Below are 144,179 nucleotides of genomic sequence, written 5' to 3'. Positions count from 1 at the left end.
ATCTTTCAGCACAATAATGGAAATTCCTACAACTTTATTACTTAGTCTATAGATTGATAACTATCTTTTTTCATTAGCTGTGACTTTGAGAATGGTGATGGTCTTGCCAATGCAGTCGAAAGTAAATAATAGGGTCATCTATAATTCTGGCTAGGTGGTATGTGATAATTTTATTGAAGAATAAACAGGGAGTTAGCCTATGGCACTAAAGTGGAGTATTTTCTATCACCAACCATTTACATTACAGTGAATCAAACATTGAATTTTTATGTAAGAAGTAAGTGGTAGCTTGCCATGACTACAGAAAGTAAATTATGCATTACAGTATGAATCTTTAGAGCCTTTATTTGGTTTTTTTTGTTTTTGTTTGTTTTTAGCTTATTGGCAGATTAACATACTAAAAGCTGTTTGTTTAGTTGGCTGGCACTTTACATCAGTGGGTGACCAGGTGACCACAGGCCACATGGCCAGAGTGCAGCAGGCTGTGTTTGAGTCTGACCCAAAGCCCTTTGCTGCATGTCATCAACCGCTCTCTCTCTCGCTCGTTCTCTCTCTCCACACTTTCCTGTCTATCTTCACTGCTCCACTATCCAATAAAAGCAAAAGTCTTTCCCAAACTTTGCCAAGAGCTGCAGGATTCAAACGCAATTTCAAACTCCTCACTTAAGCATCGCTTTCTGAATCTTATTTTGGTTCCATTCAGAGATTCGGCTTTTTGCAGCTCATTCTCTGCACCGACTAGGTTGGTCCCATTGTCAGACTGAATCTGTGTGACTTGATCACTCCTACACACAAACCTCCACAAGGCTTTAATACAAGAGGCGATGTCTACAGAGTGAAACATTTCATTGTATGGTCCCACACGAAGCGTATGTAAAAATAACTCAATCTTTTTACTTGACTTCCTTTTTTCTACTCCAACATTGTTGGATAAGCTAACAAATAAAAAAAAAATAAAAATAAAAATACTGTTTATAAAATTAAATGATGTTTGTAATTCTAATTTCTTTGATCTTACCTGTATGGCATTTTAGTTTTTGTATTTTTGGGGCTTTTTTTTAACAAAGTGGGACCACCGAAAATTCTGGGTATCATAATGGTAAAAAAAACAAAAAAAACAAGTGTTTTTGTGTGTGTCCTCTACATTGCCATCATTGCTTTAACTTGTCATGATCCAGTGAAATGGTGTGTCACCTGAAAGCCTCACAACTCTGCACCAAATAAGCAGCACATGTGTGAGGCTGAGGACTGTAATATCTGGAAAAATGGGAATAACTTTTATTTTCTAGGAGAAAATACAGCTGATAGAAAACCTACACTGTTTATGATTCTACCGATAAAGTATCAGATTTCTTTATTTATTGCTAAGTAAAGAGGGGGCTGTCTTCAGTAGATTGTGTAGATTATTAATACATTTTCACCAAGTACAGAATGTCTTAGGAAATACGCATTAAGGTAAGCAGGTCGTTTTTCTATCTGAATTTTAAAGTAATTTGATTTATACATCTGATTCTCTTGCAGCACTGAAATCCCTCAAGACTAAAATGTGGGGGCAGAAGATTCTTTTGATGCTGCTCTTTGTGAATATTGCACAATTCCCCAGGGTTTCTATTGTCCATGTACCATACCGTATCTGTCCAGGCTCTACCTTCCCCACTCTTTTGCTCTCGTTCAGAGACAGATGAGAAGAAAAATGTGCAGGTGTGTTAAACTATTTTCTTTCTTTTTTTTCTTTTTTCTTTTGCTGTGTCATCTATTTTGTAGTTTTATTTTACATGAAAAAGAAGCACACTGAGAAATATGAAAGTAGTTTTGTTGGCAGTGTCATCCTTCCGTATATTGGTCAATAAGTCTTAATCGTTAGCTTCCAACTTTTTGTTTTGACAGTATATAATTTGGCATTCGTTCTTTACTGTCATCAGTGTAGTTTTTCTTTTTCTTTTTTCTGGAACCTGTACATGTCTTTGAGTTGACATTCAATGCTCTCTATGCCCCAGAGCTGTGATGACCCCATGCTGAGGCTCCCAGGCCCCACCAGAAGGGCCTGAAGTGCTTCGCCAGGGTGACTTATAGCTGCTCTGATGAGAGACACATTCATTTACACTGACACTCACATACACTCTCATGGAGACTCAGAAACAATGCAGAGGAAGTGAATCAGGCTCATGGATACAGATGCGTGCATAAATGTTTTCTTGTTGGCAACTCATTAATTTTTTGTAGACAGATATGATACCCTTTGTGAACCAGTGCAACTAAATTAAAATATATTTAACTAGTTTTGTTAGCGTGACACATTTTGAACATAAAAAAACATGTGGCAGATTTCAAATGCAATCATCAGAACCTTGAAAAAAATGCAATAGGTACATAGCAGCAAACTCAAGTACTAATGGCATACTCCCTTAATAAATCACTCTCTGCACAATAGCAAGCACACACACCTGCGTACACACACCTGGCCACCCGTTTACTCACTCTATTCTTGCTGCTCCAAAGCCCCACCCAGTGTAGAACAAGAAGTGCATGACGGTGCTCTCTTGGACATGAGGATTTAATAGGTGACCCTGGGCTGCATGCTGGGTCCCCCACTGCCTGGGCTCATCCAGCCGTAAAATGAGGCACAGGCAGGACCCGGCTGGTAATGAGAACTGGCATTTTGCTCAGGATAACCTCGGGAAAATCGCTTCTATAAATACCTTCTATAAATAAAAGTGTACCTTGGCCCAAGACTGCGTAAGGGGCTTTCTCTGAAAAGGTCATTTATTGCCCTGGCTCTGGCACAACTCACCATGCTCTTGTTTTCCTCCTCACTAATACCTCTGTGTCTGTCTCGTGGTCCCTGCATCTTTTTTTTTTCTTTTTCTTTTATAAGGTCTTTGTGTTTTAACTCTAAAGAATATGGCACTTTATTATTCATGTCATGTGACTTTTGGTGAGTGATTGTAAAACAATCACTTCAAGACAAATATAAAGCTCATAGAATTTGCTAAAGCATGTTGTGTAGGAACAGGTTTTAGTTAGAGTCACTAACCCTGTGTTAATTACCCCCCCGAAGGCTTGTGTGTGTCTCTGTGTGTGTCGACACCATGGCCATGTCTCATTCATCAGTGCCACATCTAATCTGTTAGCCTGACTATAGCCGCTGTGTTCTGTTATACACATCAGGTTTTAAATGTGTGTCAGATTCCTCCAAATGCGAGTGTTGTGCTTTTAAGTATGAATCTTTTACTAATATAATCAGGCAGGAAGAATGTGAGGGCCAAAGCCCTCTAGAGGCCAAAGTAGTCAACTAAAGCAAACAAAGGAGCCAGCTTATGTTGTCATAGAAAATGGATGAATGGGTTAGAAAATAAAAGCTTCAGTGTTTTGGTAGCTAATTAATATGCGCTTTACCAATAGATAAAAAGTACGTTAGATTTTGTCAGGGTGACAACTGCGTTACCTAAACACTAATGAAAGTGCTGTCTGTTTTTAGAATCTGACAAGCTGATGTTTTGTTTTTTAAAAGAAGTAATCTAGGTGGTTTATACAGACAGGGACAACAGCTATTTAAGCACAGGTGAGAGTAAAAGTGGCACCATGCATAAATAATCTGACATATTACATTAAAGTCTTTTCATTTGATTCATATATCCTCCCTCATTCTCCTGCTTTCATGACACAGAAGGAGCCAGGGACCCTCTCTGCAGGCCAGGTCACTACTTAAACTTCGCTTAGCCCTCGTTTTCTGCCTGTGGGTAACTTAAACTGATTAGCCTCGACCCCACTTGGAATGGCTGACCTCCCAGTGCATCCAGTACCACTTATTGATCAATATTTATATTGATCCCAGCCCCCTATGCTGATCAAGGGTGGATGTTTCCATTGATTTGACCAGATTAGGGAAGACAAAAGGTTGCCAAATCAGTTTAGATGCAACCTGTCAATGGTATATGACAGCAAGTTGCACAGGGATTTCCAGCCTGGATTAGATTTGATGAGTGTTAACTGTGGAATTGATATAGCTGTAGGACTCTACCGATCGGTAGCTAATCAAGTAACATAGTATGTTAATGCCGTCACGCTTGGCCTTTGAATAGATGAGGTTTTACGCACTGATTTGACTCACTAAACCCAGTGATGGATCAAATTTTTAAAAATTCTGCTTTTCAATTTTTAAAGTTTGTACTGGAAGATAACCAGTGGAGGTAAATATTTATTTATAGGTGTTTCATATACATAATATGAATTTTAAAAGAGTCCCCATGCTGAAAAGTGTTCACATACACAGTTACAGGACAGGTTAGTTCAAGGTTCAAGGTTCTTTATTTGTCACATGCATAGTTATACAAGTATAACACACAGTGAAATGTAGCCTGACACGCTCCTCGACATGTGCAAAAATTGGGGGGGGGGGGGGTTAGAGGAAGGACATTATATATATATATATATATTAAAAAAAAAAAAAAAACACCCAGCACGCCCCTGCGGGCGGTTTATCCTTCAAGCTCGGGTCCTCTACCAGAGGCCTGGGAGCTTGAGGGTCCTGCGCAGTATCTTAGCTGTTCCCAGGACTGCGCTCTTCTGGACAGAGATCTCCAATGTTATTCCCGGGATCTGCTGGAGCCACTCGCCTAGCTTGGGAGTCACCGCACCTAGTGCTCCGATTACCACGGGGACCACCGTTACCTTCACCCTCCACATCCTCTCGAGCTCTTCTCTGAGCCCTTGGTATTTCTCCAGCTTCTCGTGTTCCTTCTTCCTGATATTGCTGTCATTCGGAACCGCTACATCGATCACTACGGCCGTCTTCTTCTGTTTGTCTACCACCACTATGTCCGGTTGGTTAGCCACCACCATTTTGTCCGTCTGTATCGGGAAGTCCCACAGGATCTTAGCTCGGTCATTCTCCACCACCCTTGGGGGCATCTCCCATTTTGACCTCGGGACTTCTAGGTTATACTCGGCACAGATGTTCCTGTACACTATGCCGGCCACTTGGTTATGGCGTTCCATGTATGCCTTGCCTGCTAGCATCTTGCACCCTGCTGTTATGTGCTGGATTGTCTCTGGGGCATCTTTACACAGCCTGCACCTGGGGTCTTGCCTGGTGTGATAGACCCCAGCCTCTATGGATCTTGTACTCAGAGCTTGTTCTTGTGCTGCCATGATTAGTGCCTCTGTGCTGTCTTTCAGTCCAGCTTTGTCCAGCCACTGGTAGGATTTCTGGATATCAGCCACCTCCTCTATCTGCCGGTGGTACATACCGTGCAGGGGCCTGTCCTTCCATGATGGTTCCTCGTCTCCCTCCTCTTTCTTGGGTTTCTGCTGCCTGAGGTATTCACTGAGCACTCGGTCAGTTGGGGCCATCTTCCCAATGTATTCTTGGATGTTCCTTGTCTCATCCTGGACTGTGGTGCTGACACTCACCAGTCCCCGGCCCCCTTCCTTCCGCTTAGCGTACAGCCTCAGGGTGCTGGACTTGGGGTGAAACCCTCCATGCATGGTCAGGAGCTTTCTTGTCTTTATGTCAGTGGCTTCTATCTCCTCCTTTGGCCAGCCTATTACCCCAGCAGGGTACCTGATCACGGGCAGGGCGTATGTGTTGATGGCCCGGATCTTGTTCTTACCATTCAGCTGACTCCTCAGGACTTGCCTGACCCTCTGCAGGTACTTGGTGGTTGCAGCCTTTCTAGCGGCCTCTTCATGGTTCCCATTTGCCTGCGGGATCCCCAGGTACTTGTAACTGTCCTCTATGTCTGCAATGTTGCCTTCTGGTAGTTCAATCCCCTCAGTTCTGACTACCTTCCCTCTCTTTGTTACCATCCGACTACACTTCTCCAGTCCGAACGACATTCCAATGTCATTGCTGTATAGCCTGGTAGTGTGGATCAGTGAATCGATGTCTCGTTCACTCTTGGCATACAGCTTGATGTCATCCATGTACAGGAGGTGGCTGACAACTGCTCCGTTCCGTAGTCGGTATCCGTAGCCAGTCTTGTTAATGATCTCACTGAGGGGGTTCAGGCCTATGCAGAACAGCAGTGGGGACAGAGCATCTCCTTGGTAGATCCCGCACTTGATGGTGACTTGTGCTATGGGCTTGGAGTTGGCCTCTAGTGTTGTACGCCACATCCCCATTGAGTTATATATATATATATATATATATATATATATATATATATATATATATATATAGTATATACATTGGGTGAATGTGCAGTAGTAGCAGCAAGCAGGTGAATTCTGTACTTTAATATGAATAGACATCTGACTATTTTACAGGATAGACAATATAAACATATTTAAAATTAAAGGAATTTGAAATGTACATTGTGCCTTGGTTTAGTGTCTGGAAGAGAGTCCTGTCTCAGTCAATTATAGATGATGTGAGAGGGCGGGTGTGTGTGTTTAGGGCCCGGATGGCTTGGGGATAGAAGCTCCTCTTGAGTCTCTCTGTCCTTGCCCGGAAGATGCGGAACCTTCTACCAGATTGCAGAAGTTGGAACAGTTTGTTGCCAGGATGGGACGGGTCCTTCAGTATCTGCGCTGCTCTAGTCCGGCATCTCCTGGTGTAGGTGTCCTGAAGCGGGGGGGAGAGCAATCCTGCAGCAGCGTTCTGCTGTACGGATCACTCTCTGGAGAGCTTTTTGGTCCTTCACACAGCTGTTCCCAAACCACGATGTCATGTTCTGTGTGAGGATGCTCTCCACAGCGCCTGTATAGAAAATCCTGAGGATCTTTGGAGAGACCCTGAACTTCCTCAGTTGTCGTAGGTGATACAGGCGCTGCCTAGCCTTTTTGGTCTGGACCTGAATGTGGGCAGCCCATGTCAGGTCTGAGGAGATGTGGACAATGTAGTAATTATAGTTTCACAATTTCTTTAGTTAGCAATCATTTTGGAATTAAAATATTAGTTTCTGTTTGTGTTCCTTGAAATAACCACTATTTAAGGGCATTGCTAAAAATAAAAATAGTAATAATTAGAAGTTATTTTGATATTCAAGTACAGGAAAGAAAACCTCTGTTTCCATTTTGCAATAGGCATTTCCTGGGTCTATCACAGTAATAATACCTAAATACTTATATATGCTGAGCAGTTTTTTTCTCAGAAAGATTCAAAATAACCATATAATTAGTGTGGATTAGTCTTCATTTAACAATACTTAAGTCAACTTAAAATAGATGAAAAGCTATCAAAGCAAACTCAAGGGGTTATGCTACAAAAGAGGATGAACAATATATAAATATGCCTTTAAAATACCCCCCAAAATTAACCAAAAACCTGCATATAGAGCAGTGGCCCTAATACAGAACCCTGAGGCACACCTTCATATACATGATCAAAGGGGAAGAAAACAGAGCAAAGTGGATACACTGTTCTAGTTAACAGGTAATTTGAAAAATCAGTATTGTGTGGTCTGGCCACCAAAATGAAATGGGCAGCTGTGTCAAATCCTCTGAATAAATGAAGAAATAAAAAACACAGGATGTGAAATGTGACATAAGTGTCTAATAATTGAGGTTAGATTTTGCCCTTAGTTTACTGTGATAGGCTGGTAACCGGTCCAGATGTAACTTGCATTTTTACCCCACCTCTATGACAGCTAGAATAGACTTCATCCCCCATGCAACCCTGAATTGAATAAGAGGTCCAATTGGTTGATATGTAATGTGTCAAAATCCACATCTAATAGCAAATAAAGTTACCAATTTATATAAATTTGGATTATTACTTTTTATGCTTTTTGTGTTGTCTTCCCACAGACTGAAATATTGTATCCTGAAGAAAACATAGACAATATTTGTTCTTCACCACAGGAAGACAGCAGAGAACATAAGCAGTTTTGCCCCAGCAGACAACATACTCACATATGCATTCACATACTGTGCGTGCTTTTGTTGTGCATGCACACCGAATCTTTTAGTAAGCCAAGGGAATACTTGCTTCCATCCCCTATTAAATATTGATGTTCTGCGTGGGACAAAATGAGTGAATAAGTCATGAAACACTGACAACACCACACTCAATGAAACAAAAAGCATGTGGACATTCGCAATGTGTGATGTGTGAATGTTACCGCAGAGAAAAGAGAGGAGAGAGAGATACAGCAAGAGAAAAAGAGAAAGGGTTTCCATTGTAACATCAGTGGTGGTCTAAATAAAAAATGAAAAATAAAATGAAAATGAAAACTATTTAGGATAAAGATTGGAACATTATATTTAGGGATTTGTTCATTTTGCTTGAATAAAGATGGTTTATCCATACCTTTGCCTTGGCAAGCTATATGTATGATTTGGCAGCTTCTTGCTAGACAAACAATCCCTGGTGGATCTCTTCTCTTTGAGTTGAGTTGAGCTAAACGACAGTAATTGAAAGATCATGGTTCATTGGCTGACATTGGCTCTAACAGGTGTAGAAATGGCTACTTCTTTTCCCCTGTCCCTGGTGAGCCCATTTTGCAGACATCACTTTTTTGGGGTCAGTGAGTTGATCCCAAAAATATGTCCTGCCAGAACCTTGCCATTTATCTGTGGGGGTACTCTGTGTCGAGCTCAGCATGGCTAATTCTCTCTGGGACTCCCCTCTGCTATGGAAGACAGACTTGACTGGCAAACTTACATATTATCGCCACAGTCCCCTTGTTCTGCCAGTGGAGAGCTCTCTGAATGGTCAGAGATGGTACGTTAGGCAAAGATGATTAGGTCTTCATGTTAACTACAGGCATAACTTCACAAAGAGTGTAATTAATTAAAGAAGCTGCCTAGAATCACACATTTCATTTGTATCAGGTCATTTATGAGCACTGAAATCCAGTTTTCATCCACTGGATGTTTCAGGAGTGTGCCATAATGTTTTGGCAACTTTGCACTTGCCCCCCCCCCCCACCCCGCCCTAATAATTTCCAATTTAACAATTTTTCAACTCTTTGACATCCAAAGAAGAACTTACTATCAAGATGAAAACCCTTTAAGTTGTTCACACAAAGTCTAAACGCACTTACAGAATGCCCCAACCCACGCCCTCAAAGCAATGTGTATTTTTTGGAACCAGTCCTTTCTGGAAGAAGAATTCATAGGGCTGTCAAGAGCCATACAGGGGTTGAATGTGGTCATTTATAAGAAGCCGACTGGAGCACAAAAAAAGCAAGAGAGGCCATTTTGGTGCTGTCAGTGGGTTTTGTGGCTCTAAAAGGCTGTGGTGATGTGCTCTGACACTTGGGGTCTTGTATGGTGCTTTTAAGAGCTCTGCGTGGGCAATCTCTGCATCACACGCTGCCAAGCAAGACAAAAACATACCTGTCACTAGCAAACACTACGGCTGCACTTAAAGCGATTCCTGCATGCCAGCAGAGGTCTTGGGGTGACTTTGTGACAATTTTGTTGTACAGTAAACCTTTTTTTGTTCTCTTTGGCTGAACATGACTGAAGCTATAGCTCTTTCTGTGCCACAAAGTTTGTTTTTGTGACTCTGAAAAAGAAGTGAATTTGCTGAATATTCTTGCAAAGTGTTGGAATGTATTCCATTTTTCCTTTTGGTCAACAGGACACAAAATAACATTTTGTTCACCTCGAAATTGCGAAATTTTTATTAAGCTCAGCATATATTTTTGGTGAGGTTTTCTTAACCTTATTGTAATAAACAGTTTTTTGTGGAATCCAATGCCATACAGGAAGGTCACAGTGTGCAAAACAAGCAAGATAAAGGACAAAAGAGAGACAATCCTCTAGTAGACCCCCCTCGTTTCCCTTCCTCTTGCTTTCTCTTTCCCCTCATCCTCTGCTACCTTTACTGGCTGCCCTATTAACAACTGGTACTGCGGCTTTAATTACGCCCCTGTGATCTCCAGGAGTGGCGGGCACGTGTCATCTCCTTCCCAGGGGAGCCTGGGTAATTACCAGCATCCATCCAAGGGCCGCTGCTCCTGTTCCTCGGTCGCCGTGGTGATAATCACACTGCCGCCACTAACATCTGTTCCTCGGGCGAGAAGTCCAAGTGGCCTAAGCCTGTCACACCCTGCCTTCGTGTCAGGCCTGACCTCTGACCCCACCCATGGCTCCACAGGGCTAATTTGTTTACTTTTAGAGACAGGAAGAGGCAAACTAAAATCCCTTTAGAATTTAAATTAGTGCGGGCTTGAATATGGGCACTCTGTGCATGATAATATATCGCACGGTAGGTTATCCATCCGTGATCAATGGTCTGTTCTTTTAGGCTTCATGTTTGGTTGATCATTACTTGAATCAACCAAGCTTCATGACACATTTGCCATAAATCCCAAAGGAAGTCTTAAATTTGCACATTTTCAAACAATTGATATGTTGTTGTTTACAAATGCTTAATATCCGGTTGTTCAGTGATGACGCGACGAATCCTACTTCCGGGTCTAAAGTAGTCTGCGTTTAATATGGCTTTTGTGTTGTTAACATGTTTAATGTTTTGTATTTTCTTCTATTTGATCTCAAAAAGCTCCTAAAACAGTCAGTGATCCCTGTTGACCTCCCTTGGCTTTTATTACCACTAATCATTTATTTAAGCTCAGTTTTTAAAACCTTAGGATGTAACTACAGCCCAGCCCATGCAGCAGTATATGAATGACTAACCTCGTATTGTGGATAGATTATCTCAGTTGTTCTCCTGGCTGAAGTTTGGTCCTTTTACAGCATCCTGCCATGCGATTACATTTGTTCCTGACCACCAAGAGCACTCACGTTAACTTTTATCGAGTGGAAAAAAAGTTAGCTTGTTTATATTATGCTAACATGGCTGTGTCGCTAGCGGTCACGTAGCACATCATTATATACCAGCTAGCCCAACTTCAGTAACCCTACAAACGTCACTGCTGTTTAGTTTTCTGTCTTCATTTATGCTGGAAGTGATAACAGAGCTGTACGTTTGAATTTGTTTCCAAAACCCCGCAGCCAGGACATGCTATATTGTATTTAGATAGAAGCTAGCGAGCTAACTCCCTGCTAACTTCTAACTCCGTTAAATGTCATAAATTCCGTTTTCATGGATGCCTGGATGTTAAACTCAATTGTTACACCTGGTAGAGCAGAACGCTGATCATTTTATTAAAGATGAAAGACTTTAGACAGTTTTTCAACTCTCAGTAATGCCACAGTGATCGTTTGATATATGGACCTGCAGCGGAGTTTAGACCCAGACACGGCTAGTGACGTCAGACTGAACAATCGGATTGCTTATTAAGTGTTCTGGTTAAAAGAGGACCGCAGATTTTAATTGGGCAATTTGAATCCACCCCAGCTAGATTAAAAATGTGCCATAGGATTTACAGAGCCGAGTTCTGTCCATGTTGTCTGGGTGTCAGAGCTGGTGATGTTATTATGCTACTGTATTGTCACTGGTTAACTGCTAACAGGAGGTCCTCATGAGGGCCAGTGGTTGTGGGGTGATCTTTCATATTTCTTCATTGGTTATGTGATGCAAAGAAGAAGTACCAGGCTGTTGGTATGGCTGCTTCATCTATCCTTTGTTTAGTAATCTTGGCAAAACTTGAAAGACTGTTCTTGAACACCCACTCTGGATAACAATGGGAGAGACAAAAAAGTTCACAATTCAAGCAAATGCTTGGAACTCGGCAAACAGCCAATCACCTGGAAAGGTAATAGACATCAAATGTATCCATTTTATTGCCAGAATGCACATAGTAACATCCCATACTTGACATTGCGAGCATGTCCCCACATAGCAGTCTTAAAAGCACCATTAAAAACTTCTAACAAGCCATTGACTGAAATTGTAAAATAATGGTCTTTAACGACATCCGAACAGGATTTTTATGTCATACATTAATCCAGAATTAAAATATTAAATTTACATTTTTGATGCTTTTAAAAGAACACACCTTTCTGCTGCAAGAAAAGGCTTTTTAGTGGGTTATAATGGGTATAGGTGAATTTCTCCATACAGAGTTTCTAGTCAAGACTTTTGTTTGAACCCCAAAGAAGTTGTAATAGGAAGATGAAATTCAGATCCTTTTTTTTGGGTTGGATTAGGATTTCACAGCAAAGCAGTAACTTGTCCAGTTTAGTAGACATCTCGTCAAAGCGCTTCCTGCCATTCGCAGCACGTTGCATTTCTTGGCCAAGTTTTCATGGGAATAGAAAGGCCTGCTTATGGAGCAAGAGCAATCAGCATACAAATCCTCAGAGACCAAAAAGCCATTTCCCTCTTTCTCACTGATGAGACCCAGCAGCAAGTTCTGCCCCTCTTGCAAACTTTTCCCATAATGAGAGCACTTAGACGTCTCTGACCACACTTATACGCAGCGAAAAGAGGGAGGATTAAATGTGGGTACGTTAGATGAAGGGATAGATACCCACTCTAAATGAAGATATATTGCATATTTGCAGCAGATGAAGTGGCAAAACTATAAAGCAGCACAGAGGTTTAAATAATGAAAAGCTTACTGATCAAAGGGAGAGGAAAAGTGATGTATTTAAGCAGGTCAGAATCTTTAAAAGCTGTTTTATTTATGCGCTTTTTAAAAGAAAGTCATAGTCAATATTTGGCAGCTGTGACATTAACGAGCAAGTATTATAAGGGAGGGGGATTCATAAATATGCATAAAGATATTAGTGGGGTGTTAACAGTAAGCACCTGTCTACTTAACCGTGACAGGAGCTGTGTGAGTGACTTTACAGAGACCCCTCCTCCTGACGGAGCCACATGTGTCCTTCTTTACTTAACGTCGCTTCTCCCTGCCAGTGACAGTGCTACTGACAACCCACACTTGGAAAAAAAGAGAACATGTTTTCAGAGATGTCAAACAGTGATGGTGAAAGCTCAAGGTTAGAGTTGCTCGTTCACTCGTTGGCTGGCACATTCGGCAGCCTGCCTGCCTGCCTGCCTACTCTTCCTTTGCACTCTGTGTATACTGGCTATTCGCATTGTGGAATTAATAATGCATTTTCATATTTTTTTCCCCATCTCAATATGTGGGGAATAGCATAGCATCTGTCAAGTCGAATTCTAAATCCAACTGTCGAAAGTCAAAGGGTTATTCTTTTTTTTTTCTTCTATTTTGTCATTGAGAGCTGAGAAGCTGTCAGGGGTATTAACTTTGACAGTGCATTCTTCTTTACCTCTGGCATGCGCATGATTATGTCAGACATTTTATTAAAGAGGGTTAATCATCCTTCTTTGTCCCCTCTGTTGAAGCACAGGTTTTTATCTTCCTCCATGCAGTCATAAAATGCCAAAAAACATTATTTGGAATTTCTGCAATAACCAGTTATGCTACCCAAAGCAAAACTCAAAATCACACCTCAGTGGCTGTCCCTTGTTGACAGTAGGTGGTAAAAGCAATGTTGAGGTAGAGGAAGAGAAAGAGAAGCAAGTAGAGTGGAGGAAAAAAGTGATGGCCATCTGGGATGACTCAACATCTATGCCAGGGATTGTTGAATGTAACACGTGCATCTCTAACTGTCACACACTGTAGGATGCCAGGCTCAGACAGATGCAGGACCAAAGGTGCTGTTGTTTACCGCTATGTTCCTTCTCTCCTGCCCTCCCTTCATCCTCCATCCTCCCATTCTCTGTTTATCTCTACGGGAGACAGGCCCCCTCGTGCTTCAGTAACGCAGGTGCTGTGTGGCTGATCTGAATGTGATGGCAGCAAAGAAAAAAAATGTTCTGGCGAGGAGATTGAGAGTTGTAGTGGGTCAAAACCCAACAAGCTGTGCTGGAAGGCCGTGCTCTTTCTCACCTCTCCATTTTTCCTAGCACCAGGTGGTGCATTGCCCGCTTCCACCTGCTCAGCTGAAATGCCACTCTGCCTCCCCTGGACGATCAACATGTGCCATGCAGATTACTTACTAAGGCAAAGAGGCAGACAAAGAGGACAAGGAGGTTGGTAAACATGCTGACCTTGTCACGGCTGACTTGTGCTTCCAGTGTGCCTTTAAAATAACTTTGAAAACTTCAAATGTAAACACAGTGTAAACACAGAGTCGGTGAATGATTTCAAATCATATGCACTAATGAATTTTGGGATACTTTCTGAAATACTTTTTAAAACAATAACTATTCTTTATGTGCTTCATCAAAACACACATTCTCAGACTTGAGAGTGTGTTATATTGTTCTCCCCTTCCTCTCACCCATCCGCTGTATTTGTTCTTTTCTATGTTTTGTGCACTTAAAGACAGAGAGATTTGGGCCTCTTGCACCACTTGGGACCACTGAGAGCCAACCTTCTCAGACTTCTGGCTAACCTTCATGTTCGATCAATAATTCTCCATAGAGGCTCCATCTTTGGAGTTTGTTTGATTCTGTTCTCCTGCTTGCCTTGCTACTTACATCACAGCTAAGATGATGAAATTTATCAAACTTGATGCTTTTAACCCAATATGAACTTGAGCAAATTCAGAAACGGGAGCAGAAAAGCACAGCAAACTTGTGTATTTTTGTCACAAATGCAGCCAGTTGTGGAGCTAAGACTAAGTCTTTATGCAAGAGGGAAGGTTTCCCACTCACCATCAGCTATTTGATACCCAACAAAAAAATACCTTTAGCCTGGAAGATGGATGGACTTTGGTTGATCTGACAGAGGTCAATGATTTCCCTTCCCATGTCAGCTGAGAAGTAAACACCGGGACACAGGCAGCTATTTCAGCTCTGGACCCATGAGCTCTGCTGTGAAGCTTAAGATCCCTATCTCTGAGAAAAGAAAAAGAGCCTGCCCGCCGTTCTTTCCCCCTCCCCTTCATCTCTGCCCCACACCACACCACCCCGTCCCCTGTCCTCTTACTTTCATTACGCATTTTTTGTTTATGCTTGGGCGCAACCGTGGCTGTTCCTGATGGTTTGAGGTCAGGCGTGACTGGCCACGGGTTACTCTAAATAAATACACACGGACTAGCCAGGAAGGAGCGGGTAGGCTGTACTTGCTGCCGAATCACCCTTGATTAATCAGCTGGCAGATTCAGGGTGACTTTTTGTGTACACTCTCCACCATCGCCATTCCTTCCCCCCCTCCAATCGACTCCCCACTCTCTCCAACCCACAAACCCACTGAAGGTGATGGAATCAGAGCAGCACAGACAGGGCAATCCAGGCAGCCAAGCAGATGGAGCGTTGCAACACAGTCCTGCATCTGCAATACGCATGATTATAAAACAAAGGCGCGCGTGTGCGCTCCTAAAGATGTACACAAAGGCACAAATAGGATTGCACACAAAACCTTCTGACCAGCTACTTCAGCTTGTGGTCTCTAACTAAAGTGACATAGTACTATTTTCAAGACCATAGTGGAAGCAGACTCATGACCTGCTGTCTTATCCTGTGGAGCCAGCTAAGTGAATAAAAACGCATTATTACTCTGTGGATGGAGAATCTAATCACTAGAGACCGTCTAGTGATTTGATTAGATTTTTGTAACTCCAGGACTAGATTTTGCAGTTTTTTCAAATAAAAAAATGTGAATGCGTGCGCATTCGCACATACGCTCATAAAGGGATTGTAATGCCAGCAGTTAGTAATAATTATACGGTGCTTTTACAGCGCAGTAACTTCACTGCAAAAACAGCTAGGTTGAAGTGTCCAATTGATCTGATTTGAAGCAACATCAATATAAACAAAAGCTTTACACACAGCAGGCTATAAGCTATAAAGTGTCATTCTCCACAGTATCCAGCTCTCACTTCACCTTCTTTCACCTCTTGCCTCTACCAGCCCATCAAGTTCACCTCACAGTGGAGTGCACACCAACCGGCACCTTGACTGGCATCATTAGGGGTGGTGCTGTTCTCTCACCTGTCAGCTCCGCTCGACCATGCCTCAGTAGTGCTTCAGATAGACCACGCAAACTCCTGTCACTAACGCTGACCCTTTCCTCTTGTCCAGGCTCTATAGCTCTACCCCTCACCCCTCTTTGCATTCCCTTTCGCCTGCCCTGGCCTTCAGGCTCCTGCAGCTGCCATCCCAGCATCCAGCCCACTTCCCCCCTGCTCCTGCTTCACTTCAAGTTCTCAACCCCGACTTTAGACCTAGCCCCCGGCCTTAGCCCCCCGGCCCCCGTGCCTATGTTGCCCCCAGCATGGATGGACCTATCCTCGGGCAAGGTGTGGCCCCATGTGGCCCGCCTGTCCAGAATACAGGTTATCAGCTGTGATCGCCGCAATAGACTTCTACCCGAACCTGCTGCCCTGAGGGGATGAAGAGAGTGAGAAACAGAGAAGAAAAGAGAGAGTGAGAGTAGACTGAGCAAAAGAGGAAGCTGATGAGTGAGGGGAGAAGTAGAATAGAAAAACAGAAAAGAGAGGAGGTAGTGATAAGGACGAAGTTTTGCCTGGAGGCAGGGATGAGGCAATCAGTACCCCTCAAAACCTAGCAGGCAGTTGGAGACCACCACAGGCATTTCTACAGAAGGAGAACATGAGGGGCTTTCAGGTGTGTGTCAAACACTAAGCAGCATGCTCTCTGTTCTCCGGTTCCTCTCCACAGCAGTGTGTTTTAACCACCCTACAGACAGCCTCCACAAAATCCAAACCAGACAGATCTACTGTTTTTTTGATGAATGCCTGCTCCTAGAAATTCCTATAATCCTTTTCTTTTAATTTATCTTCCTTTCATTCATTTTATTTTCTTCTTCTTAACTTTTTATTCATTTGTGCAACTGCTGTGTTTGTTTATCCAGTTACCCTAAATTAACTTGAATGGATCTGATTATTGGGTGCTGTAACATTCTCAGTCCAACAGATTTCATATCTGTTGCTGGACAATTGTAAAACCAAACCATATGCCACCAATTGTTTCAAATTACCCTGGATCCAGATTATCAGCACTAAAAAACCTGTCCGAGTTTGAAGCATCATTAATTCTCCAGCCGTTTTGTTTGGCAATGAGATTGCCAAGAACTCAGTGAGTGTTGGTTTGTTATCGTGGTCGCAGACATTGTAATCAGGCCTCAATAATCACACTTCCAGAAGCGGAATGTGCCTGGGGCCCACGCCAACAGACTCTAATGTGGGGCACCGCGGACCGCTACCCTGCAGACACACGGGGCTGGCAGATGGAGGCTGCCATTAAACATGGACAATCAAAGAACACAATCGCTGAGCAATATGTCAGACACTGCCAACACAGAGAGGAAAGGGAGTAAAAGATGCAAGGGCTTAGTACAAATTTAGTATCATTATGGGAATCTGCATAATTCCTGATTACGGTGAATGCTGTGCATAAGATCCAACACATGGAACTTGTGCACGAAAAACGTGTCTTTACAAATACATTGTAAGTGGTCACTAAAAAAAATATGACTGAAATCCAACCAGTCTCAACTAAAATCACAAGGCCAAAGGCTGCTACTGTCCATAAGTTCTTGACATCATGTCTTGTATGATACTGCTGGACGACTTGCTGAATTTTATGTGGCCTTTTTCTATTTTGCACAACAGGAAGCTCATCGACTTTAGCAGGCTTTCACTAGTTGGCATCAGTTCAACCATTGGTAAATTGCCTTTTGGTATGTGATAGATAAGGTATATAGAATAAAGCATTGTATGAATACTGTTAAATGTGGCTTGTAGCCAACAATGCTATATAAATGCTATTCCCAATGTTCTAGTGGCATGTCTACAGTCTAGGAGCATAAGCAATGACTAATACATGCTCTTTGATGTTGTCTACCAAAAAGGACAACATACTGTGGATTTAATCTTGAATCTATAATTTTATTCACAAAAACTTCTTTCATTTCCTCTTTTTTCCCCTTCACTTCAGACCCTCCGTGTTACGTGGTCTTATGTCCCTTCTCTGTGTTTCAGGACTTCAGGTTCCTGGTGTCTTGGAGGATGACTACAAGTATATCCTGTTTCACTTCCTGAGTGGACAGACATGCGGAGGCCCCAGTTGAACTGTTCGTGGGGTGGTAACCTCTGTAACAAACATGTTCTGCCATAATGCCATATATCTCGAAGTGACACAATTATTAGATATGTCAGCGTTAATGGCAGATAAACAAAGGTGAGCAAACAAAAAAGGACATGTCAGTCACAGCATACAACCACAGACTAGGAAAAGATGTAATGAGGCAACCTGTTAAATGACACCTGAATGAACCTGGCATTGTACGTGCAACCGAGTCATCTAATGAATAAGACCATCAGCAGTTTCAAATCAGACTTTCAGTTTCAAAAATGGTATTTCTGTAAGTTTAAACCTTTCTTTGGAGAGCTACAAATGTTTGTATTTCCTTTTCTCTAATTGTTCTTTATCTGTGGATCATAAATCTCTCAGGGAAGGGCCATTAGGAAGAAAATGGCTGGCAGGGACTTTGCCACAGGGACATTGCCAGTCTATTCCCACACAGAGGATGTCCAGGCACTAACTATAGACACAAGTGTTACAAGTTGCAGTCCATTCACCAGAGTCAGATGACAGCATGTCCCTGGCAGCCCAGGACTTTGATGCCAGCAACAAACTAGCTAGTATTTGGGATTTCTGTAGTTAGCATGGTTTCATTTCCAAATAGCAAAAGAATTGAATCTTAACATAATATCCTTGAATATCATTGTGTTGTGAATATTTTACGGTGTGGCCTGTTTACTGAACCCCGATGCAATGTGCCTTAATGCACTAGGTATAGCACATGATTCAGTACACTGCTGGAAAAAAAAACCCCAAAAAACAATGGCATTATGCTACATCAGAGCTGTTTCTCATGACTAGCAGGTTTTTATGATTAACATTTAAATTTATTATTTTTTATTGAACTATGCAAGCAGTTCTGTAAGTTGTGTTTTTTTAAGTGTTTAGGTCTTAACCCATGGTGACGGGCAGGTCTGGGAAAACAGCACGGAAAAGTCTACTCACAATCAAATATCCTGCCTTAAGTGTTTCGGGGGAGTTTGTGTAAATAGGACTCTGTGAGTGGAGCTGTAAAATGATTTCCTGTTACAAGCACAGTGGTTTGTTGATGAACATCAAGAAGAACATGACAGGAACTGGCATCATGCAACAGACACGCAAGCAGCATGGAAGAAATTGCAAGGCATTTTTGCACATGCTGCTTGCAATAAAAATGCTTTATTCCCACGTGGCGGTGATTGTGGTGCTTTTCAGCAAGTTCCCTTTGTATTAACTTCATCGATTTAAGAAATACCTTTAAAAGAAATTCCCCATCATCTTTGAAGTAGGCAATAATATTATCTTTAAAAAGACTCTTAACACACTAGAGTAAAAGTTGGAAATTTATGACTAATCGATATAAGTGTACCTTATTATTCAAATAAATGATCTAAGAACCAGGAACAGAGCTATAAAGACCTTAACTATTTCATTAAATCTAATTAAATTGAATTGACATTAAAAGTCATTATTTAAGGCTATTTTTTCATAAGTGATTAGATGAGCCATACTGGATCTCCTTAGTATTAAACACATACTGCTTACAGTATTACAGAGTTAATGGGACAGATAATTGACAGTGAACCATAGGAGGTTAATAATAGATGTTTAATTGACTCATATCAATTTGTTACAATGAACATCATTGTCTAAAGATCCTATTCATACTGGGAGCAGACACATTTCCAGCAATGACCATATTACTTTTTTATGATCATCACTTTTGGGATTCACAAAGACAATGAAGTAGCGTATGAACAAGTAGTATGCAAAACGATTTAAGGATAAAACAGTGAACGCACATACACACATACCCTGTAGTTTTAAAATTAAAAATCCTCAGTGAGGGGATCTGGTGGCTTTGTTGTTCTGTGGGGACTAATTTACTGGCGTGGTTTGGGTTCACTTATCTCCTTAGAGGAGATGCTCACTGCAAATCAATACAAAGTTGCCCTGAGGGATCGCCTTTTATCCCGATAAAACATATCTTGATGTAAGTGGTCTTTTCCAAAATGACAATGCCTCCCATCTATGGGGAATGAGAGGTCAGTGAATCATTGGTTGGGTGTCATATGTGGCCCTGGAAATCACCAATTTGACACTTATGGAGAAGTTCAGGCCAAGATGTTTTGTTTTGACGGGAGCAAAATGCACAAGAATAAATGTACTACAAAGCATGTCAACGCAAAACAACAAACAAAAAGTAGTAATGATCATTTCCGAGGCTCATAGACTCTAAGCCAAAGTATATAGAAGCAGTTTTCTGGCAGCTAGTATATCTTACTGAGACACTTTAAGTCGGGCTTTCCTTTAATTTGGCAGTTGACAGTGTATTCTCTGGACGACCAGAGATGTTCAAAGCCAGTATCTACAGGAAGTGTTTCCCAGTTGAGTACAAATTTGTCCGTCACCAATGAGGAAGCAAAAGTTTATTTTTTTCTGACGCCACCAGACAGAATAAGGCAGACCTGACTCCTCAGTGTATATAGTGAATATTACAGGTCAGCTACTGTCCCAGGCCCTCTAGGCCTCTCCCAACTCCCTGGAAGCCCTACACTGTTTATACATATCTCTTTCACCTTTTTCCTCCTAAACAATTAGTGAGCCGGCCAAAAGGAAACCCGTCCTGTTTGTTTTCCACACTTATTCTTGCTAGTGCCAGCTGCATGATGTTACGCAACTGTATCCAGTATACAGACAAAATAAGTGTTGGCAAACGTTCACCTATCTATGCAATTTACACGTTTTTAAGCAAAAGAATAATAGGGGACGTGAAACCTGAAGAGAAGAAGGGAAATTTTCCTTTTACAAATGTTTTTAAAAACAATTAAATGGTAAATATTTTACTTTGCTACCTTTAACCATTGACAATTTTGCACACAAGAGCATCATCAATTCATAATTTGAATAAATGTAAACAGAGGTGCACTGGAACATAGAATTTACACTATGCTATGCATCACTCAGAGGACTTAAACAGATTGAGAGCAGACTGATAGATGAACCTTAGTGGAGATATGTGGCTGGATGGAAAAGGGAAGGTGTTGGAAGGTTGAGAATATTAATCATAGCAATTATTGAAAGTGTTTTTCGCTGACATCATCTTGTGGACCCATATATCAGCCAGGAGCAGCAGGCTTATGACTTAGTGACACAAGCTGAGTGGAGGACATTGAGCAGTAAAAATTAGCACGTTATCCTGAGTGAAAAATGAAGCCATCAGAGAGCCATAAGCAGCCAACATTTGTTATTCCAAAGATTTCATTTTGGCAAGAAGGCTTTGTGGATGTTATTGTTTGTACTGTCATCATCTTTACTTTTGAAGACATTCCTTTACTGATTTACATCTATTACGGTAGTCCATTGTGCAATAGTTACTTAGGAAACAAGTGGGTTACAAGTACAAACAACAGCAGGGCTATATTTCATATCCAGAGGAACCAAAAGAAATGTAAATATGAATTGAAAATGTCAAAGATTCACACGCACGTAATGCTAAAAGTGTTAGATGACTAAGTGTGCGTATTTGTGTTCCCTTTGTCCTGCATTAGAAAGCAACAGAAACCAGACTTCTAAGCTGGTGCTCTCAAGGCCAGAAGAGACTTCCTTAAGTGGAAATGAGTAAAAGCAGAGTGTTCATAGTCTGCTATGGAGTTAGCACAACACTTAGATTCATAAGAATAACTATGCCCTGATTTAGTTGCTTCCTGAAAATAATCTGCCCACCTTGCCAGGAATTTTGAAGAACAGTCACCTCTTTGTTTATCTTTGGTGTCCATTTCTAGACGTTTAGCTCCAAATAAAGATGTGACAGCAATGAAGAGCAAGACAATGCACGCACAAAAGAACCTTTGCTGAACTACATCAAGGAAACCATTACTGTGTGTCATTCTTCTGTCTGCCTTCATTCAGATGTCTGACTGCAACAAGAGTCACATTCTTCTTTTTACATGACATTTATTTATACACTGCGCTGCGCTTTCGTCATTCTCTGTCTAAGCCTGTGCAGCGTTCCTTCCCTCCCTAACTTTAAGATGTCGTAAACACACTGCAGCCGCTCCCTCTTGGAAACTCTCAGGAACATCAGAGGGGTCCCTGGGTCTCTTACGTCTCTCTTGCTGCTCACGGCTACATCAGCTCCTCTGGGCAACCGCCCAGTTGGCTGGGAGTCTGCTGCCCTGACCCTGAACCCTGAATATAAGAGGTTAGCCAAGGGCCAGAGCAGAGGCTGAGGGTGGGTGTGGTGGCGGAGGTCAGGATGGAGGAGGAGGGGGAGAGAGACAGCTATTAAACACAACAGAGGAAGGCCCATCAGGATGTGTCTTTTATAGCTGGCTGGTACTTGAAGGAATCAAACGTCACTCCCAGAGGCAGGCAGTCCAGCTAGCAGATGAATCCTGTAAGGGTGGAAATGACGGGGTCAGGGTTTTTACAAGGTCAGGATGAGGTTAGCGAAAGGTCAGAAACTCAGTAATCTCTTCTTTTCAGTCTACGATGTTAGAATTGTGTTAACACCATTGTACGGGTGAGATACCACATTGTGTATTAACACTGGTTGAGGCCTAAATGACACAAAGATGGAGGTAGACCTTTTTTTATTATTATTCACTATCTCGCCAAGGCTGCTGGCTGCAGCTGTATGAATACTGTATTATGCAGTGCCCAGAGCTTTTCCTTTAAAGGTCCTTAGATTCAATTCTGTATTGCATGCCAAATCACAGCATAAGGTTTAAAATACACTTTTGTAGACATGTATTGGCTATATAAAGACTTGTATTCAGTCAAAAATGTTTATCAGTGTCATATCTCAGCTATACACTAATTACATTAATACAAAATTATGCCAAAAATCCAACACTGAGTACAAACGTAAGCCAACTAAGAAAAGAAACTAATGTGGTCATATGTCAACAACACTGGTCAACATTATTTTCTTTAAAACAGCTGGTGTAGTTTCATAGGATGATGACACTAGTTTGTTGATGTTTATACCACAGTAAAATAGATAGAGCTGGTAAATCAGTGAAAATGTTGCAAAAATATATATATATATTTGATCCTATCGTAAACTTTAACTATGTTACTGAAGTTAACCTGCATACGCAAGTATTCATTGTTGCTCAGGAGTAGCCTCCAGATGGCCGCATGTCTCCTACCAACACCTCAGACTCCTTAACCCTTCAACCCTCGAGCCATTCAACCTCTCCCCTCTAACACTGTCTCATTCCTTGTTTCATTTTCATTACAACCCTCCTGCGAGGATTTGAACTTGTTGCCCCATCTGAACTGGGGTGACAGCTCACTAAATCACTGCCTTTTAGTGGGCCTGCCCCCTTTTTTATACACTTTAATCACCAGACTCCAGTAACCAGGAATATTGGGCCCAGTGTATGGAATTCTCCTCGTAAAAGAAAAGGCACAGGCCACTGATGTGCCTCTCATGGCAGAATCGCTGCTAGAATTCATCTTGTTCCTGCTGAGATGGTGGTTGATGGAGGCGCTGGCTCTTGCTTACGGGTGACAATCAATCGCTCAGGATCAACAGGTTTTAGGCTGTAAACTTGAGGTCATCTCCTATCTAGCCGACAGTTTCTCATCTGGTGATGCTGGCGTTAATGCTGGAGGGAGGCCTTGGATTTTGTTTGTTATTTATGGTTAGTCGCAGGTTTAGAAATGGTTCTGAATGATCGGAGGCTATTTTTTACACTCAGTCTGTCATGGCTTTAAATTGGTTAACCCCCTGTGTACACAGGGTGTCTGAGAAATGGAGAAAAAACAAAGAAAATTCAAGCTACTACTATATAACAGGTTTTGTTTTTATTCAGAAACTTTTTTATCTGCAGATTGATTGAGTGGTATGGCTCTTCTTGTCATCTGCCATACATTTCAGTCCTTGCTTTGATGAGCCTCTTTTCTCAGTAGTAGTCCTCTCTGTCTTCTTTTCTCTTCTTCTTCCCTCTCAATTTCATCTCCAACCAAACATTAATCCTTATCCTCCCTAAGGAAGTCCACTTCATGCAGCAGTGAGGGTATTTAGAGTGAGTGTTGACATTGGACAGCAGGTTAGACAAATATCCTAGACTCAAAACCACAAGACAAATGGCAGATCAGAGCTCGCTGTGTTCTGGCAGCGAGTTTCCTGGTCTGACTTAGCTGAGGCCAGCCATTCAGCACGAATGACATCTTACTGCAAGGAAGAAAGGTGGGTGGTGGATGAATGAAAATGTGGGAACAGTTTAAAGAATGGGAGCAGGACAGAGGGAAATGGAAGGAGAGCAGAGAGAAATTTGCTGAAAGGTAAGACAACAAAATGTAAAGGAAAGGCAACCGGCAAGCATGAGGGGTGTTTTTAAACACATTCATTTATGAACACACACATTTTTCATATTTTTATGTCTTTATTGAATACATTTAGCTACTCTTCATAGTGCAGAAAAGCTAAGTGAACACTTGAATTTAATAACATATAGAGGTAAAAGCCTCCATCATTTGTAGCTTTTTATGAGAGCTTGAGCAACAATGTGCAGAAATATTAAACCATCTATTCCAATGAAACTGTTTTGGTTCATCTGTATTTCTGGGATGTATTGACTGAACAGCCCTCGTGAGGTCCCACCACAACATTTGAGTTTAGGTGAGGTCGGGACTCTGACGTGGCCTTTTCAAAATATTAGTTTTGTCCTTTTTAAATCCCTTTGTTGTTGATTTAGTTGTGTGTCTTAGGTCATTGTCATGTTACATCACCCATCATCTCCTAAGCGTCAGGTAAGTATTTGAGCCACAGTGAATATATCAGGGGGAAACAATATTTAGTACCCCTGTAATTTAAGCCCAAGTCATTTTTACTTTATCTTTTATTTATTTTAAACGCCTGCCACTCCGATGGAAACTTTTTGTATTTTTTCTCGCTTCTTCCTCAGACAACATTATTAAAGTTTCTCCAGTCTAACTTTCTTTCTTTCTGCCTCCAACAGTGTAGGTTTTTTTTTATCGTCACCACTCTATGCACCTCACCTCCAGGAAAGGGTATTTCCATATAAAGAAATGGCAGTGTGGCTGTATGCAGATTTTATGCAGATTTTAAACAAATGTGTGGCAGTAAGAACAAACTTGGCCAGTGTACAGGTGTCAAAACTTTGATGGTGATTTTGAGTGTACACTCATTTTTGTAAAAGGTAAGATCATTCCTGAGCACATATTAAATAAGGGCTATCATTCCTAAGGCCCTGAGGTAGCAAAGCAGCTCAAGCTAAACTATGATGCTCCCTACACGTGCTTCAAGGTGGGGATGTTTTGGTGTTGATGTACAGTGCCTTTTATTCTTAGATTGTATTCCACAGTTTTCAGAGATAATTTGGAGTATCCTGTTAATTTCTATAATTTTTCCCAATTTTTTTAAAGATGTTTTCTCCATGATGCCTTCCACTAACACCATTCTTATTCTATGCCAAACATTTTCTTCCAACATTAAACAATAGAATATTATTTTGAGATAAAAATGAACCGCTTAATATTTTGTCTGTGTATTTTTTTGTAGTTATATTTGATTTTTCTAATGTAAGAAAAGCCAAAAGAAAATTTGCCTTCAAGGACTAGTCTTATGGAGTTATTTGGAAAACCAGCAACTCCCACTGCAATCCTAGAGGTGGTTTTGATTGCACATTACATCATTTCAAGGTGGAAGCAAACACGCATAACCACACACAGACATGCAAACTAGGCCCTGCCACTGTGACAAGCTATCTACTCACACTCAACACATAACCACACGCATACATGCAGACAGCACAAGGCACCACGCACACTCCACAGAGATATGAGGCCAGTTTTGACAACCGCCAAGTTGACTTGGCATTGGTCTGACTGGAGTGATCCAAGAAAAGCAAAGCAGACCCACGAGAGGGCTGGGGCTTTTGTGTTTGTGGAGTGTCACACTTCATCACGAGGGAAACCCATAACAGGCCCAGGAAGACCTTTGAAGCTATGGGAGGAGTGTGTGGGAATCGCCTCTGTGGCTACCTCTGATGTCAACTCCAATACTCTGATTGCAGGATATTTCCTGGATTAGGATTATGTTTGTCGACTGAGATGGAAACTGTCTGAGGATTGTATATCAGAGAGCAGACTAGCTAATTATAGCATCCCATCCACAGTTTAGTATTTAAGTAACACACCGGCCAGCAACAAAAACAGAATTTATATGTTTTGCTCACCTCGATATATAACATAAGGACAGAAAAACAGTATATTTATCTGTTTGGTTTGATGTCCCCTGGTTTTGATTTCTAGGAGGAGATAGTTTCTGTGAACCATTAGGCTGAAGATCCCATATGCAGACCATTGCCAGGCAGCATTAGAGTCAGGTGATAGCAGCATGTGCAGTTTGCTTTGACTGCTTCAAAATTAGTTGAATGGTGGTATACTTAAATGGGCCACATCCTTTTGGCTGAAGCTTCACAAGTTTCAACCACTGAAGCCATAATTTGACTCTAGGATGCTATAAGTAGGGCAAGACGATTTCAAATCAAGGAGAAATATTCAGGAAATTACATTTGTACTTAGGGATGGTTGGCTGGTTTGGCTATTGGAAAGTTTCCATTTCTACAGGGCTGCATGGATCAGGGGATAGTGATTTTTTTTTCATCTACTTTTAACCCTTGATTAATACAAAAATACATCCAGACTCAAGTATAATGTCTATTTTTAAATAGCCTACCCAGATCAATAATGATGATAAATGTAGAGGCCTAACAAGAGAGCTGTGATTTCAGGGTTCACTATTTATTAGTCTTTAACAATGCTCCTTTGGTATGTATTCAGTGCTAATTAGGAATTCATGTTTCAAGAAGCTAGACTAACACGCTGAACAAGGTAAACATTACTAAAAATCACCATGCCATTACAAAACATTACCATCTAACTGAAAGCATCATTATGCCCCAAATAAAGGCCACATTAGCCATGTTGTCTTGTTTAATAATAATAATAAAAATATAAACTGTGAAGATATAACAGCAAATTTCTGAACTTGCAGTTCTGTTGCTGCTAAATGATCCTTAAAAACGCAGTAAAGGTTCTTAGGAGTATAACTGTCATTATTTTTTATTTATTTATTTTTGTTCTGTGAAGCATTATATACATATTACTGCATTCAGGTTGAGTTGAGATATGAGATAAAAGCACCACTTTAAACGCCTGTGAAAGCCACTTTTCTGCGCAAAGATGTTTATTATTTTGAAGACCGAATAACAGCTCTAAGCAAAATGATCTTGGATCACTCACAAAAGTGCAGCATCTTATTGGGCAAAACATGTTTCAACCATTTTAATGCTTTATGTCATGTAGAAACCAAATGGAACAGGGGTAACAGCTAAATTTTCATTGGGAGACTTGGGGGAAAAACTCAATTAGCGTTTGCAGACTGGAGGAGGGGGGTTGTTCAGGACAATGTCATGATCAAACACGATTTGGATCAAACCGTGACTTTTTTTTTTCACATTCTCTCGCATTTCCAATCAAGGACCGATTAGCCTCAGACATTAATGAGCCTACTAATCCATTTGGGCCCCTCGTGATAACAGTTAATTGTCTGTAAAAATGTGTACAGATCCCCGTTTGGGTTGTTTACTAACTGATTTGGATGTGGTTAGGCCCTAAAGAGGTATCATTATGTTGATAGTTCTTTGGAAAATGAGCCCCTGATGGAGACAACACCAGAGTGGTGTAGAGTTAAGAATACACAGGACTGCTTTCAACCATTGCTCACTTGAGAGCAAATTTACCAGTACTTTAAAACGTTTGGCGGCCACCGGTGCTTGTTAAACTTCACCTATAATTAACAGGAGTTTTCTATAGAGAAGAATGACTTAAATAAATCTCTGACATTTGGGTAGTTGTTAATTCACAAAAGTTTAGAATAACGTGAGGAAACTGCATGTTTCAAGCAAATAGCTTCATTTGTGCCCTACTTTGTTTGTGGCTTAGTTGAAACTTAATTCCAAATTACAGTAACATTCACATCCAATTTATGTTTGGTGTAGAGTCAGAACAGAGAAGTCGATTTTCTTGAGCTGAAACAGAAAGTTGTCTTTGAGAAGAACGATGCCAAACATTGCTCACACGGTTTTATTTTATTAAAGGCCTCTAAAAAAATGAACCTAAAATTAAGGCTGTTTTAAGGTCATTAGTACAGGTTTTGTTAATTGTCCCAATATTTAATTTCTCTTTAAAAAGAGTCAACCCTGATATAAAACCAACTGAACAAAACAAAACAAAACATGGCCCTCAGATGAATGTACTTTGGATGTGTTGTAAATACTTGTTCACATAACAGAATTTATATGTCATTTTAAAATTAATTTTAGATGTCAACAGCATGTGAATCCAGTATTTTTGCGCTACATCTGAAAAATACAGAGTATAAATGATTACAATAACTGTTATATTGTGTGATAAATTATTATTATTTTTTTAGGTATTTTATTGCATCTTATTGTTTCCTTTTATTGCTATCATGGCACTTACATGCACATTTATTCACAAGTTGTACAACCTTGTGTTTTTTGTCAGCAGTAAAACCAATTTTCTCTTTAGAGTTAACATTTACTGGTAAGATCTAATCTTACATTACATTTACTTACATTTTTACCTTTCAACTTAATATTTTATCGATAAATATAATGTACTACTATTTACTATGTACAATTTATTTATTTTCTTTATTTTCAATGTAATGCATAAATATCCTGCAAGCATTACAGCAACTGTTATTCAAAAAAAAGAAAAAGCATTCTCTGCTTCCATACATGATGTGGTGCACAAGTGTGTTTGTGTGTTTGTATTCTGGCCACTCAGCCTGCAACCTTGGCTGGCCTGTTCTGACACTCAATTTATTGTCCTGTGATTTGAGGCCTTAGTTTCTCATTACACCCAAAGTTTTTGTGTCCTTGTGCGACAAAAATTAGTTTGTGTGTCTGTGTAAATCACCTGTCATATGCACATGCTCCTTTAAGAAAAGGCCAAGGGTGTCATTTGATTCCTGCTGCCTTGCTTTCATATTTATGCGTCTCATATTCACGTCCATTGGCTGTGTCTCAGTTGGGCCATCCATCAACACTTTTTATCCCCATCACACCAACAATATGGACATAAAACGCTCTTTTACGTCAGCAAAATGCTGCCACAAATAAAACATGAACAACACACCTCTTTATTTGTCTAGGTAATAAACGACATAAATTAAAAGTGATAAGCGACAAAATTTGCATTAGTCCTATGTTATGGGCTTTAATGGAAATTACCACAGGCTGAGAACTTTTAATATTAAATATAACCCGCACAATTGGAAAACACAGGTGATGTATTAATGAGTTTACAAAACTGAAGGACAACCAGACTCAGAAGGATGTGACTGGCTCTCCAGGAGGCCAGGAGGAGGACATTTTTCAAACAAACATGTCAAAGGAACATTTTTTAAAACCATATCACTCATCCTTTCAACTGAAATTTCCTATAAGATCAAAATATTGAAATATTAATTCTACAGATATACAGGCACTTGTTTGTTGTGCATATTTTTGGTACACTAGACTGGGGACTGAGTAACTTGCTCAGCTATATTATATCTTGAATACAACTCAATTCTTTTTATTGTTATAAATAAATAAAGGACAAGGAAAGAAATTACAAAAAATTAAGTGACCAAATATTACATCTTTTATCATCTTATGTAATATAGAGGGAAAAAACCAAAACAATCGAATGAACATATCATAAGAAAATATTACTCCATTAGAAAACAAATCCTTCCATTCAGCCTATACTGTCTGCACCCCAACATAAACGAAGCTCATCTGCAGGTTGTAGATTTTGCTATATATTCAGGATGAATACAGCCAAACAAAAACAAAAACAAAAGAGGGAACCTAGTAAAAAAAAAAGCAAGGGGATGAAGAGACGTCTCTCTCAATTTTGTACACTCAGACAGAATCAGTTGCCTTTGGCCTGCTTAAGGGTAGAAGGTGAGGGAAGCACACAAAAGCAGTGCAATTATTCTGCTCTGGCACAACAACAGAGAGCAAAAGGAGCATCAAAGGCTTTCCTCTGAGCAAAATAGGGCTCCCTCAGAGGAAAGCGCAACCTGTGTGTGAATACCAGTGCATGGACTTTAGGCCCTCTCTTGAGACACAAGAGGCAAAGGATGCGTGTCAATAGAGTTGCAGTGCCTATCCACTTTGATTACGTTATAATACAGCAAGCAGTAGCAACAGTGTAAATAAACCTTTTTTTAATGTTTTTTCAGCTATATCTTTAAAAAAGTAGACGTGTCAAACTCGTTTTTTTATATATATATAATATGCCATTGCACATATGTTTAAAAAACACACACACTCTTTCTTTGTAACTTATGTACACCCTGGAAGCACCTAACACAGTGAAACAGTAAGTCTTTGCTGCATGTCTTTGCACTGTGATGGGAATATGCAGCACTAACTGAACATACAGAGTATAAACCTTTGACCAACAGGCTTGGTAATATCCCTCAGCACTACCCTCTTTTAAGCACTTTAAGCACATAAATAACATCTATTTATTTATTTATTTATTTATTTATTTATTTATTTTTTCTTTTCTTGGTGTCTTTCAGTGTAATATCTTTTATCCACTATTGGTTGAACAACTACCGTTATACTTCCTTTTCCTTTTAAAGATTTGAATTATTAAGGAGCAACTGTTAACAAACCTTACATTTCAATAATGTAAGTAAGAAAGAGAGCGGTGTTACGGATTTTCTGTCAGGCACATTAGAGGGCACCTCAGTCGAATGACGAGGGTCCTTTAACAACCCGGAAGTCTGGCTTCCACATGTTTTTGTGTACGCTCGCCGGTTGCTAAGCGGTGTTATCACATTGTAGTCAATACTTGTGGTGCTTTTAGGCTCAAAAACGAAATCTAACAGGATGAAAGTGGTTGCGTTAATAAGGTAATCGCAGCTTGCCGCTTTAACCGTCACACAGGTCTGTCACTGATGATTTGTGCTTGCAGAGCAGTAAGCTACGGATGCTGATGTATCTATATGAGTTAATTCAAACCAAGAATATGACACCCATGCAGGTGTAGAATTATTGCCTAAGGGTTTGAAGACGAATGAAAGAGTGGCATAGAGTGGCTGTAACATGCTGTGAGAGTAGTGCACCAGAACTCACCCGGTACATCCACAACCTTGTGTTCCAACCCTGGATATTAAATATGGTGCACCACATTCCCACATTGCTAAACTTTGCACCCATGATAATGTGTGTGTCAGCTTAGCCTCTGTGTCTGTTTATTATGTTGTGTTCCAGTGGGGGCAAAGACAGCTGCTACAACATGATGCAGTGTGTTGCTGCTGGGCACCGGATCGTAGCTCTGGCCAACCTGCGCCCTGCTCACACAGGTGAGTAAAACGTGCTCCTGGGATTAACCTGTAAGCCCCAGCAGCTGGCTGGAGCTGGCTTTGCTATATGGGCCAACCAGCTGCACTTCCGTTCCCAATAACTGTACATAAATTAAATATTTGATCATTTCACTTTTGAACTGCATGTTTGTGTGCTGTGTCCTTACATATATTTGATCTGATTTGATGTTTTAACAAATGAAATATTCAAATATTAGTGTTTAAAATAACCAGAGTCATTTATGGAATGCTAAGTAGGCCAAAAATATTTGAATAGTTTCAAAAGTAAGTTAATGATTAAATACATTTAAAACATTTACCCACAATATACTAGAAGAAGTTTACAAGAATTCCCTATTCACACTATAGTGTATGCCCATATAATATGTATTTTGTGTCTAATGCCAACACATTAATCTGTATAACTGAAAGAAATGTGAAGAGAAACAACATGTCCAATTGCAGATTAACAGGTTCTATTTATCTAATGCAACAGCAAAGCTCTCTCTAGTACTTAACTAAAATTCTTCTCAATAATGGGACTTAATTTTCTTTGTTGTAAACTTACTTAAAATTATGTATCTCTAATTAAACTTCTCCCCTGTGTTTTACAGTTATTCTTCCTTGTCCAGTATAGCCTACACTACAGCATTATTGTCTAAAATTGATACTTCCTGTATTTTTGAACACGTTAATCCTGAGGAATTAAAATTTACTGAGGAAGAACTTTTCATGAGGAAGAACAACTTCATGAACTTTACTTTTATTGATATTTGCTAATATCACTAAATAGGGCTCTGGAAAAGTATTCTCTATTTTTAGTGATTGAAATACTGGAGCGGGTGCTCTGTATGGTTTGGAGTTGCCCAGATCTTGCAGTTGGTTCGCATAGATGCCTGCCCTCCCTAAGTCTGCCGGAGGTCTCTTGAGGTTAAAAAGGAGTTTTTCCTCCATACTCACACTGAGTGCTTTCCCAAAGGAAATCTTTGGTTTCTATCTGTCTGGTATAATTTAAGATGTTGGCCTAACTATGATAAGTGGCCTGAGTTGTTGGGATTGTTTTCCAGTTTAGTTCAGTTCAGTTGTATTCATACACTAAGCTATAGTGCCATTTCCCAACTATCCAAGTCTGCTTCACCTTTTAAGCTAAAATGGAAGAGTTTGTTATAACTGTAACTAACTTGAACTTTGATTATAAACTATAGTACGTGTCACTCTCTTGCCTATGTGCATGTGTGAGGAGCCACACTTGTATATATGTAGCAACACGGAACTAAAAATCAGTTGCTTAGTTACTGAATTTTGCGCATTTCTAGTTTTTGCTTTTCACTCTCCAGTCTCATGCATCCCTAGTGCATGTTTTCATAGTTTCTTATTAACACCTGGAAGCGGCCCAGTACAAGCCTGACCGAGTGGCACAGGATTATATTGGCTGCTGAGCAGCTCCTCTGGAGCAGTTAGGGTTTAAGGGCCTTTTTGAAGTGCATATAAGTGGTGTTAATGAGGAAGGTGCAAGTGCTGCTCTTTCACTTCACCAATCCAAATTTACTGTGTCCATCTGGAAGTTGCACCTGTGACCTCTGAGGCACCGGGACAAGTTTTTAGGTCACTGCTGCAAAAATGATGAAACTTGAAACTTTCAGTTAAGTTTGTTCAGACTTTTGTTTTAAATTACTTTCATTTAAAAAATTATTTCTTTAACGTGTGGTATCTTGAATATACAATGCATTGTATTAATAAAAACATATAGTCAGATCATTTTTAATATAGTATTCATTAATTGTAGAGCTGTAGAGGTAGATATTTAATGTCAGTTATTTCTCAGGGAATTGCACCATCACTTCTTGTGCATAATCCAGTGAAATCCCTTTTGTCAGACACGATTAAGGCTCTCATCAGGCACAGGTTGTAACTCATTTTCCTTCGTGCATTAGATGAATTGGACAGCTACATGTACCAGACGGTGGGCCACCAGGCTATAGAACTGTATGCCGATGCCATGGACTTACCTCTATATAGACGCACCATCCAGGGATCCAGCCTGGACACTAGCAGAAACTACAGAGAGACAGAGGGAGATGAGGTAGAGGACCTTTATCAGCTGCTGCACCTTGTGAAGGTAGGCATCTGTGCCAGAAGAGTTTATTACCCCGGATGTGCATTTTCAATCCATGTCCTCCGGCCAAGAGGCCTTAATACTTTAGGAGCCCATGACATTTTATTTCCACACACAAAAATATTGTTTCATTTTCTTGATTTATCTGTAGAGTGCAACTTCCAAAGACATTAAGGTAACTGTGTAAAATGCTTACTTGCTTGAAGTAAGATTTCTACTGCTTGACAGTTTTGGTTGTAGTTTAGTGTTTTATAATCTGCTGAGTGTTTTCAGTGGATGACAGGTCTACACTGCAGGCACCCAAACTCTTTTACAGTGGAGTCATATTGTTGTAATACATGATGATTATGTGGTTTGTTATTGTCTTGCTACAATATGAAAGTCCTTTTCCTAAAAAGGCTTTTTTAATGTTTCCTTTTCATGCCGGGTGTACTAAAGCACTCTATACTGTAATGAGTGCTGACTTTTCAGCTGTTTTCTAATAAAAATCCACATAGTGTTGCTTTTGCGCTTCCTTAATTCCCAAAGAGAAATTGAAGTTGAACTTTCTAGTCGGTTCTTAGTTCCTATTGCAAACTGCCAGGGAGACTAAAAAGCCCATATAGTGCTTTTAGCCTGCCTGATTTAGCATATTTTAATTTTTCCTTTGAAAATAAGGTATGTTTTCCTTTTATTTTACTCTGGAATAATAGTGTGGCTGTTGGATCACTTAATCAATGTTTTATGGGCAAAGTTGGAGAGAGGTGCCCTTGAACAATGGCTTCACAGGAAAAATTCCATTCTTTTTTTTATCTCACTTGACAGAAGATCAGATGCAAAAATTAATCACCAAATTAATATTTCATCAAATACCACTTTTGACAGGACTCTGAGAAAATATTCATTTGATGGCAAATTATGTATGAGGCCTTGGTGGTCCAACCAGGTACGGGGTGGCTGACTGACAGGTTTGAGATAACTGCATGTGTGTTTAGAACACTGCTGGCACTGCTTGCCTACCTGACCGCCTGCAGCCATGAGGAGGCTACATGGACACATGCTTCAACAGGAGCAAAGGCTCTCCCTGCTGTCAGCACAAACACCGTGTGGGATTGATCCTGTGTAACACTTTATCCCCACACAACCTCTTATTTTAGCTGGCAGCATCAACATTTAAGCACTTCTTATGGGATGCTGGATGGGACTTTGTTGTTGAAATGGGATTCTGCTTTATGTGGTGTATATGACAGAGGTATGCGTGAATCGTTGTGCAGGTATGTGTGGAGACATGTTCATCTGACTCCTTTAAGGCCCTACACTGCCTTAGTGGCAGGGGCCAGTCCGCCTGAAGGCATTTTCACCTTACTTCCTTACTTCCTTTGCCGTGTCCAGTAGAAATCTTTTCACATGCAGCTACATGGGCAAGTTCTTGATTTTTGGAGCTTTTGATCTTATTAGTACAACCACATCCACACAGCTCAGTATTTACCTCTTTTGTGAGTCAAGTAGTGGACAGCGTTGTGGAATGTGATGCAGTATGCCCACTCTGCCTGTGGTCAGGGCTCTAATTGCATAGGGCTGCTAATTTCCCATTTCCAGGGTTTTTTCGTCTGACCTCGCCAGTCCGACAGGCCATAGATCAGGGCAGTTTTACTCCAATGAGGCCCTCCCAGGCTGGGAGACCTCCACTGGTCACCCAGCGCACCCCTCACACTCCTCTGTCATCAGCAGACCTGGACCATAAACAACAGGTTTCCTCTCATCCGTAAAGTTATGGCAACCATAAGAATACAATCTTTTAATCTCAAATTTCAAGTTAGTGCTCTCGAAAGTTAATTTTTCAATGAGTGACTAACTTGTACCACAGTTCCACATTATGTACTGTATTGAAATAGTAAGTTATTTAACTTGAAGTGTATTTTTAAACTTCCCAAACTCTCTCGTGTCATCTCAAATATCGTCTTAGAAATTCTGTTACGTTCCATCAAGTTGAGTAGATCTTCAGTTTGTTTCTTTTTTCTTTATTTCTAAAAAAATAGACAAAAAAAACATATTTCTTTGACCATAAACTTTTTAGTGTTGTTGATTAGTGAAGGAATTGATGGAGGGGGGAGTAAAAGGAGGGGGGAAAAAAACACAGCTTTTGATAATGAGCTGTTAAATCACTATTGCTGGAAAAGAACAGTTTTAGCATGAAAAAATGTGTTCTGTTTTGGAAAGTGTGATATTTTGAAAGATTCTTTCTCACAGTTTGAATTAATTAGAAGTTACAAGATTATATTTGGCAAATGACACTTGAGCATAGATGAAAGATTTTTTTTCCTCAGATCCAAAGTTGATGAGTTTTAAGTGGATTCTCTTCTCTTCCTCCTCCCCGTTTTGCAGTGCTAGTGTCTGACTCGTAGCATGAGCCAACAGTGCCATCTATGGATCGTTCCCGTTTGCTGACAAACCAAACATAATCTATACAGACTGGCCTCTAAGAATGTTTGAAGCCATTCGAAAGATTCAAAGGAAGAGATCATATTCTTCAGAACCTTTGTTGACAGAGGGGGAAAAAAGCCCGATTGTAATAGAAAAAATGAGCTATCCATTCCCTGGCAGTACTGATAATAGCAGAATGACAATGTGGCCCTATCCTTGGCCCCCTTTGCTCTCATCGCTGGCTGTGTATAGCTGTGCTTCTTTGAAGTGTGTAACCCGATCAACATGCATGCAAGCCCATCCTGCTAGGTGCTGATCTTTGAACCTGCTCTTTGAGGGGGAGAAATAAGTTTTGGTGGAGCACTTTTACGTATATACAGCTGAGAATGCATTTTCACAGAAATGACATCTTTTCATTCTCAACAATGCTTTCAAACGACACTAGAATATAAAGTTTACATAAAGATGTTTTTCTGTAAGCGCAACATTTGTATTTATTGCTAAGAATTAAAATCCAACTCCTGTAAAAGTGTGCTTTTTTGTGGATTTCATAGGTAGTGTGTCCATACTTCATTGTGTGGCTACTCTGCTCCCCTCTGCTGTGATCCGCTCTCATGTGTGATACAGATCAACAGTGTCAGTCACCCCTGGCTGTAAAGCCAGTTCCCCCAAAGGCCTGCAAAACCCCTCATATTAGTCATATCACATCCCTCAATTCCTTTATCCTTCTCTCTGTGCTCTGTGACCTGACACAGTGGCTCTTTATTCCCTGTGACCCAGCTTGTGTGTGTGTGTGTGTGTGTGTGTTTGTGTGTGTGTGCGTACGTGCTTGTGTGTTCAAGGTCAGGTCAAAACAGGCCTGTGCTACATGATAACAGGTCTATCGCTGTCATCCGTGCACACCTCTGCCTCTCTTTCAGCACTGTAGTCCTTTCACTACAATCCATATGCACTTTATTTGTCACCCTCAGCCACAAGTAGATGTTTTGAATTATGAGTAGTTAATTCCATTTTACAACACAAAGATCCTTCAGAAATAGAACAACCTATATGGCACTGAGTTTTGGAAAGGCGTAATTGTAGCTTCAGTCACTTGATATGGTAATAGATACTTTATAAAAAGAAAATGACTCTATTGCAGCAACTCTGCAACCTTTGAGCTGATGAATAAAGACAAAGACATTTAAGCTCATTAGAGTGATGAGGAACAATAGATGATATCTATGCACATGTTCTATTCTGCCAGCTCTAATTAGCAGCGCTGTGACATCTCTGTCATACTGAGACCCTGCTTTGAGAACGATGGAAATGTTACTTTCAAATCCAATTTCCTGTCCTCTAATGCATTCGACTTTTCAGAAACATGTTTTTAATTAATTAATTATTTTTATAAGACAGTTCAGTTAAGATCCAGCTTTCCCCCTTTTTTTTTTTAACAAGCCAGTATATGTGTGTGTGTGTGTGTGTGTGTGTGTGTGTGTGTGTGTGTGTGTGTGTGTGTGTGTGTATTTTTTGTTGTTGTTGTTTTGTTTTTTTTTAAGATGTCTGAGAAAAGTCCTGGGAAGGCGCATTGAGACCTTTGGCCTTTGTAGATGAAACATTCTGTTCCATTGGTGTGTGTTAGAACACCTTGTTTTTAGTGAGCTAATCTTTCTCCTAAACTTGCGCACACTCTCCCCCTATTCCCCGTTTCTCCTGACCATTGTTACATAGACATTCCCCCCTCGTCCTCAGTAACTACTGCCGCGCCATTATCGACATCAGCAGACAAGAGTGGGGCCCTCTGGGATCGCAGAAGCAGCCTGTCCACAAGTCCAAACAATCTGTCTCATTCCTCTTTCCCGCTCCCTCACTCCTTCCTTCTCTCTTCTACATCTCTGTCTCCATTGTGCTGTCGTCGCACTTTCAGAAGCCTGGCACTGCCTTGTTGCAAGTTCCCTGATGGAGGTGCATCCTGCTGTGAGGAAAGAAGGGAAAAGGACTGAGACATAATAGAAAGAATGGAGCAGAAAGGAAGAGGAGGGCAGACTGGCTGGTAGGCAGGCGGAGGAATCTCTGTATCTTTGTAGTATTGATTAGGCAGCTGAGGTGTTGTGAGACAAGATGTTCAGGAGGAGTGTGAACTATGAAAGGGGGGGGGGCCCAAAATCAAACACACAGCCCTTCTCTGATTACTGGCATGGTGCCGCATTAGACGTACATTGGGGGCTCAACAGGAAAATGGATTTCTTTAAAAAGCTGCTTAATACATAAATCATGACCTCTGGGGTCACAGCGAGGGTTTAGGAGATCAGATCAATAACAAAGCTAATGCAAGCTTGTTGAAGCTTGTTTGTGGTGCTGAGAGACCTCTAAATGGTGTTACTGGAAGTAGCTCGCAAGCAGCCTCAAACCAAAGGATAATCACTTTGGTGACCGTTTTGTTTTCTTACGTTTCAGCAAAGTTTGCAGTTCCTAACTTTAAGATGCAGCACAGCATGTTAAAGTGTGGATTTCAGACAGATTTCAAACAGCTGTCTCTCGGTGTTGCCTCTTTTTGCGATAACCATTGTTATCTTTTCCTTTGGTCCTGAGATGCTTGTATTTGTGTTGGTCGGCTCAGTGGCAGTGAGGTTGAGATTGCAGACTTGTTTTGCACATGAGGAAGGATAGCATTAGCTCTGGGATAATGGCACTGTGTATTGTTCGCGGGCCGTGTGGAAGTGGTGGGACAGGATCTATTAGATGCAGGCCCATTTCCCACCAACTGACGCTAGCAGTCCCCACAAACATTAGATAAAGAGTCAAGCCTCAAGCCTTTGTAATTTGTTTGTATTTTTCTGCTTAATGTACTTTGCTCAATCTTGTTTAGCGATGATGGAAGCTGATAGCCTTATCTCGACTTGCCGAGGGCACAAACCACTACATTGTTGAACATTGTTCAATGAGAAACGTGCGTGTTTTTTTTTGTTTTTGTTTTATTTTGATACTGGATGAATTGTAGCTGTATCGGAAGGTTATTGCATTTGAGCTGTTGCTTCAATGTTATGCGCTGATGTAAAGGATTATACAAAGTGTGTTCATATGATTCCTTGTTTCAGTTTTTTATTAAGAAAAAAGTTGTGATAATTTTCTAGTCCTGGCAAACAATATTTTTTATCTCTTTTTTGTCACTGTGATTGTTTGGCATGCCTTCTTCAAAATGCCTTTGAATGACTTTTGCAAATCAATTTCTGCTTCATCATCAGAGATCTATTGTTACATCTTCAACAATTTCTTCTCTGCTTTAAAAACCTCAAATTTTTAGCTTTGTCTGAAAATCTAATCTAAGCTTTACATGCCTTCCTCAGACTCAGTCGAGTTGTTTTTACTCTCCAGATATCATAAAATATGAAGGATCCAACCTTGTAAGAAAAACGCAAGTTGTGGAGGAGATTCAATAAAACCTTTTAAATGCACCAGTATCAACAGTTAGTCAGGCCCAACTCTGTCTGCCTCAGAACTGACAGCTGAGGAATTGTGTCAAGTCTTTCAACTCCCTGCCATTCATCTACTCAGAAATTAAGAGGGCTTTTATGTTTTGTTTTGTGAACCATTCCCCTCAAGAAATATTTGTGGCAGGCCCCATCACCTCCCGCAGCTAAAGTCATAACCAGCCGTAGAAAAACACTGTCTGGAGTCTGGAGAGTGGGTTAAACCAGCATCACAGCAATATTTTTCTCTGGTCTCTCTCTGGGGAGTGTGTGTGCGTGCGTGTGTTTGTGCGTGCGCGCGTGTGTTGGGGGAGCATGACGTCTGTTGGAACTATGTAAGACGGAGGGCAGAAGAGCCAAAATGCCAAGAGCCTGGATTCTGACCTCACCAGAAAAACATTTACATTTTAGGCTGTGTGTGTGTGTGTGTGTGTGTGTCTTCTTGTCTTCTTGTCTCCGTGGGCCAGTGTGGATACATCGACATTACGTATGTATGGATACACCTTATGGACTTCACTCATGATATAAGTGAGAATATCTTATATGTTTAATATTTAGTTTAGTTCAATTTAATTTTTGCATGAAATCACAGTGGTTTTATTTAAAAATCCTAAAAAATCATGAATCAACTTAAAGTTAAAGGCTGACAGTTTATTTAATGTGGTCTACAAAAAATAAAGTATTGCATTTTAAGTACTAACGACTAAACTTGTTTTCTTGAATTGCAAGTATTCATGGTTATACCATACATCGATAAACAACCTGTCTCACTGGTGCTTCCCGACATTTAGTTTTCCATGTGTGTTGATATGGAAAGCCTCCTTGTCCTTGGCCTGCTGAAACCAGGGCTTTGTGCTTGCTTTGGCGAAGGCCCTCTCCCTCCCTGCCTGATGACTGGCGGGGCCTGTGTTTACGTAACCGTATATATCTTAGAGGAAACTCGTGAAACGTTAATCTCTCTACTTTTTAACCCTGATGAATTTCTACATTTTCCAGCTGTGCGGCATGGCATATTTATGCTCAGGCTCTATTGCTGAAAACAGCTCTGTCATTGTAAATGAATCACTATCCAAGACTAAAGACTGTGCATGTGTGTGTGTGTGTGTGTGTGTGTGTGTGTGTGTGTGTCCGTGTGTGTGTGTGTGTCCGTGTGGGTATGTGTAAACTTAAGGCTGGGAAACTGAAAAAATTCATGCTCAGCCATAAAAAGCAGCATTAGTACCTTCGTGGATAAAAACAGCTTCTTTTTCATTCTTCCCCATACCCTAATCAGTGCACACTTCGCTGTCACTCATCACATTTCTTTGGCTTTCGACTGATAAGCGTCCTTCACTCATCGTGCTAAATAGACAATGCCTCATGTCATATCCTCTGTTGCCTGGTCACACCTGCACAGTGGCCTCAGCAGAGGATAATACTCTCCCCTCGTCTGCTTCCTCTCCACACTTCTCGTAACTATGACCTGCATCATCTCAGGAACCGTTCAGGGCATTTGGCTTTGCGAACAGCTGGCTTTGTGAGAACTTTGTTTTTCTTATTCCACCACTCTATATGGTTGAAGACTGACACGTGTTGAGTCATCTTGCCAGACCGTCCTCAAACACAAAGGAAGAGCCTGTCTTTCAACAGCTGTTTTAGATGCAGAGCTCCGCCAATTTACCGAAGGGAATGTCTCTGAAAGCCTTTCAGAACGAGATTTTGCCGATGTTTGTTTTACAAAAACATTCGCTAAGCCTGCGTGTCCGTTTTGTTTGTTTTGATGGATCAGACACCATACCTGTTGTTTGAGACTCAGTATGTACTGTATAAGCAGAATATGATTTTGTGAACGTTGGGTGTACCTTAATTTAAACGATCATTAAGAATATCCTGTGCCTTGTGTGCACCATTCAGCATCCCATTTCTCCTTTACCAACTCTTGGAGTCACCTTGGAGTTTAACAGTCTCGTTGGAATGACAATGAGGAAGCTGATTTACAACAAATAAGCAGTGTCTCCTCCTACTAAGCTCACACTAAGCTTCCTGTCAGTTTGGCATGTCTACGCTGTCAGGACAGCCCAACACGCCCCAAGACTGTGTCTACATTACATTAAACACAACCGCTTGACCCTAGCGAGCCCCATCTCCTGTATGACATCTATTTGAGCTACTACAACAGGGTCCAACCCCTCCCCATGTTCCTTCCATGCAGGTGAACAAGGGAGAACAATCCCATTACGCTGGAACAGGCCCAGAGCTAATGCAGAGAACATTAAAACCATGTCGCATCCAGTCACTTACTTGATGGATCCAGGAAGAGAGGGGTGAAGAGAAGACACAGAGAGGGGAAAGAAATGTTGAAGAGGAGGGGTGGGATTGGAGGTCTTGGGGTCAGGCACGGTGACGATGTGACAGTGTGATTGCAGCAATGGAGAGCATGTAATGGCACCTTGGTGCCCTTGAGCAAACTGTCATTCGAACCACTTTAATTAATTTCCCCACTTTGTCGACTTCCCCACCTTCCTGCTATCACAGACAGGAATGCTGCATACACCAGGCAGTAATATTATACAGTGAGCGTGTCAACAGGTTTAGACTTGATAAAAAGCGGATATTTTAAGGAAACGTGTGGCCTGGTGTCAATAATAGTTGAGATCTGCCTGCTCTGGACTCCTGGCTGTCAGAACAGACTCAATCGGGCATTTTGGAAACCTACCATTTTGCAAAATGGAGCTTTGTATTGTTAGGGTGTATAATTAAGACCTCATTGTGACAGCCATTGAGAGCGAGTTAATGAGGGTTCTGATGTATTCCATATGAATATGATTATTGAATTTTTAATATTTTATGGCTTTCTAATTGCTTTAGTTGCTGTTAATGGCTTTGAATGTTGAATATTACCCTGAATGAAAATGTGGAATGGGTTAGTACCTTTAATGCTGAGATCATAGCTGAATTCTGTAGTTGATTTTTTTTGTCTTTGAGGCAGATACATATCTTTACCAAAGGCATGTCTGTGACTGTGAATACATTTGAAGCAGTCTTTCACTCCCTTACTAAGATGAATGTATATATAATTACAAAGTATATCACGCACACTACCTTGATATAGAGTTTAATGGCCGTATCGTTTCTTTGTGGAGCATGTCTGCTGGCCTTAATCTTCTCCACAGCTGACATCTTAATAACTCAGCCCTCTCCATCCATTTCCACGGGAGACATCCGGATGTGGGGGAAGGATTAGTTTAATGAATTTGACAATTAGTAACAGAAGTTAATGACTGCATGGGGCTAAGTACCCTGATGGACATGGCTGGGGGGACTAAGGACTTCCACTGCTTTGGGCCATAGATCCTCATTAATAGCTTTTCTGCCTGCCGGAGAGGACAGGGGAAGCCAGGCCAGGCTTTTGTTTAGTCTGCCTCTGACGGAGCTGCTGAGGGGTTGCACTGTTGCACAGCACCATGCGAGAATTAGTCCTGCTCTGGGCATGAGATAACACAGGGCCTCAGGTCCTGGATCAGGTGAGGCTTCCTTTTATGAACAAGGGTCATTAAATGCTGAAAAAAGAAGAGTGACATTGAATCAGGGCAGCGAGGGAGTTCTTTCTTTAGATCTTGTGCCAACAATCACTGAGGAAGAGAAGTGGTTTGTAGGTCACAGGCCTCTTCATGACCTTTGCCTTGATTTATCATTATGTTACCCAGATCCCACCTCTAATATAGTCAAAACATCGTTTAGCCAGATAGCTCTCATAAAGATTTTATTATTATTTATTATTATACTGTGCTTCATGAGCTACCTAGTCGCTTTGTCAAATATTTCCACTATAAACCATTTTGATAAATTTTTCAGCTACTATAAAATCAAAAGTTTGGATTTTTTTATGGCGTCATGAATAGACATAGAACAATTCCCATAATATCCATCAGTTTAGATTTATATGTACATATACCCCCTCTTCACAATAATTTATCCTACCTCCTCCCACAGAGGATGAGAAAATATGTCTAGAATTTATAAAATCACATCCAGAGCAGCATTAGCTGCCCCCTCATTCCTGCCTGTCTCCTGGCGGTGGCTATAATAGCGACAAAAACATTACCACTTCCAAAAATAATCATTTCCCAAAGCCGTTGCCAAATGGTCTAGTAGTTAGAATCTCCACTGAAAACAAGGGGATGTGTGAGAATTTTTTTTTTGTGTTGTCATTAGTGGCGAGTGTGCCTGGTTGTAAGGCTGAATGGAAAAGAAAAGTGAAGCCATTTAATTAGTCAGGTTGACCCTCAGAGGTCCAAGTACCTACAACAGTTTGCTCCTGAGAGAAACAAGATAGAGGGAGACAGAGAGACAGAAATGCGAGACGAAGCTGTTTGTTGTTGCTCTGATGCTCTGATAGTCTGTCAGGTCCTGGCAAGTTTAAAGTCAAGGGACCAAATTGGTGTTGATGTAGCACACTTCTTCAACACTCTCATTTGGATATCTTTTCGTCTTTCTTTGTGTCTCTTCTTATCCCACTCTGTACCTCCTAATTTGCCTCTTTAGGGAGTGACAGTTGCATTTAGGGAAAAGGTTATCATTGCATTAGAATAGAGTGCTGGCCTTGAGGCTTACCTAGAATTACATGGCACTGCCTGCAGCCCCCTTCGTTCTGTGCTGGGCTGAAATGTTATCAGTCTGACTTAATTACTGTCACCGGGCAATGGGATTGACTATAAATGTACATTACAGTGCGGGACAGATTGGCGAGATAAAAAAAGAAAACAATACTGGAGTGCTGAATGCCTTCTTAAGATCGCTTTGTGTTTAACTTTAGGTCAAAGGATTATTTGTGGTATGTGTTTAGCATCACTTTTATTCCTCACATTCTCTGCTAAACACATTCGCAAAGCCACACACACACACACACAGAGCACATCCTTTATCTGATTAGCTGGCACGCCTTTGTGGAGCTGTGTGTGTGTTTGCGTGTGTGAGGTACAGTGCGTTTCAGCTCAGCATCAGGCCCCAGGCAGGGCATGGATTTCATTTAGGAAAGTATCAAAGGTTTACACGCTGTTCGCTTTAATCAGCATGTTTATCAGGCAGAGAAAAATTGCAGGAAGGGACCACAGGGAGAAGGAGGGGTGTGTGTTTTTGTGTCTTTGTGTGTGTGTGGTGGTGGTGGTGGGGGGGTTTATCTTAAGGACCAGTAGCCAGGGAAATTGATAACGGCTACAAGGTAATTTAGTGGAGACTTGTGCATCCCTCCACTGCTTCTACCCCTGCCTCTTATTCTAATTACAGCCCATGTAATGTTCTAATGAATCTGCAGGTGGGTTTGAGTAGGGGAGGGGCATTTAGGTGGAGACGGAGGTTGTGCCTTTATTTCGTTGTATGTATGCACGTCAGCATGTAGCCCTTGCTTGCGTGCATGTGTAAGTGTGTGTGTGTGCTTGTATTTGTCACTCCAGATCAAGCTTGTTTTTCTGTAAGAAGATTGAATGCATCTCAAGGCTGTGTCAGTATCTCTCGAGTGCATAGTTGTCTCACTGTTTCTGAAATATGAATATGATATGAAAAGCAATTAGATTAGCCCTTAGCAGTATTAAAGATACATGCCACTCACAGACACAAAGTTCCGCTGATACTTCAAGTTGTCACTGTGGTTCCATCTTCCAGCTGTGGGTGTACAGGATGCAGGCTGCAGCCAGACACTCTCATCTCCTGCTTATACTAGACTACTGATAAGGTCCAGCAATTGCCTTTGGTGGTGCTGGTGCCTCCAGTCACACATACGTACACACACACACACACACACACACAAACCTAAGCATAAACATGCAAGTTCAGTCACAGAGCCATGTGCGCAAACCTCCAGGGGATATGGGCTGGACCGTAAAGGCCTTGATACGACCAGAGTGTAAACATCCCCACAGGATTGCGGTCCAATGAAAGGAGTGAGCTGTCAGGAATCTGCTTTCTTTGTGTCTTTCAGTCTCTGTGTGTCTGTGTTTACATCTGTGTGTGTGTGTGGTTTTGTTCAGATAACACTTTGGGATACCGTTATAGTTTGAGAAAGGGGTATTTGGCCTCGAGAGACTGGTGACATCAAATTGCTGTTACATTATGCACATCGCACATGCTTTATAATGGAAAAGTCAAGAAATGTTTGTTGTTAAGTTTCCTCCATCTTTTGCTCCACACAGGAAAAGGAGGGCGTCGAAGCGGTGTCAGTAGGGGCCATTCTCTCTGATTACCAGAGGGTCCGGGTGGAGAATGTGTAAGTTGACCACGTGCACACTCACGATCCAGAACACACTGTTAGTTCAACATGCACGTGCACCCCTGAACTTATATGAGACACACTGTTATGTCCACTGAAGAAAAGAGCACATCGCCTGCATTCTTACTTCCCTGCGCTCCAAATTCGGGGGCGAGTTTTGCTTAAACACACACACATACATGCACTGCATTATATTTATGTCAAGTTATTTAGACTAGCTTTGAAGTGGTTCTGTTTTTATGGAGCAAAATTAAATGAAATGATGGTTGAAACTGATGGTTACCTAATTGCCAAGTGACTTTGATCATTTTAAAAGTGCATTTTCCTTTCGGGGTAGACGCACGGCTCTTACTCGAGAAAGAAAAAATAGTTCCCTCGTGTGAGAGACACCTACAAGTATTACTTTTACTCTTATCTTATCTTTTCTTTTATCCTACTTTTCTTGTTTTTTTTTATTTTCATAAACTGGACATAGCAGAACACAAAGGCTCTCTTCACATTAACAAATCCTGCTGTCAGTCAGCTATTGTTTTCCCACACAAATATATAGGTAAGCAGCTCAGGCATTTCTTGAGCAGTAGACGTTTGTCTGCAGACAGTTTGGCTCCAGTTACCTGCTGTGGATATGTGTGTTTCACCTGAGTTTATGTGAAAGACAAGCCACAGCTTAAGATGAAGTTTTTTGGGGGGATTTTTGTGTGCGTGTATATGTGCGTGTGTGTGTTTTCTCCTTGAATAAAACCGCTGGCTGCGGTGGCAGGTGGCAGCATGTGCTGTGGGCCCATCAGGGTGGCAGCTTTCCCGTAAATGAAGAGTTGCCCAGCCAAGTAGGCTTTGAAGTTGTTCTAACATTGGCTAATATTCAGTATTAACCAGTTTGCATCCCTTCACCTGTTTCCCAGATGTTTGCGGCTTGGTTTGCAGCCATTGGCCTACCTGTGGCGGCGAGACCAAGAGTCCTTGCTCTCTGAGATGATATCATCAGACCTTCATGCGATCCTCATCAAAGTTGCTGCTTTCGGTGAGTTTGTGTTTCAGCCCACTGGTGAACGCTCTCTTTATGTTCTCTCAAGGTGCTATATTGGTTAAGCTGTGTTTGGAATGGGCACCGAAGGAAGAATTTGCATAAGTGAGCTTTAGGAAAGTAAAAATAAGGTGTAACCAGAGGGGAAAAAGAGAGACAAGCAGAGTAATGCCCTAATCATTAATCTGCAGCTTAGCCGCGGTGTTAAGACTTGTGCCAGCGGCAAAAGTATCGAAGCAGAGAACAATATGAAAAGATAAGACGCACAGAAGGAGGAGGGTTGAGGAAAAGTGTGCGGCTGTATTAGGAGGGTGTGTGGAGGAAAGGTTGGCAGTCGAGAAATAATCACGGTTGATTGCCCCGTACATGAATGCAACCTGTCAATAAGCGACACATGTCCCCATTGTATGTGAGAAACTCTTCTGTCTGTGCTTATGCATAGCTCAGAATACATGGTCCGTGAAGCGAAGATTAAAATCTGGTACCTCTCATTTACGTTTTTCAACTGCTTCAGCACTGACGGAAGAGGTTAATGTGGTGTCACCTGCTCTCTACATGCCTGTTTTGGAGCCCGAGGATAGGAAGATCAGATTACAGAATAACAGGAGAGACAAAGGGAAAAAAAAGTTTTTCTTTCCCTGGTATATGATGTTAAGATCCCTACCTGTATCTACTTGACAGTGCAGCTGGATCCCCTTTGACGGTGCCGGTGATAAACGATAATTATGGCTACAAATGGTTCTTTTTACTCTCAAACTACTCGTGGCGATAGATCATCATGTAGACACTGTTTACGTGCTGTTAAGTGGTTGTTGTCACCTTTGGTAGCAATCAGTCGAAAAGGGGTCCACGGCTGACTGATGACCCACAGAGCTGTGTGAGGCGTCCATGATATTCTGCATATCTTTCAACACTGCTCAAATAACCTCTTATAGAATGCACTTGTCAAGCCATTCATCATTGGTGCTTTATTTCCTGGAGCCATTTCTCATTTTTAATGGGTTTTATAAAGGACATATTGGTAATAAATAATATTAACTTGTCAGATGCCCATCAGGGTGGAGATGATGTCAGAATCCATTTTTCTCTCACAGTATCATAATTGTGTTTACTACAGACAACATTTTTTTTCTTATCTTGATTTGCATTTGTAACTCGATAAAATCTAAGTCTGCATTTATATTAGCTATCAATCAACTTCCTAAAATGACAAGCATGTAACCAAAACAGCCTACCTTAAAGACCTCAATCACCCTCTAACCCTGCAGCTTCTGCCAAGCTTTTTACTCTAAACACATCTTAACTCTAAAAGCAAATTCTCAACATTTTCTGGAAGATTATAATTAGAAAGGAAAATCACCTCGGGTGACTATGAGTGTGTATCTTGGCCTCCCACTGTAGGTGTTTGTGTGTATTTAGGGATGTGTGTGTTGGCTACAGGTAAAAAGAAAAGATTTTATCAGCCCTGACTTCTCACCTGTCCCAAGGCAGCGGTAATTAGAAAGGAGAGAATTGAATAGGGGTGCAAGAGCCCAAGGCATTTTAGGCAGCACTCATATAATTGCAGCTTTGGTGGAAGCAGGCCTGTGCAGTGAGGTGTGCTGTTTGGGGGAGATTGGGTGACAGAGGGGCATACCTGGTGGCCTTTGGTGTTTGTGTGTGAGAGAGAAAGCAAGAAAAAAGAGATTTGGAGGGATTAAGATGTGCAAACCCCAGGAGGAGAGGAAAAATACTTTCACAGGGCAAGGGTTAAGTTTGCAGTTGCACAGATAGCTACAACTTAGAATATTCTGTAGCTAGAAGAAACTGAGTTTTTTGGGGCCTTTTCTTTCTTTCTTTCTTTCTTTCTTTCTCTCTTTCTTTCTTTCTTTCTTTCTTTCTTTCTTTCTTTCTTTCTTTCTTTCTTTCTTTCTTTCTTTCTTTCTTTCTTTCTTTCTTTCTTTCTTTCTGTCTTCTTTTAAAGAAGTTTATGTTTCTTAGTAATAAATCCCTGTAATGAAAAGACAGGTGTCCAAATGCAGGATGATCCTCTTAGTGAATTCTCTGGAAGTGTTCCTTTGTGTGCTGACGGTGGGGGAAAAAAATTCAGTCATTGAAGATCCCAAATTGCAGGCAGGGAAATAAGTTCAACTGGATCTGAGCCTACGAATGTCAGCTAAAGCTTCTAATGAGCAAAAAAGCATTCGTCTGAAAGGTGGAGGCACATTCCCGTTTTTGGTGCTGTGTCTCTGCAGCTAACTGTGGATAATTGGAAATCCTAAAAGCTAGTATTAAATATTAATGTAATTAGTTAATCAATTGATTAGTGCATGTGCGTATAAGGGCACAGGTTCAGCAGTTAATTGGTCCTCAGCTCCAGAGATAATTGGCATGTGTGAAATCACGGTCTGCCTGTTGGAAAATCTTTTATCTCTGCATGAACTTTTACCCTTCACACGAACACATCCTTTAAGCTCGGAATTAGGGAACTTATGTCACGTGTTTGCTGTCACTGATCACCTCGTCACTTTATCATAGTTTAATGTATATTTAAAGGACAATTGGTGATCAGAGACCTCAATGGTTTGTATGTTTGATTTGAATATTAGAACTACATTGGCAAAGCATCTAGATATAGAAACAGTACCAAACAGAGCCTGTTATCAGATATGAGATTATCAACCCCTGTAAAAAGATGCAGGTTGTTCCTGAAATTAAGTGTTCTGTCCTCTAACCCGGACCGATTTCATTTGTTTTTTTAAACAAACTTATGTTATTTGTAGACATTTTCTGTACCACAATGAAGTACCATGGCGCCACAGGGTATCTGATAGTGTAAATAAAAAGAGTCTTTGCTTGGTATTGTTTCTATATATGAAGGCACCATTACAAATTGAGACTTTAGAAAGCCACACTCTAGGATCAGGTTTGATGCAGATTGCAGGATGGCATTACCTGCTGAATTAGTGCCCAGGATCTATGGTTGTTATTCCTTCACTATTGCTTTCCATGCTTTGTTACATTTGGCACAGTGCTGGTGTTGCGTGTTTTCGTGCTGCATTCCTATTTTTTGTTTTGTAGTTGTGGGTTGTTATACAAGTCACATTGTGAGATGATCATCCTAAATTTCTGCCATTGTCAGGATTTTGCCTTGGATTGCAGAGTGGTTATAATGGACAACTTTGAACTTCACACATGGTGCAATGGAGGGCCTCTGACTAAAGATGTCGCCATGATTTTTTTTCACATTGTCATCTTTTGTCTGGGACAGAAAAAAAAAAAAAAGCAAAACAAGTGGGGATGTCTTCAAAGTCAGAATTCTGACTTTTTCTCTTTGTTTTTTTCCAGTGGCCCTAATCCTCTTCCGTAGATAGTCAATAACAGACATGTGATTTCAGGCTGCAAGTTTAGCTTACTGCTCACACGTCAGGTTCAACTGCTTTCTGCTTTGACTGTTTAGAAACTAACAAAGATGAAGTTAGTTAGACAGATAGGTAATAGATTATTTAAAAAAATTAAAAAATACATACACAGTATTCCCACGCCGGACGGTGCACCTTTCATGGACTCGCGACATCATCTGTAAATTTATATTGCAGGAATTTCATTGCATGTTTCTATAGGTATTTAATTCTTTTTTACATTTCAATTATTTTTGCAGTAAAATAAGCATTTTCTAACCTAGAAAATTAATAACAGAGTTATAACAGGGTTTTCAAAGACAGTGGGAAGGTTTATAAGAGTGTGGGGGAGGATTTTTATGACTCAAAATTAATCACTAATTAATTAATTATTAAAAATAATGGAATAAACATATGGTTTCTACTTTGTGGATTTTTACCTTTCGACCTAATCGAGGAAATACTGTATGTATACCTTTTGTTTCCAGTCAAATTGCATATTCAGATCCACTGTTCAATTATAGTAATTGAAATATCCTGAGTGTACTAGTACAAATCAGAAAGAGAAGCAACCAATCAGAGAATGTGCTGGAAAAAATGACTAAATGAGGAATAAGTTCATTGGTGAATTCTTAAATAAACTTTTCCAGCTCTTTTAATTTCATCCATTAAAATGTTCCAAGATAACTGTACTAATTTTACTTTGCTGTCAGTTATTAGAATCCATTTATTTTTTAAATTTCCATTATATGGCATGCACTGGAGATTCTGTTGTTCTTCTGTTCAGTGAAAATTATGAAATTCACGTGTTAAAAACAAAAAGACGTTCTCTACTGCAGATGGTTTGGGCTGTTTTGGGGTTGAGGTTTACCTTAAATAGTTTAAGAATGATAGGCTGCATTTTTTGTTTGTTTTTTAAATTACACATTGTTCAGTTTCACTCTAGATCTGAAAAATATTTTCCACAGGTTCATTTTGGTCCCCAGTTTCTTCTCTATCATTTGTTGGACTGGAAAGATTTCATCTTGATGTGATTGCTACGCGGTTCATGCTGCCCATTATTTTGCTAACAGACACTGAATTTCAGATAAGAGCTTGACAAATTTCACATATAACCTTAATCTTATCATCCTTTGTACTGTGCTACTTCCCTCTTCTCCTTTCTTCCTCTCTGTTTTGTATTCCTCTGTCTGTCTTGCGAAGATTAGGTGATAGTGAACAGCTATTGTTTTGGCGGGGGTCTTTGAGTGCGTTGTTTAAAGGCTGGTGCAGCTCACCTACTAGGGAGGAGATGCTTATTTCATCCATTTAAAGGCTAAAATGTTACACATCATGAATCCAATTTTCTCTGCCTTTTCTCTCTGAAGGCAAGGATTAAAGCTGAGCTGTCAGCTGCCAGATCTTAAGACAACCTGCGGATGCCTGCGATACTGCGCTCAGCTCAGCTCAGCTCAGACAGTATCTAGAATCTCCCAGTTTTTAATTTGGCATTAGGCTCAGTAAGCAAAATCACAGTCACTTTCAATTAAATAGGTAACTCACTGCTGTGGGTTTACATGAATCAACCTTTTCGAGATGGGAAAACCCAATCGCGATCGTTTAAAGGAATTAGTACAACATTAAAAGAAATAATTTCATTCAGTGACTTCTAAGATTTTCTGTAGAGATCAGATGGATTTATTTTTTCGAGAACACGTCTATGCTTTAAAACATTTTTTATTATTATTTATCGGTTAACTTCTCCTACAGCTTGCAGTTTTAGTGTTTTATATGTGTTTTTATATTTTTAGATTGTTTTTAAAGACTATTTTTTAAACCTCGGTATAAAAACATAATTGTATAAATGACTCTCGGTTTCCTGGTAAACTTTTTCTTCCTCCTTAATTTCAAACCCTAAATGTCGGCACTGTTCTTGAAAAGAAATGCTCTCCCTCATTACTGGACTCCCTGGTTTTAAAGTTCACTGAATTTAATTGGAGTTTTATAGGATAATACGAGGTAAAAAGCCCTTTTAAAGGAGAGCTATTCCTCTCAGTCTCTCTTAGGAAAGCTCCTCTCTCTACAAAGTGCGATCTTGCTGTCTCTGGCGACAGACTAATGGCAGCTTCTGGTGGGCTTATTTGGGTTTAATGTGGCATAATGAGGTTAGGTAATTGGGTTTAGGTCAAGTTGTAAAACAGGTTCAGAGGAGACAGAGATGTGAAGATCATGTAAATGAGTGATGTTAGATTGCTAAAGGCTCACACTGGCGGCTACTCAAACACTTTGCAAAGAATGTATGTTCCAAGTACAAGCTCACTGCATCTACTCTCATTTCCAGTTGGTTTGAGTAACCTTAAGTCAGTCAGAAACGTCAATTAAGAGAACACTCATACAAGTGCTAAGTGGTCTTGGGAGAAATGCCTCCGCATTAGTGTCGTCTTTGTATCGTTTTATCACTCACTCCTGTCTTCCTGGTTTCCGTCATCCTCTTCTTTCCTTGTAAATATCAAATCATGTATGATATATTATTTAAGAGTGAGGAGGTTAATGAACGTATTAAAAAATGCGGCATCCCCTCAGCAATTTGGAGCCAATTATTAAAATTTGTTAAAAGGCATGACTAATTAAAGAGGATATTTAAATTGGATTGAATTTTAATGCTTTTTTTTCATCTCTCCTTATTACCTTTGTGGCAGGGTTAAGATGAGAGGATGTTGAGATTAGATATTCTCACACTAATTAAGACCACAGATCCCCTGGGAAGAGAATAAGGGTCTGCTCATTCTCTCTCCACACTTTCTCCACCCTCCTTCCCTCCCGCCTTCTCACTGTTATGGCCCTCCGTCCCTCCCACTGTTGTGGCCCTCCATCTCTCCCTGTAGTGCCGGACCACCGGGGCCCGGAGGAGAGACACAGCTGGGATTAAGATGAACTGGGATGGGATGCGACGTCCTTCCTTCACATCACCTCTGCCTTCCCTCACGTCTCCCATCCATTGCTCCCCATGGGGGCCCGTTGATGACACGTTAACCTTTGAGGCTGTCAGGCCATGAGAGAAGAGAGATTCTCACATTTCGATTAACTTAGTTCCTTTAATTAAACACATGAACATGCCAATGAACAGGATCACCTGATGTCTAGGAGTAGTGGAGCTATATTAGATTTTGAGAGAAATAATTTGGGTCAGCAGCTTTTTTTTATGGCGATGACATCGTTGTCATGTTACTCATCAGTTATTTGATAATGATTATGTCGATCAGTTAATAGGCAACCACAGAAAGGGCAAAGAAAAATGATGAAGAATAAGGAGAGACTTCACTAGCGGTCATCGTATTTCTGTAAAACAGTCAGGTGTTTTGCTCTAAAGATGCAAGCATGACTTGGCTTTCTTAAAATATAGCATTTTACATTCGTGTCCTGTTATGTTTTTATTGTTCTATTCTTTGTAGAGAGCACCTGGTACTCAAAGCTTTGTGTTTTGTTGGAACAGCAAAGAATGTGCAGCAGGAAATCATTGGCTGCACTTTCTTTGTGAAAGGAGTGACAGGGTGAGATGGAGTTCTGCTTAGTGCCCTCAGGAAAGAGCCTGTAGAGCACAAAATCAGGACTCAGTGTCACAAAGTAGTAAAACCCTGCAATTCTCAACAAGCTGAGTAAACTCCTCGCTGTTTTCAGCCTTTTATTCCTACTAATATGTAGAGTGTTCCTAAATTAGAGCTATCAACGCACTAATCTTTCATTTAAGCTCAGGTCTGGATTTGGATATGTTATCAAAAGGGGAAGCGGGCTGCTAGTTGGATTTACTTGTTTTTGTGTCTGGGGACTGAGGGCCAGTCAGCCTGTATTTTAAAAGCGTGGCACCACTGGATATGCATACAAAACTCTCCACCACCCTTCTCTTCCCTTTCTTCTTTTCGCTCCCATTCCTGTGAGTCACTTCCATGCACCATTTCAGGGGAAGGGGAGGGGAAAGCCAAATAAACAAGATCTCTTTCCAGAGTTTATGTTCTCAAAGGGAACTTGTTGGGGTGGGGGGTTGTGGGCGAAGGATTGGGGGGGAGGGGGGGGGGGGGGGGGTCTGTGGCCAGCAACTGAAAACTGTTGCCCTTACCCGGAGAGATCTGTGTACACTACTTGCAAAGTCAAACAAATAGATCCAGGGCGCAGGTTTACATGTGTGTTTGTGCGACTGCCCGTAAACCTCCCTGCCTGTCATCTTCAATCACTGTGTTGTGTTGCTGATCCGACCGCGCTCTCTCTCTCGTTCTCTGTCTGTGCATACGTTTGTCTGTTTGCAATGGTGTTTGTGTTTGTATTTCTGTCTTTGTGTATTGCTTTGTGTACATTCATATGTGTCTCTTCCCACATGTGTGCCAGGCCTGGATCCAGAGAAGCACTTAGGAAAACCTCTGGCTGACATGGAGCCCTACTTGAAACAGGTAATTGGATGGCAGATACTCCACCACACTTTCAGCCTCTTATCTCCAGGACATTACCTGACGTTCATTTCAAAGTTGGCTATGAAACAATATGAAATCATGTAGTTAAAATGATGTATTGTCTTGATGATTTATATATATATATATATATATATATATATATATATATATATATAAAATATGATTTATGATTTAATATAAATATATTTTTTCATTCAGCAATTTATACATTTTAAAATCCAGTGTTCTATTGAAAATTTGGGATTGAATTGAGATTAAAAAATTATAAACTGAAAGTTTTTCTCTCCCTGAGTAGCTCTCCCAGAAGTATGGAGTCCATATATGTGGGGAAGGAGGTGAATATGAAACCTTCACCCTTGATTGTCCTCTCTTCAAAAAGAAGATCGTTATGTGAGTAAAGCATTATAAACTGTGTCTGACACTTTTGCAGCATGTGTGTTCTTTCCCCAAATATATATGGACGTTCATTGTGCGTTTGTGCAGTGATGGGGCGGAGACGGTGATCCACTCAGCAGATGCCTTTGCACCGGTTGGCTACCTGCGCTTCACTAAAATGCACACGGAGAGCAAAGACACCGTGAGTCAAACTTCCATGAGTTATAACTTGTTTCGCAAATGAGATCAATGGCGTTCAATGCCGAATCGATAATTTTACAAGCAAAAGTTTGAGTCGCTTCGGGATTGATTGCTTTAAAACTGCTCTCAGGGCAAAACAAATACAAGAACAAAACCCTTTGGTGTCTGATAACTTTGTTGAGGAGAAACACAGCACTGCAGGGCAGGGTTCAGATCGACCTCCAGAGGGCCTCTCTCTTGCTCCGGCGCTCTCTCTCTTACAAACTTTTGCTCTCGGTCTTTCCCTTCATCCCTCACTCTCTCTCTCCTCTAGCCCCACATGGCCTACTTTGACGTCTGCAATATTCACTGCAGCCTGAAACTAGGCCCAGCTTAATAAACATGTCTGCTCACATTAAGGCACTTTGCATTCAGGTAGCTGGCTAAGCGGACATAAGCAAGGGTTGTGGATGGGGGTGGGGGGGAGTAGAAATTGGCTTTTGGTAAATTAGAAGCTGCGGAGGGCCTCACAGGCTTGAAGATTTGCAAACATTTTACTTTGTCTGCAAGAGCGGACAACTTTAGAATCCTTAAATAATTCCCAGAAAGTTCTGATCGAGACATTGCCTTCATTTATGTTTACTTTTTAATTATGCTATTTTAGGTTGTGTAGTTCAATAAGAAACCTATTGGCTTATTGGTGTTCCTGCTGAAAGCAAATGCTCCTTGTGTAACGGTGCTGTGAGCTCAAAGTTGCACTGTGGGATTAACATGTCTCCAGGGTGGAGCATGTGATTTCTATGTGAGTTTCATTGTGGGTTTTTATGTGCAATAGAGTGCGTTTGTGTTTGTATTTATATATGTATGTAAGTATATCTTGATGCTGGATGGGGGGATGGGACTGTTATGGACAGAAAACATACCCCTGTCCCACATCTTCTGTGACCCTGCAGCCTCACTCCCTACAGCTATATAATTTTTAACTCCCCACACTCCAACCCCCAACACACAGACACATTCACAGCCTCTCAGAGCCCCTCTAGCCCCCCCTAGGTTGCTGGGGGAAGAGCACGGAGAACCAGGGCCTGCACGAGTGGGAGCGGAGGGGGCGGGGGCAACCAGGGGAGAACCTGCCCTGGTTCAGCCTTCTGAAGCTTTTCTCGTCAGGGTGACAGATCTGCGGTGACACCAGCACTAGAGGAAACCGCACCAAGCTCAGGGGGTGGGGATGGACCACCATCATTTGCCCTCCGTTAATGCTAGTCAAGCTATTTTTCATGCTGGCCAGGAGAGAGGGGCTGAAGTATAATTAATTTGATTATCATATTGCCTAATGCGGTTGACAGCCGATGAGGGGGTGAATGAGTGTTGGGCATGGTGAGGGGGGCGTTGTGAAGATATGAAATATGTATTTAAATATGTGACGCCCCAGCAGGATTTGGCAGGTAATATGTATGCCTTAGAGAATGGTAATGATTTGTTATTTAAAGGAGTAGCAGAGTGCAGAGGGAAAGTATAAGTAAACAGATGAAATCCAGAACATGTCTCACCCATCCAGTCATGAGTTTTGACTGACAGCCAGCGTGATTGAATCTACAGTATCAGAAAACACCACTCCCTATTCGCCCGAACCGCGAATATGTTAGCATGTTGTTTCATATTCATTCACCTTGAAGTTATGCGTGTCTGGGTCCTTGTCATGAAAGACTGACACACACAGCCCACTTGGTGGGGTATTTGAAAAGATTGGCTAATTATACAGCGTTTTGTCTGTCTTTGCAGAAGGCTCCTTGCTCTTTGCTGGGCATTTGGCCTGATTTATTCCCTGTGGTGCTTTATTGCAGGATGTGGTGGCGAGAGCTTTGCCCCATGGTAGTTGTCCTTGCCAAAATGCCATTGACAAGATGACTGAGGAGGTGGAATATGCTGATCAAGCTGAAGACAACCAGCACGAATTTTCATCAAACTGTGACCTTAGTTGTCAGTGGGGCCACGGTGAGATTCATTTATTGGGAGAATCGCATGCACTGATATGCATGCATGAGTCTATATTTATGTCTTGGTGTGCCAGATGATATCTTTGTGTGGTGTAAGCGGGCTGAATCTGTGTCATGTGGCCAGCATCTTAATGCTAGTATTTCTGAATGATTGTTTGACAAGACCTGTCATTTTGTGGCAGTCTCTGACTTAATAATTCCTCTGACATAAACCGTTTATGCACAGTTTGTCTCTTAAGCAATATTTAAATAGTTATAAATGAATAAACAAACAGATTGATCTCTCATTTTGGGGTTTCTCAAAGTTATGAACAGAGAAAAAATACTTTAAAAAGTAAACTAACATTTTCTCTTCATCTCGTATCTCTTCATGCAGACGTCTCTCCATCTTGCTCTTTAAGAAGTTCCGGAGGTTATCAGTGGATCTGTGGCATCAATGGCCTGCAGAGCCAAGACTCTGGGATCCAGGGCCAGACATCGGTAGCTTTCATCCAGCTGCAAAGTAAGGGAAAGTATTAAAAGTGTTGAGCTCTCTGGAAAATCACAAGGGTCTGCTAGAAAATTCTTTTTTGCCTCCCTGAAATCGCAAACTGCTCACTTTACACCCACCCTCCACACCCACCCACCAAAACAAAAAAATGAAAGAAAAAAAACAATGAAAAGAAACACATGGAGAGAATTTTGTCCCCTGAGTGTCTTTCTTTCTCCTCGCTGGGTTAGCTAAACACACACCAGGAGAAGTAGCAGAGTTTGACAAGTCATTCTTACTTAGAAGTGCTCGTCAAGGCAGCAGGCAAAGCATGCGTCAAAGACTCTGTCCATGACAAGAACAGGATCGCATGCTGGCCACCAAGCAAGGACAAGCATTGCAAATTAACGAAAACTAAAGCTTTTTACACACACGCAGTGTGCAGGCGTGTTGGGTGGGTTATCTTTTTTTTTTCCCTGCACAAGTTTGAAAGTGTAGGCTTTTACAGTGTATCACAGTCTTTTTTTCTCCTTCTCTTTTTTTGATGGGGAAAGAGGAGCGAAAGATGAAAAGCATATTTAATGTTTATCGTGGTGCTTGGCTGAACAGCCTTCACAGTGCAGAGACAATATTAAACAAGTTAATATTTAATGAACAACCTCTTTGTATGAGGGCGAAGTAGTCTGAGACGCTAGTGTCGGCAAAGGAAAAACAAACTTGAAGCTCTTTCAAATGATTGTAGCGAGAAAGGCTTTGCTTTGAGCCCTTGTGCCTGCGTTTGCATCCAAAGCCTACATCGTGTGTGCATACTGTGCTAGACTGCACTTTACAGAAGAGGTCCACCATTACCACTTTAAAGCAATAGATTTCAATGTCAGAAAACATTTCTAATCTATCCACCTTTTAAATACTAAAGTGACAGAATTAAAATGACATGAATATTGAGTAAGTATGCAGTAGGTGTAGCTTTATACCGAATTGATTCAGAAAAGTAAAACAAAAAAATCTCAGGCTTTTGGTAAATATAGCTGAAAATGCGGATCTTGTTCAAACCTGTCCATTAACACTAGTGGATGCAGTTCAGGGTTGTGCTGTGTTGAAAGTGACACATTTATCACTAGGTTCAAATTAGTAAGGTTGTTGTGTTTTTTATGTAACATGGTTTAGGGGGCTCATTCATATGGCTGACATGTTTATTATTTATTGTCTGAAAGGAAATTTCCAGTCTTGCTGACTAGTTTGTGACAATTAGGAAAACAGTTGTTGGAGACCAGGTGGCGACCATGTGCAGTCAATGCCTTTGAAATAATGGAGACCAGCTCTATTATGTCAAGACAACAACAAAACTGGGATAAAATGGCGATAAAGCAGTCTCCTATCAGTTTTCAACAGGGTCAAGATGGAAATTATATGCAATCTTTTTGCAATAATGTGGCACACGGCATGCCACCCACCCAATCTTGGTCATTCACTGGGTCAGATGGGTAACATTTATAATTTATGCATTTATAAACAAGCAAACAAGACACGGTTTGTAAGGGTTAATTCTTGTGTTACAAATTGCTGTGTACTGTGTGCCGTCCTGAGGGCTGACAGTCAGGTGGAGCGCAAGATTTTTTCTCCGTGTTTTTCTCCATATTTTTCCATTTAAATATGAGATATTAGATACTGTCAGAAACCAAGGTTTCCACGTGTAAATGAAAATATTGTTATTGTCCCAGATCCCTCCAGGTTTTTCCGCTCTGTGTGAAACTGAGTGGGAGCTGTGCACTGGGGCTGCTATCTCAGATCCTACAGTGAGAAAGCTTTGGTATGATTGTGTTTCTGAAGAAATGGGCCAGTAGAAAGGAGAAGCCAAACTCCTGAGTGATAAGATCAACCCAAACCTAAACATCGTTCACTCCTTCGTTGACAGTTAGAACTTGTGGTTCATGATGCCATAAACATGTTACAGAGTCCAGTCATTTTTACATATTTATTAACTCTCAAAGTCTGAAAGTCTGCTGTTTATTTCAGTAAATATATGCTTCACTCCCTGTAATGTGATGTGTTTAGAAAAAGAAATAAATAAAAAAGTGACATGCTGCAGGAAAGCCATCATCAAAGCGCACTGTTTTCTTAGGAATCTACTGTAGTTTTTTAATTCTTTAAACTGAAGCGATTTTCGGCTGTTGCCTTTTGACACTTACTTCATATTAAATATTAAAGTTAAGTTGCACCATTAAGTTATGTTCAGCTCTGCTCTCTTTCAGTAAAATCCTATTATTATCTTAGAGTAGGAATATACAGGGAGGCAACTTGAAACAGAGTGAGGACTGAGTAAACATCAGCCGGACAGACAGTGCCAAAGTTGCACTCAGAGCTTTGAGCCATCCACAAGTGCCAATTATACACTTGTTCTGATAACATCTCTCCCACTGATTACAAATAAATGAGCACTCCTATCAGCAATTATCGCATACATATCAGTGGCAAAATAATGTGTTAAATTTAGTGCAATTTGCAGTAAACTACCAGCCACAAACCTTAGTAACTCATGTTTGTGTGTTTCATCATTTGATGGAGCAGAACTCATCAGCGCAGACTGACTTTAACCTTTGCTAATCTGTTTGAGAATGATTGCAGTCAGTCTGAGTTAGACTGAGACAGGTTGTCTCCCACCAGGTGAACTGGTGACCAAAAGTGGTTTTCTATTGTCCTATTTTTACTCTAGTGGGACTGAGCTCTTGCAAAGAAAAATCGTATTTCTTGTAGGTTTATTTTTGTTTTTCAGCCTAATCATGACCTGCTTCACATGCGTTGATATCTCTTTGGACCTCATATTAAGTATCCCAGTAAAAAGATACCAAATGTTCAATATTTGATCAACACAACATCTCTTATCGGCTTAATTTGTCATGAAATAAGGAGAGAACAGGTCTCATATGACCATGAAACTGCTTGTCAGTCAATCATGTAAATACTTTCTATAATGGATTATGTGTAAAAATGGCTGAAATTCCCAAACAGTTGATGAAAAAGTTTTGGTAAACCTCTGAAACATATTTATCATTTGCTGTAGAATTCACTGTGGTGGTGTAATAAGACAACATTAAAAAATATCAATAAAATAAAATAAAAAATCTCATTTTCATTCTGTCCAGAAACTTAATGACCTCACTGTAATGGTGCTTAGCGAGACACTTTCATTTGCCACAGACCTTTGCATTTGGATTTTATTTGGACTGTACTGTACTGTTGTTTTATTGTATATTGCACACAAAAGCCTTTTGTAAAAATGCATATTTTAACCAAGCAGTAATAATGTTAGGCTAGTGTAATTTATTTATAATATATTATTATCACTTCCAATGTATTTACTGTCTATAGGGGAGTTGGACAGCAGGGGCTGGAAGATGAAGGACATTGTTCTGGTTCACCTGTACGTAAAAAACATGGAAGATTTTGTTGAACTCAATGCAGTCTATAAGAAACACTTTGACATCAACCCTCCAGCCAGGTAAGTGTAAAACATCTTCAATATTTACGCTGCTCAAACCTGCATTTACAGCTCATTCTTATTCTGTGTTTATTTTATTTATTTTTAGTACAGCAATCATCCAGTTTTCTTCTTGTTTTTGTGTAGGGTGTGTGTCCAGGTGCCTCTACCTGCTGGCCAGCTGCTGCAGATGGACTGTCTCCTCCATGACTGGACCGAGCCCCTGGCAGAGGGCTGCTTCAATCAGAAAGAAGCTCTGCACGTCCAGAGTCTGTCCCACTGGGCCCCAGCCAATATCGGACCCTACAGCCAGGCCCTCAGAGTAAGTCTAGAAAAATATCCCCAAAAGGGAAACTATTTCTTCTATTTACTTATTAATAAGTATTTACATTTCAGCCCTGTTATTCACAGAAATTATTGGTTTCCAAATGATAAAGTAAGTTTTTGGCTTGGACCAAGCAAAAAATAGGAAACATTACTGTAGAAAAGTAAGCATTAGATTAAAGAAGGATAATCAAGGATTAATCTGATGATTGACAAACCTTCCTGGTGATTCGTATGCTTTGTAATTGTGCGCTCTTGAAAGGCAATTAAAATTGTGCTTGTCCGTCTCTTTTGTCTTTTGTTTATATAGAGATGCACATGTGCGTATGCATGTGATTGTTCTGTATGACTTGTGTTGTGTATACATGTAAATATGTATCTCTTTCATAGTGGGGAGTGCATATTCATTTTTGCACTTGTTTGTAAAGTTAAAACTCAAACTTCTTTCATATTGTTTCAAACCCAGAAAGAATCTAGAATTCAAAGGGAGAGAAAAGGAAGTGTGGGCTGTGGTTGCACGGTTGGCTTGGTGTTGTGTTTACCCAGTGTGTATTATATAGGATTACACTTGTCAAGGTACTGTCAACAAGGATAGTGTCCATCTCCTCCACACCGTCCTTGATGTTGCAGCCAAATCCGTCTATGAGTGAGAACATGTGTGGATTAGCCATTCATTCAGAGCTTGATGGCAAATCTCTCCAGTGTGTCACCGAAGTTCAGTTTGGAGTCCTGAGATGCAACCTACAGAGTCAGGTTTGCTTTTAACATGCCAGCAGTGTTTGATTTCCTCAATGGAGTCTCATCGAGACATGAAATTGATGTCAGCTGTGTGCATGCGATGTTGCCTCTGGAAAGCAATCTAATCTTTCATTCCTCTAATGATCGTTCATATCCAAAGCAATTTGAGAAAACAATGAGAAGAGTTTGTTCAGAGCTGTGCACGGAGCTTCGTACGACCCCTGCGTGGTCTCTCAATGTGTCTACTCCTCCTCCACGCTACAATGGCTTAATTTGATCAAAAATGTATTAACGTCTCTTCAGTACAGATAGGGAGTTTTACATATTGATACAATTACCCCCTTGCTGTGAGCAAGCATGCAGTCCCACCCCTCCTCTCACCAGCACCATGGTGATGCCATCTTAATGACACTTTTTTTCTTGGTGAGTGTTGGCAACAGGGACAGGGCGAGAACAGCGACCAAAGAGCTCTTGTGGAGAAACCTTCTCATACATTCCATTCCACGGAAATTAATTAGTGAATAAAAGAGGGATTTAACAATACAAAGGGATTGGAAGTTGGGGGGAATGGATATCAGAATATTAGATCATAATCATGACCAGAGAATCCAGTCAGCTATGTGAAGCTCAGCTATTTTTAAGATAATGAGTTGAGGGGGAAAAAATGGAAACAACTGGAAAAATAAAAAAGGTTTCTGTTACCTTTCTTTAACAATTATAGTAAATATATATAGTATATATATGTATATATAATATACATATATAGTAATGCTAACCATGTGAATCTAGGGTAGTCAGTCAGGGCTCTAAACTAATCAATGTCCAGCTGTACTGGGATCAGTTTATTCTTTTGACAAATGTCCACTGGTTTGAAAGACAGCACATGGCTGCTGACAGAACGCTCTGCCCCTGCAGGACTTAATTACAGTAGGTCTCCACATTGAGGCTTGGTACTGGTGGAGGTATAGGGAATGGCATTATGGATTGGCATTTGATGGATGCTGGACCTTCAAATTCTATTCGTCTATTCATCTGTCTGCTCAGCTTGTCATGTCTCTCTGCTTCAGCTTTCTGAAATGGCAGGCTGACTGAACGCCGGCTTGGCCTGGTAAGCTGACAGATTTAGATGTGACTTGATTTAAAGAATTAGTTAACCTTTATAATGTCAAAGCTGGGGGCCTCTTGAGGGCCTGTTGGTGTATTGTATGTTGATATATAATATGGCATCAGTTTAGGTTAAAGCCGCAAGCCATAAAGAAAAAAAAAACACTAATTTAATTTATGCCCTTTTTTTTTTAATAATGTTTCATGTTGTTTCATACCTGACAGACATGTGTTTACAGGTTGAATTCACTGTGATATGAACTGTAGAGTAATCTTATCGTGTTATTAGTGAGCGTAGCTGTATCAAAGTTCTTCTCTTTAATTGTTTTGTTTTGCTGTCTTGTTTGTCAGGGATCTAATGAAAATTTAGCTGTCATTTGTTTTAGACGCAATTTACATCATCTAATTAAGATATAAGAAATTTCAGTCTTTTACTACAGCAATCAATTCATTAAGACAAAGAATGTTTCTCAGTTGGAAAATATCAAAACAAATTTTCTCATTACAATGAAAGACGAGTAATGGAATGCTTTTATGAAAGCTTTTAGGCAATTCTTTTGGAGTGACATAAAAGAAGCAGGAGGCGGGGGAAGGAGCACAAGTCTGTTTTTAGTTGGCTATGTTCCATGTTTTACACAGAAATGCATTACTAATAATAATAGATTACGCTTATTAGTTGCCAGATGGATCAAATTGGTCCATCATTCACTAAAGTCAGAGTTAGCAACAGGGGTCTCTTACTTGCAAGATCTGTTTAAATTAATGCTGGCCGTTCAGTCACATTCACTTCTGAGCAACATTTACTGCGGCACGTACGATACCCAAACCATGTCTGAACAGACAAACTATCAGCTGGATGGTTGTTAAACATCTCCTCTTTCCAGTTAAGGTAAGTGGCTCACCCCTGGGATATTTGCTGGGACATTATTCTCACTGATCAGATTCGGCGAGGTACGTTTGGGGAGTTGACTGCGCTAGCCTCAGGTTGCTGGTGAGCACTAACCCCTTGCCTCATTCCCCTAATTGTGAGTGACAGTCAATATTGTAGAAGATTGTCATGCACAAGCCCACGATAGGATTTGCATTGGATTTTGAGAATTGTCAAAGTGGACCGTGAGGCATCAGGAGGGAAGTGTATCTGACGCTGCCAATTAGTATCAAAGGGAGGAGTGTGTTGAGGCAGGCGGTAGAATTTGAATAATCTTCTTACAGGAGCATGAATGTCTAAAAACAAAGAGCTGAACTTTGTTTGGCCCTTTTGATGAAGAGCTGAGAGGTCAGGCTGAGTCAAAGTCAGACTGGGCCACCCGTGCTGGACAAAAGAGAAAATTGCTCTGCTTGTTTAAAGCTTCAGTTTAATTACATTGAATACAAGTTAAATAACAAACATTGCTTTAAGTCTGTTTAACATAATTGACATTGTAGATGGAGAGGAAACACAATATGAAAGAACTCTGAATGAAATGTGACAAATGTCTCCAAACACAACTGAAAATAGACTTTGTGGTTTCACGGTAAGCAGCTGAAACTGCTGACACACAATAAACAAAAATATGTGTATATGTTCTTTGCAGCTTCAACAGAAAATTAACAGTAGATAAATGTACACAAATAAGTAAATAAAGACTGGCAAACGGTAAAAATGTGGGTACGTTTTATGGGTGTCACTCTGAATTTTTCACTCGTGTAAAGGAGCCGGCATGCAAAATTCAGCAGGCCCCTACCACATCAAATATGCCCCCACCTACCGAAACTTCCTCAGCCTACATCCAGAGACTACATCTACCTCAATTACCACAGAAGAGTAATTAGCCAAAAACCAGTGTGTGTGCACGCATCTGCGTTCAGGGAGGTATTCATGCAGCACGAACAGATTAATTAGGACATTTAACTTCATTTCTAATACAACAAAATTAATCCCATAAAAAATGAGGGATCTCGGAGGAGGTGCCTGTCAGCATCTGACGCTTCTCCCCTGTTTGCCATAATCTATTAAAACCTTGCTTTTATCTCACCTCTCCCCTGTCATACTTTATGGATTTTTTCATAAACATGGCCCATACTTCATAAATGTCTCAATTTTCTAGTCTATTAACATTACTTCAAAAGCGCTTGATAAAAGAGGAGGGCATGCGTGAAATAATGCACCAATAATATGAAAACGCTGGAGGCTAGAACAGTAGGGGCGGCTCTCCAGCTTGAATGCTCAGACAATGCAAGGGATGTTATCAACTTTAATAAAAGAACAAATGATCACTTCCAACTAAGGAGGAGGGAAGATGAACCGGCGAGGGGGGAAACGGGTTGGGCCAGGAGGGGAACAGTTGTCGAGTAATTGAGTCGATGAAAAATGAGGTCTTGAAGGCTCAGTGGTTTCAGCAGTCGTGAGATTGAAGGCTAGTTGAAGCTGCGGTGTTCTTTAGCGCATGTAGTTACTTGCTCCTAAGTTGCAGAAGAGGATGTTAACACAGATTTGTTTGTTTTTTATCTTTTTATTTCACTGAGAATAAGCACAGGGAGAATAGGCTGCTTGTTTCCTTTCCTGAATTATGTGCAATGAATTGAACCTTTGTCTTTCTATTCTCAAAGGTTTTAACTGACAGTTAAGCTTCACCTCAGAGCGTTTCCCAAACAATCATTGATTCAGTCCCTGTCTCTATGCATCACCCAAGTCTGTCTATGTAGGCTTTAGTTATCCTACCCTAACACCAGGGTCAACTGTCTGCACTTGAATTGGACACACACAAAACACAATGATCAAACCCGGTAAGACCTTACCACAGTGGCATGTCGGCTGTATGCCCTGAGGCCGAGTCTTACAAGGACACACACAGACACACACACACCTGTGTGCTCTTTGCGATAGGCTCTGTCTGAGTGACAAGGTAAACTGGTTTGGTCATTAAAAAAAGTCACAGCTGACTCAATGTAATACACTCATGATTGACAGGATAGGTACACAGCAGTCATGCTAAACTCAGCAAGATGCAAATATATATATATATATATGTATATATATATGTGTGTGTATATATGTATATATATATATATATATATGTATGCAAAGGCAAGCAAAATAAACACCCGAGCGTACACGCATCATCTCAAACCAACAGTAAATGTACACCTAACAAATGTTGTCATATATTTACTTGCATACAGACAACATATACACATAATCTCTCCTATATTACAGAAACAGGACTTCCTTTGCCTCCCCAAATATAATCCTGAGGAATATATCCGCTTTGAAATATGGTTCATAGTTTCGTCTAGGGACCGTGCTGGAGCTACTGCACGGGGAATGTACATTTTTTGCCTCTAAATGTCTACACTTATATGTGACAGGTCAAAGGAGATTACCTTTTTAATCTGATGAAGAGGCAGTTTTATGTGAAGCGCTACACAGCAGCAAGGGTAATTATATTCTTTCCAGCCCTATCCTCCCTGGACCTTGTCCCCCCTTTCTCTCCTGCTGTGATTGTGTGGAGGCTGACCTACCGCGGCAGTAGTCATTTCCAGAAGGCATGACGTCCTTTGCTACATTATCCTATGCTGCTGCTGCTGCTGCAGCACTATGTGGGTACAGGCTGGTATCAGCTTGTACCAGGCGAGGACAGGGGAAGGACTGGATCTGTCAGAATACATCGGCTCTCATGCGGTCGCATTTGCCGGCGCTGTGCCTCTGCTTCGGCCCCTGCCACACTCCCACTCATTAATGGGCCCAGCCATGACAACTGATCCTAATTGCCTTTGAACAGCTCTTCATGTATTATTGGTGCCTGACTGCCTTGGTCCATGTCAACAAGCCATGGGAAGCAGGGACAGCATTGCCACAGTTATCGTCTCTCTTTTTTTCCCCTTATATATGTACATAGTATACAGACAAGGATGCCAATATATTAATATAAGTATTTACACATTGTGTAAGTGTGTCTTTACACACAATTAAATATTAAAGCTACAAAGACCTTGATTCCCCCAAGAAATTGAGTTGTGTCTCTAGTGGATAGCATCTACAAAAGTCAGTCATCTTTGTAGTTTTACGAATAAGTAAACTTCAATTTGTTAAAAAAAAAAATGGATATATACATGTGTGTGTGTATATGTGTATATATATATATATATATATATATATATATATATATATATATATATATAACATTTGGGGGTTTGTATGTAGGGAATGCACTAGAATATTTAATGATATGTAGATTAATGTAATCAGTTGTGGTGTATGAATATGATTACACTTGATAAATAGTAGTCTCTGCTTTTTAATTTGAGAGAACCACATGGTACGTGTGTGTGTGTGTGTGTGTGTGTGTGTGTGTGTGTGTGTGTGTGTTTGTTTGTCTGTTTGCTATTTCTGTATGTGTTTGTGTGTGTATGTGAATGCATCCTTGTTTGCTTCTCACTTTGTCACTGCTGATGAGCAGTGGAGGGGTGAATGGTTCAGAGACATCAAGAAGGCATCTGAAAAGCGTCATGTAAAGATCCCACCACCGCAGACATCTGCCAAGACACTCGCGCTATTACAATTGCAATCACAAACACTCAGTCAAAACACATCAATTATTTGTAGTCCCATGTGTGAATTATTACCCCATATCCAACTATTTACTTCGCATTTCACCCATCTATTTGAATACAGAAAAAGGAGAGGTGGGATGGCTTAGCTTTTTATTTGTGGAATGAAATAACTGAATACCAAATGCATAGATAAAAAGCATGGCAGCGTGTCCTGTCCACTTCCATCACTGTCTGAGAGAGGAGAGACGTATGACCATCCCATTACTATGGTAACTAGCCACTCTTTTCAGAGCTGCCCGGGTGTGTTTCTTCCCCCAGCAGTGACGAGAGGGCATAGCTGACGGGGCCTACACACACTCGCACATGCAAACACACAGATTGGGAGGGTCTGGAAGACGCTTTTCTTGTGAAATCTACATGTGTGGCAAATCTAGACAGAACAATACAGTGACCAACACGCATACATGCTAGTGTGGTGACATGCAGACAGTAATAAGTAACAGCATTAGGAATTGTAACCCACCACCTTGTCAACAATTTATTCTTACCCAAAGTCTTTAAAGCCAAACAGTCAGCTCAGAAACATTAATTGAATCTAACTCTCACTGATGATTGAATTCAATATTGGAAAGAGTTTAATACAGCTGCCATTATACGCTATTTCTATATTTGTTATGCCTGTGTTTCAGCTATTCCACAAGTTCAACATATTAAACATGGCTGTAAGTGACTAGCTTAGAAATGAGTATTGCATCTTTTTAATTTTACACCCTCACTCTATCATAAATTTCACATAGAGCAGTTCTTGTAAGTAGTAGCTTCAAACCTGGGTTATTCATTTTTCAAAATGCCATTGTCATCAAAGTATGCTTTGCTGAGGTAAAAGTACTGCAGATGAATAATATACTGCCTCCTCTTTTTGGCATGTGTCAGCATGTTTACTTTTATTGTGTTTTTTCTTCTTCTAATTTTTCCTATAGAAATGTTATGAAAGAGAATGTCAGGCACTGTGTGTATCGGTAATATATGATGAATTTGAGATGTTCATTTAATATAATATAGACTGCACAATGTCTTCTGCATGCCAAAATGCATTGAGCTAAATTTGATGCACTCACACAGCTGTTAATTTTCTTCTAGGTTTTTCACCTAGGATTTGGTGCATTTTACGAACCATGCTTTTTTATATTTTCCTATAGTGTTATATTATTATACAATACTCATACTCTAGGAATAATACATGATAGTTTATTATTTGACGTTATCCATCCTTGTGCCCTTTTTTACTAAAATATTTTTTCATCTTTGTGATTTTGATTTGTTCCTCTTTATATTATTAATGTCACGTTGCAGCTATGTTGGCGTTTCATTGATAAAATGAAAAAATACAAAGTGGAATCAAGTGAATGTTAAAAATATATTTTCCTCGTATTGTTTCTTTTTTTTTGTTTTGTTTTTTAAATCCACGATCCTGCAATTCACCAGTTGTATTTGTGGCTTGTTTCTGTGAATATTTTAACTTGGTCAAAAAAAAGAAAGAAAGAAATGAAACGAAAATCCACGGAGACTCTGATGCTGTCTGGTCAGAATGTCCGTGCTTTGACTGGACTTTATACAGTATCTGCGCCATGGCTGATGTGCCAGCTGCCTTTTTAATGCAGTCATACTGCCATCTGTTGAGATGAAGAAGGAATACATTTCATTTGCTCTGCGCTGCAGTTTCTCTATCATATTTCTGTCAGCTAGTCTTCTTATTTTAAATGTTTAATTTGTTGTTTATTTTTCCACACTAAGCTACACATTGTGTCCACTGCAAAAAATTAATTTTCTAGAGGATAGACAAGACAGGATGTGTGTATGTGTATGGACTTTTCTCGCTCGATTAGCAGCTTCATTTTGCTGCGACACAGAATGATTGATTCAGCCTGTGTCATGCAGAATAGACATTTCACACCGTGGTCCTGTGCTGGTTATACCTCATATACACTCACACACAGACTTGTTTAACTTCACTACTCCTGACAGTTACACTTTAACGGCTATAGCATTTTATTTTGACATAATTCTTCTGTGGCCAGGTTAAGTTGACGCTTCTCTTACCAGCCAGACTAAGAAATGTTGCTTCACGGAAAAGAAAAATATGAAAAGACAGAAGAGACGAGGTGGTCGCAGCTGGGGAGGGAGAAAGAACGGGGGATGAGGGTTGTAGTTTCAGCATCATTCAGTCAGACAACATGCCCCTCAGCTGAAACAGCGAGACCCTCCCCGATTCTCTCGAATTAGGGAGATTAGCGGGAAAGCGCATAATGCAGGATGATGGAATTTGTCATAATTTGCATTGTCCTGGAAAGATTCGGCTTGATAGAGCGATGCATGGAGAGGCTTGTCATGTCCCACGGGCAGGTCATAGAGGAAGCTTGGCAGAAATGATTTTTGCGATATGTGCATCAGTCGTAAAAGCCTCACAACCAATTTGTCAAAAAATGTGAGGTCGGGACAGTTGAAGGCAGCAGGGCATTTTGCCTAACGCAATGAAAACCCATGCCCCTCCATCACTCTTCATTTTCAACCCAACTCTGGTGTGGCACAGTAGTCTGAAGCAGCACACAATTATATTACATCAGTTTGAAGTATTTGTTATGTTTATTTGATCGTATTTCTTAAATTTAACATTTTAGCAGCAATAAATGTGTCCAGCAAAACACAACACAACACATATTTTATTTTATTTTTTTAAGTTTACATTTTTTATGACGGGGAAAGATGCATTTACTTTTTTTGTTTTGTCTTTTGTTTATGCCTGTTGACGTTCCAGTGTGTGTCCCTTGGCATCCAGCAGTCAAGCTCCTCTGACCTTGGTTATAGTACTGACTGGCAGCTCCTGACCAGCATTAAGTTGACTAGAGCTGGCATGGCAGTGTTACTCTTCCACAAGGTTCATTGTGTATGGAGTAGGCATGTCGAGGGCAGACATAACAGACAGAAAATAAAAATACAGATGAGCTTAGTGAGGGTGGGGGGCTGGGGAATAGCCAGTGCCCCTCAGACTGACCACACATTGCTTCAACACTGGGTCATTATACTTGCGTAATATTGCATATTTTGCTAAAATTGTCACTGTGTCTTCAACATATGTTTATGGATTGCTTTCAAAATAAATGTTTCATTTTAGACCTGAGAGCACGCATTCAGAAATGCCTCTTCTTTGTGCAATTTATATGGCTATTTATGTCGCAGTTTAAGTAACACTGATGTCGTCTGACAGTTGAGCATACAGGGGTTAGGCTCAAACTGGAACACAAACAGGATGACAAAAATAAAGAGAGTGGAAAAAAGAGGAGGGAATAAAAAAAAAAGGCAAATATCTTTTCCTCTTCCCATGAAGCCTTAAATGAGAAGACTAACATGGTGAAAGATTTGGGAGAAGGGAGAAAGGTTGTGGTTCTCCTGAAAGGTTTGTATTTTCGAAACGAGGTGTCAGAAGAGGCAGGATTTCCTCAGGGCGCGGCACAACACGAGCCCATTTCTTATCATTTCCCACTCCCAGACGTGATCTGCTTTGAATTCACTAATGCTGAAAGAACCCCACTGACTTGAAGCCAGTTTGAGATGAAATCACAGCACACATCCCTGACAAACTGCCATCCACCACACAAGGATTAAACGGTTGTTGCATATCAAATCTGCGCCAACAAGCAGGAATAATATATGCACTTAAATACATTCAACAAAACTTCAACCTCAGTTTTTGATCCCCAGATTTTGAACTATTTTGAGCTATTTGCCAACCCTAAAGTATTCAAGAAAAGAAGAAAATTACCAAAGAAAAATTTGTCACATTAAAAATGCTCCATATGGGATTAAAAGTAAACCAAAGAATTTTCCAATAAAAGTGTTTTTTATAACTTATACATCAATTTAGGGTTTCAAATAACATTTAATCGCAGTATTGTGGGTTTACATGTGGTCTAGTGCTTCTTACACATCATACAATTTTACCATTTTATTCTGTTCCATTTTCCAGCTTTCAAAAATCGTCATAAGTCCTGTGCAATGTAACGCTTCAACAATGAACAAGTTGCCTTTTACTTACTCTTACTCCGTGGTTAGTCTTCACTATATAAAAAACATGCAACAGCATTTTAACAAATTAAATTTCCCAAATATTAGTTACATTTTGCATTTAATTACTGACAGTGTAGCTGATATAGTACTGCCATTGCCCCATTAGCTTTGTTATATGTCCTTGGATAAAGGAAAAGTTACACCATATTAATCTAACCTATTTTACACATTTTGTATTATCATTTTCCTAGTTAAATTATGCATGAGGTCTCAATGGGGAGAAATGTGACCATTAGCATATCTGATAGGAGTGGTGGAGCAGTTTTCCACCTCTCTGTCCTTGGAACCAGGCAGAAAAGCCTGACTGTTCATCAATACCAGGTCATTTTATCCAGGCCTGCCTAGTTCATCTATACCATTCCAAGGCTCTGCTAATGACACTTGGAGATGTCTTCAACGGGATGGGGGCCCAGAGGGCTTCGACACCGATGTGAATATAGTCTAGCACTGTCTGGTCATCTCTGGAAACCCTTTGACACAAACTGCAATTAGAAACACCTCAGACACACCAGTCTGAAACAAGACACTGTTAAGGACTGGGAGTGGACACAGCCAGGCGCTTCCTGAGTACATTTACATACGTTCTACTGTCTGCGCCTCTCAGAGAGGGAAAAAATGTCTTTGAATTTGGTGACCTTTGGATGTGTCATTGGGTTCATTAGAAGAATCACATTGTTTTTACCGTGGAATAAAGGTCAGTAAAGTACAGCACAAAAACACAAATTAGTTGGAAAATGTTTTATCTTCTCAGTTGTTCGGTAAATTGGAAGCACGGATCGTTCAAGAAGGGTTTTTTTAAGTTTGATGTTTTGTTATTATAGCTGTGTAAATCTCAGTTATTGTTACATAATGAAAAATGTCTCAACATGGTTGTTTAAACTAATGATGCGTGTTATTCTCAAACATTGGTAAATGAAGAAATAAATAAAACCAGCTCGGAACCAACTGACTAATATTAAATCAACTTTCAGTCAACCTTATTTTGGCAATACATAGCTAATATTATTTGATATTTAAATAAAATGAACCAACGTGGACATATAGCATTGATTCACTGTGAAGACTGGAAGATAGCACTTTCTCCCTTTTCTCTGCGGGCCATTTAGATCACTAAGGCTAGCATTTGAAAAATACTTACCTTGTTATAGAAAGTTTAATGTCATATGCAATTGTTTGACCCTTATGAATATTAAAGGATCCCATCTCTGGCCTATTAAAAATGCATGTGGCATTGTGGTTGTTGATCACGTTTAGAACACCCATGCAAATTGGACTGTCTTCCTGTCAAGGCCTAAGATGAATAATGTAGTTGTGTTGTATATTCAGGGACACACCATTGACAGTCAATTAACAAGTTTGATTGGTGTGTGAACTCATTCTTTTGAACTGTTAATTTTATGTAAATAGTATTCGCTCTCCCTTCTCTGCTGTCTCTCTCCCATCCAGGTTCAACACAGAAATATGTTCCCCCACCACCACAAACCCCCCAGATCCCCAGTTTCACCTCCCACTAAGAGTAACCAGAGTGGGATCCTTAATAATTGATCATCACACACCTGCTAGGGAGCAGCTATGGGAGTCTGCCTTTAACAGCCAAGGGACCCCATGCTAGACCCTTTTGATATTCAAATTGACAAATTGTAGCTGGCCTTTATGAATTTAGAAAGAAGTGAGGTCTTTTCATAGGGGATGAGCTTGTTAAAAGATTCTGGCCACCCATCCAACCTGATGGAGCTCTTCTTTGTTGGAGTGGATATGATGGCATTTGATGGCTCATAAATGGAACGCCAATGACAATTTGTTGTTGATGTGTGGGAATCTGGCTTTTATGTTAGCCAGTCACAGTAACGCTGGCTCTTGGGTAGATCATTGTAGCAGGTAAGTGATCCGGTGATTGATCCAAATGCTTGAAAGCACTGGAGGCCTTATCTCCCCTCTCTTTGCCCCCTCACTCGCTCACATTGCTTGCATTTGTCTTCTCTCCATCTCTTGTCACTGTTCCAGTAATTTGCAGCAGCAGAGATGGAAGCAAAAGATTCATCAGAGCTGAAAAGTGAGGCCAGGAGTTGTGATTCATGGAAGGCACATTTGATTATGGAAATAGCCATGATTGCGTCTGACCTCTAAATGGCTATGTAGCATGTTGTCCTGTTAGTGTTTTAAATGGAATTTCTAAATGGTACACGGCCTGCTTCAGGTTTTCAAGATTAAATAAAGTGCCATCTGTGCGGACCAATTAGAAGTGAATCCTACAAGAAAAAGTTTAGTTTGAATTGCAGTGAGTGTGGAGGAGAAGAACTTTAGGGGTTGTCCAATCTCAAAGAGCCCTTCGTAGACAAATTACAGGTTCGTTTTTCATTAGGGCTGTCTACTGTACTACACTAGCTGATTTACATGCTTCATCGTAAAAAAAACCTCTCTCCTGTGCTGCAGATGGCTGCAATGCAACTGCTCGTTCTTCAACAGTTCCTCAACATAATAGTAACACAGATTATTCTTTAAAACCCCAAACTAAAAGCTTCTTTGTCTGTGGGTTTGATCAAATTGACCTGTGAGACTTCATTTGAGATGTGTTTGGGCGGTGTGAGAGCATGAGACCAACCGTAAAAACATGTCTCGCTACCCAAAAACATGTGAGCTGGCAACCGTCTGCACATGTGATGTAGATAACTAACAGAGGAAAAGCCTCGGCCACCAATCCAGCAGTTCACCAGTGTTTTCATTTGGAAGATAGTAACATAACACACTAAAGCAGCCACCGAAAGCGTGAAAGAAGACCTTTAAATATGACTTTTAGTTCATGCTTACCCTGGTAATCTTGCAGTTAAATACATGACCCCCAAGTAGGTCTTTGCAAATTAGTAGAATACCTTGTTTTGGGCTGCTACTCCCTGGAGATCCGGATCCTTCAGAGTAATGCTATTTTCATCTTATCATCGGCATTTATTTGCATTGACCATCAGCCAGTGTCCAGCACTAATGCCATCCAGTCTCGAGCACTGGTGAGCTACAAGGTCTCTAAAGACCTGACCTCCTTAATGCCGCTCCTCAGCCCTATTCGTCTCTCTGCATTAAACAGATAGATTTTTTTCAGGTTTCATTATGCAAGGAGCTTATTTCTAACAGAGGTATTAAAAGAAAATTGAGCTTATTAAGTTAATTATGCTTATAAATAACACTGGTGCCACTGAGATATATTGGCAGACCTCTCACTAAAAAACAGCTTGTTTAAGAACTGTGAAATGAGAATGGTTGGTGATAAGATGCTGAAAATGGGGGGGCATAACTTGTTAATTAATTCACTGCTAATCAAACATGCTTATAATTAATGTTAATCTGATTATAGCACCTTTTTCAGTATTGTACTTTTTTAGAGAAATAAAACAACTTTTTGAATTGGACTGATTGCACGTCTTAAACACTGCTTATTTTTATGTTTCCATTGTCTCTGCTGGGATTTTGATTTTGAGATCATGAATCATAGTTGTGTTGTGGGTAGCACTAGCACCTCACAGCAATCGTGGGTTCAAATCCATCCCAGGGACCTCTATAGTCGTTGGGGCTCCGCTAGTCATGAATTCTTGTTAGGATGAACCCATACTGCTTCGATAATGTTTAGATTCGGGGTCTGGGGAGGTCAATCCATGACTGATGTTGTTCCATTCTGTGTTTTCCTATCCACGTTCTTTGCGTGGATAGAAAAACAAATGCTTAAAAAAGAAGCTGTTGCCAATTAGATGCTTTCCAGATGTTGTACCTCTTTACTGACCTCCTCCATACATGTTGATGATAATTTCATCCGTCCACCCATCCATCCATGCAGGGTACACCATGTGCAGATTACCATTCTCTCACAGAGCTAATACAGAGAGACAGACAACCATTTATACTCTCATTCACACCTATGGACATGTAGTTAAACCCATTAACTGCCTTAGGTTTCATCAAGCAGTGACCTCTGGGTTTGCCAAGTGGTTTGAATGAGAACTAACAGGGACATGGTTCTCATCTGAAAAGGGTAAAGTGCCTTGTTGAGTTTTGGGAAGAACCTCAAGTTGTGGAGTTCAATTGTCTTGGACACAAAGTGAATGGGGAGATGGATGATTTATCTCAATTTCTGCAATTGCTGTATCGTTTTGGAAAAAGAGAAGTGAGTCTGTATGTTAAGGCAGGGAATTTACTGGTCACTTTACATTCATTCTCTCTGCTAATAGTTAAAAAAAGGCTTCCTTAAAAGGGTGTCTATCACTGTTCTTCCATATGAAGGGGGTTCTGGCATCTAGGATGCCACCTGGACAGCATTTAGGTGAGGTGTTTTGGGCATGTTCAATCAAGAGGAGACTCAGACGATGGATCAAGGACACGCTGGATATTCTGAGATTATGTTTCTTGGCTGACTTAAGAACGCCACATTATCTCAGCAGAGGAGCTGGAGGCAGGGACCAGAGAAAAGTGAATTTCTACTTGGTTTGCTCCTCCATTACCTGGACCCAGATTAACTGTGCAAGATAGATGGATCCAGTGGATTGCTAGGTTAGACTATGGCAGGCATCGGCAACCTTCAGCTTCAAAAGAGCAGTTTTAGCTCCTCCTACCAAGCAGCAGGAGAAATTTTTAAATTTGTTTGTCTTTTATTACAATTTTGCTAATAAAATAGATATTGTTATCAGTTAATTTGAAGCAAACTCTGACACCATATATCCCCACTGTTTCTGGTGCTCAGCAGTGACTCCTGTCAGGTGGCTGGTGCTAGAAATGCTCTGCTCCTCCTTAGTTTTTATATGTGAGATCAAGATACTAAATCCACAGAAAGATAATATGCTACAATTATTAAAACATCTAAAAATGCAACTGTATCTATTGAACCAATCCCTTACGTGAAACATAATGAAAACTAAGATTTATTTTCTTTTTAATCCATGGATATCACATTTTGTGGCTAATGTTCCATCAGATTCTAGCATGCACCCTGCTGATTTCTCAGTATGCTTAAATTTATCTGCATCACTCCACCTATTGATAATATCTGTCCACACACAGCCTTCAATATGCCCAGCTAACATAGTGGGTTGTTAATGCTTAGTCTGGGTTTTTACCATACCATTGTAACATTTTTCCTTATATTTCTTCTCCAGATCAATGACGTGGTGTTCTGTTCTGGCCAAATTGCTTTGGTACCCTGTAAAATGGAGTTGGTAAAAGCTGCCACCTACACCCAGGCTCACTTGTCCTTCAGCCATATGAAGAAGGTTCTGGAAGCTGTGATTGGCAGCTTGACTCTGGCTCATGTTGTCCAGGCCCATTGCTACACTACAAGGCACCAAGACATCCAGATCATCCGTGCCGTCTGGGAGAGCATGCTGAGAGCCACAGAAGGAGAGAAGGTCAGTCACTCTGGAGTGAGATTTTTATTTGTAAAATTTATGCCAGAGCAATGTCTGACTGTTTTATCATGGATGCAGAGGAAATATTGATCATACTTATAAAATGTTACACCCACATAAGATGAACACATGTTTAATGGATTACAAGACAGTGGGATCCATGCATCAATGAATAAGTAAAAGAAGAGAAACTTGATTTGGTATCCAAGTTTTTCAGAGAGGCCTTTCAGAATTGTGGTTTATAGTTGTGAAATAAGGCAAGATTTCTCGCCCCTCTTTGCCCCCTTGAGACCCAAGCCGCTGCTACTGATATTTACCAGTGAGTGCACTCATGAAAAGTTGATGATGTGGGAAACGCTGGTGTCTTTGATAATGTGGAGCTTGGCACAGAAGCAGATGTCTTCCTCAGAGCCTCCCTAATCCTTTGCCCCCACACACCATTTTGGAGCTCCGTTCAACTCTCAGAGCAGCTTATCTCCCTCCTTACCCCTCTTTCCTGCCACCTCCCTCCATCCTTCCCTTCATTCTACCGCCAAGGCTTACAACGCCGCTCCATACATCTAATAGGGGCTCCAGTCTCCCTTGGCAGCCCTTCTCCTCCCACAGTAATCTCTCTAGCCATGGGAATAGGGCCTTAGGGAGAAATGCAGGAGCCCACCTCCAACATGTGGCTTGGTGGAGTGGCGAACACTGTTAAAGAGTGGATAGAGAATGTCAACATCATGTCAGTTAACAGTATTTAGTAGTATACCAGAATATAAAATTCCAAATATTATTTAAATCCTGCAGTCGTGTATATATAAAACTAGAAATTTCTGAATTCTAAAATATAAACATGTCATATAGATAAGTCTAGTATAGTGATTAGGTTAGTGTTGTTCTGCTTGTCCTTGTAACTCACATTGGAATAGAATTTTAAAGCATTGACAGTGTAGTGGAAATTTGAAGTACTGAGTGAGTCATTCACATAATAACAGGGCTAACTGAGGACAATGCTTTGGGGGGCAACCGGACTAGGTTCATATCAGAGGTCACTGAAGATGTACAACTCCATCCATCTGGTCTCCTTCCAAGCAATGTGTCAGAACAATGAAAATATTCATTCAACTGACCTGGGATTGCTACCAGGAGACCACATTTTAATTTCAACTGACTCCAAATTAAACAACAGTACTTGACAGATCAGGGTGCCTCACCTATAAGCAGGGTGCTGGGTTACTAGCCTAACTCTGTGCTCTATCACCTTTTGTCTTTGGTCTAGCTTTTGACATGTCATCTTCCCTTGACCCCTACACTTTGCTCTCTGTGCTGTAGATTTATAACACACAGCAGAAGAAATACAGGGAACACACGAAAGAACAAAGACAAGTGCTTAAATTATGAGTAGCTATAAGTTAGTGACTTATTAAACCAAATTTATAAAGCCTTTTCAAAACAAAGCTCAAAATAGTTTTAGGGGAAAAGGATACAGATGATATGTAAATATATGCATCTCACTAGCAAAAAAAATAATAACAACATGCTGTGTGAGGTTAAAAACTGTTAAGATATTACACTTAAAAAATAGTTAGAAAAACATGTGTTGGATTATGTGGTCTTATTCTTTTATATGCAAAGATATAAAGGCCCAGCAGACCTGTGAAGTGCAATTTTATAATATTAAGAAACACCAGTGCCTAGTGTGTTTGTGAAGCTAAAGGGCCATGTTGTTGTTGTGCGTTGATAATTTCTCTAATCAGGTGGATGAAGAAGCTTGCAGGGTTAATTGGGAGCATACTGGAGTCGCTACAAGTGTGAAATTGTATTTACGGTGCATTAAACCACAAAGAGCCTGTTTGTCTGTGTGCATGTGTGTGCAGAAGGGTTGATGAACAGGGAGATGTTGATGTGATAAGTCAATAAATGTTAAACAGACATCCCTTTGTTTAGCAGCAATAGCTTCTGAAAGCATGGCAGCTTTCAATTGTTGTTGTTTTTCTCTTTTTTTGTCTATTAAGGTTTAAATGGAACTTTATTTGCACATGCACAAACGTCGAGTTATTTTGCAAAAGACGAGAGGTTCTTAAAGAAATGTTTGGTTTTGAAATTTGGAAATAAAACGCTGAATTTGCAGTGTACAAAGTTTCTTTTTTGTACACCACAGTAAACATGCTTACTACGGGAGATTTAAGGAACTGTGGCCTCTGCTGTGATTTTGAAATACCCTCATATTCTTCCACTTTTCGCCTCACTGACATGGCCCTGTGTGTTTCATTTACAAAAACAGTCTGATGAGCTTCAGAGTGGAATCTTGAGAAAAGAAGAGTGAATGAGGGAGTGAATGGGAAGGGATATTATAGCAGACTGACAGCACTACAGTAAGTGCTGAGGCATAGAACCACATGCTGAAGGCATCCTGCTGGGCAGGAAATGTAGGGGAACTGGCTAAGCAGAGCAAGTCCCATCAGCTCCCTGCTGTTCCCCGCCTTTACACCACTTCCTTATTACCGTGTTTACCGTTCGGCTTTCACGCCTCTTGGCCCTTCAACCCTGCACACGCTCCAGGCACATGGACGTGAGTTAGAGGGAGGAAAGTGGGGAGAAAGAAAACAAACATAAGGAGAAGCAGGTCACACCCCATCAGTGTGGAGAGCTGAGCGCAGCAGATTCAGACTATATGCTTTTACCTGCTGCCTACAGAGAGAGCACAGGGGGAGTGTTTGCCTGCCCTGGAAATGAATTGGCATGAAGTAATGAGCGTGCTAAGTGGCTTGCGTATAGCAGAATTGAACCATCTACACGCAGCCACCTGTCAGCCTGCCCCACTTGCCTCTCCAGCACTCAGCTCCACCATATATCAAATTAGATTTTTTATTAGTTTAATGTCATTAATAACCTCTCCCCAGGTAGACGTGAGTTCTTCCCCTCTCAGTCCACTGCAAGAGAAGCATGATCCGCATCCACAGATCATACACACAAATGCAGAAACATACACAATTTTGCGATTTAAACACATTTACAGAACCGCTGAATAAACATCCCATGAATTCTAACATTGTGGTACATCGATTACAAAAAGGCAAAATGAAGTAGATGTAACATTAACAGACAGCTCTAACAGAAAGTCAGCAACTCTGCTGCGACAATAATGTCCTGCCAGAGGCTAGAGCACTGCGCTGAAGTCCCTTGTAGACAGTCGGTGGGGTATAGCATCTTAGCATTTAAGGCCCCGCAGGGTGGCCTTTAAGCCTGGCTGAGCAAGACCCCTCTGTCCTGTCATTCTTCTCTTCAGTTTCAGCTCTCAGTCCTCTGTTCAATCACTATTGACAAGTGGAGAACCAGTTCCCTCTAGGAAAATACCTAGCCTGAGCCAGAAGTGCTAATATAACATTTATCAAAGCATAGGACACGTATGTGTGGTGTCACTTTGTCTGACATGCTAAGAGGCTTGAGATCACATGGTAATTGTTCTGCTTCTCCTTCTGAGATTGTTATTGTTGATCACTGCAAGCTAGCGCTCTTCAAAATCAGTAAAGAGTAGCGAAATCTTAACCTAACCTCTTTACACACACTCATTGTGGACACCTGCATTTTTCATGTTTTTTTTCTTCTTTTTCTAACTCTCCAAGTCAAGAGGTTAGCTGTTGATACACAATTAAGCATTTGCTGAAGTTTAATCTGAAGGTAAGTGCTACTTCAGTGAATGTGGCGGTTTGGGTCATGACAGGTTTGTCTGCTGAAGGGACAAAGAGGCCGCCATGTGGCTTGTCAATGATTTCTTCTTTTTGTGAGTGAATATCAAAATAAAATGTAAGTAACCTGTTATTATTCTGCACTTACGAAGTGGGGTGTAAGTGGATGAAAATTGATCCAGCAAATTGAAAGGGGGGGGGGGTTAAGTGTTTTTGCCCTATCGACTCTGACTGAAATGACGGTTATATAAAACACTCATTTCTCTCCCATTAGCAGATGAAGCCACAGCCAAGTATTATTAGAGGGCCACATTGTAGCACTGCTCCAAGACATTTTGTTAGTGCTAATGGCCCTCAGTCCAGAGGAGGGGAAAAAAAGGAGAAATTTTGGCCCTGCAGTTAAATTGGAGGCCATTTCTCTCTAAATGCGTGCGGTGAAACTGCCATCACATGTTGTGGATGATCTTCCTAGAAAGGTGAGAAGTCATTTTGATAGGACCTGCCATGTCAGTGCATGAAGCTCAAATGAATGCATTTATGTGTTTTATTCATGGTGGCTGCAAGCACGATGGATTCTTTCTGAATTGTTTGTACACTATCATTACCAAGGGTCACCTCCCAGTCTCACATTAATTGATAGTCTGTCAGTCTTTCAAGTAAAAAGCCTGTCCTACTGCCGTGTGGTAGCATTTGGGATAATGCTGATGGAGTAGTGTTTTTGTTCCAAAGACGCAGCGTGAAACTCAGCAGGAGGGCCATACATTTGATTGTAGTGCGTAACACAACATAGTATATAATTTGCCACCCAATTCATTTCAGTACCATCTGTCTACATTGCAGGACTTGTTGTGGGACTCTGCGATCAGACGTGTGCCGTTATTGGTCATTGTGGTACCTGCCTTGCCCAAGGGTGCAGCCGTTGAGCTTCATGCAACTGCAGTTCGTGACGATCCCACCCAAAGGACTTCCTGTCACGTGACTACAAAGATAGCCTGTGGATCTATAGAGTGTTACACTCTACTGTCTGCTGACAGCCATAGTGCTTCGCTTTCACTTTCCCTGGCTGTCCATGGTGATAACTTGGAGGCCACTGATGTAAAGCATGTAACAGAAGAAGTTGGCACTGCATTCAGGAAAGCCACAAAGAAGATGGATGCTAAGCTGGTGCCACAGTGTGCTAGGGTGTTCTTCAAGTGCAGCCACTCACTGGCACAGCAGATTGTTAAAGGTATGTCACGGGCTTCACTTGTAACATTACACACACACACATACGTGCATTTAAAGTGATCCAATATGTGCGCCCATTAAGAGGATTTATCCTAAATAGGCTGCTTTGTTAGAAGGAACACGTGTGAGATATACTGCTCTTCTGAGTTAAGCTGCACATCACTGTATTAATGAAAACAAAGTGACTCGCTGTCTCTCTCTGCGCTCTTGTTTCAAAGAAAGTTTGAGCTGACACTGGTTAAGTCAACATAAAGTATTGAAGGAAACCGTCTCTCCTGAGGATCTCAACTCCTTCCTGTGTTTAATTATTATAACTCATTTGTTGTGTCTGCACTGTGTACAGTAACCCAAGCAGCTGGCAGTCTTTTGTCATCATTACACTTTCATACGCCGCCATATTGTCGTCCCAGGATTCTAGGTTCTTGTCAAGACAAACGTGGAGCGGTATTTGTTTTATCCTGAGAGATGTTCTCTCGGAGGGAAAAAGGGCGATGAGCACATCGATCACATAGGCTCAGTTGTCAAGTCATCTCTGAAGCAGTTAATTAACATTTTTGAGTTTGTGCCAAACCAGCCATCTTACTGTCACTTTTAGCTTTGACATAACTCATCACTTTGAGGATGTGAAATTACAGTTACCAGAAATGAATGAGAAAAAGGTTGCTCTGTTGAGAATACGTCTTGATATATGTGTGCCAGCCAAGCAGAGCTGTTTGTTTTTTTACCTAATTATATAATTGCTACTGAACATTGTTTCATTATATACAACTCTTTCCATTTGTTTCTTGTGTCATCCACAACAAAAGGAAAAGCTTGTTTTTCCAGATTTTGTTGTTTTAATAGAAACTGTTAGCCGTGTTACCGGGTCATTTGTGAACTGGAGCAAGCTCAACCTAGATATTTACCCTTGACATGTTTGTTTCTTTGATTATGGACCGCACACACTGCTTTCCTCAAACCATTTACTGACTCATCATTGAGGTAGAATTTGCTCCCGTACAGCACATGCACAACTAAGCCCTGGAAGCTTACCCGTGGGCTTTTTTATGGGTCACAGCCTGTGCTCATTGGGTGATGAATCCAAAAAGTCAAAGGAGGAAAAGTAACACCTCTGGCGCAAGCAGTCACAGTGCTGCAACTGCCGCTGACAGCGGGCAGACAGACACCACTGGAGCAAAATGTGACTGCACACCCCCTCCTTTCTTTGGTTGCGTTAGGATTCACAGTTGATAGACATGACATATGGTTCGAATGAAACCTTTAAACATCTTGTCTCAACTTGTTACTTACGATAGAAAGGTTCCTTCAAAGATAGAACCTCACAACTCAAGAAAATAAATCTTTTTTTTTGATGGACCTAAATAGTCTTATTTTACAACAAAAGAAAAAAATATATAATTAGAAACAAATCCGTTATTTTGCATAATGAGTAACAGAAATTGAATAAAATAAAATGTAGGTAATTTAACAATGTAAGCCTCAGCAGAACTGACAAGAGCTACAGCTGGGCGCGGTAATTCTCTGTGGGTTCATTTTTACAAGAAAACTTTCACATTACAAGAAGTCATGTGGTTTGGCGTTAGCATAGAAAGATTGCTAAAGAGAGGTGTGCAAGCCTTGTGCTCCTCCGGTTCCTCGGCTTCTCTCTTTATTCTCTTCGGACTAAATAAACAATTTTCATGAGCCAACACTTGCTAATTACCACCTCGTTTACCGGTTAATTTGACCAGTTTGGAAGTCAGTGTAGCACAGCTAAAAACCACTGGCTCTGGGCCTTAGCCACGGCTTAAAAGCCCCACAACCCCAGCAGGCATTATCCATTCCACACAGGAAGACCCCTTTTCTTTCCTCCCCACCACAGCCTTCACTGACACCCCTCCTTCTATTCACTTAGGCTTACAATATTTATGTATTAATCGCTTCAAACAAAATGGCTGTTAATGTTTAGCATAAAAGGGTGTTGTGGGCATTAGTAATGTTTTGGTTTTGAAAACAGCCTTTTCAGCTCCCTGTGTGTTTGCCGTGAAGCAGAATAATGACTGGTCCTCTTGGGTAGATGGTTTAGTCTCATCTTATGCTAATTTGATGGCTTTTTGAATCTTACAGCTTCTGTCCACCGAGCCTCACAATGAGGCTCCCCATGTAGCCCCCAAAAGGGGGGCGGGGGGCTAAGAGACCAGGGGAAGGGGATTGGGTATATGATGGGAAGTACTCATCGGACTTTGCGTGAATTTTACAGAAGCTTTTATAGGGACAGGAGGAAAGAGGCACTCTCTCTTTGCTCACTTTTTATCTAAAAAGACCAAAAAAAAAAATCCCCACAAAAAATTGCGTGGTCATTCATGTCACCTTCACCCCCCTCCTGCCTTCCATCCATGCATGTCTGTGCACACAGACACTGAAAGTGACTCTCAAAGAGAGAGCACAATTATTTCCTATCCATTGGTACAAAGATTAAAACATCCTGACATAAAACAGGCTTAGCGCACAAGGTGTGATGAAGGGTATGTTTCTTCTCTTAATAAAACCATCCCCTGTCTGTGATCGCCATAGCTCATTCAGTTGTCAGCTTGCCATCTCTAGAGGATCCCGCTTCCCAGGGTGTGCCACATGCTCTGATAACACATATTTAGGCTTTTAATGCCCCCCCACACAAAAGGCCTATGTTCAGTGGGGGCATTTTAAGCTGTAGTGCATATTAGCTAATTAGGGTGTGTGGGCTCTTTGTAAGGATGTCTGACATGCTGTGTGTGTTTCAAATGAAAGAGAATGGGGATTATTAAATAGTGCAGAACTATTGTAACCTCTGTGTCCTGATTTCTCTTTTTAGAAGTTCATACAGATGTCACAGAGTACTATATAGTACTAGTAGATGTTATTAAAAGAGCACTAGTTTGTTTTTGACCACTCTGATTGAAGGTAAATTTTAAAATTTTTTTTATTTTTGCCAAATATAATTGCTAATGTAACATAAGTAAGGTCTGTGATGCTACACTTACGACAGCGTGGTTCCCAGATGTTTAATTCTACGACCTTGCTGGATTGTAGTGACCACACCCAAGACTCATCTGACGTGCTGCTAAATTAGAAGAAATAAGGCAGGACAGTCAACCATGAGACAGGAACACTTGTGATCAATTAGTGCACAGAGCAGATGAGGGAAGGACCAAAATCCCAGCTGGCTACTGCTACATAGACAGGCTGTCATCAAGAACAGCCTCTGAGACACTCAAAGAATTCTCACATGTCCACTGTTCATCTGTAGCCACACACAAACGCACGCGCACACACACATACACATGCTCTAACAACATGTCTCAGCTCCAGCGAAGCTGAGTGACAGCCCCAACACAGTTTCCTAATATCCCCACTCAACAAGAGTAAAGGATGCAGTCCACTAGATACCCCCAACAAGCTGCTCAATTGTCCAAAAGGGCAAATTGAGACCCCTTTAGCCCCCTGTAGGCCGCATGTGTCTGTGTATGTGTTTGGTCATATGTGTCTCAAAATTTGGGAGGGGTAGCCTAGAGATCAGTCCTTGCTTGACCATATGCTTGCACTGCAGGAAGGTGAATGAAGTGGGGGTGGGCAGCTGCAATCTGCCAAGTATTTAAGAATGCCAATAATTTGTAAATGGGCCGTGTTCCCTGGTCGAAGGGTAAATGTAGCCTCTGTCCTGGGACACCCCCAGTGGGGCATCTACATGAGAACATAATGTTCAACTCCTGCGAAAGTTTTAATGAAACTAATGCTTTTCTTGTCCTCACCCTTTTACCCACCTCCCCAAATCTACTTTTCAGGACTTGAGGAAACTTTAAGAAGCTCAGTAGCAGAGTCCAGTCCATCCATAGCACTGGTTCCAGTCCTGGACTTGCCTGACTCCCAGATCTTCCACCTGTCCTGCTGGCTCAGTTTATAGAATCTCAGCCAGAGTCAACAGCCAGACTGAAGCCATACACAGCTCTGGAATTTAGTGGAGCTTTTCTGGAGGAAGACACTGACAGACTAACACCTAATGACTTACAACAGGACATCAGTGAATGTGGAAAAAGAAAAACGGCGTAACTGCTCATTAATGTTTGACTGTTTTTTTTGTTTTACAGCTCGTTGTTGAAAAGCAAAGCCGTATGCGCCTGCAAGTGGTTTTAACAGTGTGTGGTTTTGAGGATGTTTTTAGTCCACTTCAGACACCAGAATGAAGGCCGGTAATCCCCTTTGTCCTCCACTGGAGACATAGACTGCAACAGCTGTTATTCTACCTCTGAGACAAAGCGTATGGAACTTCCACAACCTAAAGCTGCGTGCCAAACAACAAGAGACTGGAGTTTGCAAAAGGAGACACTGGTAGTGTCTCATTCCATGTAGCGATAAACTGTATCCTCTGATATGTCATTGCTTCTGGTAGAATTTCTTTAAGCACACTAGCTAACAGCCCTCATAAAGGCCACAGCTGAAACCATCTGCTCCACTGCAAACCTATAGATTTACTGTGCGACTGGCTTGTGGCTGTTTTAAGTGCATTAGAATGAGGTGAGAGTTTTTCTCTGTCTCTCGTGCTCTGTGAGATTCAAGGTGTGTTATTATTGTGTAATAGGCAATCAGCACCAAGCACCTGAAAAGATTAGGCCTCTTTATGTTTTCTATTGATTCTAAGGCTGCCTGGTTAATAGGAGAAAGACGCTACCACACACAGCTGCAGGGCATGTGTGTGTCCTGTGAACGTAAAAGTGTGTGTATAATTGGTGCAGGGGGTTGTCAGTGGACACAGTGTGACAATGCGCAAAGAAAATAACACCATTAACCATTGCTCCTGGAGCTTTTCTTTTCTCAAAGATCATGAACTGTATTGATAATTTGAGTTGGAATACATCTTCACTCCAGCTATTCTCTTCATCGCACATGTGATGGCGGTGGAGTTGAGTGGGCTTATCGATCTTCACCCAACCCATCACGGCGCTGTTTTGATTGTTGTTATCAAAAATTGAACAACAGAGGGGGCCAATAGAGCCTGAAGAATTTTATTGAAGGTTGAAAAAACACAAACAAGCAATTATTCATGAGAGCGAGCCAATCCCCCATAAATACAGAGCGTTTAACTTTCACCTGGTTTTTAAAGGGCCCAACGTCAGGGAATTTTTTTACCTGTCAAATGTGTATCAGTGTTGTTGTTTTTTTTTGTACGCTGATTTTTGTGAGTCAAGTAAATAGCTGTAAATGTCATCCACAAATCTTTCGCTGTATTTTAATGTTGTCCATAAATCTTTAAATATACAAATCTGAATAAAACAGAGCCAAAGAAGTCTTTCCTATGTCATTTTCCTTTTTTTTTAAATATGTGAATTCCAAGCAACATGCTACCAAATCTGTGCTAAACAAACTTGCATGCTCAGCAGTTTTCTGTTTATTGCTTTACAAAGGATATTGAGAAATGTAATTTTATTGTGCTTTGAATCCTCTTTTTGATTGTGAAACAGCGACAGTACAAGGAATTCCCATGAAACAAACTGTTAAAATTCAAGAGTCAGCTTCTCAGTAAATACAGAGGAGCAGAGCCACTGAAATTCTTTGCACGACTACAACTTGTCAATCACGCGCCAAGCATTACATTTCGTCTTTCAGTGGGAATGTTCTCACAGAGACACAGACGAAGCGGCAAGTATATCATCACAAGCCAATGCGATGGCCTATGGCAGACGCACTTCTTTGTGTCCTTACCACTGTGGTGCCTCACAAAATGAATACAGACAGGGTGACATTTATTTTTCAAGAGTGTTTTGTCAAATGTACATTTTCTACCAAGCTGACCTGCAACCACTCTACCAACAAACTGGCTGTTGTGGCTAATATTGTCCTTTGTGCGCAGTGTACCAGCCTCGGGCCCTTGTCATTGTGGCCTTGCACATGGACTTTAACTGTGTGTTTCTTCCTCTAGGCAAACCCCGCTGATGTGTTTGACTCTCTTTCCCCATAGCAGTGGGCTACAGAGCCCAGCTCGGGAGCGGCCTCTCTGCATGAGACGCCTCCTCGTATTGTGGTCTGCTTGCCTCAGTGACTGTGGTTTTGTTTGTTTTCATGTTTGAATCCTTTTCCTTTTGTAATGCATTGTTTTCGTCCCCTGACGCATTGTGAAAGGATGTCTTTATGGTCACAGCTCTGACTTCATGAAACTTTCCTCATGCTCCTGAACTGGGAAGCTGAGACTTGTTATTAAGTGGTGTTTGCTGCCCTCATGTGGTCAGCGTACAAACTGCAATTTAAACGAGTAAGAGCAACCAGTTTCACTCTTTTCCTATTATATCCTCAGTGAAATCATGTGTGAATTTAGCCAAGCAGGAATACAGACAGAATTTGTTTACATTTACATCTTATTTGCAAGATCACTGAAATATTTCTTTCTTTCCCCCCACATTCACATCATATGAAGGTACTGAAATGCTGAATCCATATCTAAACAGTACGGAATGGAGTATCGCTCTTTCCATACTTTTGTGTTTTCATTGACTAATTTATTTACGCTCATGCCCAGTCGACAGGTATTTCAATATACAATAGCAGAAAAAGCACTTGTGAAAGTAATGTGCTTACAACTGGTTCACTCTGGTCATTGTAATAATGAGCCAGCCTGAAAATATCAAACAATATACCAAAGCTGTAACACTAGAACCCCTGAACAGGATGCAGTTAATAACAATCTAGTTACGCCTGTCAGTAAGGCTATGCCTGTTGATTATATTCATTCGTGTCTTAAATATGTCATATTTATCAGTTCTTTGTTAGATAAACAAAATACTAGAAGACTGAAGATGAATGTTAGATCCATGATTTGTTTGAGACACTGTTTTCATAGTTGTACACCACCACAGTAGATTTTAAATGGAAGAATATGTCACTGAAGCACAGGATTCCAGCTTTAATTCAATATTTGTTTGTTTGCAAAGATTATATTAACTATTTAGGAATTTAAGAAATTGATTTTAGTGGCTCAGAAATAATTGGACAATTAACTGACAAGCAGTTTCATGGCTAGGCAAGGCCTGTTCTCTTGTTATTCCATGGTAAATCAAGCAGTTATAATATAAATAAAGCAGAAATATTGACTTTGTATTTCATAATTACCACTGTAATTTTAAATATGAGACCCAGAGAGATTCCAGTTCAAGTAAGGGAGGCCATAATTAGGCTGAAAAATTATTAATAACTAAACAAACTTTAGCCATGGCCAAATAAAATAAAGCAGCTGAGACATACCGAACAACCAGAAAGAATAAATTATTATTATTATTATTATTATTATTATTATTATTATTATTATTATTATTATTATTATTATTATTATTATTATTATTATTATTATTGACAACACTCAAGCCACGAGTTGTCCTCGCAATCTTCGGACTGACTGATAGGAACGAAAGATCTTTGTTTCCTACGGTATGTTTTAAGGAGTGAACATGCGTCCTTGCGCTTTTCAGATCTTTAGCAGGAAGGCTAAGACGCTAAAAAATAAATAAGTAAATGCTTTTGTCTTTGGGGCTTCAGACGTCTATATGGAGTACTGTTGATTTACGCTTTTACACAGCTCAGTTGTTAGTTTGTGTACATGTCCCTGCTGTTGGCGTCTTTTGCGAAATTTGACGTTGTTGGTATATTTTCAATTTCATACACACAGGAAAGTGTCACGCATTAGTCATGTCACATGTAAAACAGTGTTCCAGTTATTTGTAATTTTGATTCTTTTTAGTTTGAGTTTGCCACATGTATTGATTGACTGATCTAGTTTGAGTTTATTCATCATTCTCTATTTTAATCTTTAGGTACAGTGAGACCAATGCATTGGTGTGTCCTGTATGTTCAAAAGCTTTTTCATTGCCATACACACTGAAGCAACATCATCTCATCCAATCAGACACCCCTTCATCTGTAAAGTCTGGAGAGGGCTTTTACACAGGCCTGACTGTGACAAGACTCTGGCATTGGCAGTCATATATGGGGCCTCCTCCGGCTGTCCGAAAAATATGCCTCATGCAAATGATTGCCCAGTGACTCAGGGAAACATTTCTAATGTTGTGGGTCGAGTACTGTGGGAGCAAGCTGATTGTCCAAATGTGGACATCTGCAAGCACTACCCATAATGACTGCTTATTATTTAATAACCTTTGGATTCACTTACACACTCATAACAGACCAAAACAGTTAGAAAGAGGCAGTGAGTCAACTCAGATCTTTCCTGCAATGGCAAATATGAGAATGCACTTGGGACTGCAAAATAACTTTGAAACACCAATGTCCCAATGTCATAAATGTCTCAAACCTTCTGCTCACTATCCAAATTACAGACATTTTCTTATTTATACTTGAAAGAAATCCTTCTTTATAAGCCTTTATAACTTATTATTAAAACTATAACCTAATAATAATTTATATCAACAAGAGCAGCAGTACATAAAACACGAAGGCTTGAAACGATTCTGCTGTGGGATCTGTAGAAGATCATTTCAGCTGGAAGTTAATTCGATACGCCATCACAAAATTCATAGGAGTCAAAAAGAATTAGAAAGTCTTCCCCCTGTGCGAAACAGCAATGCTGTGAAAATACCCAATTCAGAAACAATAAAACATTTAATTGAACCCAGTAATGCAGACTCAATTTCCCAGATTATGACTGTGAAACCAGAAGGGTGCAGTGAGTTTTGCAGCGATTACAATGGCTCTCTCCCTCAGGATGTTGCCTTAATCACATCAGGGGAAAGGAGCAGAGGGAAACCTGCCATGCTACCAGCAAGCAGCGAATTAATGCTCTACATCAGTGCTGAATTTGTAGAAAATGTTTTCCTTCTACATTCAAGCTTCAGATAATTCATACAGGCCCTTTGGCTGTGAGATATGTGGAAAGAGATTTCATCAGAAAAGCCACTTGAGGTTCCACTGCCGCACTCATATGTGGTCTAAATACCACACATGGCAATCGCGTGATATCAACTGACCACACTGGCAAGTTAGCGAGTTTAAATACAAAGGTGAGGGCAGATTTCCCAGCTCACAGAACACTGCTGTGATACGTTTAAAGCCTAAAGACAGAGAATGACACAAATGTTAACACAGATGTGTAATATTAATAAGGTGAACCTGTGAGAAAGGTTTCCAGAGTGACTGTGAAAAATAAATAAAGTCCTAAATCAACACAAAACCCAGGTGGTGTACAGCACAACTGCTTCCACTGTTTTAAGTGTTTTCCGAGTGCCTCTAAATTACAAAGGCATGAGATAGTGCACGCAAGCAGGAAGCCATGTCATTGTCCTATATGTGGAAAAGCATGCAGACAAGCTTCTCATCTGAATACCCACAAAAGAACTCACTGAAAGGGAACTCAACCAAGCCCCTCAACCAGCAGGAGAACATCAGAAAACTGAAAGTGACACATGAAAAGCATTTTTTCTCAGGAATCACTGTTCATATGCCATCACAGAAAAAGTCTGCAAACACCCATGATACACTATCAGATTTTGAAGTTGTCCGTAATGGAATGAATGAAGTATCCTGCAGCACACGTGCAAAATCCATCATTAAAGTAAGTAGCCTTGTTAAGACTAACTCAGAAGGTGTTGTGTCATGTAAAAAAAAGAGAAGCTTCAATTATGCAGAATATCCTCTACAAACTTGGTCACTCATTGTGGGATTAGGTCATACAGATGTGTTTTATTTAGCAAAATATTCCCACAGAAGGGTAACCTGATACCTCATGAGCAAACATGTAGGCACTGCAACGAAATTCCAAACGATATCCAAAGTGAAATGAAAAATGCCAGCCTACGTCCAGATAAGTGTATTCAAACATGTATTCATTGTACAGATTTGGATGCCAAATCAAACCAAAGTCACTGTATGCTAGTACTTGTTACAAGTCATTTGCTAATAAAGAGGTAGTTCAGGGCTTGGAGGCCGTGGATGCTGATTGGCTGGCAGATCAAGAGGTAGCCTTGAACGAAGGGTAACGAATCGGGGAAAAAGCAAAGAGAGGCTACATACAATTTTAGCAATTTATTTCCCACTGAACTAGTTGTTGAAGTAGAGAATCAAAAATGCCAGCTCAAGTGTTAAGCATGAGAATAATGACTAAAGGAGTTAGAACTGTTTCAGGTTAGGGTTACTTGGACAGTACTCGTCCTGTGGTTTCAGGTTTTGTTTTTGTGGCAGACAAAAGTATCTGACAACACTTTATTTTGTGTTGTCAGATACAAGGGTTACACACAAGCTGCTTAGTGATGAATTGGTAAATTCAGCGGCTGAGAATCAGATCCAACAAGAAAATGATTGGTGTGCACCACTCAGTGTTTCTGAATGAGACAGGTGCACTGCGAGTTTTCTAAATGAAAAGGATCTTAAGCGGCACATTTGTTCAAATAATATTCAAATGACAGACCATCATTGTGGCATTTGCTTCAAAAAGTTTGTGTCTCTTTCTAAATTCGCAAAGCATTATGCTGTCCACACAGGACAGAGGCCACTTAGGTGTGGCATTTGTGGTCTTCCTTTCCCCCTCCTGCTTGGCAGCACTTTATTCAACATCCTTTGATAAAAAATATCTTCTTTGCGCATGCACATTCACTTGAAAATAGTCTATTTTGTTACGTGTTCCATCCCTTTTTTTAACCAATTATTTTTTCTTGCGTTGTCGCCAAAATAAAAAGCTGATTAAATTTTCCCAGCAGTTTCCACACGCAACAAATACGAAACCAGGGGGAACGGAACGGATTGCAAGCTTTCGTAATTAGGGGACGGTTTGAGGGACGTACCTTTTCAGGAAGTTAGTCGCACACAGCGCGTTTGATTGTGGAGGTACATAACCAGCAGTCCGACGGCAGTTACATTCATGCTGAAATAATAATAATAATAAAAAAAAAGGTTAGTGAGCTAAATTCTGGTAACGTTATACCACTGAACTGGAGTTAATATTGAACGATTAACGAGTCAGTTGTGTCTAAATGCTACTAATTAGCTATATCACCTCATTGAGAATGCTAACAGTTACTAATGTCATGTTACTACTTTCTGAACTCGTAACTCTTAATTTGATGTTAATTAAAGTACAGGAAAGTCAGTTAGTTCGTGGTTATGAAACCTCTTAGTTTACTTTTTAACCGAGATTGTGAACTTTCTCAACAGTAAATTACCCTGTATTAGTCCAGCTATCGTATATTTACAAAGGCTCAAGTTGAAAACAGATACTTGTATCAGTCGATACTTTAAAACAAACGATTTCTGCGCTTTTTCTTCTTTTTCTCACAGTCGTCATTTTATTATGGCCACCATGGAGAAAGAAACCCCTGCTAAAAAGGCTGCTACTCCGTCTGTATCCCAGATAAATGCGGAATATGTCACGCAGGTAATCACAGCATTTATTTTCTGCATATGTGGTTCAGTACTGTGTTGTGAAGTTTTTCCATGATGCTGGTATGCTGAAGATAAAAAAAAAAGTGTCCTGATTTTCTTTTGTTGCATTCTTTGTCATGCTAAAAACATAAAGACAGCTTTGCATGGAGATAGGATAGGCCAAATGGCTGTAACTATGGCATATGTTCAATTAACAATTTGTTGCATCTTCCATGTTTATATTTAATACTATGTGTGATTTTTCACATTTCCCCTTTTCAGTTGTCTAACAAATATTGGGCGCCTCATGCAAAGAATAAACTACCTTTTGACCCTAAGGTGAGTTATTTGCGCTTTTGCAATTTAGAGGTGTTGGTATAACTTTTATTAGTGATAACCAGTCACCAGGGCTTTTGGCAAACAGTGTAACATTCAGTGATGAAAATTGCCACAGTTTGTGCTCCATTATAATGCAGTGCTTATAATTTGGATCAAGTTCAAACAAAAATAAAGTAAAGGTTGATATTGGAACTGCTTATTGGCCTAATTGTTATTTTAATCCTTGGTATCAGCCCAGAGTGGGAGCACTGTAAAGATTTGGTCATGTATCTAATAGAGATTGATTTATCATTTATCATATAGTTTCAGATAGTAAGTCAAGTCAGCAAACTACCAAGCGCATGTTTGTTAACGCTAAATTTCTGTGCTTTTATAATGCTTTGAATGTTCTTTGTGGGGGGGGTTAGGTGATGGAAGATGTTTACGAGAAGGAGATTCTCAACTCCAAGTAAGTGAATTTTGAACTTTCTTCCCCTATGAAACACTTTTAAAAAAAATATAAAGGACATATTTCACTGTTCATTGTTTTTGAGTTATGCCCATTATATTTTCAGATTTGCCATTAGGAAAATTATGCTGCTTGAATTCAGGTAAGTTATTTTTACTGGATTTTCTTTATGTTATCATTTAAACAATCACTGGAAAAACAGTGATTTGACAACACTACTTGCTACATGGATATTAATTTGTTATTTCTAATATTTCAGCCAATACCTTGAAAACTACCTTTGGGTGAACTACACTCCAGAGGTTTCCAGCAATGCCTACATCATGTCCATTTGTTGCATTGTCAATGAGAAGTTCAGAGAAAATGTTCCAGCCTGGGAGGTAAAAAAAAGCAGTAATTTGTTGAAGTTTAGCATAATTATCATTAAATGTTGTCTATATTTGATTGTGTTTGCCACAGCTAATGCAGGAGCTCAGCTTTTTACTTTTTCTATTGTTTGCTGTGTTTCAGGTTTTCAAGAAGGAACCAAGTCATTTTCCATTTTTCTTCAAATGTGTGATGGAAGCCGTTCTGGCAGATGAGCAGGCTGGTCTTACTCTGAAGGAACAAACTGTGCTTCTAGTCTTTATGGACCACTGTTTCAACAGTCTGGTGTGTACCACTACACTGATATCTTATAACTAAATATTCAGAGAAGTTAGAGTTATTCTACTACCACAGTGATGTCTGTGTTATTGTGAGTCATCGGTTTATATTTTAAAGACAGTATTTATATATTATAAAATGACATGACTTGTCTATTTAAGCCAGGTTAGTGTCTTAAAATGTAAAGCCAATTACATGATGATTTAAATAATACAAATTAAGACACTTTCTTACACCATAATGGAAGCAATGTCAGCATACACTGAAGAGGTACAAGGTTAAAAAATGTTTGTATATCTCTTGGGAAATAGTTCTACACAACATTTTAATATGGACTTTCTTTACGTCCTAATAGTTTTTAAAAGGTTTTTAAAGAGCCCAGGTGACTATCTCTTGGACTTTCACCGTGATCATAGAATTATGATCACTGACAGGTCAGGTAAACATCACTGATTATCTCTTCATCATGGCACCTGTTAGTGAGAGTGATACGTTAGTGAGCAAGTGAACATTTTGTCCTTATAGTTGATGTGTTAGAAGCAGGAAAATTGGGCAAGCATAAGGATTTTAGCAAGTTTGACAAGGGCCAAATTGTGCTGGCTAGACAACGCTGGCAGAGCATCTCCAAAACTGCAGCTCTTGTGGGATGTTCTCAGTCTGCAGTCGTCAGTATCTATTAAAAGATACAGGGTCATGAGCAGCCAGGGTTCACTGATGCACGTGGGGAGTGAAGGCACCGTGTGGTCTGATCCAACAGTCGAGCTACTGTAGCTGGTTCTGATAGAAACGTGTGAGAATACACAGTCCATCGCAGTTTATTGTGTTTGGGCTCATCAACTGGACAACGGAGCAATGGCATAAGGTGGCCTGGTCTCATGAATCACATTTTCTTTTACATTACATGCATGGCTGGGTGCGTTGCTTACCTAAGGAACACTGGGTACCAGGATGGACTATGGGAAGAAGGCAAGCCAGCAAAGGAAGTGTGATGCTTTGGGCGATGCTCTGTTGGGAAACCTTGGGCTCTGCTATCTGTGTAGATGCTTCTTTGACATGGACCAACTACCCAAGCATTGTTCCAGACCATTTAGGTCCATTCATGAAAACTATGTTCTCTGATGCGTGTGGCCTCTTTCAGCAGGATAATGTGCTCTGTCACAAAGCAAAAATGGTTTAAGAATGGTTTGAGGTGTTGGCTTGGCCTCCATATTCCCTAGATCTCAGTCCAGTTGAGAATCATGTCCAATCCATGGAGGCCCCACCTCATACCCACAGGACCTAAAGAGTCTGTTACTAACATCTTGGTCCAAAATACCACAGCACACCTTCAGGGGTCAAGTGGAGTCCATGCCTCAACAGGTCAGGTCTGTTTTGGCAGCAAAAGGGGTACCAACACAATATTAGGCAGGTGGTCATGATGTTATGCCTGATGTACTGGTACTGGAAAGATAAGTAAGAATTAATGCAATTATCTTTACTGTCCACTAGATGGCAATAATAGACAGGACAAGTCAATTTGGGTGATCTCCATCTGTATCCTCTGCAGTTGCATTAAACCACAGGCAAGCACTGCGGATGTTTCACTTAAAATGTGCTGTGATAGCCTGCTGCCCTTTGATTGTATCCCATAAAGGCCTCTAAATAATTTAGTTGGAGACTCCTACTAGGGATTGAAGTATAATATATTTTTTTAAGTATAATGCACAAAGCATTTTGACAACCCCCACCTCTCACACTTAATCTTCCCTCATTTTTTTTCTTTCTCTCTCTCTGCACTTTCCTCCCAGGAGGTAGATTTGATCAGAGAGCAGGTGCAGCAGCTCATCTCTCTGCCAATGTGGATGTGCCTCTTACCAGTAAGATGTCAAACTATTATCGTAATTAAGAAGCTGTGGTGTTTATTGGCACACCAAGTACTGTTTGATAATTCTAAAGGAATGAATTGCTTCCTTGCTATGAGACTAATCCCTCTTTACACTCATTTGTTACTCATTTGTTTCTGTGATTTTTACAGTCCAGACTCCAGCACGAGCTGAAGAAAGTTCCAAAGCTGCAGAAGTTCTGGAATCTAATCAAAAAGAAATCTGATAAAATGGATGCTGACACAGCTGAGCAGTAATGATATTTGTGTTCAAAGAAATCTATACAGATTTAGAGAATCTGTTTCTAGGTTGTTCTGATTTACTTTCTTCGTGTTTCCTCAGGGCAAAGAAGGAGAGGACCTTCCTCTCGGCTCTTATTAAAAAGTTTCACGGAGTTCTTGCGTCAATTCCACCAACAGGTAAAAAAATGCTTGTATATCTCTTGGGAAATAGCTCTACACAACAATTTAATAAGGACTTTCTTTACGTCCTAATAGCTTTTAGAAGGTTTTTATAGGGTCTAGGTGACTATCTCTTGGACTTTCACCGTAAATAATTGGTCAGATCCATAAATCTCAAAAACATAAATGTGTTTAAGCATTCTCTTTGTAAAATTAACAGATACATCTGTGTGCATGGCCCTCTTTTATAAAGCTTAGTCATAGTAAGATTGTACTCACATGCACAAGCTTTATTTCCACTCTGGTATTTATCCATAAATATACACTCCTTTACTTAATCATTTGCATAATTAAATGCTGTTTGCACCTCGAGCTATTAGACACAGCAGTGAATTCCACAGCAAACAGAAGTGCTTTTTCACTGTAAGTGTAACTAAGAGACGGAGATGTTGGAGAAAAAGAAATGTGTTCTGTTTATTGAATCATGGTTTAAAGTAAAACTGCTGATCTGAGAAATGCAAGCCAGATGAAAAAGTGGACTTGATTTGCTATACAAATATGAAAAACGTGAAAAAATTACATTTCTTTATAAATACGAGAACCCCGTGGTACGATATTGTCACAATTCATTACTCATGATATTTTTGTTATTTTTGTTGCAAAATGAAATTGCCAAGCATGCCGACACTGTCACTAAAACCTGCCATAAATGTTGCCAAAGTTGGAGTCGGTCTGCAGTTGAATGGGGGTCAAGTTGTCAGTTGCATGCAGTAACTGGAAAATCACAAATCGCATATCTGTTGCTTTTTGCATCGACATAAATTCCCATTTAACTGTTACTTTTGTGCTTACGAAACCTTTTGTTCTATTAGCAGCATAACCAGAATACAACCAGCTTGCAGCCGGTTGAGCTGAGTTCCCTTGAGTTGTGCTCACTGACAAAAACTCATTAAGACTGGCAGTGTCAAGCTGATTTGTCTACATTTATCAACTAAATAGCAATTATTTGCAAACCTTTGACAATCTAGGACGTGACCAGTGTTGGATGGTTTTTCAGTTGAGCTGATTTAATTAAGTTTGCTAAGCTAACTCAAGATGGTGGTGCATGAGATGAGCCCTTTTGTTTGCTAGTAGCAGTGTTTTAATTCATTTAATAAAATATTGAAAATTTGGTGTTAATACAATGTTGCCACAAAGAAAATGCGATTCTATGCTGTATCGGTGCGTGTGAAAAGCAGAAATGGCTAATTTGACACAACATAATGCATTATGTTTTCCAGCTATCTTTTCTTCTCTCTCTTTCTTCTCTCTTGCCTTGATGCAGTTTTTAAGAAGAACAGATGAGATTTTAGTGCTTAAAGGTCAAGGTCATCATGGCCTCCAATGCATGAATATGCTGACTATAATGAAATTCCACACAAAAGTCTAATAAGATAAAATGGTCAACTAATGCTTTTTTTATACCCAAAAAGGTCAAAGGTCACTATGACACCGTAATGTTCTGCACAAACACCCTTCTAGTTTTTACAGAATGCCATATCTCAGGAGCAGGAGTGAAATTTGTGAGAATATTTAACATTTGATTAGATACTGGATTGTCTTCATATAATCTCTGTGTGTTATATGAGTCTGGATAGAAATGGATGTAAACTGTTGCCAGTTGCAGCACGCCTATTCTTTCTTTTCGAGTCGTGCAGCTGCCCAAGGAGGATGTGCTCCAGCTGCCACACAGCCAACGGCGCTCACCGCTATGTTGTAATGCAGGCCGACACACAGGCCCCCCACCTGAATGCTAAAAACAGAATGTGTGTATTTGTGTGTTTAGATAGAATCAAACCTGACAGATTAGATCAGAATCTAAAACCCAGTAGGATCCACATCACTCCAATACTTACTGCATGGCTCAACTTCTAAGTGTACACACACACTTACACACCAGCATGCCTAATGAGAGCTGGGGACCCAACATGCTGCTGTGCGAGCCGTGCAGCATCTCGTAGCGAGGCTCACACACTCAGCATGGCACTTTGGCGTTGTCCATATGCGTTTGCTGTCCTCTTGTCCTTGTTGAAAACTACACATCGCCCTCTACAAAGCAACATCTAATATTTCCTGTCTTTTTTGGGTTTGTCTATTCATCATATTTTATCTTTTGCTGTGAATGTGGATTTCCTGAGCCAAAGTTATAACCTGAATTATGCCCTCTTATTTTCCACAGGGCCTGTACCCATGGACCAAGTGCATTACTGCGAGAGATTCATAGAACTCATGATTGATTTGGAGGTAAAGCACAACCTTCTTAATCATACATTTCTCAGCCATGTTAATTTTTTATTTATGTTGAGAGATAATGCATTCATTCTTAGACTTGTTTCTATGGGACTTTCAGTACAAGGGTAGTTCTACAGTATTTTTGTAATCATGATATCCTGATGAAGGAAGCAGTCTAGACTTAATTTTCTGCAGATCTCATTTGTTTGTCTTTTGTCCTTCACATTTATAGCTAACTCATGTCATTAACAGTCACTGGATAAATGATCTGCATCAGCTTTGCTCTCTGTGCTTCTCTCTTTCCTGTCTGCAAAGCTATGCACTATTTGAAGCAGTAGTCTGATCATAGTATGAGAGGTTATTTTCAGCGTGATGGCTTTTGACATGTGCTACAAACTGTAAAGTATAACAAAGCCCAATGACATAATGTTTGGGGACATCCAATTCCCTTTTTAGAAAAATGATGTTTGAAGGAACAATTTATTTAAAATATCCTTGTTTTGTTTTGGGGGGATATTTTTGGTTTGTTGGTGTCTTTAAATTTATAACAGATTGCAGATTTGAATTTATTTTCCAATGTCTGTTTTCTGTTCTTAATTTAACTCCCGTGTGCTCGACTGTTGCCTGGAAACTTGAGGAAAAGGTCTTGTAGGTGAGAGATAGTTATTTAAAAGTGTCAGTTTCTTTCGGCTGTGAGCTGCAGCGTTATTAGATGTGAGATCTACAAAAAAAAATGTACTCCACCAAATCTCAATGAAAATCATGGTGTACTATTTGCAGCTGTTTTTTTTTTCTTCATATTTTGAGGCGGGGGAAGCTTCTCCTGGAGAAAAAGTAAAAACTAAGAAAACTTTATTTAGTTGCCGTAGATGCCATGCAATAGAGTGTATTCAACTGTGGAAATCACGATGCGTTTTTGTCACAGAGTCAGGTTTTTGTTTTTTTTTTTGTTTTTTTTTTAAGGTGATGAAATAGCTTTTAAAGATAAGAAATATTTTTGATGTATCCATTTTTTAAAAGAAATAATGAAGTGACGCAGAACTTCACATAATTATTTAATTCCTGACTAATGAAGGTGGTGTTAAGACACAGTGTCACGTAAGATTTTTACGCCTCCTGCCTGGGCAGACCTGCTGTTACTAGTGAGTGAGCACAATGGATGTCATCTGGCCCTCTGCTGACAGGCTGGCCTTGCTGTTTCTGGCAGTGGCTACTAGCTGGCCAGTTGACTGTCCCTAGACTCATCTCCTGTCCTTCAGCACTATCATTGTACAAAGACTCAGTTGCCTGAAATCCATACTTCTACTCTCTGATGACAATATGAAAATGATTGCAGAGAAAAATACACCTATTATCAAGCCAGTTCTGTGTTGACTGTCAGAACCGTGTTGAGATCAGAGATTGCTGTTGCATATAAAGGGTATCTGTTCTTTCTCTCTTTAGGTCTTACTCTTACTCCAGCACATGCTGCCTTGAACATCACTTTTCCATGATTGATATAGATATTTTGTTTGTGTTTTGCCTCACAGTTTTGTATTTCATATTTGGTTTCACATTAGTGTTCATTTTTCCCCTTTGCAGCACTCTTTATAGTGTGAATCTGTATGCTCTAGTCACTCTCTTACTCAAAAGTGTTCTTTGTTATATTCTCACCAAAGCAGGTCTGTTATCTCATTTTGACAGGTCTCCTCTGTTCTTGCCTTTATGTCATGTTCCTGTGCTGCAAGCATCAACCACATAAATAATGAATATAGACGAGAGTTAGACAGTTTTTGCCATATTGTCTTCACATCTTTCTGTCAGAAAGCGAAAAATAAGACAAACTGTCTTATGTTGAAAAATAACCTCAAGACGAAAAAACAGCAATCAATAAGATGCCTTGATAATCCCGATGCTGAAAAATATGGTTGTTCGCAAACCAGTAAAGTTTAGTTTAGTGTGGTTTACTTTGTTATCGTTTGGAGGTGAGGATTTATTTCCACAAACATGGTTTCATGTGTGTATAGGCACTGCTGCCCACCAGGCGTTGGTTCAATACAGTGCTGGATGACTCTCATTTGGTGGTCAGATGTCACCTCTCCAGCCTCACAAAAAGAGAGAAGGAGGGGCATCTCTTCTGTCAGGTACAAAAATAAGCAAATATGCATTAAAACTTGTCAATGACAATATTCATGTTCACAAAGAATTAATTGTTATTTCCTCATCTTTCTAGTTGCTGGACATGCTGAAGTTCTACACTGGTTTTGAAATCAATGATCAGACAGGAAATGCACTGACTCAGAAAGAGATGACCACTTTGCACTATGACAGAATCACCTCACTGCAGGTAAGAATTATATAAAATGATTTTCAGATATATGATTTCATTTGCATAAACTATATGGATAAAAGTACTGGGCCAGCTACACAGCAGGAGCTGTAGGTGTAATGCTTTGAAGCTTCCAGCACACAGTGCTGATGTTAATACCAGTGGTGGTTTAGAGCTGTTGAGTTATTGAGTCTATTGGCGTACTTTTATGCACCTCAGCACTCTGGAACCCCGCTCGGTAACTTCATGTGGACTGCTGCTTCATGGCTAAGTTACGGTGTTTCCTAAATGCAGTAATACTACTTACAGTTGAATATCGAATATCAAAGAGGGAAAAAACTTGTTGCAGGGGTAATATAATACTACATACAAATGGATGCACGGTTAGGTGCTTGAGTTATACACCTGTGGTAATGGGACTGAAAAAAACAGAATTCCATGTAATGTAATGGAATACTTTTGATTTTCCAGCATGCCTCATAAGCATCTTTAGTTTTATATATCAAAGTAACTGTTGCAGAGAGAAATGTATGTACCAGAGTATCAGATCATTTTTTTTCATAGTTGTAATAAGAAATGAACTCTTTCCTCATCTTATGCTGAATGTGAATATAATGACTGAATAAATAAGAATGAATGTAAAGTATTCAGGACTGTTGATTTTTCTATATATATCTTTATAAATCACATTTTCAGTAACTATCTCAAGAAACTATTTCATGGAAAAAACAGTTATGTATTATAATGGTGATGTGTATCTAGACATCAGTGTCTCATAGCACTGCTTATTGGGTTCTGTCTTGCAGAGGGCAGCCTTTGCTCATTTCCCAGAGTTGCACGACTTTGCTTTATCCAGTGTCGCATCAGTAGACACCCGAGAATCCTTGACCAAACACTTTGGGCATCTCAGGTAATTAAAATCATTTAAAACAAGTAGCATGTTGTAAATGATGTGATGGGAGGATATGCATCATAACTGCTAAATTAGCTAGCAATGGAACATTGCTTTAGCTGGCATGATTGCTAATGTGTAAATATTTTGCATGTTTATTAGAGGCTTTCTGTGTTCATCATTCTGCCTTATTTTCAAGTACCTTTTGACCTCGAAAGCTCAAATTCTCCGCGTATAGGTCCAAAAGAATCAGCTCCTAGCGTATTGCTACCATGTTCAGAGGTTCTCCTGAACACCATAAAGTACAAGTTACAATTGAAACAAAGAAGGAAAAAAATGTAATAATAATGAGCAATATAGTAGGATTTTTGCTTACACAACAATCCCACCAGCTGAGGCCCATGTCCATGATTATCTTGCTCCTGTGTTGTAATATAGCAGCTCCACCATTGCTGTCTGACTTCCTGCTAAATGGCAGCTAGTGAACCCTTGAACAGGCAGCTGGTACCAGCCGGAGAGAGAGGCACGCCTCATTAATCTAATCGATTTGCAGTGGCTTGAGAATAAACTCTTGGAACAGCTGTGTTTGTCAGATCATATTAGCTTGCCAAGGAGCCAAAAAGCACCCTCACTTTGATGAACTGGCCTGTGTGTGTGTTTTCACTTGTTCACATGTATATGAGAGTGAAAAGAAACCGATTCATTAGTAATTTGTAATTACTTTAAGATTTTATCTTTCTTGAAGTTGACATTTTCAAATTACTGACCAAAACTTTTTTTAAGGTCTTTGTGTTTGGCTCGGCTTTATTCTATTTCACCAAGTGATTACTATTTTGTTTTTACTGTATGGAAGTTCTTTATTTGTGATAGTTGTTTAAACAACTCAAAATTAGTCTTAGCTGGCAATGTCTCCATATACATATTTCTTTCCACATCAGTGGTGGATTATAAAAGCTTAAACCCCATATTAAATTTCTTTGAATCAGGCAAAGGGATATGAGCCGAGCTGAGCTGAATCAGGTAAAGACTTAGCTGAACCATTTTGTGCATTTCTAGGAGCAGGAGCTCTGCTCCATTTTTCCATAGAATTAAGGTTTTGAATATAGCAGGACGGCATTGTTCACTGCTCCACAACTGTCACCAAAGCAGCTCCTGAGTTACTCCAAATATACGATCAGATTTAACGAGGCACTTTTCATCCAAACAACTCCTGCTAATGCCAGTTTTTTCCAGCAGTACTACCCATGGGCTAAGCTCCCAGTCACCTGCCGCTCTGAATTTATCCACTAAGTCCCCAAAACACACAAAAGCTAGCTAGCCCACACTTATACACACCCATACTATTACATATATACGCAAACACAAATAAACACTTTTTTTCAGGTATGTGACAACAGGTGAAGTGCCATTTGTGGCCATAAATGAATTGAATGATATTGAATTCAAACAGAAAAGAATCCTAATTGTGACAAATGTTAACCTACACTGCACAGCATATTAAAATAAGGAGTGTGATTGGTGCTCTGGATTATAGTCACTGTGGAGATGTTTGTACAGATGTTTAGATCCTTTTTATCTGTTTTTTTTGTTTTTTTTTTGTTTTGTTTTGCCTCTGGGACAGCTATGACCAGTTGCATTATGGTTTTAAGTAGTTCAACCATCAGTACCACCTATCCCTGTGAATGTAATATCTCCACAAAATGTGATGGAAATTCTTGAAATTAGTTGTTATTGGTCAAAAGTCAAGGTCACACAACACATTTTTGGCAGTAACATGAGAATTCTTAGGTTTTTTTCCCCCAAAATCTCGCTCAGAAAAGTGTGTAGACATGATATATAGTAAACTTTAGAAAAACTCCTGTTATGCCCCCCCCCCCATCTGCATTTCTTATAGTAAGTTGTTGTGCTGCGTTTATTTTGTTGCTAGGGGAAGGAATGTCCACATGATCCATGGCAGGACATCCAGTGGGCCACCAAACTGCATCATTGGCAGAATTGCCACCCCACTGCTCGAGCGTGGCATCACAAGTAGCAAAATGCATGCACATACACGGCTACAGTTGGTCAGTCCACGTGTGGCTGCCCAGGCCTGTCAAAGTGTGTCCAGACCTTGTCCCTTGTTGGGCACCAGACCCTGTCTGTGTCACAGTGTGTCAGCCTGATTAAAATAGGTTGTATGCAGAGAGCCACACCTCAGCCTTCCGAAGCGGAGATGGGCTTTGATTTTCATAATCCTGTCTCATCAGTGCAGCTCGACCCCTCAACATACATGCTGACAGAGCAGGAATGCAGTGTCAAAGCAAACAGAAGCATTTTGTGCCACAGTGCTAATAAGCACTAATAAGACTTTGATGAGGCTCCTATTCTAACACGTTTACAATGTTACCATTTAGTGGATTGAAAACCATCCATGAGTGCCAAAAAATAAATAAATACTAATTTGGAATTGTCAGACCACAGGACAGTTTTCCACTTCACCTCATTTTGAAAAAGTCTGTTCTACTGTAACAAAAGGTGGCAGCATTTCTTTGTCTTGTTTATATTAGATTTTTCTCTGCATCATAGACTTTGCAGTTTCTGCACATTTACTCATGCAGTTAATGACACTGGCAATTGTTGTAGGAGCATACCCAAGCACATGGAGGGATTCCACTGCAGAATGGTGTCTTATTTTAAGTAATGCAAGATCATGGCATTTCAGTATTGTGCAAGGTAGATTATAAAATCACTAATGTCTTTGCAGCTGTATATTAATAAACACAATTAATTGTTGAGGATTTTCCCCAACACTGTTGCACCTCTCTCCATCTTCTGAAATATTATCTTTGTACTTCTTTGAATAAAACAGGGATTTGTGTAGATTGTATATAGATGTTGGACAAATAATAGTAAGAATGTATTCTTAATTGAGAAATCCTATGGTTGGTATTCTTATAATCTTTATCACTCGAGTCTTTACCAAACATTAGACAGGATTTAGTTAATATTTACTTATTGTCATACCTGCTCTAGACAGAAGTGTTGCTTCTTTTTCTGATTTTTCTGTCTCTGTAGTCCCAATATGCTCCACAAGGTGGCCTCCTATTTGTGCCTGCTGCCTGAACTGCCTGAAGGGCAAGACACCACTATTGAGAAAGCGGTTCTGCTTGAGTTGCTGGTAAGTGCACTGTTGGGTTTACTGGGTTATGTATGTGAGCATATCAGTGTTTTTTTGTTTCATTTTGTTTGTTTTAATGACATGTTTCTTGAAATTTAAAAAATAAAATATTAAAATATTTATTCCAGGATTTGTAGGCAATGGTTAACGCCTGAGACTTTAAATTAACCCTTTAAATAAACCTATACATCAGGCATTGGTTATATGGCAACTGAGAATATAAAAGATGTATCACTGGTGTTTATAAACAGTTATTTTACAAAACATTCACTGGTCATTTGGCAATACCGTATACTAGGATTGGATTTTACATTTTAAAATAATTAATCTCATTAACTTCAAATACATATTTTATTATTGCAGTTTGACTGCACTGTCCGTTGTGAATTTGCCTTCTAATCCAATAAATGCTTCATGTGGGCATTTCTGTAACATTGGGTAAATCGTAGGCAGGACTAATATGATGGAGAGTCATTTATTTATTTCCTTTCGTGGAATCTCTGAAGAAGCCTAAGCTTTGATTTTGCTCTGTAGTCACCCTTTGCTTGCTCTCCTAATTTTCTCTTTCAAAACCTCTCCTGGAATCTGGGGGACCCTAGTTTGTCTAGTCTCTCCAATACACACTTAACTGTTCGTGGCAGACCTCTTCATCAAAGTGGTTATTTCAAAGCACAATTACACATAAGACGTGACGGAGAAGAGCTGTGTCTTATTTATCTGAGTCAATTTTTGCAGGAGACTCTTTGAGGGCTTTCATTTGTGTGTGCATGAAGTTACGCCCTAAAACCAACATCCTTGCACAGATAGATTAAAAAACAAGTGTTTGCAGGACTGTAAGCTACAGCAAAACAGTTGACTGAACACAGTCATTACAGACAGCATATAGGATGAACCAGTTATAAGGATAGCAGATGACAGCATTTTTTTTACAGTTTATTTTATTGTTGATATTATTTATCCTCCCTTTATGTCAAGGAAACAAATAAATCCTTAGTATAAGTAACTGTTTTAAATTGTTTCAGCTCTGCATCACATCTTCAGACATCTACTCAGTGCAAAATGTTTCTGACACATCAGATAAACATCAGACATCTGTAAACATTGTGTTATTTGCATGGCCAAGCAGCTCCTGTAGGTGTAGGTGGCACAGTACTCTTTTTCCATATAGTGTAGATAAATGAGGCACAGAGAATCAAGAGTTCAACAGAAAAAAAAACATTTAATTTGAAAAATGAAACTATATTAAAGGCCTATAACTTTATGTCTAAAGGAGGAAGTAAGATTCCTAAACATTGGGCCGATAGGGCAGTGCAGCATTTGCTTATTGACATCTTCTCTCCAAACATGTTCTCAGTGTCATTTTTCTCTCTTGCTGTTTGCCATCCACGTACAGGTGTCTTGTCATGAGCGCAGAATCTCTCAGATTGAGCAACTTAACCAGATGCCCCTTTATCCAACGGAGAAGATAATCTGGGATGAGAACATTGTGCCAACAGAGTATTACTCAGGAGAAGGTGTGTATTATAAATGAATGTGTGAATTGTTACTGAGTTAGTATGTCTGTGCATGTATCTATGTGAGTTGACATGAAATAGAATACATGCTACTATATCTGTCTAATCTGTGCCTCATATTTGCATATACTAAATATATACCCACATTCTGTGATATTCTGTTATATATGCAGTGTTATAACACAAGGTCTCACAGACGTTTACATCTGAACATGCAGACATCAGTTATTAGTTTTGTTCTGTCTTTTCAGGTTGTTTGGCTCTACCAAAGCTAAATCTCCAGTTCCTGACACTCCACGACTACCTGCTGAGGAACTTTAACCTCTTTCGTCTGGAGTCCACCTATGAGATCAGACAGGACATAGAAGATGTGATTTGGCGCATGAAACCATGGTGAGATGTCATCAATTTTGTTGGCAGCACAGAACACTTAATCTATAGTGCCTTATTGTTTTCTTGATTAAAATATGCAAACATCATTGAAAAAGTAATAGAAAGACATAGTTTGAAAAAGGAATGATAAACATTGGTGTTTCTTTTAATGCAAAAATGAAGCATTAAATAATCTATAGCATACTTTGTGTTTTTAGGTTAATTAATGAAGAATTGTATCCTCTGTCTACCTGTCACGTGGTGGCGCAGCACATTGACAATAATTTATGGCATTTGGTTCACCACATTTTAAAACCCATTGCTTAACATAATAAGTGCTCCCATTATGTCAAGTGATGTAGCAACTTGCTTGTTGTTCCTGCAGAAGTAAATAAGTAAGCAGTAGTGCCATGTGTTGCCCTAAATCCAGCTGATTTCCATTCTTGACAACAGCCCACAGCACTTGTCTTAAGTTCTTGTTGTGTTTGTCTTTCTAACAGGCAGTCAGAGTATGGTGGAGTGGTGTTTGGAGGCTGGGCGAGGATGGCTCAGCCAATCACCTCTTTTTCCATAGTTGAGGTTGCCAAGCCCAACATCGGAGAGAGCTGGCCTGCTCGTGTTCGTGCAGATGTGACTATCAACCTCAATGTACAAGACCATATCAAGCATGAGTGGGAAGGTAAAAGTAGCGGACCATTATAAAGTCAAACAAACTGATTATGAAATTGACCCTATTTCAATAGATTAACTACACATTCCATATTACCTTGGTATACTTTTAGTTTTCCTGTTTTTCCCCTCTGTACAGTTCTACAGGGGTTTATAATCACCATAAAGTCTTCCTGTACTGCTGTTTTCTATCCTGTCAGGCTCATGACCCTTTTTTCTGACTTTACCACAGAGCGTTTGTTTTATTTCCTGGTCATTTTTCTTACTATCTCTCAGTGTGGTTGATGAGGCAGCTATAGATAATGTCAACAGGAGCTTGACAGTTGTGATTCACAGGGAACATAAAACACACACCGAGGCCTCTGACTGGCTCTTTGCTATAGCTTTCCGGAAAAAGATGCCAGCTCAATGTTCCTAAGCAAATGTATGCCAGTGCATTTGGATTGATTACTAGCGAAAATGAATGCTATAGGGGGAAAAAAGTAATCGCTATATTTCTAAAAAGGTGATTTTCTGCTGGATTTAAAAAAAGCAAAATATATATATATATCACAAACTGAAAACTCTGTTCTCTCTAAAACTACTTTTATAGTTTTATTTATATTTTGTATTTCAGTAAGTGTTAGATATTACATCCATTCTTTACTTCCAGTAGCTCTTTCCCTAGAGCTTCAGGTTTTAATGATCAGGCAAATGTTGACATGGTGGTTCATCTTCTTCCCCCACCATACTACATTCTCCCATCTTTTATCTCTAAGTCATTTCCTTTCCTCTTTTTGCTATAAGTCTAACACCCATAAACCTTTTTCCCCCCCTGCAGGTCTGCGGAAACATGATGTTTGCTTTCTGATCACGGTGCGCCCCATGCTGCTCTACGGCACACGTTTTGACCGGCGTCAGTCATTTGTGGATCAGACTGGCCTTGTGTATGTGAGAGGCTGTGAGGTGCAGGGTATGCTGGATGACAAGGGGCGTGTCATCGAGGAAGGTATGCTCATATGCGTTTGCGCCTGTATACGTAGGCTCACACACACAGCAGTGACACCTGACATCCATCCACCTATCAGATCTGTACACCGTCAGCCCTAGCAGCTAATCCTCAGGAGAGGGTCAGACTGGTGTTGTCATGGTGACTGTCACTGTGAAACCTGGCCTTTTTCACCTTAAGACTTCATTAACCTGTGGTCAACAATGACACCTGAGAGCTGCTGGCTCTCCTCTTTGTTCTACTTATTGGATTTAACTGAAGGGCTTGCTCTGGTTTGCTTTATCTATAAGAGGGCACTTAATGTACTTGTCCTGCAGAATTAAGTAATGTGGTACATAAGCTACAATCACCTTAGATGAAAGTATTGCCAACAGCAGCAGATTGTGAAATTAAAAAAAAACATTTCTGCAACAGTCCTTAAAGTAATCTTGGCTGATTCCGTTTTTGGTTGCAAGTGTGGGAGTCAGAACATGTGTACATGTGTTGAAACATCCTTCCCTTATTCTTTCATGACGTTTTATATATGCAGAGGGGAATGGCTTTAGAAATAGACATGCTGGGGAACATGTCCTGCCAATGTTGGCTTGTTTAAACTTTCAGCTTCCCAACAGGGATAAGTGGTACTTTGGCTTGCTGTGTGGAGGGGAGATGTCACATAAATCACTGGGCATTTGGTGAATGTACGGGGGGGGGGGGAGACGACACAGGGCAACGTGTGCATTTTGGGACACTCGTAGCTAACTGACATACCATTTTATAAAACTGCTCAAGTGTAGAACATTTATATGAGCTACGATGGTTTAAATGTATTTTTAATGACTTGAACAATGTATGTCCCTTTATATTAAGTATTGAGTTAATCCCACCTTTTAATAACTGACAACTTAATACAAAGGCATAAATATATTTTATAACAGCTGAGACACCTTACTCCAGCTCGCTACATTGTTACTGAATAGTGTGGAGGGTGTAGCTTCCACTCTTAAGCTATCACCACACTCATTTTGGTAAGGTGGATTTTATTGATCCCCACATAACTGTGCACATTTGCACATGGGAACACATGTCAGAATTGGAGTGGATTGGTTTCTGCTATGTGCCCTGCAGCTCCACACAGATTCTATTTAGAAATCTGTGATAGCTGCACACTGCACCACACAGGCCCCCTAATGGGAATAGGCCTAAAGCCCATGGCCAGTCAATCAAGTGTAATGTAATTCCTCTTCCTGAGAAGGCATTGAAAGTCTTAGCTCTTTTTAAAGGGTTTTATTTTTTAATTTGAGAATATATGAGTTTAATTACTTTGACTTGCTCACAGTGACTCACTTAACATTGATCTTTATTCTTTTTCTCTGTCCTTAGTTTTACTTTCCTGTGTTTAGGATTAGGATAAAACTTTCTAACAATGTTTCTAAAATGCTACACTGTTTCTGATTTTTTTTTTAAGGTTATTTTTTTCATTATTTCATTGCTATAATAAATAATCCTTGGTACTTTGGTTTAGGTCCTGAACCAAAGCCCAAGCTGCGTGGAGATGTCAGAACATTTCGTGTATGGCTTGACCCAAACCAGTACCAGCAGGACATGACCAGCAGTATTCAGAGTAACACCGAAGACCCATATGAGACTTTCAACATCATCATGAGACGCAAACCTAAGGAAAACAATTTCAAGGTTTGGATTGCTTTAGCTTCAGACCTTGAGTTCTGCTTCTGTCAACATCGCCCTGAGTGATGTATCACTGTCTTTAGTGTTCTAGCTCTGAGATTGGGGCCAGGGTGACTCTGAGGTTGCCACACAATGAGTCCTTTTCAGTGGTCCCTCTAACTCTCGTCCAAGGCTTTTCTTGTAGCAGTAAACTCGCAGTGTTTCAAAATGTTGAGATGCTTTCTGTGAACTAGCTTGACTGGGGTACACAGTCAGTGTAACGTGTTCTTAGAAAGTTAACAAAATGCAAACCTCAAGTTTTGATTTCAAGACCTGTTACACAGATTTCACATCATGGAATTCAGGTCATGATAAAATCAAACATGTGAGTACTGAGACCTTTATTACTGGTTTTATGTAGCTTGGCGTCATTAGATTGTTAACTGGCATGAAGAAAACACCCCCCACCATCTCTTTCTTTAAAAGCTTTTCATTAGAGCATTTCAGATCTGCTAATTCTAATTCTGCACATCAGTTTCTGTCTTTCACAGCCACAGCAGTTACAGATGTTTTTGCTTTTTTTCTGAATTTGAAAAGCGCAGCAGCTAACAGATATTCAGGCAACATCTCCATCTTTGAAGCATGACAGACCTAAAAGTAAACACGCTTCCCCGTTTGATGCACAAAGTATTAGACAGTTTGCAGCTCATTAAAATATAATTGACAGACTTATAAATTATCTGCTGTCCCATCAGTCTGCCACAAAGCTATTCTTACCCAGCTAAACTGTTTTTGTGTCTGTTTTGTGCTCAGTGTCATCTGTAACATGTTTCTCTCTCTCTGTTTCAGGCTGTGCTAGAGACCATCAGACATCTGATGAACACAGAATGTGTCGTCCCAGACTGGCTTCATGACATCATCTTAGGTTATGGTGACCCGGGCAGCGCACATTATTCAAAAATGCCCAATCAGATCTCGACGTTGGACTTCAACGACACCTTTTTGTCATTGGACCACTTGCGTTCATGTTTCCCTGGTAACACCATAAAGGTCACTGAGGAGAACCCTGAACTTCAGGTTCCCCCATTCAGGTGAATTTTAAAAGAAAAATGTTTTGTTTGATCAATCTTAATCAGAATCTGTTTGTGTAACCATATTTATATAATTGTTTATATATTATTAAACATGTCATAATACATCATATTTATCCTTCTTATTCTCTCTTTTGCTGTATCAGAATCACATTTCCCACCTCAAACACAGCAGACAAAGGAAAGAAAAGAAAGGCTGATGAAGAAGTGGAAAACAAAGAGGAAGACAAGACCTTGATTGTCGAACCCTATGTTACCCCCAATCGTGGGCCATATCCCTACAATCAGCCCAAACGGTGAGAGATCAATACTCGAACCTTTCCATTTATCATTTAATAAGATTTACTGTCAAGTAATTGTACAGTGCACTGATTTGTTTCTGTAATGCAATTACACCTTCTACTCACATTGTATATACTAATATATTCTCGAGTTCCACACCTATTTATTTTTATAATCTTATGCATATTAAGTCCTTAACCTGTTATTCAAAGACTTCATGTCAATATAAGAAGTGTGGAGGTGCAAATCTCTAAGCTATGCGCATCGTAGGTAACCTACACTGAGCTACTAATCTATTCTGATTTCCGTTTCCATGGTATCTGATGTGTTTAGGATGTAATATTGTGGTGCTGTTTTGGTTGGTGTTATGCATGAAATGAATGGGGAATAGAAGGGGCTGTAATATTCCTGTACTAATTACAACAACCCAAAATAATTGTACTACATGAAAAGTTGAGATTCATCCTGAGCATTTTCAGTTTGCACTTTGATATTCAAATCTTGATAGCAACAGCATGTCTGTGGGGAGGCCCTGACTTAGCAATCTTTCAGTGTGGTCTCCAAATGCATCTCAACACTTGCAGCACAAAGCATCTCTTAGAAAAACAAATGAAGTCATTTGAATACAAATAGGTTTATGCTTCCAAGGGTATTCAGTATCAGATTACTTGATTCATAAATTTCAAGCATGTACATGTCTTACAGGAACACAATTCCATTCACTTCTACTCAAATTGAAGCCATTCGAGCCGGGATGCAGCCAGGTCTAACAATGGTAAGAATCCAGTGTTTGATTTTAGTTTCAAGATTGTGTGGAAGCTATCTATTTAAAATGATATTTTCTTATTATGTATTTGACAAAAAAAACAACTAACTCATCCCTGTCTTGTATACTTATGGAAAACATCAAATTTCACTAAAATTCTCTGTGTACTTTTGAGGAGTACATATTGACTATACCAGCGAAATAGTCAAAATAGGATTAAAGCCACCAGTTGACATGCACAACCACAAAAATTTCACCCCAACCTGCTATTTTTATGTTAAAAGTTGTTTAACACACTGTTGTGACAAGAGTGCTGTTCTGTTGTGGTGACTGGAAACTGGCAGTGGGATCAGAGTTATTTATTGCACAGCTAGCTGAGGTAAATATGGCAAGAAGGCTATCACCAGAGCCATAAAACAACTCTGTATGCATGCCTTCATCTGCCACTCACTTCACCCCTTCTAACCTTCCTTCTTGGCATATGTCACAGTCATTAGCAGCCATAACAAGCACACACTACCTCCTGGTCTGCCTAGCTTTCATGTAGAGAAACGAAGGAGCTGATTACGCACTGATTTATGCATGAATGTGTAATTGTGCTTACTAATTTTAGCAGAGATTACTCACCTGAGAGACCCACACTAAGACCAACCTGTTTCATGAATATTAATTTAGTAAATTTAATGTGCTGTTCCCCCCCAGGTAAGTAAATTTGGAGCTTATTATCATGATAACCTGTAAACCAGGAGAGGCTTGAAAATATTTATTCCTTCTCTGTTCCTCCTACGACTTTCTTCTTTGTTTCGCTAGCTATGTTCCCTACCTTTATGTGGATACCACTGGCTTAGGTCTACCTTTGTAATCTACAGAAACGTTGCCTTTGCAACCTAACTTCCAATTTCTTATTTTTTTTATGTCCTACAGTTAAAATGCTTAATTTCTTCTGACATAATCCCATTCTTACTTCGTTCCTCCAGGTTGTGGGACCACCGGGTACTGGAAAGACCGATGTTGCCGTTCAGATCATCTCAAACCTGTATCACAACTTCCCTGAGCAGAGGACCCTCATAGTCACACATTCAAATCAGGTCAACACTCCCCTCCATATACGCACACAGCATAAGATAAGATAAGATAGAACTTTATTAATCCCTCGGGTGGGTTCCTCTGGGAAATTCAACTTCCAAAAAGCACAGCAACGACCGAAGTTACAGTTACAGAATTGTTATATATATATATATATATATATATATATACACACACACACACACACACACACACACACACACACACACACACACACACACACACACACACACACACACACACACACACACACACACACACACACACACACACATATATATAAATACAGAGACAAATATAAATAAAATATACAAAGGGGATAAATAGGAATAAAAAATAAAAATACAAGTGAATTGCACATTTCAAGTATTGAGTCTATTGCACTGTTGACTATTTACAAAAAGTATTGCACAAGGTATTGTACAGTGAGGTGCAGAGGCACTACAGCTTAGTTGTTCCCCCCTCCTTTGTCCTCCTGTTTCCCCTCCCTCTCCCCTCCAGAGAGGAGTTAAACAGTTTGATGGCGTGTGGGACAAAGGAGTTTTTAAGTCTGTTAGTTCTTGTCTTGGGGAGAAGCAACCTGTCACTGAACAGACTCTTCTGATTGTTCATGGCCGTGTGCAGAGGATGCCCAGCATTGTTCATAATGTCCATCAGTTTCTTTAATGTCCTTTTCTCTGCCACTGTCACCAGAGTGTCCAGCTTCATGCCGACCACAGAGCTAGCCTTCCTGATCAGTTTCTCCAGCCTTGATGAGTCCCTCTTTGCTGTGCTGCTCCCCCAGCACACCACAGCATAGAAAAGTACTCCAGCAACCACCGACTGGTAAAACATCCTCAGGAGCTTCCTGCAGATGTTAAAAGACCTCAGCCTCCTGAGGAAGTACAGTCGGCTTTGGGCTTTTTTATACAGGTGCTCTGTGTTGCATGACCAGTCCAGTTTATTGTCCACCCACAGCCCGAGGTACTTGTACTTGTTGACCACCTCCACCTCCTCCCCCTCTATCTGAACCGGCAGTGGACCTTCTCTGGACCTCCCGAAGTCCACAACCAGTTCCTTAGTCTTTGAGGTGTTGAGTTGCAGGTGGTTTGTGTGACTCCATGCGACAAAGTTCCTCACCAGACTTCTGTACTCCTCTTCCTGATCATCCCAGATACACCCCATGATGGCCGTGTCATCTGCAAACTTCTGAATATGGCATAATTCAGAGTTGTAGCAGAAGTCAGAGGTGTACAGGGTGAAGAGAAGAGGGGACAGCACAGTTCCCTGTGGTGCTCCTGTGCTGCTGACCACAGTGTCAGACGTGATGTCCTTCAGCCTGACGTACTGTGGTCTGTCGGTGAGGTAGTCGGAGATCCAAGCCACCAGGCAGGGGTCCACCTCCATCCTGTTCAGTTTTTCCTGAAGCATACAGGGCCGGATGGTATTAAAGGCACTGGAAAAGTCAAGAAACAGGATCCTGACCGTGCCTTTTCCCCCATCCAGGTGTGAGTGGGCTCTGTGTAGGAGGTACAGGATGGCATCCTCCACTCCGACACCCGCCTTGTATGCAAACTGTAGTGGGTCCTGGGCATGTTGTACCTGTGGTCGGAGGAAGTTGAGGAAGAGCCGCTCTAGAGTCTTCATAAGATGTGACGTCAGTGCCACCGGTCGGAAGTCATTCAGTTCATTGGGCCGATTCTTTTTGGGGACCGGGACGATGCAGGATGTCTTCCATAGGGCGGGCACTCTCCCCAGTCGCAGGGAGAGTGCATCTCCAAGTGCAAGTCTGATCTCTGAAAAGTTTCTAGAACACATCGATCAACTAAATGTAAAGTTGTCAAGAGAATTTAAAGCTTGTTCTCAGAACTGCCCATTAATCAGGCAAGAGTCATATTCTAACCATGGAGGAGAAATTAAAAGTTAAGCTCCCTTGTGCCTTGGTCTTTTCCCCTCAGTATTTAATCATAAAGTAATCTTTAGCTGCTTTAAACTAAGGGGAAGCATGACAGAAGGAACCTTAAACACCAGAAGTATAGTTTGATGATAATTATTTTCCTGTATAAGACTCTGCACACCCTCCCAAATTATTTTACTGACTTAACATAAGTATATTACATACAAATGAAAGAGATTTTTTTTCATTCCACATCAGGCTTTGAACCAACTCTTTGAAAAGATCATGGCCCTAGACATCGACGAGCGCCACCTTCTGCGTCTGGGCCATGGAGAGGAAGAGCTGGAGACTGAGAAGGATTTCAGCAGGTGAGCAAAGAAGATAACAGACAAATGGGTACAGCTAACCAAACAGTACTGCATATGTGAAAACTGAATATTTCTTGAATGCACCATCACTTGTGGGAAATCATGTCTCAGAGTTACAGTGTATCTAAATTGCAGAGGCAACTCACATCCATTAATGCCATCTCCCACATACACCGTAGGTCTGAGTCAATGCACTGACAAGGCTGCTACACTCTCATATGTCAGGCTTTGGACCTGGTTTATTTTCACTAGGCATTGTTGGACTCTCAGTCCTTTCCACCAGCCTAAGGGATCTGTCTCAGCAGCCATGCACTTAGAAGCAGTACATGCCCAAGTAACCCATTCATAGCTATTCTGGACCACAACAGTTGATTGGTTGGTTCTGCCCCAGTTTTTAAAATAAATTTTAATAAGATAGCAGCAGGCCATGTAGAGAGAATTATATGGATTTACCACTGTTTGGAGCATTTGCATGTTTCCCTTAATATTACAGGATATTTACCGTACGCTGTGATAAAAAGCACCTGGTGATGACATGTTGTGAGCTGGCACTATAGAAGTCAAGTAAATAACTTAATACATAGTAAGAAGTGTTTAAATAAATAATTAAGATCATTAGTGATAAGTCAGATGGAAAAGTAGCAGTAGTAATGTCCTTAATCTACTTCAAGAATAGAAAGATCTGTTTAATTAGGAATTATCAACAGTGTAATAAATTCATAAATGAATCAAAATACCCAAAACTTAGGAACGTTTATTTTTAAATCAGTGGTGATTTGACATTATCTGAGTATAATCAAATACATGCACCACCCAGGCTTAACACTAGCTGTAAATGCAAAAATGGAGGCAGGACACAGAACACACCATAGATAAGACTCACTGGTCGTCATAAGGAAGTCCCAGTGTTTCCCAACTCTCTTATATATGCTTGTTCCTAGTATGTCTAATGCCTTTAAGGATAGTGACTCAGTACTATTGAGACGTAGTAAGATAGCATGATAGCAAAAGTAGGTGGGGGTCATTGTACTCATGGCACACTTCAGAAAACCAGAGTATCACAAAATACTCAAAACATGTACAGTTTTATATAATCACTAATGTATTTAACACTTTAATAAATGTACCAGCCGGAAACTTTTTTTTCACCACAGGCAGCGCTCTCCTGCCACCTCCTGAATATAAATAGCTCAGTGTCACTGAATTTTAATACATTTTTTATGCTGTTACTATTTAAAGTGTTCTTATACCCTACAATGTTAATTACCATCTCATCCATCCATGGCATTGAGCAAATTGCACCCTATAGCTCTCAGCTTTCCTTAAGGAGCGAGGGAGGAGTTACACATGCCTCTCATTTGCTGTACCCTTTGTATGAGTGCTGTCTACTGGGAGTGCATGGCTGTAGTATGAATGATGATTTATGGAAACTGGGCATCCGCACATGAAGGCAGTCTCATGCGTTCTTAAATTATGCAGCAACACAGACATAAAAGAAAGAGCTCTAGCTAGCTAGCAGCAGTCGACATGTTCCCGCTTGCCCAGTTGCCTCACAACAACATGCCGACTCCACACTTCTTCCACCCCACTGACACCAGAATGAGGAGAGAGCCAGAGAGTTTTAATTAACACTGTACATGAGATAAAAAATAGACGGCAGTGCTTTTCTGAGTACTTAACGAAGAGGGAAGCTACAGCCTTAATTAACAATGCCTCCATGCATTTCATGAAAAATTTTGTGCCATTTTAATGAGTTTTAGAAGGGGGATCTTGGTGATGGCTTAAGGAAGCCCTTGTTTAGTTTTGGATGGTCTACATTTGCATCCCAGGTTGTCAAGATCATTTTATGATTCCAATTTAGGGCAGAAAATGAAACACACCATTCTCATTCAGATGTTTTACATTTATCAGAGTTTACGAAAACACTAAGACAGACTTGTAGATTAATGTACATTGCACATGCACTATACCTTTGTATCTATTTTAGGCTTTTGGTGAGTGTATTACAGGTGTGTCATCCTAAGAGGCAACGTCACTTCTCACTTTTATTTAATTTTACTAAGGCAGAGCAGTGTGATCGTCTTTGAGTCATCTGCTGACCGAGAATCTTTGGAGAGGGTCTAAAAATAGTGTTCACCTCTAGTGTTACCCGGTAACCCCTCCTTCTTCCTGTCTGTTGTCTCACTGCCATCTGATGACATTTTTCAGCAGTATTGTTTAGCTGCATAATGAGATGTATGTTAGAACGTAGAAAAGGAAGTATATCCCCAGGTGACCATAATCAGACAGCCAATATTCTGCACAGTCAAGTCAGTAATCACAAGACCCTGTCTCACATGTTTGCCATAAGTTGCAGTCTGAGGTTTTCTTATTGCTCAATTGTACGTTTAACTACGCGCTGCTATGAGTCATGCATGCAGGTCACGAGACATGCTGGTTTAGGTCATGACCATTGTTGGATTTATGTAGAAAGCAATTTGTTACAAATTACTTTTCTGTTTCTCCTGGAGATTGGAGGGTATGGCTTTTTAAATGCCTGTTAAAAATACACCCTCAAACCTTACACATACATAAAACCCAATCAGGATGATATAAATAAGATTTATTATTTAAGTTTTACTACAAAACCAGCAGTTAAATTGAAAGCCAGCGCTAACAGAAAAATATGGACGAGCAAACAGATGTTCCTCTGCTATGTCCAACAGTTTTACTCATCTCTAATTCTGTTATGTGGTACAAATTAATTTTCGGCCATTGAACGTTAGTGTAACTAATCAAACATACCCTAGTTATTATGCCATGTTTTTTTTTCTGGGTGTATATAGGAAGTGTGATTTAGATTAAATATCACTCTTGTGTCATGTTGTGATAGCTTGTTATAGCTGGCTCATTGTTTCAACTGCCTTCTTATTTTTACAGGGGTTAACCATTTAGATTGTTGACTAACACTCCTGTGCTCTCCTCAGATATGGAAGGGTAAACTACGTCCTGGCCAGAAGACTGGAGCTTCTCCGAGAGGTGGGAAGGTTACAGGAGAGCTTGGATGTCCCAGGAGATGTTTCTTATACCTGTGAGACTGCTGGACATTTCTACCTCTACCAGGTAAGACTGTGAATAGCTGCAATCTAAATTAGCAAGTATAGGCAATTGTCCACTGCAGACATCTGTGTTTATCCTCCAGTGTCAGAAACACCTGTAGGAACTCAGGGTAGGGGGGAAAAAAGATCTGATACTTTTCACTGCCCCAAAAAATTGGTATCTGGCCTTGATGTTGATAAACTTGCAACAAATGGTAATTTTTAAAAGACAGTAATCAGTGAGAAACAGGATGGAAAACTCAAAACATCAGCATCAACATTCTAAAAAACTACTGTGCTGATAGAAAGCAATTCAGTTTTCTCAATTGCTTTATTGTTTTGATATCACACACACACACAGTTATGGATATGACTTGTGTTGTTTTGGTGCACTCAGAAGTTGAAGTCAAGGGCAAAGCTGTCACAGGATTATTATATAACCTCATGACCACGCAGCATTTGAAACAGAAGGGCCTGGTTTTTGAGGCTGTAAATGCTGTAAATGTTGCCGTGCCATGTCTGTTCTTGCAGAGAAAAGGCAGTACATGTGTTTCTGTGATATAGAAAAAAAATTCACGTGTAATGTTGGATGTACTTCTAACTCTGATCTTTTATTCATTTTGTGTGTGACTTAAGTAAGGGGAAAAACCACTTTCAGATCCATCCTTCTATTAAGCATTAAGCACCATTTGTGTAGAGATTTTGAAATTGATTTTCAGATGGAGTTAAGGAGATATTTTGCAGAAATAATTAGAATGGATTTCTGTAACGACCATCCTCCTCCTCAGACAGTTGATGAATGAAATGCAGACATTATTGAAGTTTCCATTCTCCTGGCAATCTGCTCTTTCTGTCAAGAATATAAATATTTAGAAACGCTCTTAATGCTTTCTGTTTATTCCTGTCACCTCATCATTACTGTCCCCTCAGGCTGCAGGAGAATTTCCACTGCTAGCAATTACCTACTACAATTTCCCCAGTTTCAATAGAACAATTCCAAAAATAAACATTTTTGACACAGAAGTCCAAGGTTTCACCTTCAGTCAGGGCTAAATTAATGTTGTGTAAAAATATTCTTGTTTACCCCTCTAATTAAAGACTGTAATTGAATCTCAGTTGTTCAGGTAAAATCTATTGTGTAGGCATCCAGAACCAAAATGATCAAAATTACGGTGTTACTGTTCAGACATTTTCAGACCCAACTGTATAGTTCTTTGTCTTTTGAAGATGTTGTCAGGAGGTTGTTGGTGTAGTGATAACTTGACCGTGAGCATACTTCCTTGATTATTCATGTGAATGTGAGTGATTGTTGATAACAGTGACTTTGTACATATCATTAAGGTTTCCATGGTAGTCCTAATAATCTGTGCAGACAGATACTCAACATGCAATTAAGCTCAGTCCTCTAGCAGACTCATTAATGCTATCCCTAATGTTGTTTTTTTAAAGGGGTATTTATAGAAATAAGCTACCCTGCTGTTTGGGTTTGGTTATTAGATACTCAGCAGGAGCACCTCAGCAAGAGTGAGCCTATTGCTTCTCATTTGTTCATTTTTGCTTGTTTATCTATTTTTCTATAGTCTGAATTTAAGCTTAGCAGAGCCATTTAAGATTGGCAGTCCTCCTCCTTCTGCTGTCCAAAAACAAATGTTGTATGAGAACATACAAACATCGCTCATGTGAGAAAATACCCCTGGTCATTTTCTGAATGCCGTGGCTAAGTAAGGCTACTTTTTGAAACCCTTAATTAGTAATCTCCCAAATAAAATGCTGCAGACCCTTAAGAGTTTATTGGTGTGAACAGGTGTGATTTTCCTCTCAGCATAATCTCAGGACCACCTGTCATGCATAACAGCCCACTTTAAAGCAATTACAGCTTGCTAGAAAAGATTCACTCTATTGAAGGTGACAAACACTTGCAACTCAAACCCGAATAAGACATAGATGCCTGATTCTCGGGTGTATACTAAATATCACTACTGGGACTCTTTGAGAGGGTGTTCTGTGACTGTTGTCTCTCCCCATAACAGGTGATATCCCGCTGGGAAGAGTACATGAGCAAAGTAAAACCAAAACAGGGCAAGAACGTGGAGGTGGAGGCTGTTGCTGCACACTTTCCTTTCCACAAGTACTTTTCCAATGCACCCCAGCCTGTGTTCAAAGGTCGGTCATATGAGGAGGACATGGACATCGCAGAGGGCTGCTATCGCCACATCAAGAAAATATTTACCCAGCTGGAGGTAAGAAGATCACAGGGCCAGCAACTTTACAAGCTTTACCTGCTGTATTTGATTATTTTCATACCAGCTGTTTTTCCAGGTATTGCACATTCTCTCTTGCACAAGTAACTGCCTACCTGGCCCCCACATTAACAGACTGTTGTCAGCTAATAGTGACAATCCACAATCCTGGATGTGTTTATTCTGAGTTTAAAATTCCGCCTTGCATGTTATGCCTATAGATATGCTCATGGCTCTGTGTTTTTCTCTGTCACTCTTTTTCACACCCCTTCACGCTCTCAAACACAGCTGAAAGTCTGTTATTATTCCTTCTGAGCCCATCAAAGTGTTTCTGTAGGGATAACAAAAACATTTCAGATTTATGGGAACACCAAGGTGGTCTCCGAAAAGCAATAAAAAAGTTATTGGCTAGAGGTAATATCCCAACATGTGTTGTGACCTTGATTTATCTGGCTGGCCTCTGTATCACTGCATCACAGCACCTCCTCCCTCCTCCCTGAGCCTCACCCATGCTGCAGTGTAATCTGTACACCCATTAAGAAGTATTGCTCTGTGTGGTGCAGGGTAGCAGAAGCAACATTGTGCTGAATATGCTTATCTGTCTACCTTTTCAAATGTAAAAGCAGTTTTGAATAAGCTGTCAAAGGAATATCCTAAGAATGTATTGCTAGGCAAACAGAGAGAGAGAGAGGGAGACAGTGTGCCTCCTGCGTTCATGTATAGACATCTGCTGTTTACTCCTCTGCAATTCCACCGTTTCATTCCACTTTTTAACTTATTTTTGGTTCCCTTTTCCTAGTTTTTTTCAACTTCTATGAATTCTAACAATCTTAATATCACTCCTCAACTCATTTGGTACCATGGGGTTTAAAAATAGACTTCATCAATATTCCATGTTTTGATTAGTTTAATATTAATGCTAAAATAGTAACACATTAAATATTTATACCATGGTGCTGTCCGAGTCTCCTCTCCTCCATCCCTACCCTCCAGAGCTAGTGTACCAACCTGAAAATAGCTTGCCTGTTTACCATTACTCCTCTTCTGTGCATCCCCCCACAGCTTTCTGTAGTGTCATCATATCACCACCCTGAAATGAACTGATTTGTTTTTTGGGTTACAAAATCCCCCAAATTTTCCTTTATAGTGTAACCCATGTAAGAAAATCTCTGCTAAAGTGCTCCTCAAGCCACAGCTACTGAAAAACAAAATACACCCCACATACTTCACAGGAGAGCCCTGCGGCTGGCTAGTCTCTATCACTGCATCATGGAAAAAGAGGACACTCACTTCTAATGAGAGAAGAAAGCAGAGGGATTATGTTAATTATACATTTCATTAAAAAGTGGAGTACTGTAAGTTTCCAGTCATTTAGATGTCCATCATGACTTTGTTGAAGTTTAGAATTGTGGTTCATCTTCCGGGTGTCACTTTGAATTAGGCAATTCAGCAAAGAAAAGTAGAGTCAGTTGGAGATATTCAAACATTTGGATGAAAGATAAGCCACTCAGTGTATCGTGATGTGTGCTGACTGGATTTCTGAATATTGAAATGTGCTTTTTTTAAATTTAAGATTCTATTATGTTACAAGAGATTTTTATATTAGCCATCATCTGTCATACTAATTGTTCATTAAAGTCATCCCCCACACTAGTATGAAAAAAACCTTTAAAAATGACTCAATACAGAATAAATGTCAGCAATTTTAATTCTTTGTGATAATATTTTACTTTTTTGTTCCCTATCAATCTGGTTTATAACATAGCTCTGTGACGTCATTCCTGAGTATCACTTTTCTTCTATCCGAAAAGGAATTCAGGGCCTTCGAGCTGCTAAGAAGTGGACTAGATCGCTCCAAATATCTGCTAGTGAAAGAAGCCAAAATCATTGCCATGACCTGCACACACGCTGCACTCAAACGTCACGACCTAGTGGAGCTGGGATTTAAGGTAGACTTTTGTCAGTTTAAAAATACATTCCCAATAATCTGGTTGTATTTTGTCTGGATGCAGTTAGTTTATTTATTGAAGTTACATCAAGCTGTTCCTTTCTTTATTAGTATGACAACATCCTGATGGAAGAAGCTGCACAGATTCTGGAAATTGAGACTTTCATCCCTCTATTACTACAGGTAACCGAAATGCTAACTTGTTTTGACTGTTAATCTTGACTGAAAAATTATTCTCACAAAACCTGCCAGGATTTGTCATTGTGACTGGTTTGTGTAGTTTAATCTTTGCATCAGTAGCCTTTTCAAATTGACTTTCCCCATTAAGGTTTTCCTAATGGGCTCCATAAAAATGGTGTTGGTCTCTGGTAGCTATGACTAACATTCTGTGTTGTAATTTCTGTTTACGGAAAAGATCATTAGGCACACCAGCCTATCCAGCAACCTTGCCAGAACTCCTCATTATCTCTCCTCACCACTGTGCCAGTCAGAGGCTTTGGCCAGGATCATTGTCCTCCACTTCCCTTTTACTACCAGCTTTTCAAACACAACCAGTGATCACACTTTAAAACAATCTTAGACAATGGGTGGGATATTAGATCTTTGTGAGGTCCAGCTCCAAATAACATCACTGCATTTTACAGTATGACACATTATATGTTTGTTAGAGTAAGCATGCCAGATGATGATTTGGAAATTAAAATGTAAACCTAAATTAACTGTTGCACCTTCACTGATCACTGTATATTGTCACAGTATCTCTATTTTATTATTATTATTATTCGTTTTTACTGCTTGATCATCTTATGTTCCTCTATCTGCAGAACCCAGAGGATGGCTACAGCAGGCTAAAGCGCTGGATCATGATTGGCGACCACCACCAGTTGCCCCCAGTCATCAAGAACATGGCTTTCCAGAAGTACTCCAACATGGAGCAGTCTCTCTTCACCCGATTTGTGCGCCTAGGTGTGCCCACAATAGACTTGGATGCACAGGGCCGTGCACGTGCAAGGTGGGTCACCAAGCAAAATACAATCTCACTACCCACAGGGGCTCACAAGGATTAAAAAAAACGTAATGTTTAAATGTAATTCGGAAACAGTTCTTTAAACATAATTGAATAGTAATTTAATAGTAATTATTCTTTCTATATACCTTTATGCTTTACAGTGCTTTATTTTATGGATGCAAGTCAGTGGTCTTAACCTTGATTCAAAAAAACTCAAACTTATTAACTTATTGCTTCAGAATGTTCAAGTTTGCATTAAACCTGAGCAGCTAAATCTAGGTAAGGCAGTCTAAGCAATGACCATGAGACCTCTTACTGTTGTTGCTAAAAAAAAACCTTTCAGACTGGCCACAGCGATGGCGAAATGTCCAAATCATTAGCAAACAGTTAAAGATAAATCAGTTCATTTTAGTATATTTAGTTATTGAGCCTTTGTCAAAAGAAATGTTTTTGCTTGGTAATGGAGAAAACATTTGTGTAGTAATGCCGGGCAAGCAGGATGGTCAGGCAGACTCTGTTTAAACAGCCAGAGTTGGGAAATGATACCTTTACTGGATTTACTGAGAAGAGCCCATCTGTTCTCTGACTGCAGACTGCAGAGCATAGCAACATAATCAGAATAACACCTGTTATCATGGTAACATGCACAAAAATGACAACACCAATGAAGAAAGATCAAATGCCTGAAATCTGGCGTTTTGTGCATCAGTTGTCTTGTATGAAGCAAGAAGGAAAAAAAATCTGCTTGTTCTCTTTTGACGTGAGAAAAAAAGTCCAGTCCAGATATTTGGGATGTTAGTTCACAGGACATAGCTCAGCCCAAGATGTGCTGCATTGTTTAAATAACTGAGCGAGGTTATTTCTAACCCCCAGAAATTGAATTAGAATGGAGAAATTGCAATATTTTTCTTTATTTACTGTAAAATTGATCTTGCATTTCAGTTTTAGTTGCATTAAACACAATAAATATATCTGCCTTGCCTTAAGCTGTGGGAACCCTGATTGTGCTGATTGATTAAAATTTCCAGTGGTCCTGTCAGGGAAACTGTATTACAGTAACACAGATGTGACCTAATGCGTGTTTGTGTTGCTATCTCACAGCCTGTGCAATTTGTACAACTGGCGCTACAAACACCTGGGAAACCTGCCTCACGTTCAGCAACTTCCCGAGTTTCAGGTGCCCAACCCTGGCCTGACGTTTGATTTCCAGCTAATTAACGTGGAAGACTTCAATGGGGTGGGAGAATCTGAGCCCAACCCTTACTTTTATCAGGTTAGTAGATCACACGAATGAACACACTTGATGTAATCCTTGCACATCCTTGTATGCCATTTGTCCAACATATTGCCAATATCTTAATACTAATTTTAAAAATGTAAAAACAACAAAGTATGAGCTACTTCAATTGAAATAACTGAATACTCCAAACAGAACACCATTATTATTTTGTGTATATATGTAGCACAGGTACAGAAATTGTTTGAATAGCTGAAATGGTTCATGTTACACAAGCTGTGGAACTACACTCCTTTACAAATAAACACATTCACACTTCCAGCAGGAAACAGAAGCATATTCTCTCTAGCCCCCATTTCCTCTAAATTGGTTGTTGTACAGCAGTTCATTCATTTTTAAATTTCACTGGTTCAGCTACCAGTCCATATAATATATTCATCACTCTGCTTAGTGTGCAGCTAACATTGGCTGCCCAGCACAGACCAGGCGGTTTGTCCTTCACACCGGAAGACAGACTGTGTTTCATCCTGACATTGCTGAGGCACAAAGACTGTGTCTGGGCACAGGGCAGGGTTGATAGGGGTGTTTACTTTTGCAGTGCACCAGCCCAAGAAGTAAAAAAACAAAAAATAAATTACATTTCTCCAAGAAGAGAAATAAAAATAGTATCGCTTATAGAAATGTAAGATACTGTAAATAAAACATATACTTAAAAGAGTTTGTAGTAATCAGAGCCGACAGCACTGGATTTCAGATAAGGAATCGTGTGTAATGATTGAAATATCAAATTGAAGCTTTCAATTTAGAACCTGCATACCCATTAAGTGGATCATATTGCTTCATGAATCTTGCAACTACATTCACGCTGTGCACACTCAAGTCCCTAAAGCTTCTTATTGTTCTTAATTCAGCACCATGTGTGCTTCTCGCGGTACCAGGTCACATGAACCTCAACTCTATTTGCCAGTTGCCATTTTGAGTCTCCTCAAGGGAATCTCCTCAATATCATTCGTTATGCTTGACAAGCACACACACAGATGCACTTTCCTGGAAACCAAAGGGGATAAATTTGACACTAGAGGAGCAATTGTATCCAGTGTACACTGAATACATGTCGCAGCTGAACAAACACTGCCACAACCACTGCTTTGTGGTTGCGCGTGAACTGTGCAGAACCCATACACAAATACTGTGTGCACAAAATATAGTACAAAGGGTCTTTTTCCCGTGCTTTGCCTCATTTGCTAAAGCTCTTTCCCTGTTGAGTCTCAGCCAACTGAGACTCAACCTCACTGTTGTCAAATGGCTCATGAAGAGTAAGATGCCTATCTAAATCCACATCTTCTGTTTGGAAATTGCCTCCCTCAGCCACTAGGCTTGTTAGTTATAGAAATTTCTGCTCTACAAGCTACATTTTAAATTGCATAAGAGCAACCTGCATGGTGGAGTTTACTTACAGGTAGCCTGAATTTATGCCTCTCGATATCAATAATGTTCTTGTATCTACTCTAAAGTGTATCTGTATGTAACCCTCTCTCCTCGGTGCATGTTTGATCATTCTATCCTATCTAGTCCTTTTGCAGTCACGAACCACTGGCTCAAATTTCAATGGCTTAGGTCTGACCTTGTAATAGTTGCCAGCTTCTTTTGGGGTTTAGGCTTTAGATCTGATGTATGTTAGACATGCAAATGAAAGACACAAATCTGGAAGCGTCACAGATTTTTACTTGAATGTCTATTTAATTGTGTGTGTGTGTGTGTGTGTGTGTGTGTGTGTGTGTGTGTGTGTGTGTGTGTGTGTGTGTGTGTGTGTATGTGTGTATGAGATATGCATTTTTGCCTTTTGCTACATGATTGTGGTTTTGTAGATGATCTGTAAATGCAGAGGGTTAGAAGTAACTTTGCTGGAGAAGTAAGTTGCGATTTTTAATTATCTGTGCCATTTGTAGGCAGGTAATAAGGGACTAAGAATAAAGGATGTCATTGTTTTTGATGTGCTGACTCTAGTGCAGCTAGCTCAGGAACTGTTGATGAAGCTGCATACATTATTATCAAAGATGCGAGGCAGCAGTCCACATTTAAATGAAACTGAATGAATAATACATGGCGCTGCCTTTATTTCTTTTCTTTTTTGGGTTTTATTTGAAGGACAGAATGTAGCCTTGGAACCAGGGTGCACAGGCTTGGGAATTTGTTGATTGTTAATTTGGTGAATAACGTTTTACATGTATTCACATTGGGAGAAAAACTTTGATGTAGTTCTAGGTCCTTTGTAATTGGAAATGAAAGAGAAATCATTATAATCATTATATCAGATAGGTGTAGGTAGTAACATTGTAGCCATTGTCAGTGTGGTTATTTGAATGTGTGTTTCTATCTATGAAGCACAGAGAGCTCCTGTGTTGTGCATAGTGACAAAAAGGAGAAAAAACACATGTTTGTGAGCATTTTAAATGTACGTTAGGTAACCTTTTTCAGCAGTTAAATGCTTTTCATTGCCAGTTTCTGAGTGATTGCAACATAAAGAGACTGTCCCTGACTCTCTTAGTTGCCTCAGATTGACTGGGGACTAATGTCTGTGTAAACGATGGGGTTGTGATTTTCCGTGAAAATTCCAGAAATCTGATGTTTACACTTGCTTCTGATCACTTCAGTGCCTCTCGTCTGCTCACAGCGTAAACAGAGAGCTTCAATAGCAAGTGGTAGCTTGGACTCCAATATCAACAAACAAGTTGGCTAATTATTCTAAATTACTTAAGCTGCCAATTTTGTTTTAGCTAAACTTCACCACATTTGTGCAACATAGCAAATTTGCAGCCAAACACTAGCTTGTTAAATGTATCTTGCCTGCTTCACTATGTTATATATACTTCAATATGTATGAATAACATTCCCTTCTATGATGAACAAGCAGTAGGCCATTTCACTGTAACTTAGTTACACAACATGTTTCTGGTGCTGACAGCTGTTTCCTGTCAAAGTAAAATTTGTTGTCATTATACTAATACTCAGCTTATATACTGGTCTCATAATGATGTGCAAAACACATGATGCACAGTAGTTTACAACAGTGCAGGACAGGCTTATTTATGTATCATCACTTTTTCGGCTGATGCAAGCAAATGGTGTGCAGGCATGTGTTGTGTGTGTGTGACCAAGAGGCTGCAATTTACTCAATAGTCCCTGGTGTCATTATAAAATATGGTGGTCTGAGGTTATCAAAACCTCCTTTAACATGGAATTCATTAGGGACTGAGTTTCTTCTGGAGCCAGCTATAAGTGGCAGTTTGAGGGACTGCAATATGTACCACTTTAGCACAAGTTTCATTTTTCAGCCCCAGAGGTTGGGCAGCAATGGTTGTTTATTTCAGTAATATAATGTTATTCTGACCAAGCTTTCTCTCTCTCTGTTAAGAACCTGGCAGAGGCAGAGTATTCTGTGGCTCTATACATGTACATGCGTCTGTTGGGCTACCCAGCTGAGCGCATCAGCATCCTCACCACCTACAATGGACAAAAACACCTGATCAGAGATGTCATCAACCAACGCTGTGCTGGAAATCCAGTGTTTGGTCAGCCCCACAAGGTAAGCACCATTTGAAACAAACCAATTAAGAAGCAGCAGTCTTTTATGTGTCATGTTATCAAAGCACAAGCAAGAGGTGATTAAATAAACACACTGGATTATTGGACAGGTTTTGTAGCAAGTACTGGGTTTTGCGAGTATTCAGTCAAACTTATATATAACCTATATATGTGTAGGGCTACGACTAGCGTGTTGGAAACACGTATCACACATGACATGGATAGTTTTTTCACACCTCCGGATGCCAGCTGCAGTTATTGCACCAACCTCTTATCCTCCATTGCACTGGGAAAGATATTCACAGCTCTCCAAGCATCTTGGAGGGATTTCCTTAAGTGTTTGTCACTCATTAACATTAATGTGAAAACTGTATTGTTTGTCTGTTCATTTTAAGAAGAGTTTTATATTTGAACTGGAGTTTATCCGTGTATAACTTAAAATACTATTTGAATTTTAGTGAATCTCAGTTTTTCACGGTGGGTAAAAGACAGAGTGGTAACAGGTAAAGCAAATTAGAGGTGTGCAAGTATTTGCAACATTTGTTTGACTGACTGTGAATACAGGGAGAGTCTGTTCATCCCTGAGGGATACAGTTAGGTTGTTTTTTTTCTAGCCTATATTATTCCCCCGAACTTCTCGTCTCTCCTCTTTTCCTTTCTTTACAATGTGTTAAGTCAGCAACCCGCCGGCACAGTTTCCCATCCACTTTCTGTTTGTACTGCTAAATGCTTTTACTCACTAGCCTCAGGTTATGCTTTCCTCGCGCTTCATTTTTTCCCGCTACACACATTGTCTCACCTTTCTTTGGTCTCTGTTCTTTTAGGGTTTTCACACACTTAACAATGTCACAGACTCTTTCGGCATTCCAGTAAGAGTGGAGTGAAAATGGCATATCAACAGTTATATAGAGCATTGTTATGTCAGGTAGCATAGGGTCAGCAGCAGCACGCCTTCAGTAATATTGCGATCGGTTTAGTTTAGTTGTGCATATTCTTTGGTATTTCTTTAACAGCAGGAGTGTTAAAGTGAGGTGGCTCTCAGAGCAATAATCCAGGTCCATCCAATCTCTATTTTAGAAGACATGTATTTTTATTTCCCACAAATGCCCAGAAAATTTAAATAGTATGTAACTTGAATCTTTTTGTTTATCACACAGTATTTTGTAAAGTTTACTGTCTACTCATTACTCATCTGTTCCTGCTGAGTACATAAAAAGTGAATCAAAAATATACATAGGCCGTTTTTGTCCAAAAGCAGGCAGACAGGAAGCAGGTTCTTCCAAGTATGATAGCAATTTGGAGGTTAGAATAGTGGTTTGTTATAGCGTCCACTGTGATTCAGTCTTTACTCATTCCATACTGTTGTGTCTGTATTTTTTGCTGTGCAACCCTACCTTGTTGTTTTGTTTTGAAGTACATTCCCTGCACTGACAGCTAGCCAGAGATTTTGCTTAGCCATGTGAAATGTCCTGCAATGTCAAGACATAAAGCATCATTCATTGTGCTCATGGCCTTAGTCAGTATGCATGCCTAGTAATAAAGTGACAGGAGTGACAGGTTGTTAGATTTGCTGAGATGAAAGATGGCCAGAGACAGAGAGGGATGAAATAGAAAGATGGGCTCTTGTGGGAAAAAATGCTGAGCAGCTGAAAGGTCATGGCGCTGAGCACTGTGTCCACAGTGTGTCTGACAGTGTGTCACAAAGGGTAAAATGGCGCAAATGTCAACATCCAGCTTACTTTACTGTTATAACTTTAATTAGAAAGAAAAGCAGAGGAAGGCCAGTTAGCACAACCCATACGGAAAAGAAATAGTAAAAACTTACAGTGGGGCAAAAAAGTATTTAGTCAGCCACCGATTGTGCAAGTTCCCCCACTTAAAATGATGACAGAGGTCAGTAATTTGCACCAGAGGTACACTTCAACTGTGAGAGACAAAATGTGGAAAAAAAATCCATGAATCCACATGGTAGGATTTGTAAAGAATTTATTCGTAAATCAGGGTGGAAAATAAGTATTTGGTCAATAACAAAAATACAACTCAGTACTTTGTAACATAACCTTTGTTGGCAATAACAGAGGTCAAACGTTTACTATAGGTCTTTACCAGGTTTGCACACACAGTAGCTGGTATTTTGGTCCATTCCTCCATGCAGATCTTCTCGAGAGCAGTGATGTTTTGGGGCTGTCGCCGAGCAACACGGACTTTCAACTCCCGCCACAGATTTTCTATGGGGTTGAGGTCTGGAGACTGGCTAGGCCACTCCAGGACTTTCAAATGCTTCTTACGGAGCCACTCCTTTGTTGCCCGGGCGGTGTGTTTTGGATCATTGTCATGTTGGAAGACCCAGCCTCGTTTCATCTTCAAAGTTCTCACTGATGGAAGGAGGTTTTGGCTCAAAATCTCACGATACATGGCCCCATTCATTCTGTCCTTAACACGGATCAGTCGTCCTGTCCCCTTGGCAGAAAAACAGCCCCATAGCATGATGTTTCCACCCCCATGCTTCACAGTAGGTATGGTGTTCTTGGGATGCAACTCAGTATTCTTCTTCCTCCAAACACGACGAGTTGAGTTTATACCAAAAAGTTCTACTTTGGTTTCATCTGACCACATGACATTCTCCCAATCCTCTGCTGTATCATCCATGTGCTCTCTGGCAAACTTCAGACGGGCCTGGACATGCACTGGCTTCAGCAGCGGAACACGTCTGGCACTGCGGGATTTGATTCCCTGCCGTTGTAGTGTGTTACTGATGGTGACCTTTGTTACTTTGGTCCCAGCTCTCTGCAGGTCATTCACCAGGTCCCCCCGTGTGGTTCTGGGATCTTTGCTCACCGTTCTCATGATCATTTTGACCCCACGGGATGAGATCTTGTGTGGAGCCCTAGATCGAGGGAGATTATCAGTGGTCTTGTATGTCTTCCATTTTCTGATGATTGCTCCCACAGTTGATTTTTTTACACCAAGCTGCTTGCCTATTGTAGATTCACTCTTCCCAGTCTGGTGCAGGTCTACAATACTTTTCCTGGTGTCCTTCGAAAGCTCTTTGGTCTTGGCCATGGCGGAGTTTGGAGTCTGACTGTTTGAGGCTGTGGACAGGTGTCTTTTATACAGATGATGAGTTCAAACAGGTGCCATTCATACAGGTAACGAGTGGGGGACAGAAAAGCTTCTTACAGAAGACGTTACAGGTCTGTGAGGGCCAGAGATTTTCCTTGTTTGAGGTGACCAAATACTTATTTTCCACCCTAATTTACGAATAAATTCTTTACAAATCCTACCATGTGAATTCACGAATTTTTTTTTTCCACATTCTGTCTCTCACAGTTGAAGTGTACCTCTGGTGCAAATTACTGACCTCTGTCATCATTTTAAGTGGGGGAACTTGCACAATCGGTGGCTGACTAAATACTTTTTTGCCCCACTGTATATGTGATTACTCATGAAAGTGGCCACTTTCATGAGTAAATCATATAAGGCTTACATGATTTACTCATGAAAGTGGCCACTTTCGCATTACTTTCATACATTGTTTAAGTAAGTATCAGAAATATACAAGTTTCATTATATAATTTTTCAAGGGATCTTATATCTGTTTTCACACTTATATGCTTTTCATACAAGTTTCACACAAGACAGATACAAACTTTATAAGATTTATATATATCTTTTCCATATGGGAAGTCACAGTGCCAGCGTCAAACATGCTTGCTCAAGGTTTTTACCAAATCCCAAACAACAGTGTGCGTAAATACAGCATGTGCGCAAACACTTTTTATTTATTTTCCTGAGTTTTACAGAAAATATCCATTTGGTTCTCTTTTCTTTGATGAAGAAGTGCTGGAAGTCTGACTGTTAGAGTTTGACTATTTCGTTAGTAAGAAGATACATCAACTGGATCAAGAAGAGATGAATGCAGAGTGACAAAGTACCTATTTAAGGTTTCAGTCCTTATTCTGAATGACCCTCTGCAGTTGTCTAACTCTTCGCCTTGACCAAAAACACACAGCTTTCATATACTGAGAGCAACAGTACTAGCCTCTTTGACAACATGAAATGTGTAGAAAAGGTGTCTTAACATTTCCTAGCGTCATATTTGTTGTTGGGGTTTTTTCTTAGACAGGTCTGAAATCCTGAGACACATGTAGACTCGAACACACAAGCAATACAAAGCTGTTAACTCTGGCGTCCCTGCCATTCCTCTTGTGAAAAATTGAATAATCCAGAGGTCTGACTTGTGCACATTCCCAGCAGTAATTACCATAAGTAAGACAGAGTAACAGAAAATAAGATGGGAGAGATCAGTGGTTGATCATCATCTAATAGTGTGCTATTGTCTCCATAAGAAGAAGGCATGTTGGAAGAAAACATTTGGCAGTGCAATAGCTGTTTGTGTATCTCACAGTGTATTCGCTGTGTGTATTTCCTTATGTCCTCGGACATGCATGTGCTACAATGACACGACCTCTGTAATTCTCTCCCTGGAAGATTTCTCATAAATAACTAAACACCATGCAGAATGCTATACCTCGGGGAGAATTTCGACCCGGGCTTTGTTATCACTTTCTGTAGGCTAAGAATAACTCCCTCTCTAAAGAACCACATTTGCTGCAAACCAAGATTCACCGTTTCTCATGTGTCAGTACGTGCATGCATACCATGGATGTGTAATTTGAGCATACGGCCAACGATATCTCCTGCTATTGTAAAAGCAACATATTGTTGCCTCTGGCCTTGCACCTGTTCTACATAGCAACAGGGAGACGTAAATAAATACCTCATTAGTCCCATCGCTTTCGATTTTACACATTAACACACACACACACAGTCTCCCCACATTCCCTTCCTCTTATCCAAAAGGAGTTTTGGAGAGGTTCACTGAGGGTTGCATTTAATAATAGGTGGTAACCACAACCACAGGATGATTTATTTAGCATGGCTAGTTACTGAATGCTGTAGTTCTGGGCCTGTATGGCTCCTCAATGGAAGCTGATGTCCTATTGATCCATTTTAAAAAGCGAAACTATAAACGACAGGCCAACTTCTTTCTGCCTGGCTATGAGTTTTTTTTAGCATGTGTCGTATGTAACTATACAGAAGCATTTTTGTGCAGTACTTTAAAAAAAGGACTTAGTAACTTGGCTTTTAAACTCAATTTTTATTTGGTTCTGTTACCATTTGCAAGATAGGGGACACTCCAGCTCTGATGTGTTTTTCCTTGATCATTCTAATACTGTGCTATCAGATTTAAATCGGTTATTGATTTAACAATTATTTATATAGATGGATGGATGGATGGATGGATGGATATATACACAATGGGGATGGAAGGAATTATTTCTACCCAAGGCATAATCACTCAATTATTAGTAGTTGATTAAAATAATTTAGCTCTGTTATTATAATTCTACTTAATATTTTTCCGGAATAATCTTTAAACATTGCAGCTTTTTTCCAGAGCAGCATACTTTAACCAAGCATTAACCAGTAACATCTCCATGTAACTTCTAACCAAAAACAACAGGAGCACCCAGCTATCACACTATTTGCATTGACATCAACTTTTCAGTCTATAGTTACACACATGCTGTTTACACAGTGTAGACACTGTGTAATGTGATTTTGGACTCAGATTTACATCCCTAAGATATTTCTAGTCCAACTCGGAAACACCACTAAAAATAGACACCGAGTGAAGGCTATATGATCATGAAAGAGCTTATGAAGTTGGAGCATATTCCATGTATACACTCTCCAACACTGTCAAGGCTGTGCACACTCAGTGTAGGTAGTACAGTATGAAAGTTTTCACATTCTTGCATCTCATCAAGACCAGTCCTTGTATCGAGTTTGAAGTGCACATGCTTTATGATAGCTTTATTACATAAAGTAACATGACTGACAAAGTCAAAACACAGCACAGTTCTTTATGTAGTTGAATAAGTACACTTCTCAGCAAGACAGGATTACTGGGGTATAAAAGCAAATTGGCTGACACGGGTTCCCTTTTGCTTAGAAAAAAAAAATTCCACAGAGAAAGCCACTTCTACATTTTCTGTCTCCTTGAAATAATCTCTGATGCAGTGAAGTAGTCCCCCCTCCCCCTCCCAAGTGGCCCTGATTCCCAGGAGACCAGGTAAGAGGCTGCTGGTGGCAAATGCCCTTTAAGCCGTATTAACCCTGCTGGCTGCCCGTGTGGCCCACAGCGATAACGGCAGCAACAAGAAAGTACCTTGCCATCTCTTAACGTTCACCCTCAAAAAAGAAAGAAAAGGCAAAGAAAAAGAATTTAAGACGGAAAGCAGTCTCGCTCATGTTTTTAAACATTTCAGCTAAATCCCTCCACCTACCTAAAATGCAAACACTCATTTACTTTGCAAAGCGTATCCGCTGCCGGAGCTTAGTTAGCATATCTTTGATATTTATGTGCATTTGTGTGTCGTGTTGTTGAATAATAAATATGTTTGTGTCTGTACAGATTACGACAGTGGACAGGTTCCAGGGTCAGCAGAACAACTACATCATCCTCTCCCTGGTCCGCACCAAAGCTGTGGGACACCTGAGGTAATTACTTCTTTGCATGCCAAGCAGGAAAAAAAGTATCTGATCCAAAATAGCCTTCAGCTCTCAGCAGCTATTCTGCTTTAAAATACTTGTGTAATATGAAATACACCTAAGATAAACATCCTCCAGGGAAATAACACTGCAGAAAAGCTGGCACTTAATTCTCGTGAGACAGCTGCTCTCAGGAGGCTTTCTCTTTTTGTCATGTGTAACTACTGAATAAAGTTTGCTGAGGGAAATAACAGTGTTGCAGTTTTGAGGTAAGTATGAGCTTAATTATGATGCAGGGAGGATAAAGGTGCTTAAGGACACATCTATGGAGCTGACTGTAGTTTTTGTTCCAATTAAGAGAAATAATTGTGCTCTGATGATTAGGTTGACAATAACTAACAAAGAGCTCAGTTCTGAAGGCAAACTGTAAAGCAGTCAGTATGATGGATAATCACTGCTCTGCGACACGCCTCTTCATGGCATCTTCTTTCATTGGCAGCTTTGTTTTGTTTTCTCTCTGCTTTCTGTTCATTTGGCTATGGCCTCTTTGCCCCATGTCACTGAATTAATTTGTAGTCAAATGATCTTTCACTTCTCTGCTGCTGTGAGATTCCAACAACCAAGGGTTTTATACCAGGCATATGATCCACAGCACTTCTACTTGACATGCCGGCCGCTGGCTGTGATGAACAGTAGCTGCTGTTGCAGTTGCACTGCTCACAGCTTTATCAGAGAATTGGACAGTCTGCAAATTGGAACCCGAGTGCAAATTATAAGCCATTCCCTTTGTAGCTCTGTGCACCCCACCCATCACCGTGGCCATTTAGCTAGCACAGAAAACACTTAAAAACTCTATTTTGTTCTTTCTTCATCTCACAGATGGAGCGATTAATTGATGTAGCTGAAAATGAGAAACTGCAGCTGACTACAGAGAAGGGTGCTTTATCTTGCTGGCAGTGCCTGCTCTCCTCTCTGTATCATTCATTTGATCTTGTCTTTGACTCGATATTACATCCCACCTTTTACACATTCTCAGTGTAGCAGTTTTTCAGTGCAGGGAGCGTACAATAGTTCTAGAGCTTCTATTCTCCTTGAATAAGACTTTTGGTAACACTGAGCTTCAAGGCCCTGAAAACCAAGCTGTCAGTCACTGATAATGTTTGTGGTTATTTCATATAAGAATGTTTGAATCAACCTTTTTGTGATTATTCTGTCGGGCTGCATCAAATTTCAGATTTGCTTTTTTAATTGTTAATATGTATTGTTAACTGTGAGGGATGTGAATAAGAAATCAACCACCATGAGTCAGTCAGAATAAACCATTAATGTAAAATATAACAGAAAATGTCTAGTTATGTCTGTTGCTATAGTTTTTCATAATGGTCATTCATATGTTGGCTTCCCTGACAGCTTGTGAATGGTCAGCTAAGTGGTTGAGAGAGCAGTGCTTCATAGGAGCTCCTAGTGCTGTTCATTGTGTTTTTCTTATAATGGGATCACTGCGGTGTACCACTGGCTTTTACCTCACAATCCTCCTCCCCCTCTCTCCCCTGCCCCTCTCCTCATGGCAATCCGCAGCCGTGACAACCACAGGGGATGCAGCTGACCATATGATGAGCTGACCCTCGCTTTGACAGGGGAAGCATTCCCGTGATACACACGGGCACGCTCACATGCAGGAGCACACACTTTGACAGGGCAGCACAAATTCAGAGATGCTCTGACATGCACGAACACACATGTGGGAACACACACCGTCCACTTTGCCCTGTCATGTCACAGCACAGTCCAGGTGGGCGTCTCTCCGTAGTGCCATGTCCACAGGCTATCGTGCTTCATGATTGGTTCATCTGCTCCACATGTCTGTGCTCATTGGTCTAGGCAGCGGTAGTTTGTCTCTGTGGAAATGTTTCATTTTGTACTGTGCCCCCATTTTTGCCTGAAATGTGCAGTAATTTTCACATTAATCTATAGGCTGCTCACGTTTACTCACTCGTACCCTGCACAATAGCTCCCATAAGCCTTTTTGTCATATTCACAGAACTCATCATGCATATTGCAAAGATTAATCCTCTTAATCTCATGAAGTGCTCAGGTGGACTCCACATTTCATATTTTTGGCTATACTTAAGAGTAGGCTATATAGAAAAACATGGCTGTGTGTCTTATTCATCAGCATCAAAATAAAGACTTTTGCCAGAGCTGTTTGAGTAAAAACAGCTTCTTCCTCAAATGCTTTCACCAATGTTTAATCTCACACCACAGACTTACAGGTCAGTTAAATAGTTACATGTTTTTTTTTTTATAAGCAAATTTAACTGTGCAGATAACTGAGACAATATAAGGATTCAATAGGTTCAAAGGGAAACCCCTTGTAAATGACTCATTCTGTGGTGTTTACAGTTGTCCAAATCTTCTCCCTCTCCTCATGTATGTGTGTTTTGTATAGAATGCTAATGTACAGTATAGTGGGATGTGTACTACGAGCAGTGTTTTTGCAGGGGAGCAAAGAGACAAGTATTTTGGCTAGTACAGCAAGCCAGAGAAAGCTCAGAGAAACGACTGCCTTTGTCCTTAATCTCTTAATACTACTTGATGGCATAAAAAAGTAACCTATTCCACCTACCCTTTCCCGTGCTCTCCTACCTCTCTGACTCCTTGCCTGCAGTGCTTATCCATGCCCTTTGTCTTCCATTTCTGTATTTCTCTCTTATCCTCAGTATTTTTCCCACTTAAGTAGTGCCGCTTATCCTTCACTAAACCTCTTTCCTCGTACACTACGGTGCCTTTTCTTCTCTTCCCCTTCAACCATTACTCGGTTCTTTCACTGTGATCTCTTCACTTCAGTTTTTGTTTTTTGCCCCTACGCAGGATCTCTTCTCCTCTTTACAGTTTCACACATTTTACCACCACCTCAAGTCAATCCTTTTTTCTGTCTCTCCACAGGGATGTGAGGCGTCTGGTGGTAGCCATGTCAAGAGCCAGACTGGGCCTGTACATCTTTGCCCGAGTGTCACTGTTTCAGAACTGCTTCGAATTGACTCCTGCCTTCAACCAGCTCACTGCCAGACCACTGCAACTACACATTAGACCACACGAGTACTACAACCAGGAACAGCCTGTAAGCAGTCATACCCATGCTCATGCTGATCTCATAAAACCTACCATATTAGATCTGCCCCATTATGAGATATTCAAGTGGGAGATATGCTGATAAGAACTGAGCTTCTTTCCCACGGTTCAGGCCAGTGCCTATTTCCATAAAATTCGTGCCGTCTTCACCATCCCACCACGTCATTGCCGCTACAGCCCACTGGCTCGGTCTAATTCCCCCCTTTTTATATTCAGAGTGAAATCTTCATTCCACTCAGAATATTGGTCCTCACTGGTCCCACTTCTTACTGCAGCTTTACCCAGTCTGGTAAGAGCATTCTGCAGACCAGCTGCAAAGATGAGAAACACAGTTATGGCTATAATTAACCTCAAAGGTCAGAAGACAAAACCACCGACTGACCAGCATGAAACGACCATTGTCTGGTCACAGTGTCTCACTGACAGGCGTGTTTGGCAACAGTGATGTCTAAAATACCCAATAGCCTCTCTGACACTAGAGTGTTCATCCCCATGGGGGACAGTTCTTTCGGGCACACACATGTGGCCCCTGCTTAGCCCATCTATCTAGAGTCAGTAAACCCCCGCTGCTTACACGCACATGTAGATTAAAAGTCAGACTTTGTCAAGCAACACTCAACTGGAAGTGTCACGGGCTATTTAACGGGGCTAACTCAGAAGCTGCTATAAAAAAACAAAGCTGCCTAAAGCTTCATATGGAAACATACATATTCGATCTATAATCATATGCAGTTATCATATTCTCTCCCCCAGTGTTTTTAATGAAGGTTTTACTGCAGTGAAAGCACACAAAGTTAAACTGTGGAGTAGTATACTTTGACATGATGCCCCCAGGGCCTCTGTGGGCATCTCCCCTGTATTTAAGAGGCATCCGCCAAGCAGATTGAATATTCTGCTTGCCTCAGTCTTCAGTTTAGCCTGCAAGACTCTGTCTGCATACTAATATTATCAAATTAAAAACTCTGCATCCCCGACTTCTTTGGTAATACATGAGCAGTGATCACTGGAGAGGGAAATTTGTTTGAAATAACCAGCGGGTAGCAGTGGGCTGCTGAATTGTAATTTCCCTGCACATTTTACCTCGGATCAATACTTAACCAAGTCCGTGTGCCTGAAAGAGTGATCCCTAGCAAGACCGATAAAAGTTCTTCATTATAATTCCTCTCTGATCGCATCCTGGGCTGAAATCAAACTTCTTTTGTTTCTACCTTTCAGCGAGATACTTCTGGACAGCCTGACCAAATTGTGAAGAACATGCCGGAAATGGCCAACCTGGTGTATAATATGTACATGCACATGATCCAGACCTCCCAGCAGTACAGACAGGTAAAGACCACAAAGTGGACTGTGTGAAAGGAGCCATATAAATCAACCAGCAGCACACCTACTATGTTTATGATACTGCGATATCATAAAAGTTTCTTCTGTGATACACCTGAGGCAGTTTAAAAACTGGCAACCATCCTGCGTTGACACGCTTACAGATGTCATCAACTTTCCTGGCAGCTGTCAGCGCCTGTCCCCAGCTGCCATTTTTGTATTTTTAATCTTTAACTTTTAATGGAGTACAGTAAATAGGTCAGATGTAAGAAATGTAGAGAAGGAACGGGCTACACAGAACAATGTAGTTTTTCAACATACATTTATCATCATTTATAGAGAAATAATAGTAGATACTAAAAACATGTGTACTTAAAAGGAAGAGACATTTTATTATAAAGCTATCTCTATTAAAATACCCTCAACAAAGAATATGTTCCTGTAGATACACCTATATGTCAAACACTTATTTGCCACGCTGTTACGAACACCTAAATCCAACTAATGCATTTTGAGTGCTGCAGTAAATCCATGAAGATAGTGATGTTTATTTTTTCCTTCATATGCGTAGACGTGTGTAATGTAATAGACGTTTTAGAGGCTGCTGTTCATAGTGGTGTTCAGTGGCATTGTGGTAGACTGACAGGCTCTGCAAAAAGGACTTAAAGAAAATTGCAAAGGATGGACTCCTTGCAGGGTTTTTGTATAAGATTACATCAGTTTTGGCCGTGTGCTCTTTATAATCAGTTAGCTGAGTATATTTGACAATATAATGCCAAAAAAAGTGGAAATATTTTCCTTTGTGTTTTGAACATTTCCCTTTTCTTTTGGCTTCTCAGCAGCAACAGCAAGAACTGGCTCTGCCTCCAAAACAGACCCAAAAAGATGCTGGCGCTTTGTCGACCACTGCTACATCTAAGGAGCCACAGGAGGAAACCCCCATGGAGCAGGAAAACCCAGAAGGAACGGCGAGCACAGAGCCAAACTCGGAGGACGCCGGCGAGAAGGAAGGAAACAAGGATACTGACGGCCATGCTAAGATGCCAGAGCATCCTGGTAGAGACAGCGACAGCGATGGAGAGAGCGCAGATGAGCAAGAACAGTAGAACATCCTGACATGGGACTACCATAGAGGGAACAAGTGGATCCCCTGAAGAGAAATGTAGTGCTTAGTCACCTATTTTAAATCTGTTTTCTACTGAGAGAAGATCATTGTGATGTTTTGTTATTTTTTTCTAAAACATTTGATTTTTGTTACTATCAGTACTTTATTAAAAAAAATCTATTCAGACTGTGGCATCATCATTATACTAATACCATTCTATGGGTGTCCCACACACAACCAACACATACAGCTCTGTGCTAAAGTATTAATCCCCTCCTCATTTCCCCGCAAACATTTATATAAATACAGTATATAAGGCAAAAAAAGAGTTTGTACAATTCTAATAAGATTGAAAGTCAATATTTGGTATGACCACCTCTATTCTTTAAACAGCTTGAACTCACTTGCAATTTTTTTAAGTAGTCTCCAGGCTTCTTGAAGGACATTCAAAGCTCTTTGGATGTTGGCTGCCTTTTGTTCCATATCTGTCAAGATGATCCCACACTGATTTAATAATGTTTAAAGTCCTGGCTCTCGGGGAGGGGTCAGTCCAAGACTGATAGAAAAACACACAGAGAAACACTATCTTAGTGCACTGGCAGTGTATTTGGGATCATTATCATGCTGAAAAAATATGATATTTCCAATCACATACTTTCCAGATGGCATTTCATTGTGGATTAGAATCTGATGGTACTTTCCTTTGTTCAGAATTTCATCAATTTTGACAAAATGTTCAACACCACTGGCTGAAATGCAACTCCAAACCTTGAGAAGTCTCCACTGTGTTCTACAAAGGATGATCTGATATCCTCGTGTTGGTGTTGTTCCCAGACCATCATGAAAATGTTGTTCCAGGTTCAACATTGCAAGTGACCAATCACATTGTTGTGACGTTATTCCTTTGCGCGCCAAGCCATTCGTGCATTTATGAAATTCCAATGTTGCAAGGACAATATCAATTCTGCTTACTGTTTATGAAAGGGTTACGATTAGGGTCAGGGTCCGTTGATCGGTGGACAGAGGCGGTTTCACGCAGCTTAAGTACAGTTTTTTGTTTTACGCCGGTTTTTCCCGAAGTCGCAAAAGTATGACGTCACAACATTCTGATTGGTCACTTGCAACGTTGATCCTGGAACAACACCAACACCACGATATCAGATCAACCTTCTGCAAATGTCTGCAAACACTCACTGTTGTTCCCTTCCCTGATCTCCTCTACGTACTTAAAAGGATTTAAACCAAACATTTCACATGTTTGGAGTCATTGCTCCAAAAGACCTGTCGTCACTGAGTTTCAGTCCATTTCTGGTGTAATTTGACATACCTTAGGTTTTCCCCATTATTTCTCTTCTTTTAAAAGATGGTTTCTTTGACTGATAGAATCTCTGTCATGATACTTTTATATATTCATCTACTTCATTCTGCATAAAGTACAGCTCAGATTTCATTGGCTGAGCCTGTATCAGCAACAGAAGCTTCAAAAAAGCTCCATTTGTAGGTCAGTCACTATTTCAAGTTATCTGCCATTCATGATTTGTGCACTAACAGCAAAGTGTTTTCACAGCTGAATAAATGTTAGGGTTAACATATGATGACCAGATTGAAGAAAACAATCAAGCAGGCAAACTATATATGTTGACTTAAAACAGCCGGAACTTGGTGATTTAAACATCAATAAATTAATTAAAATGAAGAGGTTAGCACAGTCCACAACCCTGCAGGCAAAAACACAGACCGGAAATTAATTCACTGTCATGCACCAGAGCATTTTATTTTTATTGTTACATCATACCTCAGGCAGGTTGATGGAACAGGTCAGCTGCACAGCTGCTTGTGCCTGGGTTAGTTAAAAGACCTGATGGAGAACCATGTGTTGCTGGATGTGGAGTAACATCAGTGGAACTCAGTCAAGTGTGGAGCCATGAAACGTCTTTCTTATTTCCTGTCTCCTGAGTGCAGGGCACTCTGGGTTAAGGTATAAAGTAGGTATTCTGGAGTCACAAGACACGTGTTTCTGTTGGCTAAGGAAAGGATTAGAATGAGTGGTTAGATAAGAGGTTACCTCTGTTGGCTCAGGACTTTGGGCACATATAAATTGCTGAAAGTTTTGACATGGAGCCAACAACAATATCTGTGTACTGTGTCACATAAGGATTAAATATTTTATAGGTTTTACACTAAGAGTGAACAACTAGCCTAGGTGCAGATGTATCAAATATTCTGTTGCATTACCAGCTCCTAGAAACCCATGACACCAGGCATACTTTTCTCTTGAGTCACATGAATGTCTGCATTGTGTAATATCCTGCCTCTATTAAACTTCTGCTTTCAGCTTGCCTCATGAGAATCTAGTTGCCTGTGGTACCTTGTTGTAGTAAATTAGAGCTAACTGGTGGGACGTGGCTACTGCTCACACACACACACACACACACACACACACACACACACACACACACACACACACACACACACACACACACACACACACACACACACACACACACACACACCATCATCATCTCTGTGAATCTCCAGGAGGATCAGGGAGATTTTCTACAAGCAAGAAGGAAACCAGGTGCACACGTCCTCCAGAACCGTTCTTCTTTCCTGCTGAAGGTGAACATGTCTTTTGTACTCACACGGCAGGTATTCATT

The 144,179-nt window shown here is 40.3% G+C and overlaps 2 protein-coding genes and 1 long non-coding RNA gene across 4 annotated transcripts in view; all 3 read left to right on the top strand.

Annotated features, from left to right (window-relative positions):
- Window positions 1-30,031: 30,031 nt before the first annotated feature.
- On the top strand, window positions 30,032-87,260 carry dph6 (diphthamine biosynthesis 6). The gene is made up of 15 exons (XM_026152162.2): window positions 30,032-30,839; window positions 31,201-31,292; window positions 33,227-33,411; window positions 45,431-45,504; window positions 46,410-46,528; window positions 54,271-54,332; window positions 54,649-54,743; window positions 54,837-54,930; window positions 56,753-56,903; window positions 57,282-57,407; window positions 60,744-60,873; window positions 61,000-61,174; window positions 76,812-77,060; window positions 81,572-81,959; window positions 85,759-87,260. Exons 1-15 carry the CDS (start codon window positions 30,817-30,819, stop codon window positions 85,875-85,877), a joined length of 2,082 nt encoding a protein of 693 aa, XP_026007947.2. The 5' UTR covers window positions 30,032-30,816; the 3' UTR covers window positions 85,878-87,260.
- A 5,467-nt stretch (window positions 87,261-92,727) lies between these two features.
- On the top strand, window positions 92,728-141,707 carry aqr (aquarius intron-binding spliceosomal factor). 2 transcript variants are annotated; one of them, XM_080294177.1, is made up of 36 exons: window positions 92,728-92,859; window positions 93,243-93,341; window positions 93,611-93,667; window positions 94,075-94,115; window positions 94,222-94,257; window positions 94,375-94,495; window positions 94,626-94,766; window positions 96,548-96,616; window positions 96,775-96,875; window positions 96,965-97,041; window positions 99,242-99,306; window positions 101,301-101,417; window positions 101,507-101,620; window positions 102,409-102,512; window positions 105,549-105,651; window positions 107,045-107,165; window positions 107,417-107,558; window positions 108,038-108,216; window positions 109,027-109,194; window positions 110,699-110,868; window positions 111,691-111,932; window positions 112,079-112,228; window positions 112,920-112,989; window positions 113,958-114,068; window positions 116,201-116,310; window positions 119,277-119,412; window positions 121,418-121,627; window positions 123,439-123,576; window positions 123,687-123,758; window positions 124,400-124,587; window positions 125,686-125,857; window positions 129,237-129,407; window positions 135,888-135,973; window positions 138,911-139,085; window positions 140,312-140,422; window positions 141,259-141,707. In XM_080294177.1, the coding sequence occupies exons 2-36, from the start codon at window positions 93,258-93,260 to the stop codon at window positions 141,520-141,522; spliced, it is 4,416 nt and encodes a 1,471-aa protein (XP_080150303.1). In that variant the 5' UTR covers window positions 92,728-92,859; window positions 93,243-93,257; the 3' UTR covers window positions 141,523-141,707. The 2 variants fall into 2 exon arrangements, with proteins under 2 accessions (XP_080150303.1, XP_026007383.2); XM_026151598.2 differs by having other exon boundaries at window positions 92,740-92,860; window positions 93,245-93,341; window positions 141,256-141,707.
- A 2,126-nt stretch (window positions 141,708-143,833) lies between these two features.
- Window positions 143,834-144,179, top strand: part of LOC113011893 (uncharacterized) — a 2,173-nt gene continuing 1,827 nt past the window's right edge. Inside the window, exon 1 of the long non-coding RNA XR_003270623.2 lies at window positions 143,834-144,140. This is a non-coding gene — a long non-coding RNA (uncharacterized LOC113011893). The remainder of the gene's footprint in view (window positions 144,141-144,179) is intronic.

Source organism: Astatotilapia calliptera, chromosome 19 (genome assembly GCF_964374335.1).
Source record: "Astatotilapia calliptera chromosome 19, fAstCal68.1, whole genome shotgun sequence".
Taxonomy (NCBI): Eukaryota; Metazoa; Chordata; class Actinopteri; order Cichliformes; family Cichlidae; genus Astatotilapia; species Astatotilapia calliptera.
Note: the sequence above shows the minus strand (reverse complement) of the source record. Positions and strands in the feature narration are given on the sequence as shown.

Coding starts and splice junctions, on each gene's coding strand:
- dph6 (XM_026152162.2), top strand. CDS start 30,817: ATGAAAGTGGTTGCGTTAATAAG. Junction 45,505..46,409: donor AGGGTCCGGGTGGAGAATGT/GTAAGTTGACCA, acceptor CCTGTTTCCCAG/ATGTTTGCGGCTTGGTTTGC. Junction 54,931..56,752: donor ACACGGAGAGCAAAGACACC/GTGAGTCAAACT, acceptor GCTTTATTGCAG/GATGTGGTGGCGAGAGCTTT.
- aqr (XM_026151598.2), top strand. CDS start 93,258: ATGGCCACCATGGAGAAAGAAACCCCTGCTAAAAAGGCTGCTACTCCG. Junction 123,759..124,399: donor TCATCCCTCTATTACTACAG/GTAACCGAAATG, acceptor CTCTATCTGCAG/AACCCAGAGGATGGCTACAG. Junction 139,086..140,311: donor ACTACAACCAGGAACAGCCT/GTAAGCAGTCAT, acceptor TCTACCTTTCAG/CGAGATACTTCTGGACAGCC.